Consider the following 144,179-nt stretch of genomic DNA (forward strand, 5'->3'; position numbering starts at 1 on the left):
TATGTTAATTTAAGGTGTTATTTTTGTCGCTGAAAATAAGGCTTTATAAGGCACACTAGCGTTCAGAGCGGATCCGTCTGAGACGGATCCGCTCATATAATGCAGACGGTGGCTCCGTTCAGAACGGATCCGTCTGCATTATATTGTTAAAATATTTCTAAGTGTGAAAATAGCCTCAGACGGATCCGTCCAGACTTTCAATGTAAAGTCAATGGGGGACGGATCCGTTTGAAGATTGAGCCATAGTGTGTCATCTTCAAACGGATCCGTCCCCATTGACTTACATTGTAAGTCTGGACTGATCCGTTTGCCTCCGCACGGCCAGGCGGACACCCGAACGCTGCAAGCAGCGTTCAGGTGTCCGCTCACTGAGTGGAGCGGAGGCCAAACGCTGCCAGACAGATGCATTCTGAGCGGATCCGCGTCCACTCAGAATGCATTAGGGCTGGACGGATGCGTTCGAGGCCGCTTGTGAGCCCCTTCAAACGGAGCTCCTTTCCTGGGGCGGTCCGCATGTGAGCCAGTTTCTTTGTAGCACTTGATGGTTTTTGTGACTGCACTTGGGGACACTTTCAAAGTTTTCCCAATTTTTCGGACTGACTGACCTTCATTTCTTAAAGTAATGATGGCTACTCGTTTTTCTTTACTTAGCTGCTTTTTTCTTGCCATAATACAAATTCTAACAGTCTATTCAGTAGGACTATCAGCTGTGTATCCACCTGACTTCTCCACAACGCAACTGATGGTCCCAACCCCATTTATAAGGCAAGAAATCCCACTTATTAAACCTGACAGGGCACCTGTGAAGTGAAAACCATTTCAGGTGACTACCTCTTGAAGCTCATCAAGAGAATGCCAAGAGTGTGCAAAGCAGTAATCAAAGCAAAAGGTGGCTACTTTGAAGAACCTAGAATATGACATATTTTCAGTTGTTTCACACTTTTTTTGTTATGTATACAATTCCACACGTGTTAATTCATAGTTTTGATGCCTTCAGTGTGAAATATATATATATATATATATATATATATATATATATATACACACACACATATACACACATACACACACACACACACAAAAATTAAAGTCACATACTTGATTTATTAAATATATGCTTTATTTAAAAACTTTTCAGTAAATACCCTTTGTCCTGTGTGTGCACAGATATAACTGCAGGGTGTCTGTATATCTGAGAACACTGCACCTTAATGTAAATTGTTGACATGTTCTGAGAGACCAATAATAAAATTTGGTTGTCTATTTTCAGCCCCCCAACACCAAAGAGAAAAAAAGTGAGAAACCGTTATTAATAAAGTGTTTGTTACCAACATTTCAGAACCATTTACAGTTTTATCCATTAAATACAGACTTGCATATGAAAAAAGTAATGCCACTTTCACCAATTTGATCAGTTTGTTTACCTACAAGAAATAAAAATAAAAAAAAATAAGGTTAATGATACTTTAAGTATATAAAATTGGCCATTTGCCTCTTGTTCCTGGTAACCCGGCCTCCATACACAAGACAGCTGAAGTGACTGAAATATGAGGGATGTCGTTTTTAAACCAAGTGCATGTAGGCCAAGTTCAGTCGCTGTATTCACAGTGCGCTTACGCACCCCGCCCATTGGGGAGACGGCACAGACAAGCCAGGATACCTTTCTACTACGTCATCTGAACTTGGCTTTAGAATAATACAGTCCCCCCCCCCCCCCCCCCCACACACACACATTGGCCTGTCTGTCCTTCTGCTCATCAGTTCACCTGTCTGTGCGCTCTCCAAAAGGACACAGACAGACGTTATCTGGCCTGCAATAAACTTTCAGGCTGTTTGCTACTTCAGCAGGTAAAGTAGGGTGGCCAGAGGTCCAGTTTTAGGCTGGTTTCACACGGGCGTGACGGATTTGATCCGGATGCGTTCAGTGAAAATGTTGCAATTTTGGCACTAACCCTGGGTTCACACCTGAGCGTTCCTCAAACGCGCGTTTTACGCGCGTTTTTATGCGCGTTTTTTGTAATAGTAGACGCGCGTTTGTGTCATTGACTGCAGTGTCCTATGGCCACAAACGCGCGTCAAAACGCCCCAAAGAAGCTCAAGTACTTGTTTGAGCGTCGGGCGTTTTACAGCGCGTTCGTACGCGCTGTAAAACGCCCAGGTGTGAACCCTTCCCATAGGGAAGCATTGGTTTTCATGTCTTAAGCGTTTTACAGCGAGTTTGAACGCTGTAAAACGCTCAGGTGTGAACCCAGGGTCAAACAAGTCAGTTTTGTCTGCGATTGCATTTAGTTGTTCAGTTTTTTCCGTGCGGGTGCAATGCGTTTTGACGCGTTTTTCACGCGCGTGATAAAAAACTGAAGGTTTACAAACAACGTCTCTTAGCAACCATCAGTGAAAAACGCATCGCACCCGCACTTGCTTGCGGATGCAATGCGTTTTTCACACAGCCCCATTCACTTCTATGGGGCCAGGGCTGCGTTACAAACGCAGAATATAGAACATGCTGCGATTTCAAAGCATTGCAGAACTGATGCGTGAAAAAAAACGCTCATGTACACAGCCCCATTGAAATGAATGGGTCAGGATTCAGTGCGGGTGCTATGCGTTCACGTCACGCATGGCACCCACGCGGAAATCACGCTCATGTGAAAGGGACCTTAGGCTCCCTGTCCTCCGTCTGACGCAGGGCCTGAATGGACTCAGCTCCCTCTCATACAGCAGCACGGTGCAGGGAGAGTCACCATCTCCACAGCAGATGACATGAAGTTTATTTTGCCTTCATTTTTTTAATCCCTATTGGCTGCGGAATCGGAGGGAGTATTGCCTAAATTATGTTCAAAGGCCATATTAAAACAAATTGTGGGCGGCGCCGTTATGGAGAGGGGGTCCTGTGGGCGGCGCCGTTATGGAGAGGGGGTCCTGTGGGCGGCGCCGTTATGGAGAGGGGGTCCTGTGCCCAGATCCCCCTCCCCATAACAGCCCCGACCCCGCTGCTCACAGCAGACTAATCACTGCATCTTTTTTTTACCTTACAATGACGCTCCAGTAACAGGCAGAGCTGACGGCGGCGTAACGTCACTCACGTGACGCACCTGCTCCGCCCACTTTATGAATGAAGGAGGCGGAGCAGGCGCGTCACATGAGTAAGTGACGTTCGCCGCCGTCCGCTCTGCCTGGTACTGGAGCGTCATTGTAAGGTAAAATAAAGATGCAGTGACTTAAAGTAAACCGCCCGCGTAGCAACGAATGGGACGATTATTCGATAACTGGATTCGTTGGCAACGAATCCAGTTATCCATTAATCACTGCAGCCCTACACGGGACTTCACCTCTTCTGACACAATCCTGCTGTATCTTTAGGACAGATTCTGTTTACTGACTGCCACCGAGACATGACAAGCAGCGACACAACAAGCCCTTATATATAGTGTGTAGTGGTGCATACAGCATACTTCCTGCTATCAGACTGTACAGCAGTGGGCACTGTGTGCTCGTCTCCTCCGGCTCTGCTGGATGGCAACCCCTCTGCTCGCCCAGCCTGCTCTCAAGAACAAAATCTATTGGGTGAATACATATCATTGTTACCACACACCAGCTACAAGATACACCCAGACCCATACACAGAGGCTTACACCCCCCTTATTGATCTGCCCCCTCTCCAATACACCCCATAAAGCCCCCCCCCCACAGATCTGCACCCTCATGTCGCCAGAATACACCACATGCCCCCCCATAACAGACCTACACCCTCATGGCCCCAGAATACACTACATGCCCCCCCCCCCCATAGATCTGCACCCTCATGGCCCCAGAATACACTACATGCCCCCCCCCCATAGATCTGCACCCTCATGGCCCCAGAATACACTACATGCCCCCCCCCCATAGATCTGCACCCTCATGGCCCCAGAATACACTACATGCCCCCCCCCCCATAGATCTGCACCCTCATGGCCCCAGAATACACTACATGCCCCCCCCCCCATAGATCTGCACCCTCATGGCCCCAGAATACACTACATGCCCCCCCCCCCATAGATCTGCACCCTCATGGCCCCAGAATACACTACATGCCCCCCCCCCATAGATCTGCACCCTCATGGCCCCAGAATACACTACATGCCCCCCCCCCCCCATAGATCTGCACCCTCATGGCCCCAGAATACACTACATGCCCCCCCCCCCCCCCATAGATCTGCACCCTCATGGCCCCAGAATACACTACATGCCCCCCCCCCCATAGATCTGCACCCTCATGGCCCCAGAATACACTACATGCCCCCCCCCCATAGATCTGCACCCTCATGTCCCCAGAATACACCACATGCCCCCTCACAGATTAACCCCCCCCCCCCCATGTCCTGTCCCCAGAATACACCACATGCCCCCTCACAGATTAACCCCCCCATGTCCCCAGAATACACCACATGCCCCCTCACAGATTAACCCCCCCCCCCATGTCCCCAGAATACACCACATGCCCCCTCACAGATTAACCCCCCCCCCCCATGTCCCCAGAATACACCACATGCCCCCTCACAGATTAACCCCCCCATATCCCCAGAATACACCACATGCTCCCTCCCTTCACAGATCTGTACCTCCCTCCTCATGTATGAGCTCCTATGGACTCTAGGTGTGCAGCTCATCCAGGCACACACAGCTGATAGATGCTAGAGTGGAGTTAGAACGAGAGGAGCGACACTTCCACAAATCCTTTGGGCGTTCCAAATCCTATCACTAGAGGGCGCTGAGCGGTTGGCGAACCGTCTCCTAAATTACAATATTAAGACGGAACCAGCGCCATCTTTGTGAAGACCAGGTTTTGCTTATACTCAATGGAATCTGACAAAGGAAAGATGGCGCTTAAAGAGTAGCCGGAAAATCACTTTTATTGGTAGCTCTTGAAGGTTTCCTACAGGGTAGTACCTAAACTCCATGCACCGTACAGACCTTGTGATGGCACAGGACACGTGACATTCAAAGGCTCCATTTTAAAGTGACCAGGCGCCTCACCTTACACACTTACCGTAATCTTTGTATTACAGTATATTACTAATCTTTGCTACCAAAGCTTGGGATGTAGATGTAACTACTGCTACATCCCGCGGCTGCTTCAAACCCACGTGACGTCGAGAGGTCCTTACGATGCATGGAGGTTAGACACAACAGTTACTACAGTTACTAATCAGGGCGAGGGACTGCCTCTGTCACTTCCTAGCCGAACTTTGACAGCAGGACTCCGGTGTATCGGCGGCGCAGACCCCCGGGAGTGATCATGACGAGCTATCCGTACGGCCAGGTGAGCAGGGGCTGCCAGACAGGCGCCATGGAAGCAGGCAAGCTGTCATATCAAGTCTGGGAAAAGCAGTGACTGGAGAGGGTTGGTGAAGGGTGTGTGAGGCATGGGGCGAGGCTGACAGGTGCCTGGGAGAGGTAGGGAGACAGTATTAGGCCTCCTGCACACGACCGTGTACCTCCCGTTGCCGTATTGCGGATCCGCAATACACGGACACCGCTCCGTGTGCATTTCGCATCACGGATGCGGACCCATTCACTTCAATGGGTCCGCAAATCCGGAGATAAGGAACGGAAGCACGGAACGGAACCCTACGGGAGCGCTACGGAGTGCTTCCGTGGGGTTTCGTCCCGTACTTCCGTTCCGCAAAAAGTTAGAACATGTCCTATCTTTTTGCGGAACGGGTGGATCGCTGACCCCTTAAAGTGAATGGGTCCGCGATCCGCTGCAGCTGCCCCACGGACGGTGTTCGTGCATTGCGGCGAGCAATTTGTGGTCCACAGCGCGGCCACGGGGCGCACATGTTCGTGTGCAGGAGGCCTTACTGCTGGAGCCGGGTGTCAGAGAGACTTCAGGTGGATCTCCTTCTAGAACTGGATTACTAAAGTAAAATGGAGTCCTGGAAAGAAGCTGCCGGCTACTTTCACATCTGCCGTTTTGCTGTCCGGTTCTCAAAACCACAGCAAAACGCTTCTGTTATAATTATACAACTGGCTGCATCCATTCGGAACGGAACCGGTTGTATTATATCGAAAATAAATAAATCGTGTCCGGAAAAAAAACAAAAAAACGGATCCAGCACCTTTGACATAATTTTTGGTGCCAGATCCAGCTTCTTCGGTTTCTCATGCCGCACTCTAAAATACTGCTTGCAGCGATCTTGTGTCCAGCGTGGGAAGGCAAGAAACCAGTACAGGATCCATTCTGGTGCTCTCCGTTCTGCTTTGTACAGTTTTGTCCCCGTTGACATTAAATGGGGACAGAACTGAAGCCTTGTGCTGCGGTATTTAAGACCCTGTGCTGGACCTCAAAACCGGACAGCGCAACGCTGATGTGAAAGTAGCCTAATCCCAGGTAAAGTAAAGGGGTTCGCCAGGTATTTTGTTTAGTATATGGTGCTAGCCTGTGGAGGGAAGCTCTTACATAGGACTCGCACTCCCTCACCATCTCCGCTACACTGGTGTGCACTGCGGGCTCCCCTGCGCAGGTCCCTACCAGATGTGGCTGCTTCTATTCCTGTTCAGCCATATTACAGTCAATGCAACCGAACTGGAAAAGAAGCCGCAGGAGAGCCCACAGTGCACACCAGTATAACAGAGATGGGGCACCAGAAGGGCGAAATATTGTGTCCTAAATAAAAGAGCTTCCCTCCACAGGGTAGCACCATATGCTAAACAAAATACCTGAAGAACCCCTTTCAGGTTGTTTTGTAAAACAGATTTTTTACAGAGATCTTGATATTGATGGCCTATCCTCGGGATAGGTAATTGATATCTGATCAGCGGGGGTCCGACTCCCATGACTCCCACGACTCCCACCGATCAGCTGTTTGAAGATGCGGTGGTGCTCCTCTGAGAGCTGCACAGCTTACTAACCACAGTGCCGTCCATTATATACTGGTTGTTCTTGGTATTGCAGGTCAGCCCCAATCATTTGATTTAGACTCGGCTGCACACAGGTCATGTTACTGATAAATGTGACGTCTCTGGCCTGGGAAGAGGCTATAGCCTCTTGAAAAAGCTAATCGACAGGAGTCCGTGGAGTCGGACCCCCACGATCAGATACTGATGGCCTATCCTGAGGTTAGGCCATCAGTATAAAAATCCTGAGCAACCCCTTTTAACGAATGAAATACAAGTATTAGGCTACTTTCACACTATGAAAATGCAGTGTAATCTGCAGGATGTTATAGATCAGGAAGAGCTGAGCAGATTGATACATAGTTTTGTGAGAAAAGATTCAGTAAGGCTACTTTCACACTAGCGGACCTCCGGCAGGCTGTTCCGTCGGGTAAACAGCCTGTGGGATCCGTCCTGCCGCTAGTGAACGTGTGCCCCCGGACTGCCGCTACGTCCCCAGTGACTATAATGGGGGCGGATTCCGGCAGAGGCACGGCGAAAGGCTGCTGGAATAAAACTACGACATGTCCGACATTTATTCCGGCAGCCTCTTGCTGTGCGCTGCCGTGCCTCCGCTGGAACTCCGCCCCGCCCCCATTATAGTCAGTGGGGACAGAGCGGCAGTCCGGAGGCACACGTTCACTAGCGGCAGGACGGATCTGTGCCGCTAGTGTGAAAGTAGCCTTACTGAATCTTTTCCCTGATCTATAACATCCTGCAGATTACACTGCATTTTCGTAGTGACAGGTTCAATCATTTGCATTCTGTGGAGTCAAGTAATGTACTAGGGATCAACCAATATAGATTTTTTTTTAGAACCGATACTGTTACAGATAACCTGTGAACTTTCAGGCCGATAGCCGAGAACTTATACTGATATTCTGTGCGTTTTCATAAAAAAATAATAATAATTCTGTTACGGTGTTCACCACAGAGATTTAAGAAAAATATAAATATATATTAATAGTTTGGACTTTTTGGATGTGGCAATATGCGATATGTTTATTTATTATTTATATATTTTATATGTAAAATTTCAAAAGGGGGTGATTTATGCTTAATATTTTGGTGTGGATTTTTTTGAACTTTTTTATTTTTACTTTTTATCTAATAACTATTCCCCCCCCCCCCGCCCCCTTAGGGGCTAGAGCCTGGTATCTTTTAATCCCTTGTCCTGTTTAGACCTGATAGACCTGATAGAGCTCTATGCATAGTGCACACAGCAGCAGGGAGCTGACCATGGCAGCCAGGGCTTCACCTTTTTCTTTGCAGTTTGTATTGGAGGTGTGGCAGACTCTGCTATTTGGTCGTGCACTCCTGATCAGCCTGTTTGCCTCATAGCATGAGTATATAAAGCTAAGGCTACTTTCACACTTGCGGCAGAGGACTCTGGCAGGCGGTTCCGTCGCCGGAACTGGCTGCCTGATACGGCAAAACGCATGCAAACTGATTGCATTTTAAGACTGATCAGGATACTGATCCATCTTAAAAATGCATTGCAGGAACGGATCCGTCTGTCCATTTGTCATACGGACAAATGGATCAGTTTCAAATTTTTTTTTTCTCATTCTTTCTGTTATATTGAATGCTGGTGTAGCGTTACATTACCCTACTTCGTGAGATTTCCCTACCTCTTAACTTCCGGTCGCACTGCTAATGACGTGAGGAGGCGTTCCTGGGTTCTGACGATCTGCGCATGCGCAAACGGACAGTTTATGGAAAATCTCTGCTGAGTTCAGCTGCACACCGAGACACTGCGCATGCGCCGGCTGGAGTTAGCCGCGCTTGCGCACTGGGCCGTAATATTTCCCTACTGAGGCTCTCTGGCGCATGCGCAGTGTCCCGGTGTGCAGCTGAACTCAGCTGAGATTTTCCATAAACTGTCTGTTTGCGCATGCGCAGATCGTCAAAACCCAGGAACGCCTCCTCACGTCATTAGCAGTGCGACCGGAAGTTAGGAGGTAGAAATCTCACGAAGTAGAGTAATGTAACGCTACACTGGATCCGGCACTAATACATTCCTATGGAAAAAAAAATGCCAGATCCGGCATTCAGGCAAGTCTTCAGTTTTTTTGGGCCAGAGATTAAACCATAGCATGCTGCGGTTCCAACCTGATCAGTCAAAAAGACTGAACTGAAGACATCCTGATGCATCCTGAATGGATTGCTCTCCAGTTGTTTTCTGGTATAGAGCCCTTGTGACGAAACTCAGTGCCAGAAAAGAAAAACGCTAGCGTGAAAGTAGCCTTAGGCTACTTTCACACTTGCGCTTGATCGGATCCGTTCTGAACGGATCCGATCATATTAATGCAGACGGAGGCTCCGTTCAGTACGGATCCGTCTGCATTAATAACTTAGAAAAAATTCTAAGTGTGAAAGCAGCCTGAGCGGATCCGTTCAGACTTTCAATGTAAAGTCAATGGGGGACGGATCCGCTTGAAGATTGAGCCATAGGGTGACATCTTCAAGCGGATCCGTTCCCATTGACTTACATTGTAAGTCTGAACGGATCCGCTCGCCTCCGCACGGCCAGGCGGACAGCTGAACGCTGCAAGCAGCGTTCAGCTGTCCGCCTGTCCGTGCGGAGGCGAGCGGAGCGGAGGCTGAACGCCGCCAGACTGATGCAGTCTGAGCGGATCCGCTCCATTCAGACTGCATCAGGGCTGGACGGAGGCGTTTGGGTCCGCTCGTGAGCTCCTTCAAACGGAGCTCACGAACGGACCCATGAACGCTAGTGTGAAAGTAGCCTAAGTTTGCTCTGCATGCATGTTGGTACTTTAGCCCCTGAATTCAATGGAAGCCATTTTGGCACCAAAAATGATAAAAGCCATAGGGGGCCCAGCATGCATGCGGAACCTACACCCCCTGAACTTCATGGTCACTGTCATAGCATTTAACCGGTTGAACTTAGTGTTAGGTTCCCGTCTTAGGCCTCATGCACACGACAGTATTTTTTCACGGTCTGCAAAAACGGGGTCCGTGATCCGTGACCGTTTTTTCGTCCGTGGGTCTTCCTTGATTTTTGGAGGATCCACGGACATGAAAAAAAAGTCGTTTTGGTGTCCGCCTGGCCGTGCGGAGCCAAACGGATCCGTCCTGAATTACAATGCAAGTCAATGGGGACGGATCCGTTTGACGTTGACACAATATGGTGCCATTTCAAACGGATCCGTCCCCATTGACTTTCAATGTAAAGTCTGGAGTCCCTTTTATACCATCGGATCAGAGTTTTCTCCAATCCGATGGTATATTTTAACTTGAAGGGTCCCCATCACCATGGGAACGCCTCTATGTTAGAATATACTGTCGGATATGAGTTAGATCGTGAAAACTCATTTCTGACAGTATATTCTAACACAGAGGCGTTCCCATGGTGATGGGGACGCTTCTAGTTAGAATATACTACAAACTGTGTACATGACTGCCCCCTGCTGCCTGGCAGCACCCAATCTCTTACAGGGGGCCGTGATCAGCACAATTAACCCCTCAGGTGCCGCACCTGAAGGGGTTAATTGTACTATCATATCCCCCAGGCAGCAGGGGGCAGACCCCCCCCAGTTTGAATATCATTGGTGGCCAGTGCGGCCCCCCCCCCCTCCCTCCCTCTATTGTAATAATAGGTTGGTGGCACAGTGTGCGGCCAGCCGCCCCCCCCCCCCTGCCTCCCTCTATTGTAATAATTCGTTGGAGGCACAGTGTGCTCCCCCCCCCCTTTCCTCCCTCTATTGTAATATTCGTTGGTGGCACAGTGTGCGCCCCCCCATCGGCCCCCCTCCCTCTATAGCATTAACAACATTGGTGGCCAGTGTGCGGCCTCCCCTCTCCCCCCGATCATTGGTGGCAGCGGAGTTCCGATCGGAGTCCCAGTTTAACCCCTTAGGGACACAGCCTTTTTACACCTTAGGACCAGGCCATTTTTTGAAAATCTGACCAGTGTCACTTTAAGTGATGATAACTTTAAAACGCTTTGACTTATCCAAGCCATTCTGAGATTGTTTTTTCGTCACATATTGTACTTCATGACACTGGTAAAATAAAGTTAAAAAAAATATTTTTTTTTGCATAAAAAAATGTCAAATTTACCAAAAATTGGGAAAAATTAGCAAATTTCAAAGTTTCAGTTTCTCTACTTCTGTAATACATAGTAATACCCTTAAAAATTGTGATGACTTTACATTCCCCATATGTCTACTTCATGTTTGAATTATTTTGGGAATGATATTTTATTTTTTGGGGATGTTAGAAGGCTTAGAAGTTTAGAAGCAAATCTTGAAATTTTTCAGAAATTTACAAAAACCCAATTTTTAGGGACCACTACAGCTCTGAAGTCACTTTGCGAGGCTTATATAATAGAAACCACCCAAAAATGACCCCATTCTATAAACTACACCCCTCAAGGTATTCAAAACTGATTTTACAAACTTTGTTAACCCTTTAGGTGTTGCACAAGATTTAATGGAAAATAGAGATACAATTTCAAAATTTCACTTTTTTGGCAGATTTTCCATTTTAATATTTTTTTTCCAGTTACAAAGCAAGGGTTAACAGCCAAACAAAACTCGTTATTTATGGCCCTGATTCTGTAGTTTACAGAAACACCCCATATGTGGTCGTAAACTGCTGTACGGGCACATGGCAGGGCACTGAAGGAAAGGAATGCCATACGGTTTTTGGAAGGCAGATTTTGCTGGACTGGTTTTTTTGACACCATGTCCCATTTGAAGCCCCCTGATGCACCCCTAGAGTAGAAACTCCAAAAAAGTGACCCCATTTTAGAAACTACGGGATAGGGTGGCAGTTTTGTTGGTACAAGTTTAGGGTACATATGATTTTTGGTTGCTCTATATTACACTTTTTGTGCGGCAAGGTAACAAGAAATTGCTTTTTTGGCACCGCTTTTTTTTTTGTTATTTACACCATTCATCTGACAGGTTAGATCATGACGTAATTTTAAAGAGCAGGTTGTCACGGACGCGGTGATACCCAATATGTATACAATTTTTTTTATTTATGTACGTTTTACACAATAATTTCATTTTAAAACAAAAAAAATGTTTTAGTGTCTCCATAGTCTAAGAGCCATAGTTTTTTAAATTTTTGGGCGATTATCTTAAGTAGGGTCTCATTTTTTGTGGGATGAGATGACGGTTTGATTGGCACTATTTTGGGGTGCACATGACTTTTTGATTGCTTGCTATTACACTTTTTGTGACGGAAGATGACAAAAAATAGCTTTTTTTACACCGTTTTTATTTTAATTTTTTTACGGTGGTCATCTGAGGGGTTAGTTCATGTGATATTTTTATAGAGACGGTCAATACGGACGCGGCGATACCTAATATGTATACTTTTTTTTTATTTATGTAAGTTTTACACAATGATTTCATTTTTGAAACAAAAGAAATCATGTTTTAGTGTTTCCATAGTCTAAGAGCCATAACTTTTTCAGTTTTTGGGCGATTATCTTGGGTAGGGTATGATTTTTGCGGGATGAGATAACGGTTTGATTGTTACAATTTTGGCGTAGATGCGACTTTTTTGATCACTTTTATTACCTTTTTTGGGAAGTAAGGTGGGCAAAATTCCAATTTCATCATAGTTTTTAATTTTTATTTTTATGGCGTTCACCGTTCGGGTAAAGTAACATTACCGTTTTATAGATCAGGTCGTTACGGACGCGGCGATACCAAACATGTGTAGGGAATTTTATTTTTTTCATTTTTAATCAGTGATAAATGTGTTTTTTGATTTTTACTTTATTTTTCACTTTTTTCACTTTTTTTTTGACCCAGACCCACTTGGTTCTTGAAGATCCAGTGGGTCTGATGTCTGCATAATACAGTACAGTATATATTGTACTGTACTGTATTTTACTTACACTTTGTCTGAACAGATCTATGCTTTCAGCACAGATCTGTTCAGCACCATGGACAGCAGGACGCCTGAGAAGGCGTCCTGTTGCCATGGGAACCTTCCCCGTCTGCTCAGTAGTGGCCAGAACTGCGCAGACGGGGAAGGGTAAGGACGGGACTTGGGGGGCTGCCTGGAAGCTCTCTCCCTCTCCATTCGGGGGACTGCAAAGGCACAGCAGCCCCCCGATGGGAGAGGGAGGGAGCTCCCTCTTACTGTTAACCTTTTCCATACAGCGGTCCGTACGGACCGCTGTATGGAAAGGGTTAAACGGCTGACATCGCATCACCGATGTCAGCCGTTTATACCAGGGTGCCAGCAATGTGCTGGCACCCTGGTATACCCACTAGACGCCAACGATTACGCAATGGGAGGCGGGCGGGGGATCGCGATCCTGCCTACCGCACCGCCCGCACTGCCCGCACCGCCCGCAACCCCCCCCCTGCACCTCCCACCGTGCTCGAATAACTCAGGGGTGCAGGGGGGAGGGATACATTTATATTTTACCAATGCAAAAGTTTCTGATCCCCGCGGTCCATCAGAAACTGCAGAAATCGCAGCAAACCGCAGGTCTGAATTGACCTGCGGTTTGCCGCGATCGCCGACATGGGGGGGTCACGGGACCCCCCCGCGCATTTAGCCTAGGTGCCTGCTCAATGATTTGAGCAGGCACCGGGTTCCGATCACTGCCAGCCGCACGGCAGTGATCGAAAATGCACAGGGCGTACATGTACGCCCTGTGTCCTTAAGTACCAGGGCACAAGGGCGTACCTGTACGCCCTGTGTCCTTAAGGGGTTAATCGCTGTGGCTCCGATCGGTAACCATGGCAACCAGGACGCTACTGCAGCCCTGGTTGCCATGGTTACTTAGCAATAGTACAATAGTAGAAGCATCATACTTACCTGCTGGCTGCTGCGATGTCTGTGTCCGGCCGGGAGCTCCTCCTACTGGTAAGTGACAGTTCATTTAGCAATGCGCCGCACAGACCTGTCACTTACCAGTAGGTGGAGCTCCCGACCGGACACGAACATCGCAGCAGCCAGCAGGTAAGTATGAATCTTCTACTATTGTACTATTGCTAAGTAATTGTACTATTGCTAAGTAACCATGGCAACCAGGACTGCAATAGCGTCCTGGTTGCCATGGTTACCGATCGGAGCCCCAGCGATTAAACTGGGACACCGATCGGAACTCCGCTGCCACCAATGTTGTTAATGCTATAGAGGGAGGGGGGGGCGATGGGGGGCGCACGCTGTGCCACCAACGAATTATTACAATAGAGGGAGGAAGGGGGGGCGCACACTGTGCCACCAACGAATTATTACAATAGAGGGAGGAAGCGGGGGGGGGGGGGGGGGCGCACACTGTGCCACCAACGAATTATTACAATAGAGGGAGGAAGGGGGGGGCGCACACTGCCACCAACAAATTATTACAATAGAGGGAGGAAGGGGGGGCGCACACTGTGCCACCAACGAATTATTACAATAGAGGGAGGAAGGGGGGGCGCACACTGTGCCACCAACGAATTATTACAATAGAGGGAGGAAGCGGGGGGGGGGGGGGCGCACACTGTGCCACCAACGAATTATTACAATAGAGGGAGGAAGGGGGGGGCGCACACTGCCACCAACAAATTATTACAATAGAGGGAGGAAGGGGGGGCGCACACTGTGCCACCAACGAATTATTACAATAGAGGGAGGAAGGGGGGGCGCACACTGTGCCACCAACAAATTATTACAATAGAGGGAGGAAGGGGGGGCGCACACTGTGCCACCAACAAATTATTACAATAGAGGGAGGGGGGGGGGGGTCTGCCCCCTGCTGCCTGGCAGCCCTGATACAGGGGGATATGATAGTACAATTAACCCCTTCAGGTGCCGCACCTGAAGGGGTTAATTGTGCTGATCACGGCCCCCTGTAAGAGATCGGGTGCTGCCAGGCAGCAGGGGGCAGTCTTGTACACAGTTTGTAGTGTATTCTAACTAGAAGCGTCCCCATCACCATGGGAACGCCTCTGTGTTAGAATATACTGTCGGATATGAGTTTTCACGAAGTGAAAACTTAGATCTGAAAAAGCTTTTATGCAGACAGATCTTCGGATCTGTCTGTATGAAAGTAACCTACGGCCACGGATCACGGACACGGATGCCAATCTTGTGTGCATCAGTGTTCTTTCACGGACCCATTGACTTGAATGGGTCCGTGAACCGTTGTCCGTCAAAAAAATAGGACAGGATGCACGGATCGGAAAACGACACAACGGCCACGGATGCACACAACGGTCGTGTGCATGAGGCCTTACAGAGATCGCCTTGACGTGCGGCAGACAGGCTCAAATAATTTTGTACAAAATGATTTGCCAAGCATATCTAATTTATAAGTAAAGCACTAGCAATTATTATGCATTTTTGTGCTTTATTTGGTTTGCAGAGAGCTGTTGCATTTCATGTTTTGTTCTATGTTGTGTTTTCAGCCATAGCAACTTGCACCTGCGCACTGGGATGTGCTGACTGACCCCCTTTTTTTCTAGCCATGGCTTCAGTAGCGTCCTGGCTGCCATGGTAACTGATCGGAGCCCCAGGATTACACTGCTTTGGCTCCGATCATTGGTGGCAGTGCCAGCTTCTGAAGAGGAGGGGAGGGGACCTTGTGGCCACTGCCACCAAGGATTTTAATACTGAGGGAAGAGGTGGAAGGGCGCACTGCGCCACCAATGTTTTTAATACTGGGGATGGGCGCACTGGGTGTGGATGGGGGGGGGCGCACTGCGCCACCAATGATTTTAATACTGGGGGATGAGGGGGGAGGGCGCACTATGCCACCAATGATTTTAATACTGGGGGGGGCGAGGGGGGAGGGAGCACTGCGCCACCAATGGTTTTTAATACTGGGGGGTGAGGGCGCACTGCGCCACCAATGTTTTTAATACTGAGGAGGGCGCACTGCGCCACCAGTGATAATTAACGTTTAATACAGGAGGCGGGTGTGTCAGGGCAGAATCACATAGCCGGCACCCTGCCTCTGACAGGGAGCTGCGATCAGCAGTTAACCCCTCAGGTGCTGCTGATCGCAGCTTCCTGTCATATAGACTGGGGACCGTCTCCTGTATTTGTATTAGACGTTAACTATCATTGGTGGCGCAGTGTGCCCGCCCCTCCTCCTCTCGTCTCTCCTCATTGGCAGCGCGGCACAGAGGGGAGGGAGAGAGAGACTCCTTCTCCCCTATATAACAGCTATATACTAGTATAGACACAGAGGTGGAGATGCTGCTCAGAGTATCCACATTCCCATGTTCTAGTATGGTTGGTATTTGCACCACTTATACATGAGGCCCAATGTCTTTGCCAAGAGGCATCTCCGAGAAGAAAGTCCACTTCCATGTTGGGAGACATAGGTAGATTAACAGTGTGCTCTGCTGTGCTCGCTGCTCCATGTACTGTAGACATGGACGGTGTGGAGTTTGGCTAGCCATTGCTCTGCTTATTATCCGTAGAAATATATTCTGGGAATATGTGTGGCAATTTTATCATATTAGTGCAAGTTCCTCAAGATAAAACCTTCAGTTGATAGCCAAGAATGATTTCCCACAGGTGGCATCTCACAGGGTAGAGATTAGGGATGAGCGAACTTGTGTTTTCAAGTTCTGTGTACAAGGTCTGTGGTAGCGGAATCCATAACGGAATTCTTAGATAACCCGAACCTTGTACGCCGAACTTGAAAACACAAGTTCGCTCAACACTAGTAGAGATCTCTAGGGGTCTTCTCATCTGGTTTCTCCAGACCATGACACTGTCAGTACATGAGTGGTCTCGTGATCTGACCTGTCCTCTGGATTTGAAATGTTCTTCTTGTGCTGCTACATCTCACAAGTAGTGTTGAGCAAACTTGTGTTTTAAGTTCGGCGTCTAAAGTTTGGGTTCGGGTTATCGGAGTATCCCGTTATGGTTTCCGCTACCACGGACCATAACGGAATTTAGAATCCATAACGGGATACTTCGATAACCTGTACTTTAGACGCCGAACTTAAAACACAAGTTCGCTCAACACTACTCGCAAGCATTCTGGGTAGTCCTGAAAGGTGCCTTGTTCTGAAGGAAACAGGCCATGTCTGCTAGGATATCTGTGAGGAAGACCCAGGGGTGGATTGGTTCTGCCAGCTGGTATTTCAGATCATTGAAATGGAGCATCATTCCTGGTTGTTACTTCCTGAGTTTCATCATACCGCAGGTCATGACATTGCTTCAGTATTGCACATGTCCAGGATTAGCTAGAGCAGCAGGTCCCTTTAACCCCTTAGTGATCAGCCTGTTTGGTCCTTACTGACCAAGCGTCTTTCTTCCTTTTTATCAGTGTTGCCTTCCAAGAGGTATAACTTTTTTATTTTTCATCACTACAGCTGTATGAGGGCTTGTTTTTTTCCGGGACGAGTTGTAGTTTATAATGGTGTCATTTTGGGGTACACATAGTTTTCTGATTTACCTTTTATTAACTCTTTCTAGGAGGGAGTTTTTACATTTATAAATTTTACAACTTTCATTTTTGGGTATAAATAACATAATATCTGTATTCTCTGGGTAGCTATGATTACAGCGATACCAAATACATATAGTTTTTTTTTTTACATTTTACAACTTTTTTTTTTTACAGTGTTCATATCATACATGATATTTATGTAGTTATGTAGTGTGGGTTTTTACAGATGTAGGAATAAAGGGTAGATTTTGATTTTCTTCTGCTATTTTTTTTATTTATTTTTTATAGCAATTTTTTTTTACTGGAATTTTTTATTTTATTTTTCTACCACAATAGTCCTACAAAGGGGGGGGGGGGGGTATAACAGAGAACATTTTGATTGCTTAGTGCTTTGCATTTTAATGTCATTGCTAGAGATGAGCAAATTTTGGCTTGTGAAATTCGTTCCCACTTCGTTTGTTGGTTAAAGGTGAATTGCGTTATGAATTCCGTTACCACGGACCATAACGCAATTTTATGACGGAATGCATAACGAAATGCCTCTAAAGGCATTATTAATTCCATCATAATAGAAGTCTATGGGCTGCAAAACGGATCCGTCCCGTTTCCATTATGCAGGAGAAGACTTGGTATCAGGAGAGGACTCCCCTGCATGACAGAAACGGAACGGATCCGTTTTGCAGCCCATAGACTTCTATTATGATGGAATGAATTGCGTTATGGTCCGTGGTAACGGAATCCATAGCGCAATTCTCCTTTAACCAACAAACTAAGTGTTTAAACGAATTTCAAAATATGAAATTCGCTCATCTCTAGTCATTGCTTTACCGACATTGACCAGCAGGCTGCGCCAAAGAGGCACAGCCTGCTGGAAAATATACAAGGCTGGCTTGGGGCCTATACCAGACCCCAGCCAGCCTTAACACACATCGGCACCCCGCGATCACAGTTGCCGGGTGCTGATGGGAGACAGAGGGAATCCTCTCCCTCTGTCACTGCTTTACCTGCAGTGGGTGCCATTGTCTGTGGCATGTAACGGGTTAAACAGCCCGGATCAGCACTCCTCCCGTTCCGGGCTGTTAGAGAAGTCTGCTCTGCTCTGTTCCTGTCAGTTATGTGCCCTATCCAGAACTTACATTATTTTTGTTGTTCTGCTCATCTAAAGGCCATAACAAAAAAGCCAGTGGAGATAATATATCCATCAACTTTATTATATATTAAAATGTGTAGGAAAAAGGGTAAGATGGAAAAAAGTATACAGAGAAGCGAAGGGCATATCCCCACAAGGCTAGTAAGCACTTATCGGGTACCAGGTCATATGCTGTGTCTCACAACAATCCAAATTATGTACCACAGAAGGTGATACAGAGTATACAGCACCCCAATAGGGGATAATACAGCATGATACAGTAATATCAAAGAGTACTCCCTGGATATTTGTGAGATCCACAGCTTACGTCTTTGGTAACCATAGACAGCGTGTATATAACAAGCGTGATAAATATATATTCACAGCCTAGTCTATGAGCACAACACAATGATGGTATATACACAGCCTAGTCAATAACATAGGCCTAATATGGATATTGTATGTGACGGTGTCTTTAATAGTCACACCTGATCCAGGACGTACCTGAAGACCTGATCAAGCCCAGAAGAGATGTGATAGCCCTAAGCGCAAGACCTCCATCTAAAGGAGCAGAACAACAGAAATAAATAAGTGGTGCGACCGTGCCCTCCCGTCAGCTTCTCCAACATACAGTCCCATGTACATAACCTCTTAGCTCCTACAGCATACAGTCCTATGTAAATAACATCACTGCCCTTCCTTCAGCGCCTCCAACGTACAGTCCCATGTAAATAACATTGCCTCCTGCCCTCTAGCATATGGTTAATAAGCCCCTGGGCAGGGTCTGGAGTGTATATACCACCGGCTATTATAGCCAAGTGATAAAGCTCACCAGGGACCCCCGCTAGAGTCAATTGCCCAGCAAAGAGGTGCGCCGATGATATCGCGGTGTGCCATGTGTGTGTATAGGCAGGCTGGGACGTGGTGTAGGCCCCAGGCTGCCTTGTGTGTTCTCCAGCAGGCTGCTCCTCTCTGGTCAATGACAGTATAGCACTGAAATTAAAATGTAATGCACTATAGGAATAGTGCGTTGTATTTTAGAAGCGATCAAAAGATTTCCAGTTATACTCCCCTTGTGGGACTATTAAGTTGTAAAATTTTTTTATTTAAATAAAAAAAAAAAAAAAAAAATATATATATATATATATACGCTTTTCAATGAAAAAAAAAAATAGCAAAAATAAGATTCCCCCCCTCCCATGTTTGGTATCGCCACGTCCGTAACAACCCGCTATACAGAAATATCATGTAAAATATCCCCTACAGTGAACGCCATAAAAAATGCCAGAATTGGCAATTTTTCTTAGTCGGCAAAAAAACCCCATAAAAACAAGCAATAAAAAAAGTTTTATTTACTCCAAAATGATACCAACGAAAACTACAAGTCGTCCCTCAAGAATCAAGTCCTCACACAACTCCATACAAATAAAAAAAAGTTATGGGTCTTGGGATGTAGCTATGCTAAAATATTTTCTTCTTTTTAAAAAATTGGGTTTTATTGCACAAAAGTAGTAAAAAAAAACCTATGTTTTTGGTATCGCTATAATCATACTGGCCCAAAGAATAAAGATGATACCGAAAAATGAACACTGCAAATTTTATAACATAAAAACTCAGTGGCAGTATTGCTATTTTTCCCCATCTCCCTACCAGAAAGAGTTAAAGGGTCATCAGAATTAACCCTATTAAACTAGCTGACATTAGCGATGTGCTAATGTCAGCTGAACCTAACTAGCCTATTCCTACTTTTATCTATGCCCAGAAATAGAACTTTTATAATATGCTAATTAGCCTCTAGGTGCAGGGGAGGGGCGTTGTTCCTACTCCTAGAGGCTCCGTTCTCCCACCTCTGGCCAGGCCCTGCTACACTAGATTGAAAGGGCCAGGCAGCGTTGGTCTCCTACTGCCAGGGCGTCTGCCGCGTAAATCCTGCTCCATCCCGTTCAGGATTTGGCGCAGTGAGTGATGGGTGCTCACCGGCTTCCTTACTGTGCCTGCGCGAGATTTCCCGAGCGCACAGGGACAGCAGTTGGAGGTGAAGGCTGCCTGGCTAGGTCAATCTAGTGTAGCAGGGCCTGGCCAGAGGTGGCAGAACGGAGCCTCTAGGAGTGAGTGTAAGTGCTTTTATCAGGCCTCAAGCAGTTTCCGGAAACAACAAAAATAAAGTGGAAAACCCCTTTAAGCTAGTCTTTGCTATTGATGTACAGGATCACTGACACCTAGGATTGGGATACCATAGTTGAGGTATACCAGCATGGGGAAAGCATGAAACACATTCTTTCGGCATTCATCAGGTCAGTGGGACCATATACATAATAAACATAGTCATATATAGCTGCTGAAACAAGTATTTTTCCAACAAAGTACATTAATATGTTATTGGAGCTGTTATAATGTCATATGTAACTATTTGTCGGTGTCTAACTATGGCTTATTGGCGTGTTCTTGATAATATCATATGATCATGTCTCCAGTGGGAGGTGGTGGTTGTTCTGATATAGCTGCATTTCCAGCTTTTGCTCAGTTCCCCCTATTAATTAAATGCAGATCTGATAGCAGAATAGCTTGTGCAAACAGATTTTGCTGAACCTTTTTTTGAAAAACTTCTGTAAAATAATGCTTGCTTGCAGAGTTGAACCAATTTGTAACTGGTAGGAACTCACAAATAGTTGTTCTTCAAGTCATAAACTGGTTTTGTTGATGGATTGTCTTGTTTGTTTTAGGGATACCAAGGCTCTGCAGGACAAACCCCTGGTGCACCTCCAGTAAACTATAATGCAGGTCAGCAGTATGGAGGAAGTGGTCAATCTGGCCAGCCTTCATATGGGAGACCTGCACCTGGAGCACCGTGTGGACCTCCAATGTCTAATAATGGTTATGGACAGCAAGTACCCGGCGGTGCAGCACCAGGTGGGCCAGGAGGGCCCTACGGTGGCCAAGCTCCAGGTGGTCCTTATGGGGGATCTGGAACAAATCCATATGGTGCTTCGCAGCAACGGCAATATGGTCAGAGACCTTCTGGTAAGTTTGAAAATAATATCCAATTCCATTTGATACCACTTTTTTTTTTTTTTTTTAGAGAGCCACCATGTATGAAAAAAAACTCCATATCTGCAGATAACCCCATGACAACACGGAGTATGTTTATGTTATGTTTATGCAAAGTTTTGATAGATCTTCCTCAATTTGCACCATTTTTTTGTAACCATTTATCTGACAACACTTTTATCAATCTACACCCCAAAGCTAGCCGTACACTGCTCGTTCGGCTGACATCTATCTCTCCCAGTCCTCACATGCGTATGTGTTCTCGGCCAAGCATGCATATATAGTGAATGGGGAGATAGACACTGCCAGACACCTCTGGGGGCAGGTCATCTCCTTGAAAACAAAAGGATAGAGCAGCTGAAATCCAACATGCCCAACTTCTGACATCAGCAATGGGGAGAGATAGGAGGACGCCATACAAATTGCCAATTTACAGTACGTTGTGAATCTGCCAAATTCAGCCAGCGTAGATCTTATGTGTATGGCCAGGCTTACTGGCTTGAATTTTGGTATTTATATGTATGGACATGTACGTCTATGGTGATTTGGATCAATACTTTGTCCCGATCATAACACTGGACTGGCTGGAACACAGAAGAGGAACTGTTGGGATTAAAGTAGCTGCTGGCACTGATAACTTTCTAAGGCTAGCTTCACATCTGCAGTGTATTTTCTGTCTTTTTGTTCCGGTCTAGGTACATAAAAACTGGAAGTGCCAGATCCACCATATGCCAGAACGCCCCACCAGACCCCATTCACTGTATTTGGATGCAACAGGTTTCCTTGTGGGCTGCACAACCTAAAATGTAGACAATATAATCGTTTTATGTACTTCAAAGTGCCCTCACATGTCCGTCACATGACCAGGACAGATATTCCAAGTGAGCAATGAAAGTTCCTATTACACCACAGCAAGCAGAGAATCTTGTAACCTGTGAGAAATGAATACAGAAAATATATAAATCAAGAGAAGTAAAGTGAGTTTAAATTCTGTTCTGATATATTCCACACAGGGAACCTACCTCCAGGAGTAGAGCCAGAAGCTTTTAACTGGTTCCAATCTGTTGACACCGATAGAAGTGGTCACATCTCTTTAAAAGAGCTTAAACAAGCCTTGGTCAACTCCAACTGGTCGACGTTCAATGAGGACACGTGCATCATGATGTTAAGTAAGTTTCTAGGTCTAGAAAGTTAAAATCAGAAATATTGATGGAAATGCTTGTGGGTGTCCGGTATGATCCATTTACTTCTGTTTCTCACTATATCACTAGTATATAACTTTAAACCTATTGGGGTACAGCCATATAAAAGCATATCCTCCCACCTGACTTGACATCAGGAGAGCCGCATCTTCTATTAATTAGACTAAGACATGTGCTCCTTACTTGCTGGGCGTCATACAGCATTTTTGACCAGCATGCATGTGTTTCTCTCCAAGCCCAATGTCATGAAGTGGGAGGGTCTGCCTGGGGGGACTTTATACTTCCAGTTGTTCATACATACCTCCAGTGATTAGAAGATGTCTACGTTGTGGTCCCTCATGACATTTTGGAATAAGAACTAGCACTTACTTCTTTGTTCAGTCCTGTGACGTATGGAAGATATTGCCTGCTATTTGGCTTCCAACTGTATATCATACATAAGTGTGCTTCTCCTTTGCAGACATGTTTGATAAGACTCAGTCAGGCCGGATTGACGTGTTTGGGTTTTCGGCTCTGTGGACGTATCTTCAGCAGTGGAAGAACATGTTCCAGCAATTTGATCGTGATAGATCTGGCTGCATCAACCAGACCGAGCTGCATCAAGGTAAACAGAGGATGGTACTAGTAGTCCTCTCCATAGTGAACCAGCAAGCATCTGACATGTCGGAGAAGATGGCATTTTCATATCGTTAGTAATCACATTGAGATGTCAGAACCTGCTGAGCAAGCACATGTCTGCATAATAGAGTAGGGGATACAGCTCATTGACTGGGCATCACCATGGTTACCCTGGGCATTCTCTGGTTCATTATAGAGTACATGGGTAAGCTACAGGGACTGAGGCCCCCATTCACAGATAAAGGGGTATGTCGCTTCAGCAAATATAATTGATCATGTAGAGAAAGTTAATAGAAGGCACTTACTAATGTATTGTGATTCTCCATATTGGCTCCTTTGCTGGCTGGGTTAATTTTTCCATCACATTATCCACTTCAACCCTGCTAGCTGAAACCCCCTTAATGACCAGGCCACTTTTTACACTTCTGCACTACACTACTTTCACCGTTTATTGCTCGGTCATGCAACTTACCACCCAAATTAATTTTACCTCCTTTTCTTCTCACTAATAGAGCTTTCATTTGGTGGTATTTCATTGCTGCTGACATTTTTACTTTTTTTGTTATTAATCGAAATTTAACGATTTTTTTTGCAAAAAAATGTCATTTTTCACTTTCAGCTGTAAAATTTTGCAAAAAAAAAACGACATCCATATATAAATTTTTTGCTAAATTTATAGTTCTACATGTCTTTGATAAAAAAAAATGTTTGGGCAAAAAAAAAAAAAATGGTTTGGGTAAAAGTTAGTGTTTACAAACTATGGTACAAAAATGTGAATTTCCGCTTTTTGAAGCAGCTCTGATTTTCTGAGCACCTGTCATGTTTCCTGAGGTTCTACAATGCCCAAACAGTAGAAAACCCCCACAAATGACCCCATTTTGGAAAGTAGACACTCTAAGGTATTCGCTGATGGGCATAGTGAGTTCATAGAACTTTTTATTTTTTGTCACAAGTTAGCGGAAAATGATGATTTTTTTTATTTTTATTTTTTTTCTTACAAAGTCTCATATTCCACTAACCTGCGACAAAAAATAAAAAATTCTAGGAACTTGCCATGCCCCTCACGGAATACCTTGGGGTGTCTTCTTTCCAAAATGGGGTCACTTGTGGGGTAGTTATACTGCCCTGGCAATTTAGGGGCCCTAATGTGTGCGAAGTAGTTTGCAATCAAAATGTGTAAAAAATTACCGGTGAAATCCGAAAGGTGCACTTTGGAATGTGGGTCCCTTTGCCCACCTAGGCTGCAAAAAAGTGTCACACATCTGGTATCACCGTACTCAGGAGAAGTTGGGGAATGTGTTTTGGGGTGTCATTTTACATATACCCATGCTGGGTGAGAGAAATATCTTGGCAAAAGACAACTTTTCCAATTTTTTTTATACAAAGTTGGCATTTGACCAACATATTTCTCTCACCCAGCATAGGTATATGTAAAATGACACCCCAAAACACATTCCCCAACTTCTCCTGAGTACGCGATACCACATGTGTGACACTTTTTTGCAGCCAAGGTGGGCAAAGGGGCACATATTCCAAAGTGCACCTTTCGGATTTCGCAGGCCATTTTTTACACATTTTGATTGCAAAGTACTTCTCACACATTTGGGCCCCTAAATTGCCAGGGCAGTATAACTACGCCACAAGTGACCCCATTTTGGAAAGAAGACACCCCAAGGTATTCCGTGAGGGGCATGGCGAGTTCCTAGAATTTTTTATTTTTTGTCACAAGTTAGTGGAATATGAGACTTTGTAAGAAAAAATAAAAATAAAAAAAATCATCATTTTCCGCTAACTTGTGACAGAAAATAAAAAATTCTAGGAACTCGCCGTGCCCCTCACGGAATGCCTTGGGGTGTCTTCTTTCCAAAATGGGGTCACTTGTGGGGTAGTTATACTGCCCTGGCATTCTAGGGGCCCTAATGTATGGTAAGTAGTTTGAAATCAAAATGTGTAAAAAAAATGCCCTGTGAAATCTGAAAGGTGCTCTTTGGAATGTGTGCCCCTTTGCCCACCTAGGCGGCAAAAAAGTGTCACACATCTGGTATCGCCGTACTCAGGAGAAGTTGGGGAATGTGTTTTGGGGTGTCATTTTACATATTCCCATGCTGGGTGAGAGAAATATCTTGGCAAAAGACAACTTTTCCCATTTTTTTTTTATACAAAGTTGGCATTTGACCAAGATATTTATCTCACCCAGCATGGGTATATGTAAAATGACACCCCAAAACACATTCCCCAACTTCTCCTGAGTACGGCGATACCAGATGTGTGACACTTTTTTGCAGCCTAGATGCGCAAAGCGGCCCAAATTCCTTTTAGGAGGGCATTTTTAGACATTTGGATCCCAGACTTCTTCTCACGCTTTAGGGCCCCTAAAAAGCCAGGGCAGTATAAATACCCCACATGTGACCCCATTTTGGAAAGAAGACACCCCAAGGTATTCAATGAGGGGCATGGCGAGTTCATAGAATTTTTATTTTTTTTGGCACAAGTTAGCGGAAATAATTTTTTTGGGGGTATTTTCTCACAAAGTCTCCCTTTCCGCTAACTTGGGACAAAAATGTCAATCTTTCATGGACTCAATATGCCCCTCACGGAATACCTTGGGGTGTCTTCTTTCCGAAATGGGGTCACATGTGGGGTATTTATACTGCCCTGGCATTTTAGGGGTCCTAAAGCGTGAGAAGAAGTCTGGAATATAAATGTCTAAAACATTTTACGCATTTGGATTCCATGAGGGGTATGGCGAGTTCATGTGAGATTTTATTTTTTGACACAAGTTAGTGGAATATGAGACTTGGTAAGAAAAAACAAAAAAATTTCCGCTAACTTGGGCCCAAAAAAATGTCTGAATGGAGCCTGACAGGGGGGTGATCAGGGAGTCTATATGGGGTAATCACCCCCCTGTCATTGATCACTCCCCTGTAAGGCTGCATTCAGACGTCCGTATGCGTTTTGCGGATCCGATCCATGTATCCGTGGATCCGTAAAAATCATACGGACGTCTGAATGGAGCCTTACAGGGGGGTGATCAATGACAGGGGGTGATCAGGGAATCTATATGGGTGATCACCCGCTTGTCATTGATCACCCCCCTGTAAGGCTGCATTCAGACATCCGTATGCGTTTGCGGATCCGATCCATGTATCCGTGGATCCGTAAAAATCATACGGACGTCTGAATGGAGCCTTACAGGGGCGTGATCAATGACAGGGGGGTGATCAGGGAGTCTATATGGGGTGATCATGGGTGATCAGGGGTTCATAAGGGGTTAATAAGTGACAGGGGGGGTGTAGTGTAGTGTAGTGTAGTGTTTTGTGGTACTTTACTGAGCTACCTGTGTCCTCTGGTGGTCGATCCAAACAAAAGGGACCACCAGAGGACCAGGTAGCAGGTATATTAGACGCTGTTATCAAAACGGCGTCTAATATACCTGTTAGGGGTTAAAAAAAAATCACATCTCCAGCCTGCCAGCGAGCGATCGCCGCTGGCAGGCTGGAGATCCACTCGCTTACCTTCCGTTCCTGTGAGCGCGCCTGTGTGCGCGCGTTCACAGGAAGTCTCGGCCCTCGCGAGATGACGCGTATATGCGTCACTTTGCGCAGGGCTGCCGCCTCCGGACCGCACATCTGCGTTAGGCGGTCCGGAGGCGGTTATACACTGCTCATTTCCATGATTACGACCACCCTGCAATCCATCAGCGGTGGTCGTACTTGCACACTAGAGAAAAAAGCACCAGCCTATGTGACCTCCCAAAGTCATAGGCTGGTGCTTTTTCCTATATTGTGCAAGCACGACCACCGCTGATGGATTGCAGGGTGGTCATAACCCCTGGAAAAGAGCAGTGTATAATGTGATGGAAAAATGAATCCAGCTAGCGAAAGGAGGCAATATGAACAATCATAATACATTAGTAAGTGCCTTGTATTAATGTTCTATACATGATAAATGCTATTTTCTGATTTGAAGGGGCTGATGGCGCTGGGGGACATGGATAATCATGGCAATGGCATGGAGGGAGTGGGGGACAGCACGGGACATGGATGGCATAGAAGGGCTGATGGCGCTGGGTGGGACACATGGCATGGAGGGGCTGATGGCACTGGGGGGTACTGATGCACTTGGGCTGATCGCATGGGGGGAAAGAAGGTTGTTGGGGACTGATGGCAGGGGGTCTGATGAGTTTTTATAAAGGAAAACAGTCTATTAATAAAAAAAAATTATTAGAGTACTCGATTAATCGATAGAATACTCTATTTCTCAAATAATCGTTTACTGCAGCCCTAGACACAACCCCTTTAAGTTTGAAATCCAGTAGCCTGTTCCAACTGAGGATCAGGGGAGCTCACTATATCCGGCATTGTCCATTGACTATAATGAGTCTGGAATGGGATCTAGCAGAGTTATGCCAGGAATGGGCCTGACAAAAACCATTGCGTGAAGCTGTTAAAGTCAATAGGAATCCGGAACTACACAGTCGTAACCAGCAGTGCCGGATACGGTGAGCTCCGGTAGCCTGATCCTCTGTGTCACAAGATAGTCCATGTTTGCTGTTGACTTGACATCCTGTGGGTGTCCCTGTACTGCCCCATTGTGGAGAATGTGTATGCCTTACCAGAACGATGTGATCCAGTATAAGAAGGCTACACTTTCTACAGAGTTGCTCTTCTCTCTCATGCCCATTGCACTTCTCAGTCACACTTCTTTTTGTTTTCACAGCTCTCTCTCAGATGGGATATAATCTCAGCCCGCAATTTATCCAGCAAATCATGTTACGGTTTTCTGTAAAATCCGCTAACCCCGGCTTACAGCTTGACCGTTTCATTCAGATTTGCACCCAGCTTCAGAGCCTGACAGAAGCTTTTCGGGAGAAGGATACACAGAGAACAGGCAACGTGAAGCTCAGCTATGATGATTTTCTTACCGTAGCTGTAGGACGTCTTCTGTAGGATCATTGTCTATTTCACACCTCTTGTTCCCAGTCCTGTACACTAGAGCCTTGTGAAGAACGGCGTGCAATACTTATGTGCTGATCCTAGTACTTTCTTGGGGAGTAAATCCAGTCAGACCAGAATTTTTGTATATGTTGCCTTTGATTGTATTAATGCAACGGTTCATGTATATAGACCTACATCACATAATGCCGGTATATATTTATTTCCCGACTCTTTTAAAGCCTTTGCAAACTTTACCCACTAGGGGGAGACAAAGTTTAATAATTCAGTGGTGAAAACAATCCTGAACTAAAGGCTTCCTTTCCTCTTTTACCCTTTCATAGACTTCAGTATCTTTTTATTGCATTATTATTTGAACATTATATTCAGGATAGATAGCTAAATGATTCTCTTATTACTGACATGCTGTATATGCTAATGTATGTCAGTAAAAAGGGACTATCCAAATCATTCTACTATGGCAGAAGATCTTAATTCTGCTCCTTATACCTAAAGAAGGGTTCCTGGACTGTAATATTAAGGATTATCCTTCCAATAGGACTGGTGGAGTCCAAGCAACCCCCCCAGCCAGCTGCTTGTATGGGCTGCTGAACTCTTATCAAAACAGCAGAGCATCGGATAGCGCCTTGTGGCCATGAATGGTACTGCAACGCTGCAGTACCATTCATAGCCACTATGCAGGGGCTGTGCTGTTCTGGAGCACATCCGCCTATTCAAACAGCTGATCGGTGAGGGTGCCCAGTGTCGACCCCTACTATCTGATATATATCACCTATCCTAAGAACAGTCAATATAACAGTCCAGGAAAACCCCATACCATTTATTTTATTTTTTTACATTCCAAGCATGTCAATAATGTTCCACTATGGGAATCCTATATACACGTCCTACCTTCTACAGGACATCGGAGCCCATCAGGTCAGTACACTTTTCAAGCTGCTAGGGCAAGGGCAATTGCAGGATCCTTTCCAATTTGTAGAGGAAAGATATTGTAAAATACAGGATGGCGGTTTGGCAAATGTGCTTATTACATTTTATATATCATAGTCCTGTTGTTAACCCTTTATTCCACGCTGTTCCTGCACTGTGTTTATACATTTGTTTAGTACCTTGGAGATTGAGGGGGTCATTTATTTAGACCAGCATTTTAGACGCCGGTCTTAATACCCCTTTGCACTGGTAGTGTCTGCTTCTACATAACGTCGGCGTATACACCACCTGTCTAAATCTACAGTAGCTCCCTTGCTGGTGTAGATATAGACCATTTTCTATGCCTAAAACAGGCATAGAAAATGATGAATGAGACTGGCATGGTGGCCCACCCCCTTAGTTCAGATCTGGTTTGAGGGGGCAAAGGATGCTGATTGTGGCGCAAATAACCTTTGTGCCGCAATCAACGCAAAATATATACGCCAAAAATGTGCACATATCTGATATTTTTATGCAGTGAAAATGTTTGACCACAGCAATTTTCTTTTTTTTGAACCTTCTAGTTGCCATATTTTGTACCTGCCAAAGCTTTATAAAATCCCTGAGGATATCAGGTGAATAATAATGTGCTAAAATAAACATATATGGATTAAAAGATGTCTTTTTGTCATTAAAACCGGAACGTGAAGTGTATTTTGGAGGGAAGCACAGATTGCAGGCTTATGAAGAAGGCCAGTACAGTCTTTGGATACCCAATATGGACAAACTGTGGACAGATTTGTACCACTGAGAGGCTGACTCTCCAGGGAGATGATTGAAATATGGATAAAGGATGCAATACTTCTGACATATTCAAGCAGCATGGAGCAGATCACGTCCACGGATCAGATTTACTGATGTGTCTGTGCCAAAAATCTGTCTAAAAATCAACGCAATTTGGCACATCTAGGGTTTGTACACTTTTTTTTCCGACTCTCCCGACAACAGGGTGGGGGTTAGCAGAAACAGAGTGGAGATTCATGGGGTATACTGGGGCCTGAGGTGCGCTATTTTGTGTCAAAATTGCTTCACAATTCTGGCGTAAAAATAATTCTCAAAAAAAGCCAACCAAAAATTGGTATAGCGTCAGAGACAAGTGTCTGTCGCTGCACCAGATGCATCATCCGGCCTGACCCCCTGGGATAAATGTGGTGCAGGTCTAAGCTTACGCTGTCTACAGGATTAGTAAAACCGTTTTGCATGTTGCTTTTGTTAAATACATGCTTATTCCATAGGCTAATGTGAACAACCCCATAGAGTCAAAGGTTTATTTTTAATTTGTCAAGAGTGGGGTTTGTCAGCCTATTACTGTATGAAGATTCAGTCTCCATACATGGTACTATTTGAGATCCAGTGGTATTGTATTTGAGCCACTCAGTAAAAATGATGGAGAATACTAAGGGTAGGTTCACATTTCCTGCACTTAACTCCTGTGGTCTATTCTGACCATATCTGGATACCACCGAATCTACATGGACTATAATGGGATCCATCTTCTTTCCAGCATGAATGTCGGCTTTCGGACAGACAGATATGGCAACGGTAAGGTGCCAGATCTCACTCGGATCCCATTATAGTCAATGGGGATTCGGCGGTATCCAGTGATTGTCGAATCCATGGGGGAAGATTTATCAAACTGGTGTAAATGAAAATTGGCTTAGTTGCCCATAGCAACCAATCAGACTCCATCTTTTGTTTTCCAGGGGAGTTCTGAAAAATCTGGTTGCTATGGACAACTAAGCCGGTTTTCCCTTGGAGTCGTCTTGATTAAATCTAGCCCATTAACTCCAGTAGTCTGTTCCTTAGGCCTCATGCACACGAACGTATTTTCATTCCGTGTCCGTTACTTTTTTTGCGGACCGTATACGGAACCTTTCATTTCAATGGGTCCGCAAAAAAAAATGGAAGTTACTCTGCGAGCATTCCATTTCCGTATGTCCGTATTTCCATTCCACAAAAAAAAAAAAAAATAGAACATGTCCTATTATTGTCCACATTACGGACAAGGATAGTACTGTTCTATTAGGGGCCAGCTGTTCTGTTCCGCAAAATACGGAATGCACACGGATGTCATCTGTATTTTTTGCGGATCTGTTTCTTTGTGGACTGCAAAATACACACGCATACGGTCGTGTGCATGAGGCCTCACGCGAGTTAAAAGGGTTTTCCGAGACTTTAATACTGATGACCTATCCTCTGGATCCTTCATGTTGTACAGGTGTATACTGGTACTTCTATATGCACGCTCTATTACAGTGACCTATGGGATGAAATTCCAGCAGTACAGAAGTACCTGCAGCTCTGCGGACTGTGTGTCGCCATGCAGGCTTCATGCACATGCCTAAAGGTGGATTTACGCTGCCTAATAATAATCAGGCAGAGTATCAGGAACAGAACATTGCTGCGAACGCTTGTTCCCGACAATCCGCCCGTCTAAATGTGTTACTGATCACCCGATGAATAAGTGAATCCTGTCGTTCGTGCAGAAACGCCAATTATTGTTTTCTGGGCAGCGGATCATGGTGTCTAAGCAGCGACCTGCCGCCCAGAAACAACGATTCTGTATAATGACGAGCGATCCCTTGTCCTCATACTGTGGAGGAGATCGCTGCACGTAAATACAGATGTCTCCTTCACTGTGAGGAATGAATGGTTCCTTCCTGACAATCGTCTGTACATCAGAGCATCTAAACCCGCCTTTAGGGTTGTTTCACACGAGCAGATGCCGTGCGTGGCATCCGCTCTGTGAAAGAGTGCCAAGACCCGATGCAGACTGCAGAGGCACGGAGCATTAACATGACTGATAATGCTCCGTGCCTCTCTGTGATCTCTTTACTACAAAATCACAGTTGTCACTGAGAGGCACGGAGCATTATCAATCATGTTAATGCTCCGTGCCTCTGCAGTCTGCATCGGGTCTTGGCACTCTTTCACGGAGCGGATGCCACGCACGGCATCCGCTCGTGTGAAACAGCCCTTAAGCTAATTTCACTCATGCGAGTTTACAATGGACAGCACCTTCATTTAGGCCCCAATCACACGTCCGTACTGTGTTTTGCGGATCCGCAAAACACGGACACGGCAATGTGCATTCAGCATTTTGCAGACTGCACATCGCTGGCACTAATAGAATGTGCCTATTCTTGTCCGCAATTGCGGACAAGAATAGGACATGTTCTATTTTTTTCGGGAACGCAAATGCGGACCCGGAAGTGTGGGTCCGCATTTCCGGAGCCGGCCCGCAATTCCGTTTCGCAAAATGCGGATGTGTGAATGGGGCCTTAGATGGGTGTATGTACATGGGCGATTTTCTGCACGGACCATAGGTCTGTGCCAAGTAAATCATAATATTTTATTTTTGCCTAAACGAGTATATTTAAAGAGAGCTGAGCTATAAATGACTGCTTCCTTTTTTGGGTCTAATAGCACTTTTGGGAAAAAAAAGAATATCCGAGTAGTTCTGTGTAAATGCTGCCGAATGCCATGTTTACGTTCTGAAGCAAGCTTCTACTATGCAAATGGTCTGAGGTCCGTACGGTTACGTGCAGGTTGTACCGCTAATTCTGCCGTGGCTTTGACCTTTTGCATTGCAGTGGATGTAATCTGTTGATTCAGTAAGAAATGAGTTCTGGACATGACTTGCTGCTTTTTTTTTTTTTTTTTATTCACAACGTGCCTTCAAGCATACACCAACCAATATGGTTTGGAATGAGAGGAAAGGAAAACAGTAAAGGACTAGTGTGAACAAGCCCTTATTTGGAATGTTCGAAGAAGAAATTGCAATGAATGCAAACAAATAAAACCCTGTTGAAATCCACGGCATTGATGGACCTGTTCCATTCGCATGGAAAGGTAATAAGTAGGGCATAGTTACTGTGTACACGCTCCTAGACAAAGGGGTATGTTTACTTGTGGCATTTATAGACAAAAACCACTTCACTCTTTGATCTCGTGACGTCGCTGCGCAGTTAGCCAGGCGGTGCCGCCGGTCTGTTTACAAGTATGCACTGGATTAGCTAGATAAGTAGTGTTTAAAAAAAAAAAAAAATATTAAATTTGAGGATCGCGAATGGGCATACAGCTACAGTCCATTGGTTGATGCGGAGCACAATTTATTTAGCAGGAGAACGGAAAGGCTGAACACTGGTGTGAACGAAGCCTAACACGGAGGTTCTGTATTACATTGCTTTCCAGTGACTAATATATTTAGATACTGCAATTATATAGGTAAGTGGTCACCATCACTGACTGTTGATAAGAACATTACACCCTGTAAGTATACACTTCAAACATGAAGTACATTTTTGGGGAGGGTCTGATGTGATAATGGTACATCTCTATGTCACATAGTAAGGCCTCATGCACACGACCGTTGTTCCGTTTTTCGAGATTTTCTGCGGACCCATTGACTTTCAATGGGTCAGTTGAAAACTCGGCTAATGCACCGTTTGTCATCCGCGTCCGTGGTTCCAGTCCGTCAAAAAAATATAACCTGTCCTATTTTTTTTCACGGAAAACGGTTCGCGGACCCATTCAAGTCAATGGGACCGTGAAAAAACGCGGAGTCACACAAGATTGTCATCCGCATCAGTTTTTTTCCTATCAATTGCATGGCAAACTTGACTTAGACTTTTTTTTTACTTTCCTTCATGTCTGGTGATCCTCCAAAAATAAAGGAAGACACACGGAAACAAAAACGGAACAACGGAACCCCATTTTGCAGAACGGAACACAACAACAGTTGTGTGCATGAGGCCTTAGGGTGTATTCACATGTACCAAACCAGTTGTTTTGTGGCAGATGACTGCGGACCTCAAAAGCCATGGCAGAAATGCATATTTACATGCAGCAATTTTCCACAAATGCAGTCTTGAGTTTGTATTGAAAGTGTTCTTATTGTATTCGGTTGGGATAGCAACAAAATCGTGTTCTATAATTGAAATTGTAAATTGCGGTGTCCAATCACAAACATACTTCTTCATATTCTGCGATAGACCGCAGAAGGGCTCTTTCGCACAAGCAAGTTTTCCATCTGGATGTGATGCGTGTAGTAAACAGGTAGCCTCCGGACTGAATCCTGACCTATTAATTTCAATGAGTCTGTGCACATGAGCAGCATTTTTCAAGTGTCATCTTTGCATTCAGGAAAAATTGCATGCATTCTGCATTTTTCACGCAGGTCTGGCACCATAGAAATGAATGAGGCTTGCATGAAAAACGGAAGGCATCTGGATGCAATGCGTTTTTCACTGATAGTTACGCCTCCTGCACATGACTGTTGTTTGGGTCCCACATTTTGCGGCTCGGATGTGGACCCATTAACTTCAATGGGGCCACAAAAGATGTGGACAGCACTCGGTCTCTGTACATGAGCCAGAATTACTTCAAAAACCACCAAAAACATGCCTGACATCAGCCTTAGGGCTCATACACATGACCGTACTGCAGCCCGCAGACAGCAATATACAGGCCCTGGCCGTTTTTGCACCACAACACAGATGCGGACCCATTCACATGAATGGGTCCACAATCCGGGAGGTCCAGCGCAGAACATTGACACAGTGCATGCACTACGGTACTTTTTTTGCAGTGCAGACAGACGGACGGATCACAAATAGTGTTGAGTGAATTTGCAAGTTCGGCATTCGAGTTATCTAAGAATTACATAATGGATTCCATTACTACGGACCATAACAGAATTCTATTACGGCATACAGCACGGAAGCCTATAAGAGTCTAGAAGTCTATGGCCAGCATAGATTTCTATTATGACGGAATGCAATACAGAATGCCTCTTCCGTGGTGCATGCCATCAACAATTCCATTATGGTCCATGGTAACAGAATCCATTAAAGAATTCTTAGATAACCCGAACGCCAAACTTGCTAATCACAAGTTCGCCCAACACTAATCACTGACACATTAAAGTTGAATGGGTCTGGTTCCGTCTGAATCTGCACAGAACGGCCGTGTGCATAAGCCCTTAGGCTGCTGCCACTGAACCAAAGAAAATAAATTCTAATAACATCAATCTTATGCCACATTCTCCCATGAGGACGACGAGCATGCAAATGAGCTTCTGTTTCTGACAGTTTGTGCCGAAATACTTTGATTATGCAAACTGATTGTTGCTCATGGAGGTAAACATTTTTGCGTTCCGTATACGGAACCATTCATTTCAATGGATTCGCAAAAGAAAACGGAAGGTACTCCGTATGCCTTCCGTTTCCGTTCAAATATAGAATATGTCCTATTACAAGGATAGTACTGTTCTATCAGGGGCCAGCTGTTCTGTTCCGCAAAAAACGGAATACACACGGATGTCATCTGTATTTTTTGCAGATCCATTTTTAGTGGACCGCAAAATACTGAAAAAGCCATACGGTCATGTGCAAGAGGCCTAAGGCCTCGTTCACATTTCCTTTTTTTCACTGACGTGTGCTGTCCGCATCTTCTGCAGACAGCACTTGTACCCATTGATTTAAATTAGTTTGTTCACTGGGTCATTAAAAAAAAAAATCACGGAGACATGCACTATATTGATCTGTGATGCAGACAAAGCATGCCCATAGAAGTCTATGGGTCCGTGAAAATCACTGACACACATCCATATAGTGTCCGTTTTTCACTGAGGACGAATAGTAGATTCTAAAAACACACGTGGTAAAAACACACCTGGACCTACCACGAATCCTTCACGGACATCTTCATGGATGAAACGTTTTTCTGACATTAACACAGAAATGCGAACAAGGCCTTAAAGTGGCCACGGTGGATCTGTCTGCTCATAGATGTGCACAAAGGGAACACCTCAACCAGAGTATAGCACTGTCCTGGGCAAGAAGAACAGAATACTCTATCTGCTCCTTCCTTCTTTGAGAACATAGTGGCATCTCTGGGGGAGGAAAAATTGTTCAGGGGTTAAAATGTTGTAAATCACTGATCTACATGTACAATACGTTAAGTAAAATAGTGTGTGCTCTTTTTTATTTTTTTATAACACTGTACCCATAAAGATCTTGACTATTCTCTAACAGGGAAAGTTCTTCTAAATGAAGGAATATTCAAATCTATTCAAGCCACCTTCTGGGAAAAGTAGCGCCTAGTATTTTATGTCAAAAATTCCAGGGATCCCACATGAACTGTGCATGCCTTTGCCATAGCAGTGTCAGTGCATCAGTACTAGGGCTCCAGTTTCAGGTTGGTTAATGCGTGTGCATCAGAACAGTGTGAACACAGTACTGCATAAAAGACAGCCAGGATGGGCTGTGGGTTGGCACAAAGGTGGCATGTGACCTTTTGGACTTTCTAACACCAAAGACAGAGGTTACTCATCAAAGTGACCAATTGTTTATGAAACAAAGTCGATATTTTACAGACCAGCGGTCAGGACATGAACACAGACATGCTTGTGTGTGCCGCGCCACTGACTGGCAAATATCTATACAAATCCATCAATCACGCACTACCAGTTATCTCCAAATCAAGGTGTAAATGCAATAGATTTTATTTGTTGATTTTGCACTTTTTCATGATAAAACTGGCCAGTTTAAAGGGAACCTGTCACCGGGATTGTGTGTATAGAGCTGGGGACATGGGCTGCTAGATGGCCGCTAGCACATCTGCAATACCCAGTCCCCATAGCTCTCTGTGCTTTTATTGTGTTAAAAAACAGTTTTGATCGATATGCAAATGAACCTGATATGTGTCCTGTATCCAGAGATGAGTCCAGCGGAAAGGAGCCCAGCACCGCCCCGCGTCCTCCGAATCTCCTCCTTGCTGGCTGACGTCACAGAGCTGGAGCGCCGAAATCTTGCGATGCGCAAGCTAGCGCATGCGCAGTGTCGGCATCATGTTCATTCCCTGTGCTGGCATCAGCACAGGGAACGAACTACGCATGCGCTAGCTCGCGCATCGCGAGATTTCGCCGCTCCAGCTCTGTGACGTCAGCCAGCAAGGAGGAGATTCGGAGGACGCGGGGCGGTGCTGGGCTCCTTTCCGCTGGACTCATCTCCGGATACAGGACACATATGAGGTTCATTTGCATATCGATCAAAACAGTTTTTTAACACAATAAAAGCACAGAGAGCTATGGGGACTGGGTATTGCAGATGTGCTAGCGGCCATCTAGCAGCCCATGTCCCCAGCTCTATGGCCAAAATCCCGGTGACAGGTTCCCTTTAAGGCTGGGTTCACATCACCTGTTCATTTTCTGTTCTTCTAATCCTTCAGAAGAAGAAGAAAAAAAAAAAACGGATCCTGTGCATCAGTTGTGCACATTTGGCATCCGTTTGAGCCATTTCCATCTGAGATCTGTTTTTTAGACGGAAAAAAAAGTACTGCATGCAAGATAGAGGATAACTATTAGATTGGTAGGTGTCCTACGACTGGGACCCCAGCTGATCACGATAACGCCGTACACCTCGGAGCCCCTCAAAATGAATGGAGTGGCTGTTTGGGTATATGCACTGCCACTCCATTCATCACTGTCGGGGTTCTGGAAATAGCTGAATTCTGTACTCAGGAACTCCCTGAGGGGGGTACGGGGGTCCACGTTCTCGTGATCTGTGGATAGGGGGTAACTTATGACAACAGGAATACCCCTTTATGTATCAGAGGATCACAAGTAAATGTGTATGCATTTACCAATAAAATGTGTTAGACACCAGTATAAATAGTTTATTTTTTTTGCTTTCTTTTCATTTTTTTTTTTTATTAAAAACACAAAGTGGCAGGTTTGGTGCAAAAACAATTTTTTTATTCAAACTGGAATGTTGAAAATGTCTTAATGTATCATTTTCTAATACATCATAGAAATCCAATTGTATGGTAGGGTATATAAATGATAGAAACAATATATATAGAAACAATTTAATAAATAGCTAAATATATTTCACATTTCAGGTTTTTATACATTACAATTTAGGTTTGTAATAAAAGTGAGCTCTTGGGGTTAATGGAATGGCAGAAAAGCTGCGTGAGGCTGATATGATACTGGTGACCAAGCATTAGAGATCAGCTGATATCTGACATAGGTGACTACTCAGCAGATCTTCAGGCTTTATTTTATTCAGCGTCATTCCATAAAGTATGCTGTGCACTTTGGTCCTAGGTGGGACTGACTTCTAGATGGAAGCCCCAATCCTCCCGCAGTTTTTGGCACTATGGTGGGGAATGTCTGTGTATGACAGGTTCACAGGACTACGTGCCCCTCGTATATAGCCCCAAACAATGCTCCTTTGATCCCTGTAGAGATTATAGGATTATGTGCACTGTTATCCCCTCTAAAGCCACAGGCTGTGAATCTCCCCTGTGTCAGCACCACAGGCTCAGTTTAATTACACTAAGGACCTCTACAGTATCCTGTCCCTGGCCTGACTTGTGGCAATGCTTTCATTTATCTATAGTAAAATGAGGAAATCGATGTGGTGAATTCAAGTAGAACAGCAGGAAATAATACAAATGGGGAAGGTGCTTCTCAAGTTGATATACCTCACGTGTATAGGGGATGTGTTGGCGGTGGTGGTCTACTGCTTGACTGGCCAATCTAGAAATGAAGCAGTGATATACTGCTAGGATGTTATATCTTCAGTGATCATACACTGTGACTACTGGGGGGAAACGGCTTCTTTAGAAGACTCGTGTTGTAACATGCCCTGAAATTGAATTATTCACATCAACCTGATAATACATCCCCTTCTTTGTTGAATACACACCCAACCACCTAGGACATCCACTTATTGGCTGTGGAAATATCTAGAGGTAAAGAGTTATACACCCCACCGTCTGCTTGTTATAATTTCACAATGTCTTGCGGTTTTGCCAGTTCTCTTATTTCTTGTGTGAAACATCTTCCATGCTGACTCTTCCCCACACTCCAACCACAAACGTTTCAATTTCACACTCATTTTCACCACGAGCGATACGGAAATAGCCATTCTCTCCCCAGTCCTTGCCCCAGGAATTAGCTGCCAGCTAAGGAGGAAAAAAAGGGAAACTAGTGAGAAATATACACAACACAAGATAATACTAAATAATATTAGCAGTTCTGTGATATTTTATATTCTATAGTGTTGGTCCCTGAATATTGATTGAGATCCCAGTGATTAGCATAGCATCCGGCTGGATCTAACTGTAACCTAGGCTCATACATCACAGTACTATTGCCTGTTGTAGTAAAATCAGCTTTCATTAACATTGGTTCCTGTTCTCCTTCCTGTGCCTCCACGGTCAGTACAGAGAAACTGGAACACACAGCTGGGTGTGGGATAGGTGCTGTAAATCCAGGATCCCCAGTACTATACAGAAGGCAGGTTGCTTGGTAGATTTACACAATATTCAGGGAACTACACAACGGGGCACAGAACATTACAGAAATAGATGGCACACACTAATATATATAGTACTAACTTAATAAATTGATATTACTTATATTACCCAGTATTTCTGTACATGTCCATTTGGAGCCGTCTCTTCTCCCCACCTAATAAAGACAATAAAAAATTGTCAGTCAAATATATTTGCCTTGCAGGATGGAGTATGTGCAATATTCTTACCAATAATTCCTATATACTGAATACATAATATGTAAAAGCCACAATTAACAGTAAGGCTCAGGGATGTAAGGCTGTGGCAGTGTGATTTTCCAATTCTAAAGGCCCCTTTACAATTTGTCGGGAAGCGCTCCTTCCTGATAATCTCCTCCTCGTGGTATGGGGAGGAGTGATCGCTAATGCCATCGCTCGTCCCCATACAGAATCATTGCTTGCTGGCAGCAGAATGCTGTTTAGATGGCACGATCTGCTACCAGCAAATGATTAAGTGTCCGCACGAACTATCCAATTGCCCGATGAACAAGCTTTTCAATCATTTATCAGGTAATTGGTGGCAACTTTACACTGGCAGATTATCTCTAACGAATATTTGTACAAATGCTTGTTGGCGATAAACTGCCTGAACATTGATCAGTGTAAAGGGGTATTCCAGTTGTTTGACGTTATACCCTATCCACAGGATAGGGTATAACTATTAGATCGGGGGGTCCCACTGCTGGGACCCCCACAATCATGAGAACCGGGGCCCCATAACACCTGCAGCCCCCTGAAAAGAATGGAGCGCCCGTTTACATATGCGTGTGGCCACTCCATTCATTTCTATGAAAGTTACAGAGATAGCAGAGTACTGCGTTTGGCTATGTCCAGAATTTCCAAAGAAATGAATAGAGCGGCCACAAACATGGCTGACCGGCTACTCTGTTCATTTCAGGGGGACTATAGAGGTTACGGGGCCTCTATTCTCTTGATCGGTGCTGGTCCCAGTAGTAGGACCCCCACTAATCTAACAGGGATAACTTCAAACAACCAGAATACCCCCTTTAACAAGTGGCATAGAGTGTGCTTTGTGTCCTATGTAAATATATTAGAGGAGATGTACTAATTCTGGTAGAACTTGCACCACATTTACTGAGAGTTTTAGATACACTTTTCCCTCTTTAGGCTAAACTATACAGTCAAAAAATGCACTTAAGTTATTATCCAGCGTCAGCCACTGTGATAAATTTGGCACATCTTTAGGGGGGTCTACTCTACTCTATTTTAAAGCAGGATTTGTAATCTGTCCCATAATCTTGTCCTCTGCCCCAGCTTGCATTTCAGATTGGAAAGTCACCAATGAGCTTCAGCGATCAGGCTGCCCTGCTATTCGATAGCCCCCCATAATTCTGATACAGAAGGTATATTCAATAGCTGCCTGTAATGCAATTTACAAATATACCCATATACCCAACATGATAATTGCTAAAAACTGGGCATGTAAGCCTTGCCCTGGGAATGCCCAAACCCACATGGGACCACAAACCTTGTCCAAAGCTGACAAGGGGCCCATTGTCCGTTGGACATGCCAAGATATTTTAATGGTGACGGATACATTTTTTATGGGCAGTCCAAGTGGATATCCAGGACCTGGAGATCACCCTCAACCTGACGTATTTTATCTAACTTTCTTCATATGGAATAGATATTGTTTTACTCCACCTCCTATCAGTAGTTGTGTGAAGAGGTGACAGCTGATTGAATGGGGCACCAGGCTGCCATAGTAACATGCACAGCTTGAGATATGATCAAGATCTGGGCCAGAGGTAAGATTATAGAACAGCATGGCCGCAGCATTCCTGGGCAATCAGAGCGTGTGGAATGTAGAGGCAGAAGCAGCAAATTAGCAAGGTCGCTCCAGACCAAATGTGCCGTCTGTAGCTCAGCTAGTATAAATGATACCTCCCCCTCAGCTCACATACATACATTTTTCACCACAAGTCTCATCTTGTTCACTGTGTTGCACTTCTTTCCATATTAATTGTGTTGCTTACCCTACATGCCCTATAGTGTCACTACTATTTTTGGCTATACATCAAAAACTTGGCAGTAGCTTGGTCCAGCACAGAAAGGGTAGTACAGGATGTGTTGGAGTCTCCTTTGGGTGGAGATAAGTGTTCAGGACAAGGCGCTACATGTCCCCTTGTCCCCTCAGGAGATCACTTTCATTTATCCTGCCTCTCCCTTCCTCTAAATTCAGGGACACAATGATCACTAGCATATGTATCCTCATACAATCATTTATTTTTTATAGTTCAACAAATTGTTAAAAAAATGGATTCACAAAATACTAGAGACGCTGGGGCACAAAGGGAATCATTTATTACCAGATATACGCAACTTTTGTGGCATATATCTGGCACAGATTCTATCGCATGCCATGTTGCGGCAGAATCTGTGACTTCTTCCCCGCTCACACCAAGTCTAAAAAAGGGGACGTGATGTGGGTAGGGAAGGGCCGGCAGGCCCATCTCATTCATCATTTTCTACGCCTGTTTTAGGCATAGAAAATAGTCTAAATTTAAGGCAGCAAGGAAGCTGTCTTAAATGTAAAACCAGTCCTGCTGCTCCCTCCTTCCTAGTCCAGTCTCGACATCCAAGAAATACCAGGAAAGGCCCCCTCAGACAATCAGAGGCTGAAGTAGGTCACTGCTGCAAGTTAGTAGCCCCCTGTACACATTAGATGGTCAGCCGATCCTGCTAACATCCATCGGTGTGTTTGTCAAGTACACAACTTGACAAAAGTATATGACCAGTTTATGAAAGGCCATCCTGTCCACAGAAAAAGTATTGCTGGCAAACAAAGGGCCATGCTGTCTTTCTTTGTTATATGTGGCTTTTGTTCACTCAGAGGTTAAAGTCCTATGTGCACCCTATACTGCAGGTGGGAGACCAAATGTATGTATACATAAAATGTTAAGTTTTGACTGTCTCAATATGCCATGTTATTCAAATCATTATTATTATTTTTTTTTTTTCTTAGTCCCCAATGAACAACCCATTTCCATAAGTAGATAAGAAAAATAAATGTAACGCACGAGAGTAACTACAGCCCCAAGAGGTGCACTCAGTCGGATGGACTCACCCTGTCCACTCCCAGAAGAAATATAGTAGAATTAAATTAACTGGGCACTCTCAGGATATCTTAACCACTTGAAATGTATTAGCATATATTACAATAGCAAAGAACCACAATATAAATAAGCGGTAATGATAAAAACTAAATATCAATATATAAACCACACAACATGCAGTAACATCATGTAAAAACACCTGGAAAATAGAGATCTAAAACATAATAAAATTCGAGGAATAAAATTGGAATGCTCAATAGTAAATGTTCGTATGAATGTTCAGCCAAATATTTATATGGAAAAAGCACTTCAGATAATGGTAGCAATAAACAGTGTCCTCTGGTATTGTCCTATTCGATTTAATAACAGGGGTATCCAAAACTACGGTCCCAATACGCAGTCCACTGAACCAACTTTAAGCGGTGTCCCGCTTATAACATCCACCAGCAGCGTCCCACTGGACTAAAAGTCATATGAATAAAAGTGCTGGATAAAATCGCAGGATAAAATCAAACGGTCTTACTGTGGACCGATAGTTCATCAGTAAGTTTGCACACTGGCAATTGTTTGGCACATGTATTCAGGCCTTCCCCATGGACTCAGGCCTTACAAGTTATATTCCAAATGAGCCATTCGTGTGACGGACGATTCCTTCTTAGCGACAATCCAGTTGATTCTCCAGATTCCCAAGTGGTCCAAGTTTCTGGGGTCCTGTCTAGGCTAGACGCGTTTCGGGGTATCACATTACCCCTTTATCCAGCACTTTTATTCATATGACTTTTAGTCCAGTGGGACGCTGCTGGTGGATGTTATAAGCGGGACGCCGCTTAAAGTTGGTTCAGTGGACTGCATATTGGGACCGTAGTTTTGGATACCCCTGTTATTAAATCGAATAGGACAATACCAGAGGACACTGTTTATTGCTACCATTATCTGAAGTGCTTTTTCCATATAAATATTCGGCTGAACATTCATACGAACATTTACTATTGAGCATTCCAATTTTATTCCTCGAATTTTATTATGTTTTAGATCTCTATTTTCCAGGTGTTTTTACATGATGTTACTGCACGTTGTGTGGTTTATATATTGATATTTAGTTTTTATCATTACCACTTATTTATATTGTTGTTCTTTGCTATTGTAATATATGCTAATACATTTCAAGTGGTTCAGATATCCTGAGAGTGCCCAGTTAATTGAATTCTACCATTTCCATAAGTATATATGATGTTGCACTGTTGTACATCCTGCTAAACATTCCTGTGTATTTAGCGGGGGCGCTGTGCAGGATCCTTGCCAAGTTTAGTTTCCCATTTTCCCAAATGCTTGACACATTCAATCATCAGCCATCATCCAGAATCTAGTGCAGTGTCCTCAGGCTAAGTGTCATTTTTTGCATCAAAATGACATAAAAACAAAGCGTAGGTTTTGTAACAAATAAGCAATTCTGTTTTATATTTAGGAGCTAAAAGATCACGCCCTTTACATACCCAATGACTCTAACTGAATGTGTACCATGACGACGGTATCGCTCAGATTCTCCAGCCATCACTGGTGTGTGTCTATAGATACCGCTTTTGTACACAAAGAAGTCTTCATGCACTTCCATTATGGCTACAGCAGAAAAACACAAACAGAGAAATTGTAAAAGTTTACAGTGGTGTGTGTGTGTGTGTATGTGTATATATATATATATATATATATATATATATATATATATAATATTTTTTATTTATTCTTCATAATTACGGTGAACTTTGCATTTTATACATCTTTTATATAATTATCAGCTAATAAAACGTAAACAGCCTACAGTAAATAGTAGCTTAATGGAGCCATCCCAACCTCTGATGACCTAGAATATATAAAATAATGTACCCCTTCTGTAAATTATATAGATATTACAACTTGTTGAGTACCAGCCTGAGTGTTTTTTATACTTATCATACAACTCTGGGGTCACTTCTAATATTCTTAATAATTCAACACATCTCATCGGCTGCAGGACCACTTTTCAAGATTGTACCGTGAGCTATTCCCTTTTCATTACAAGTGGTCTCATAAAGTGCTAGCCACAATGCCACAAAGCAAGCCATGATTATACTAATATTCCATAAAACATCATTTATTAACCTGCACATAATGTAATAAATATGGACCATAGCATTTTACTGAACTGTATAGTAAATTTGACCTTTTACAATAAATACCTACCCTGCACTGGACCGTTCTCAAATATCTCCTTCATTATCTCTTTTTCCTGTCAGAAAAAATGGGAGAGAGGATTTTATTGTTTTATTGATCCAGTTTGTCTAATAATACAGGATTTAGCATGCTATACAGTGTTCTTTCTTATTTAAAGGGAACCTGTTATGTTGAATATGGTATGTGATTTTTGGGTAGCAGGTTACAGACCAGGAGGAGCTGAAAAGATAGATAATATAGTGTTGTAGGAAAAGATTTCGTATAACTCATTGAAATCAATGCTCTTTCTAGGTGTCCTGTGAGCGGTCCTATCAGTGATTGACTCCCCTATATCACTCTGTAGACAGTCACTGATTGGACCATCTACTGGACACCTAAGTCTAGAAAGAGCAAGGATTTAAATGACTGAAATAAGTTATACTTAATCTTTCCCTATAAAACTATATATCAATCTGCTTAGCTCCTTCTGCTCAATAACCTGCTACCCATAGATAAAATACCACATTTAACAGAATGGGTCCCCTTTAAATAAGAAATAGTGTATAGCATGATAAATCCTATATTAATAAAACAAGAAGAGCAGACATTTCATGGGATTTTTTCAGGCCTTGAAATTGATGACCAAACCTTACTTAACCTTAACCTTTACTTGCTACCATCCACATGCTGGGTTACAAATGTGCAACTCTGCAATTAAGATGTGTTGAATGATCTACAGTCATGTGAAAAAATTAGGACACCCTTTGAAAGCATGTGGTTTTTTGTAACATTTTTAATAAAAGGTTATTTCATCTCCGTTTCAACAATACAGAGAGATTAAAGTAATCCGACTAAACAAAGAAAACTGAAGAAAAGTCTTTTCAAGATCTTCTGTAAATGTCATTCTACAAAAATGCCTATTCTAACTGAGGAAAAAGATAGGACACCCTTGCCCCTAATAGCGAGTGTTACCTCCTTTGGCTGAAATAACTGCAGTGAGACGGTTCTTGTAGCCATCTACCAGTCTTCGACATCGGTCTGAGGAAATTTTACCCCACTCCTCAATGCAGAACTTTTTCAGCTGTGAGATGTTTGAGGGGTTTCTTGCACGTACAGCCCTTTTCAAGTCACCCCACAGCATCTCAATGGGATTCAAATCTGGACTTTGACTTGGCCATTCCAGGACTCTCCATTTCTTCTTTTTCAGCCAATCTTTGGTTGATTTACTAGTATGTTTTGGGTCATTGTCATGTTGCATGGTCCAGTTCCGCTTCAGCTTTAATTTTCTAACTGATGGTCTCACATGTTCTTCAAGCACCTTCTGATACACAGTAGAATTCATCGTGGATTCTATGATGGTGAGCTGACCAGGTCCTGCTGCAGCAAAGCAGCCCCAAACCATGACACTTCCACCTCCATGCTTCACAGTTGGTATGAGGTTCTTTTCTTGGAATGCTGTGTTTGGTTTACGCCAAACATGTCCTCTGCTGTTGTGTCCAAATAATTCAATTTTGGACTCATCTGTCCAAAGAACATTATTCCAGAAGTCCTGGTCTTTGTCAACTTTATCTCTGGCAAATGTCAGTCTGGCCTCGATGTTTCTCTTGGAAAGCAAAGGTTTCCTCCTTGCACACCTCCCATGCAAGTTAAACTTGTACAGTCTCTTTCTGATTGTAGAGGCATGTACTTCTACATCAACAGTAGCCAGAGCCTGCTGTAGTTCTCGAGATGACACTTTAGGGTTTTTAGAGACCTCTTTTAGCATCTTGCGGTCTGCTCTTGGGGTGAACTTGCTGGGGCGACCAGTCCTGGGCATGTTGGCAGTTGTTTTGAAAGCCCTCCACTTGTAGACTATCTTCCGGACAGTGGAATGGCTGATTTCAAAATCTTTTGAGATCTTTTTAAATCCCTTCCCAGACTCATAGGCTGCTACAATCTTTTTTCTGAAGTCCTCTGACAGCTCTTTTGCTCTCACCATGGTGCTCACTCTCACTTCAACAGTCAGGAGCACACCAAACTAAATGTCTGAGGTTTAAATAGGGCAAGCCTCATTCAACATGCAGAGTAACGATCTACTAATTATGTGCACCTGGTGTGATATACCTGTGTGAGATCTGAGCCAATTTAAGAGGGAATACATGTGAGGGTGTCCTATCTTTTTCCTCAGTTAGAATAGGCATTTTTGTAGAATGACATTTACAGAAGATCTTGAAAAGACTTTTCTTCAGTTTTCTTTGTTTAGTTGGATTACTTTAATCTCTCTGTATTGTAGAAACAGAGATGAAATAACCTTTTATTAAAAATGTTACAAAAAACCACATGCTTTCAAAGGGTGTCCTAATTTTTTCACATGACTGTACATACAAAATATAATGGTGCCTGGATTCTAATACCTTGAAAAAGCATCTTCCAATTGCAAAGTCAACTTACACTGGATGCCAAGCGGTAAGGCAGGTGTAGACTGGTAGATCTCATTGGAGGATGCATATGGGTTTGGGCAGCTGTTGGTGGCTTGTCTTTTTCCACGCCCCGTGGAACGGCTATGCATCATGCAGGTGGGAAGAGGTCCATTTGTATTTTGACCCACAAATGGATAACAATCTTCTGTCACAATCCTGAAGAAGAGAGTAACATTGCGTAACCAAACTATGCAAACGGCAGAAGAATTTATTGAGAAACTATTGTTTAACATTCATAAATAGCTTCTAGGTTTAAAGGGGGTTATCAAACTTTTTTCATACCTCCCTGAATAGCAGGACCCGTGGTGGGGATCATACTAACCTGGTCTCTGCCGTTGTCTTCATTGCTCCACTGCTAGCTCTGCCGTTCCTATCTGTCTCGGCGTCAACATACTATTGAAAGGGGGCATGTGACAGCTGCAGACAATCACTGGCCGCAGCAGTGACCTGTCACCCATGTGCCGTGTCACTTGCCACAAGAGAGCGATTGGCTGCAGTGGTCATGTGGCACTGTCAAAAGGATGCTGAGCGCCAATACCGTCAGAGTCACAAGTTAGGCTACTTTCACACTCGCGTTTGGTGCGGATCCGTCATGGATCTGCACAGACGGATCTGTTCTGATAATACAAACGTCTGCATCCGTTCAGAATGGATCAGGTTGTATTATCTTTAACATAGCCAAGACAGATCCGTCTTAAACACCATTAAACGCCATTCTGTGCCAGATTGTGTCATAGAAATCGGATCCGTCTTGCATTGGCTTACATTGTGTGTCAGACCGGATCCGTTTGGCTTAGTTTTGTCAGACGGACACCAAAACGCTGCTTTCAGTATGTTTATTTAACTAAAAGTTCCCCTTTATAGTACACCCTCTTGTTTCTACATTTATGGTATTCCGCTAACTTGTGACTCTAACACTATTGCTGCTCCTCCACATGCTTTTTTTTTTAATATGATCTAGTTCTCTCCAGTTCACCCTTGTGGTTAGAATTGGCTTTTAGTTAGCAGCCTCTACTGATTACTAGGGTCACCCGTTTATGAGAAATTTCTCTCCATACTCTTTCTTAATATAGAATAGCCCCTTGGCGCTTCCACCCTAACCCTCAACCCCCGCTCTTTTCCCTGTTTTGATAAGGATGCTGATGCAGCGAGAGACTGAAGCTGCAGAGCTGGCAATAGGAGTGATGGAGCTGGAAACCAGCAGTGGGTGGGGACCAGGTAAAGTATGATCACCATCAGATAAGCATATCAATAATCTATTAGGCTCTCAAGAGATAGGAATTTTGCACAAATAAAAAACAGGAATATTTGGTTCACATACCCTCTCCTTCTTAGATACCACCATGCACCATCCACACGTCCTCCTCGACATCCATGCTGATTTTTTGTGTCACATGAAAGGAGATTCTGAGGGGACAGAGCAGGGGTCATGTGGCCCATAGACTGAATGGATAGCCTATCAGATGCAACAGCTGTAAAGAAAGAGATGTAGATACAATTTAAATACCGGAAGCTACAAGGCAATATAATATACTGTCATGTACAACTAGGATGCATATTCTGCCACCTGTATAGATATCACACCACTTTGAATTGTCTACTTTTATGTCATAAAGCAGTACACTGTCTAGGTTTCATAAGTAGATAAAAAGGACATTACTACAACAGGATAAATAATGCACTCATTGGGGGAGATTTAGCAAAACTAGTGTAAAGGAAAACTGGCTTCGTTGTTTCTGAATGGTTTTTGATCTACCTACACCTTTTGTTTAAGCTGTCTAAAACAATACAAAAAACAGTGTGACATGATCTTTGCATTTCTACACAACAATACTAATCACCACACACAAGCCATTGTCGTGTTGGCTGAGGGGAAATATTTTTAGTATCTCACCTGCTGTTGAGAAAGCCCAGGAGCCAGCACAGTTGCCTTGATCAAGTGGCTCATGGATCATTCCTGGCCACTTGTCAGCAGCGTTGAAGAAAGTAGGCAGCACATCACTGTTCATGTTCACCTGCACATTAGAGATAGTGAATACATCATACTTAGGCAAGAGAATGAGTAAACGGGAACTGGAAAAGGAAGAGCTCTGTTTGCAGCCATCTATTACGGTTCTTGTTTTCCCGATTACAGAATTCACATGTCATTCATATCTTCTGCTATAGATATTGGATTTTATATCGAAGTATTTTCACTTTGCATTTCCTTTGTTCATCAGAGGCATATGTTGTTAGAATTCGGCCTTTTTCACACTTGCGGCAGAGGATTCCGGCAGGCAGTTCCGTTGCCGGAACTGCCCGCCGGAAACTGATGGAATTTGTCAGACGGATCAGGATCCTGATCCATATGACAAATGCATTGAAATGCCGGATCTGTCTCTCCATGCCGGATCCGTCTCTCCGGTGTCAAAACGGATCCGGCATTTATTTTTTTCGGTCCGAGCATGTGCAGACTGCAATGCCGAATCAGTTTTGTCGGAACACTCGGGACCAGCATTAATGCATTTCAATGGGAATCAAATGCCGGATCCAGCATTCCTCCATGTTTTCCGGAATTTTGGACGGAGATAAAACCGCAGCATGCTGCGGTATTATCTCCGTCCTGAAAAGGCAAAAAGACTGAACTGAAGACATCCTGATACATCCTGAATGGATTGCTCTACATTTAGAATGCATTAGGATAAAATTGATCAGTTCTTTTCCGGTATTAAGGCCCTAGGACGGAACTCTATGCCGGAAAAGAATAACGCTACTGTGAAAGTACCCTTACTCGACGTATACCTCCAAAAGATAGATTTGTATAAGCATACAGTGACATCCATTTACAATAGGCTCCCATATTAAAGGACACTGTTCTGGCCTCAGTCAGGTGAATTAGGGCCTATGGATATGTTTGACTGTGAGCTTTCCCAACACATAAAACAAATGGGCAATGCAAATGCAGTGTGAAAGCAACCTTATTGTTAAAATCAGTGAAAACTATAGCGGGGCATTCACATAGCAAAGAGAATGTGCTAATTTGTTTATTTGAAAATTGTGTTATAGGGGTATAACAGATTTAACTGCGTACCAGGTAATTTTACGTCTTCTTGATCCTGGCAAAAAGGAAACAAGCAAGCAGTATACACTGGCTAAATGAATGAATGTGGTTTATATACTGTAGATATATTTTAGTACAATGTATGTGCAAGGAACAGTGATCCAGTGCCCTATGAATTTTACAGCACTGGCCAACTGGTCTTGGCGCCATTCAACCTTCTTTAATCACAGTGATGTCCAGGCCTGTAATGTAATCTCACTATAGCTTTCTAGGGTCAAACATACACAGTGTGCTCATGAACACAGGGAGAGAAGAAAACAAGGCGGCACTGCCTCCACAATTATGGCTAAAGGTATCCGAATCAACGTGCTTGCGGTGTAAAGTATCCAATCGGTGGTGCTCAGCAGAGGTAGCCAGCAAGCAGAGATGCACGAGAAGGAAAGAAGAAAGCAACAAAGTTGCAGCACTCACCAGGATACAAAAAGCCAGTCTTTATTGAGACTTCCTTAGAAGTGGATACATCGGAGGTCCAGGGGCGGACACAGTGTTGCAGCGGCGACGGCCGTTTCGCGCGCAAGATCGCGCTTCCTCAGGCCGCTCAATACATCATGACGCCAGGGCGTCCTTTTATAGGGGCGGGCAGAGGACGGCCGACGCCGTCACCCACAGCTGCGCGCTCCTGGATACAAATGACATATTTAAAAACATGCGTACAGCGATGATCAGGTGCGAATATAATCAGCTAGGGGTACAAAAATTAAAACATGCATTAGTTCATATCATGCATGATCATGAATAAACGGCATGGACATTATTAGAGGATAGTGTATACAAAATTCTATGCATAGCAAAATAATACATGATAATGGGGCTGCAGCCGGTTATTGAGTACATATAGGCACGTTTTATTGAGTCAGAAACGGTTGGCCTATCTGAGTCATAACGGAATATAAATACACCGGGACTAACGGGCACCTGTCCTATTTCGTGCAGCGCTTATCAATATATATCAAATTGCGCTCGACAGGCATCAATCACAGGAAGACGGACATGTCATTCCTGTCATGGCGCCCGTCCGCATAATCCACCTTGCCTCCCTCTGCAGGAGTAGGCGATGCCGGTCACCCCCGCGAGCGATGGGACCGACATGCTCCACCCCGTCCTCTGTTTGAGCGTATTCGCGAGCATGTTGGCTCCATACGCTCGGGCAGAGGCAGTCCGCGTCTCATGGACCATGTCCGTGACGCCCACGGCGCGCATCCTCGGTGCCTCTCCTTTGCCGGGGTGGAGCATGTCGGTCCCATCGCTCGCGGGGGTGACCGGCATTGCCTACTCCTGCAGAGGGAGGCAAGGTGGATTATGCGGACGGGCGCCATGGGCCCGGCAGGCATGAATGACAGGAATGACATGTCCGTCTTCCTGTGATTGATGCCTGTCGAGCGCAATTTGATATATATTGATAAGCGCTGCACGAAATAGGACAGGTGCCCGTTAGTCCCGGTGTATTTATATTCCGTTATGACTCAGATAGGCCAACCGTTTCTGACTCAATAAAACGTGCCTATATGTACTCAATAACCGGCTGCAGCCCCATTATCATGTATTATTTTGCTATGCATAGAATTTTGTATACACTATCCTCTAATAATGTCCATGCCGTTTATTCATGATCATGCATGATATGAACTAATGCATGTTTTAATTTTTGTACCCCTAGCTGATTATATTCGCACCTGATCATCGCTGTACGCATGTTTTTAAATATGTCATTTGTATCCAGGAGCGCGCAGCTGTGGGTGACGGCGTCGGCCGTCCTCTGCCCGCCCCTATAAAAGGACGCCCTGGCGTCATGATGTATTGAGCGGCCTGAGGAAGCGCGATCTTGCGCGCGAAACGGCCGTCGCCGCTGCAACACTGTGTCCGCCCCTGGACCTCCGATGTATCCACTTCTAAGGAAGTCCCAATAAAGACTGGCTTTTTGTATCCTGGTGAGTGCCGCAACTTTGTTGCTTTCTTCTTTCCTTCTCATACACAGTGTGCTCAACATGAAAAAATTCAGTTTGCAGATTTTGGCTTATATTTCTGAATACTGTTTGCTACAATTTGACAGGAAAAGTAAAATCCAAAAAAGTGTAAAAATAAAATGCATATAGATCCACTCCAAAATAATATGATTGTTTCAAGTGTAAAATGACAATGCAGTGCTTGACAGTAGAAAAAAAAAAACCTTGAACCAGTAATTCAGTAGTCCTCCATTCATTCTACCAACGACTGAATACGGATGCATCTTCCTCAGTCTTTAGTACAATTTCAGCTATTTACACTGACGTACATACTTAGAGACACACAAGGATTTCCTAAATAGGCAGACTGTTATTAGGTCTGGGTCCTGTATGACCTCCTGTGTCCCAACTCAAGGAATGTTCCAGTCTCTTGTCCCTGGCAGAAGCTCCCCCTTCTTTCCTTCTACTAAGGAATGGTAATATAGGGTTGGTCTCTCAACAGTAGCAAGCAATGTTTCTTTTCATGACCACTTTATTCAGAGTGGAGTGGGCTCCGGACTTCCTGAGTGGAAGCTGCTTGAAAAAGCTGGCTTAATCGCATGTGTATTGTGCTTCTCCTCTTGGGATCTGCCAAAAATCACACACTGACCCCAATCTCAGGAAAGGACTATGACTAGAGGAAGGAGAGCTGGCACGTTCCTATAGCATGTTCACATATTTACCCTTTCTGACTAGACAGGACTTTGATTGCATTTATGACTACCATAGTACAACTATGGAAAAGCTGGATCTACTATGGACCAACCACATGCACATACACATTCCCCTAAGTATCTGAATTCTGCATTCAATTCTCTCACTCCTACCAGTATACTCACATGGAGCTCATTCATGTTCATAACAGATGGAGGTGGCTTTGTGGTTCCAAGTCGATATTGGATTCCTTCTTCCAGGGTCATACCCCAAAACTGACTATAATTACCAGCTTTCCATCTACCGAAAAAGAAGCAATGTCAGTTTTAAATGGTCAAATCCATACCTTAAATTTGATTGAAAGTGTATGCTATGTATGATTTTGCCTTTTCTTTCATCTACCTAGTTTGAAAGCTTGGTGCTGGTTAATTTCACAATACATAGGATCACTATGATACAATGTGATTTGCTCCAACATCAAACTAAAACCCGTTTAAAGGGAACCCGTCACCAGTATACAACCCTAAAAAGATCATCTTGTATGACCTGAACAGAGCATCCTAAAGTTATAGATTAGCGCAGCTCAGCATACCTTCTACAGCGGACTTCGGTGCGTTGTATGCAGAGTCCACTGGGTGCACCTGGAAGAATGAAGTGCCATCCCCTAATCCTATGACGTAACATGGCTGACACTTCAACATCATCCATGGACCATAGAAAATCTCACTCTTGCTTGATACATTTGACAAATAGTGCATGTTCAGTGTATGACTAACAATTTTTGTTTTGCACATGGGCTGGTCCCAGGTAATCAGCTCAGTAAAACTGGAGCGTGCTCACACAAGGGTTTTCAGTTCTGCAGCGCAAAATTGATATTTTGTGTTGTCCGGGGAAGACATTAAAGTGTCAACCATGTCAAAGGACCAAGCGAGTGACTGAGCTAAAGAGGACTTTTTACCGCTCCTGAAATGCCTGTTTTAATAGCTTCATGCATTCCCCATGTAGTAACTATTCTGGAGCACCTATTCTTATGTCTGTATGTTGTGCCATTCCTGTATTATTTCTACTAGAAGTTATGAATGAATTGCTAGCAGTCTGCAGTAAGGGTACAGAGGGGAGGTAACCAGTTTGGGGGGTGGCGGGTGTACCTCCACAGTCTGAAAATAGCAGCACTGATTGGATAGAGTCAGTCTGTGCAGGTACACCCCCCAACTGGTTACCTCCCCTCTGTACCCTTACTGCAGACTGCTAGAAATTCATTCATAACTTCTAGTAGAAATAACACAGGAATGGCACAACATACAGACATAAGAATAGGTGCTCCAGAATAGTTATTAAATGGGGAATGCATGAAGCTATTAAAACGGCCATGTCAGAAGTGGGGACAGGTCCTTGTTAAGATTCAACAGGATACTTCACTCGTCTATATACTCAGCGCTCAGTTTTCTAAAGTTCATTTTAGAAGGTATGCAGCCCTACAATTAACAAATCTCTCTAGGACAGATAAAGCGTGGGTGATAGTTATCTAAAAAGTTTACCGCTTTAAACTATCTTTGAACACAATTTGAAAAATCATATGTAGTGAGCTAGTGGTAGCTGCAGGCAACCATAATTTTATAATTTAACTCTATGGCTAACAGGACTCTTAGATGGGCTGAGAATCGGGGCAGTTACTGTCAACAAGCAAACACTATTTCCAGATAATTGCCAAGTCTAACAATGCCACCCGACTAACGAGCGAGCACAGTCACTGGGTGATTCAGTCTTTTATTTAGCACATAAAATCATCTTTGCTGACCGCAATGGTTAAAAAGTGATTTGGAGCCTGTAGCAGGAAACTGAGCTCTGACCCCTATACAGATTTATTATGAAAATAATCAGGATAGATTATGCATGTATTTAGATAAAAAAAAAAGACATTTTATGACATCTACCTAATATGTACGGCAGATGTCTGCAATTTACAGACAGGAGCAAGCGCCATAATCCCGGGTTTCTGCTATAACGGCAATCACAGACGTATAACCTTTTAAATGCCATGGTCAAGTGTGACCACAGCATCTGAAAGGCTTTTTGCCAGAAGCGCAGCACTCCCATGGCTCAAATGGTGCAGAGATTGGGGAAGCCATTTGTGCTTTGTGATAGCCGAGAGCCTTGAGAAGGTTTGAAGCTATCACAGCAATATGGAGCCCTGCCTGTGACAAGTCTTCATAGGAATGTACTGAATTCATTGCAGTCTATTGTAACTCGTTGCAGTCTTAGGGAGAAGTGATCTAACAATCGCATGTTCAAGTCCCCTAAGAGGACCTAATATAAATGCAAAAGTAAGTAAAAAAAAAATCAAATCACTCCCTTTTCCCCATAATAAAGAATGAAAATAAATAAACGACAAAAAAAAATAATAATCATTTCCACTGCCGCATTCAAAATGCCCAAACTATTAAAATATAAATGTTAATTTATCCCATTTGGAAAACAAAATAAAAACTATGGCGGAATTGTGGTTTTTTCCCCAATTCCACCCCATTTGGAATTTTTTTCCAGCTTCTCACTACATTGTATGCAATATTAAATAGTGCCTTTAGAAAGTAAAACTTGTCCTGCAAAAAAAAAAAAAAGCCCTAATACAGCTATGTGAACATAAAACTAAAAAAAATTATGGCTCCGGGAAGGTCAGAAGTAAAAAATGCAGAAATAAACAAAATCACCATGTCCTCAAAGGGTTAAATTGATTATGTTTATTATGTTAGGAGACAGGTTCTAAAACATACACAATGAGTATGGTAGCTATCTTACCCATAGGAGCCTTGATTGACAGCATCAATGATTCTCATGTTTATAAGGCAGGAGTTCTGCTCACAGCGCCAGTTACCATCAGGAGTGCACGTGCTGGAAAAATAAAGGGATTTGTTTGCATTAATAAGTAGCTCTAGGATTATGGACTTCACTACTGTAGACAAATGTGTCACTTGGAGACTTACTGGAATAGAATCAGAGACCTTATGCGGCCCCTTGTTCCCTTCACCCCCTGTTCGGCATGTCAATCAGAGGTAAAAAAAAAAAAGAATCATCTGGCATTGACTTTTGGTGGAGTCTATAATGGTACCATTTCATGGAAGACGGGACAAACTCTCTCTCAGATCTCTACAGAACTATCACAGGCCCGTGACTCATCTAACCTTTTCAGAATGTCTGCCCAAAAGAGCAGCAAATAGTCCTATTACAAGAACTACTCAGAAGATAAACCAGAGGCGTTGTACTGCAAGCGTTAGCGTGTGTGAAGATGTACCACATAGCCAAAAATATATGGACACCTGACCACCACATCCTCTTCCTTATTGAACATCTCATGTAAGTACCATGGCCAGTAATATGAAGTTGTTGTATGACAGTCCCAGTATTCCAGGAAGTATTTCCAATATATTTTACGACTTTAGGACTCATGCCACAGATGCATTAGGCTGGGTAAAAAGCCTTGACTCACCACTATGGTTACAATTCATCTCAGAGAAGTTTGATGGGATTGAAGATCTCAACAACAAACTGTGTAAAGCGATCAGTTACAACCTGCCCTGGTGCCTGAGGGGGACGGGTGCCAAGGCCCTCTGCCACAAATTAAGTCACCAATAGAGTACTATAAGGGAGACATACACTGCTGACTAATATATCTCTCACGTATCTGATAGTTCTGAGGTACTACCTTAGCAGAACCAGTAGAAAGAGGAACCCTGCCTAGATGCTGGAGGTGTGTGGATAGACGTTTGATGCAGACAGTTGGCTGTGCAGCAGACAAACTCCAGGGTATAAGGATTAGGAGTTGTTCTTTGCTATGCATTTCAAGACTTCAGCTTCCTTTTAAGGCTGCGTACACAAGTCTAAGTTTAGCAGGAGTATTATCCTGGGAATCTCATCGTTTAAGCCTTACTGATTTTCCCACTGATTCACATCATCACTGATGAGCCAGAGTTCAGTTACTGCACCTCAGGTTTGACATTTCTCTGGTTCTAAGATTACAATGTATCTACAATCATGACATAAATGGCTTTTAGTGGCCTCTCTGATTCACCTGCCCTCCTTGTATGGTGGTGTAACCTGAAAAACTGGTATCAGGAAAAGCTTCATTGGTGGAGAGGTAACTTTAGGGGCCACAGCCGGCAAATACAGATGTGAAGATCAATGATATGGGCCGATACGCTCTAGTAGTACATCTCTGGATTAAAGCATGCACTTGTGTTATCATGTAAATTTATGTGGGGGTCACATAGCAGCTTTCCTAAACCGAAGTTCTCATTCTTCTAGTTCGGAGATCTCTCTCCGGTACCATCATGCTCTCTTCCTGTGGGTGCGTTTTGTGAAGTGCTGATGGTTCACTCTGTGTACAGAGGACGGCGAGATCATTCTTTGTCCATGCCCTTTGTGTTCGGATGGCCCTGCTGAACTTGGTTACTGTAGTTAAAGCAAATCTCCAGTCATGACATCATTGTACACTGACAAAACCAGTGATTATCAAGGATTAAGATCGTGGAAGTGGAATTGAAAAACAAAAAGACCTTTTTAAAAATTTTAATTAGGTCACAGGTTATATTATTTTCCTCCGTCATAGAACACCTGCCTAAGGAAAGATAAAGGAATAAAACACTGCCGCACCTAAGCTCTGTTCATACCACAGAATTTGGAATAAAGCTAGGGACTACTTACTGACATATTGCATATACAGATATGCCCACAGAATATCAGAAGCTCAACATTTGCCCAAAATTATCTACTTGTCATACATTTTGGCATCTTGTTGCCAGTATATGGATATAAAAGCACAGTTGACTGCACTTCAATACAAGGAGATCTTGTAAAAAAAAGGATACTGCACAAAATACATTCCTTTTCAATAGTAAATGGCAGACATGTGCAGTACCCAATACCGGGGGTATCTGCAAATTCTTTAGTATGTTATGTTTTGCTATATTCCTGTTTACACTGTACACCAACAGATGGGGTGTGACTGGCATTAGCAATGGGACTTACCAACCCATTTCTCCTCTCTTGGTAAGAGTGGGCTGGTCCTACTTTCTGCCAGGAGCGGAGTCTTACCTAGATGGGTGAGGAGTGAATAAACCCAACCTATTGCTCCTGCTCCAAGGGTCTTAGGGACCAGCTTTAGATCCAGCTCATCTTTGAGACCACTACTCCAGAGAGATTGCAAGAATGCCAAAATTCCAGATATCAGAAAAGCTACAGGGTTTACAGTCAGCAGAGTGATCAGCAACCACTGGTTTACAGACCCTGTTGCAGGTGAGGGACTACAGCACAGACACCCATTACCTAGATTACATCCAGACCAACTGAAAGTCTGCATTACAAAGTAGATACCTATAGCCACAAGTGCCAGCTTTCAGCTGTTAGCCAGAGTTCGGGGAAAAAGACATCAGCACGATGGCATACTGGAGGAGTCATTATCTCCTCTTTTGCCAGCCACCATACCTCATCACCTGGGAAGAGAAATTGCACTGTATACAACTACTGCTTGATCTACTACAACTTGCACTAAAGAGAGACTTTTATTCTTCTACTTCTGGCCTGATTCCTTCTACCACCCTTTCACTTCCTCAATCCCAAAGGAGTACACTATGAGACATCATCTCATCAGGGCCACTACCATTCCCATTCTCTGCACCGGCTCCTCGCTGCACATGTGTTACTGTATAGGCATACAACTGTATACGTGTATGTACTACATTTGGCAGCACTCTTCAGAAGTGACTGCCAAATGTAAATCTCCAACAGAACTTAAAGGGAGCCTTACTTTGGTGAGAAAATGTACCGTAGAGGAAACAACCATACGGCACCATGTGAACACTGGGTAAGTGCTGTGTGCAACAGACTTATCAACAGAAAGACTGACATGTTTAGGGTCAGTCCTGGCGTTTTCTCACACTTTCTTCCAAAAATGAGAAGTTCTCTGTGCATGTATGTGTCAGTAAATGTGGCACAGGGGCTTCAATGACCATTTATTGGACCAGAATTCTCCAGTAAATGTTGACTGGATGGATTGTCATGCAGCCTCTTTACTCTGCATAGCTGGCAGAGATGACATTATAGTTATGGGTGAAAAGGCATGCAGCTCTGAATAAATATCTTTTCTTGCTTTAATTTCAGAAAGAACATTGTTGTGAGTTTTCTCCGCTGTCAGCTTGCCAGAATTCCTAATTAAATTAGATCTCTGTCTCTGGAGAAAATTATCTGGGGGAGAGGCAAATATCCCATAGAAAGCACTTGTAAACTAGGTGACACAGTGTGAGGTAGAAGTGAAGAAGGAATTTAATGCTGTGGTATTGGACACGGTTGATGTACACAGCAGATTCACTGAAGAATTTCTGGGTCTGTCCCTTTACTCTCAATGGGGCTTGTAGGAATCCATGCGCATGCAGGATACAACTGCACACATTTACCAAGTGTGAACCCTAAGGCCCCTTTCACACGAGCGTGGACGGATTAGGTCCGAATGCGTTCAGGATGCGTTCAGTGAAACTCGCACTATTTTGCAAGCAAGTTCAGTCAGTTTTGTCTGCGATTGCGTTCAGTTTTTTCCGCGAGGGTGCAATGCGTTTTGATGCGTGTGAAAAACACGCGTAATAAAAAAACTGAAGGTTTACAAACAACATCTCTTAGCAACCATCAGTGAAAAACGCATCCCACCCGCACTTGCTTGCGCATGTGATGCGTTTTTCACGCAGCCCCATTCACTTCTATGGGGCCAGGGCTGCGTGAAAAACGCAGAATATAGAACATGCTGCGATTTTCACACAACGCAGAACTGATGCGTGAAAAACAGCGCTAATGTACACAGACCCATGGAAATGAATGGGTCAGGATTCAGTGCGGGTGCTATGCGTTCACGTCACACATTGCACCCGAGCGGAAATCACGCTCGTGTGAAAGGGACCTAAGGGTCCATTTACGTAGCATAGTTGCGTTTTTTCATCAAAAAGGTGACATGACTGCACCATGTGAATGGACACATGTAGCATTTGCTGCTGTTACCAATCATTTTGAAATCACACCGTTGTGCAGTAAAAATGCATCTCCATTTGTCTCTACTCTACGTGTTCTGACTGATGGAGCAGATTTCCATCCAAATCAGAACTGATTATTTTTAGTTCCACAGATACAATGATTGTAAAAATCATTTTACATCAAATTTGTACATGTTCAGTCATCACCACAGGTGGCAAGATGTTGATCCCTTTATATCAGTATTGATTAGAAGCATCTTTTGGCAGCAATTACAGTCTTGAGTCTAAGCACATACCTGTCAGGTTAGCACATGTCAGCAGCACCTCTAGTAAACTAAGCCCAAGTTCACATATGTATTGCTTACATGAGAAGTGTTCTTGCCTTTGCAGCCTGATGGACAGGGCCAGGCATCATCATCGGCGCATGTGCAGTAGAATGGTTCTTCTGTGTGTTCGCTGTTATCTCATCACACAGCACTCGCATGATGGACAGGCACAGTCATCATCATTAGTGCATGCGCAGCAGAATGGTCCTCGGTCTGGCCAAGACCCTGAGCAATACTGCACATGCACCAATGTCTCATTTTATGTTGCTCTCTTGCGTGTCCATCAAACTGCTAAAGGAGTGGCTGGGAGACTGAAAGATAGGATGCAGCAGCATGCAGGTCAGTACATGGGCCTCTTTCTCTCACTGTCCTTGATTTGCTCAGAACAATTTATGACAAGGCTACACCGGGGACACACTGCATGTGCAGTCTATAGGTGTCCACAACATTGAACAGACAGTGACAGAATGGTGGGCCATGTACACACCTAAGCACTGATGCTTACATGTCGAGGTACCCATTAGGTGCCCTAAGAAGGTAATAGGAAGGACGTCCTATGCTTCAGGATGAGAAAAGCCCAGAAAAACCCTAACTGATGAAAGTATCCACCCAATAGCTTCTTGGGAACGTTCACACACATACCACTGGCTTCAGGAGATCATTGTCTTGCAGGGAAACAACTGCGTTCTACCTCCACAAGCATTCAAAAGTCAATGTGAAAATGTAATTCTCACAATAGATGCATTCTCGGATGGCATTTGGATTACACCAAATATGGTGATGTTTGCAATCTTACCTCAACTGGCATCTGACCGAAAGTCTCCATGGAATCCTAAGTCTCTTGATAGACTCCTACGCTCGTGTTCTGCTCAAGTATTCACTGTTCTCTACGCTGTTCTTCCACTGCTTAATAACTGACTTACTTATGTCAGATCTATCCCCTTACTGGTATTTTTGAAATAATAACATTTTGTAGATCACAGACCTCAAATATGGGCCTGCATTGTGCTTCAATGTGTATAAGGATAGTTTTTCATCCAGTCATGATAACGCCAGGTATATTCTGCTTACCATCTATTGCAATTTTCTTGATAAGTTGCTCCATTTGGATAGTTCTTGCCATGCTTGATACATACTGGAAGAAAAGAGGCAGTGTTAATTCCACTGAACACAGTCATTAAGAATTAGAGAGAAGTAGAATTACACAAATCACATTCACATTGTCTGAAATTAAATCAAATTTATACTTAGACATATTTAATAAAAATGAAGGGCAAGATTCATCAAATCATTTGCTGGCATTACCAGCTTTTATAAAAGAAGCAGCTATCTGACATCACATGGTAATGCCCTGAATCTAAAGCAGGGTGCGCTGACCAGATTGAAGGGGTTATCCCATGACTAATGTAAAAAATGATAATCAGATATATTACATTACATGACAATCCCTTTCTAACAAAGCTAGAACCAGACCTGTACCTCACATGGATCCAGAGACCTCCCCATTCATTGCTCTACTAGATTTATATCAAGCTGACAGCACAAGGGGAGTGTCTTTACTGCTGCAGCTCAGGGGGCGTGTCTCAGCTCTCCCTATCACAGCTCAGGAGGCGTGTCCATGTTCTCCCTATCACAGCTCAGGGTGTGTGTCTTTTCTGCTGCAGCTCAGGGAGTGTCTCAGTTCTCCCTATCACAGCTCAGGAGGCGTGTCCTTTCTGCTGCAGCTATCTCCCTATCACAGCTCAGGATGCGTGTCCTTTCTGCTGCAGCTATCTCCCTATCACAGCTCAGGAGACGTGTCCTTTCTGCTGCAGCTCTCTCCCTATCACAGCTCAGGAGGCAGTTGAAGGATGAAACTGAGCATGTGCGGCCTTCTCAGTGAGCAGGACAAATAAATAAGAAGAAAAACAAACAGCAGGTGGCGCTATACAGATACATTTTATTGAATAACTCAGTGGCCATACAAAATGTTTAATTTCATGCAATTATAAAAGAATTTAGACCCAGGTGCTTGTTTTAAAACTGTAGAATATTTTTTGTGGGACAACCTCTTTAACCCCTTAAGGACACAGGGCGTACAGGTACGCCCTTGTGCCCTGGTACTTAAGGACACAGGGCGTACATGTACGCCCTGTGCATTTTCAATCACCGCCGCGCGGCCGGCGGCGATCGGAACCCCGTGCCTGCTCAAATCATTGAGCAGGCACTTGGGGCAAATGCGTCGGGGGGTCCGGTGACCCCCCCATGTATGCGATCGCAAAAAACCGCAGGTCAATTCAGACCTGCGGTTTTCTGCGTTTCCGGGTTATTCGGGTCTCTGAAGACCCGATAACCCGGAACAGGATGGTGATGGTGGTGTGATTTCACTCCACCAATCACCATCCAGCGATCCTGAGTGGTGATGGTGACATCACCACTCAGGATCGCTTTCTGATTGGTCAGGGGGCGGTGCGGCGGCAGATTCAAAAGAGGCAGGCGCCCCTCTCCTCCTCCTTTTGTGTTCCAGCGCCGGAGGAGAGAGGAGCTGCCTGCTTGTGTCCACCATCGCTGCCAGCACCCCTGATCTGTGCCCCCAGGACCCGATCTGTGCCCCAGCACCCCATCAGGTACATAGGGACAGCTAGGGAAAGTTTGGGATAGGCAGGGAAAAAAAAGGGAAAGTTAGTTTTTTTTTACTTTTTATTGCATCACCCTAGTTAGGGTGTCTGGGGTCCACAGCACAGCTGTGTGACCCTAGACCCCCCAGGGGTGCTGCCACTTGCCCCCCTCCCCCTGCCACTTGCCCCCCCCCCCCCCCACCTTTTTTGGGGTGCTTTTTTTTTTTTTTTTTTTTTTTGAGTTCGCTGACTGTGACCGGCACTTAGCGTCCGGCCACTGTAAGCGCATCGCACACCCCACCGCTGATCAACTTCGGACGGTTGATCAGCAGTTTTGAATTTTTTTTCCTCACTTTTTTGCCCTTTTTTTAGTTAGTTTTATTTATTTTTTTCTGTTAGTTTTAGGGTGAGTTCGTGAACACCCGTGCCCCCTCACACACGCACACCAAATAAAGAGTTACACACACGCACATATACACGCAGACACACACTCCCCTATGGCCCGCCGGACGTTCTCGGCCGAGGAGGCATACGCCCAGCTTGCCTCCGAGTCCGAGAGTCCCAGTGAGGATGAGGATGACCCCACATTCCTGTTGTCATCCGCATCCTCCTCATCATCTAGCGATGATGATGAGCCCCCAAGGCGGCGGAGACGCCGCCAGGCGGAGCAAGGGGACCGCCATGTTAGGGACCCTGTGGCCCACACTAGTACGAGCAGCTCTGGGGCTCGTACTGGTTTCCCGGCCCACCAGTTAAATCCACCGGAGCACCCTGCCGGTGAACTTGTCTGGTGTAGCCCAGAGCGATACGAGCCCGTGATTCCTGATTTTGTAGGCCAATCAGGAATCCAGATTTCCACAGTGGGCTACACTGAATATGACTTTTTTTGTCATTTTTTCAGTGACTCACTGGTAAATCTGATGGTGGAGCAGACGAATCTGTACGCCCAACAGTTCGTCGCTCAACACCCGGGCTCCTTTTTGGCCAGGCCCGGTGGCTGGACGCCGGTCAGTGCAGCCGAAATGAGGACATTTTGGGGCCTCGTGCTGCATATGGGCCTGGTCAAGAAACCCAGTGCCAGGCTGTACTGGAGTGGGGACGTCCTATATCAGACCCCACTTTACAGTACGGTTATGACACGCTCCCGGTTTGAGGCCATCAGGAAATGTCTGCATTATTCCGATAATGCAGCATGTCCACCCCGAGGTGATCCTGCCCATGACCGTCTGTACAAGATACGGCCGGTCATCGATCACTTTGGGGCCAAATTCATGGAGGCCTATGTACCTGGAAGGGAGGTCGTGGTTGATGAGTCTCTCATTGCGTTCAAGGGGAGACTCATTTTCCGCCAGTATGTGCCTTCCAAGCGGGCGAGGTATGGCGTGAAGCTATACAAAATTTGTGAGAGTACCTCAGGGTACACTTACAAATTTCGTGTGTACGAGGGGCGAGATTCCCGGATTCAACCACCAGAATGTCCCCCCACTCTGGGTGTTACCGGGAAACTCGTGTGGGACCTTATGTACCCACTGCTGGATAAGGGTTACCACTTGTACGTGGATAACTTTTATACCAGTATCCCCTTGTTCCAGTCCCTTGCCGCCAGATCCACGTCCGCTTGTGGGACCGTGCGGAAAAATCAACGCGGCCTCCCTGCCCACCCCCTCCAGGTACCCATCCCCAGGGGTGAGACCCGTGCCCTTACCACTGGAAACCTGTTGCTGGTCAGGTATAAGGACAAGAGGGATGTCCTTATGCTGTCCACAATTCATGGTAACGGCATCACCCCTGTCCCTGTGCGAGGTACCGCGGCAACGGTCCTCAAGCCCGATTGTATCGTCGCCTACAATCGGTATATGGGAGGAGTTGATCTCTCGGATCAAGTCCTCAAGCCATATAACGCCATGCGCAAAACCCGGGCATGGTACAAAAAAGTTGCGGTCTACTTGGTGCAGGTTGCCATGTACAACTCTTTTGTACTATCCCGAAGCGCTGGCAGCACAGGGACATTCCTCCAGTTCTATGAGGCAGTCCTCAAGGCCCTGATCTTTTCGGACCGGGAAAGAGCAGGCCGGAGTACCTCGGGAACTGTAGGCGCCCGGATCGTCCCTGGCCAACACTTTCCAGGTGTGGTCCCCCATACTGGAAAGAAGGGACGAACCCAAAAAAAGTGCAGAGTGTGTCGCAGGAGGGGGATACGGAAGGACACGACTACTCAGTGCGACACATGCCCCGATCATCCGGGCCTCTGCATTGACGGTTGCTTCAGGGAGTATCACACTTCCATGGAGTACTAAATTTATATCCCAATTTAGGACTGACATGGGATAAAAAAAAAAAATGGTTCTCAGACTTGAGACACCCAAAAAAACTAAAATAATTTATTAAAAGTAGACATAGGTATTGCCGCGTCTGTAATAATCTCCTCTATAAAAATGCCCCATGACCTAACCCCCCAGATTAAGGCTGCTTTCACACTAGCGTTCGGTATTCCGTTCGTGAGCTCCGTTTGAAGGAGCTCACGAGCGGACCCGAACGCAGCCGTCCAGCCCTGATGCAGTCTGAATGGAGGCGGATCCGCTCAGACTGCATCAGTCTGGCGGCGTTCAGCCTCCGCTCCGCTCGCCTCCGCACGGACAGGCGGACAGCTGAACGCTGCTTGCAGCGTTCGGGTGTCCGCCTGGCCGTGCGGAGGCGTGCGGATCCGTACGGATCCGTCCAGACTTTCAATGTAAGTCAATGGGGACGGATCCGTTTGAAGATGCCACAATGTGGCTCAATCTTCAAGCGGATCCGTCCCCCATTGACTTTACATTGAAAGTCTGGACGGATCCGTACTAGGCTATTTTCACACTTAGCTTTTTTTTGCTAAAATAATGCAGACGGATCCGTACTGAACGGAGCCTCCGTCTGCATTATTATGGGCGGATCCGTTCTGAACGGATCCGCCCGAACGCTAGTGTGAAAGTAGCCTAACACGGTCCAGAAAAAAAAAAAGGTGCAAAAAAAGTTTTTTTTTGTCACCTTACATAATAAAAAGCAAGCGATCAAAAAGTCATATAGCCCCCAAATTAGTGCCAATACAACCGTCATCTCATCCCGCAAAAAATGAGCCCCCACATAAGATAATCAGATAAAAAAAAAAATTGAAAATGACTCTTAGACTTTAGAGATACAAATTTTTTTTTAGGGAATCAAAAAGGATAATATAGTCTAAAACCTAAATTATTGTAAAAAAAAAGTTGACTTATTAGGTATCGCCACGTCCGTAAGAATCTCCTCTATAAAAATACCCCATGACCCAACCCCCCAGATTAACACAGTAAAAAAAAAAAAAAAAAATAGGTGCAAAAAATTTTTTTTTGTCACCTTACATAACAAAAAGTTTCATAGCAAGCGATCAAAAAGTCATATAGCCCCCAAAATAGTGCCAATAAAACCGTCCGCTCATCCCGCAAAAAATGAGCCCCCACATAAGATAATTGGCTAAAAGAAAATTAAAAAAATTACACTTAGACTTTAGAGATACCCAAAAAAAAAAGTTGTATCAAAAAAGATAATATAGTCAAAAACCTAAATAATTGTAAAAAAAAGTAGACTTATTAGATATTGCCGCGTCCGTAAGAATCTCCTCTATAACAATATCCCATGACCTAACTACCCAGATTAACACGGTTAAAAAAAAAACAAAAAAACGGTGCCAAAACCGCTATTTTTGGCACTTTTCCATTTCAGTCCGTTTTTTCCGGTAAGAAAACAAGGGTTAACAACCAAACAAAAGTTAAAATTTATTACCCTGATACTGCAGTTTACAGAAACGCCACATTTGTGGTCGTAAACTGCTGTATCCGTAAAAGGGAGGCTGCAAAAGGAAAGGACCGACATGGTTTCTGGAAGGCCGATTTTGATGGCCTTTTTTATTGACACCATATCCCTTTTGAAGCCCCCCTGATGCCCCCCTAGAGTAAAAACTCCCTAAAATTGACCCCATCTAAGAAACTACACCCCTCAAGGTATTCAAAAATGATTATACAAACTTTATTAACCCTTTAGGTGTTCCTCAACAGTTAATGGCAAATGGAGATGAAATATCAGAATTTCAATTTTTGGTAACCTTACCTCACAAAAATGTAATATAGAGCAACCAAAAATTATATTTACCCTAAAAATACTCCCCCAAAAAATGCCACCTTATCCCGTAGTTTCCAAAATGGGGTCACTTTTAGGGAGTTTCGACTCCAGGGGTGCATCAGGGGGGTTGAAACAGGACACGGTGTAAATAAACCGGTCCATAAAAATCAGCCCTCCAAAAACCAAACGGCGCACCTTTCACTCTACGCCCCGCTGTGTGGCCGTACAGTAGTGTACGGCCACATATTGGGTATTTCTGTAAACGGCAGAGTCAGGGTAATAAAGATACAGTCTTGTTTGGCTGTTAACCCTTGCTTTGTTAGTAGAAAACATGGGTTAAAATGGAAAATAAGGCAAAAAAATGAAATTTTCCAATTTCATCCCCATTTGCCAATAACTCTTGCGCAACACCTAAAGGGTTAACGACGAATGTAAAATCAGTTTTGAATACCTTGAGGGGTGTAGTTTCTTAGATGGGGTCACTTTTAGGGAGTTTCTACTCTAGGGGTGCATCAGGGGTCTTCAAATGGGACATGGTGTAAATAAACCAGTCCATAAAAATCAGCCCTCCAAAAACCAAACGGCGCACCTTTCACTCTATGCCCCGCTGTGTGGCCGTACAGTAGTTTACGGCCACATATTGGGTGTTTCTGTAAACGGCAGAGTCAGGGTAATAAAGATACAGTCTTGTTTGGCTGTTAACCCTTGATTTGTTAGTGGAAAAAATGGGTTAAAATGGAAAATTAGACAAAAAAATGAAATTTGCAAATTTCATCCCCATTTGCCAATAACTCTTGCGCAACACCTAAAGGGTTAACGACGAATGTAAAATCAGTTTTGAATACCTTGAGGGGTGTAGTTTCTTAGATGGGGTCACTTTTAGGGAGTTTCTACTCTAGGGGTGCATCAGGGGTCTTCAAATGGGACATGGTGTAAATAAACCAGTCCATAAAAATCAGCCCTCCAAAAACCAAACGGCGCACCTTTCACTCTACGCCCCGCTGTGTGGCCGTACAGTAGTGTACGGCCACATATTGGGTATTTCTGTAAACGGCAGAGTCAGGGTAATAAAGATACAGTCTTGTTTGGCTGTTAACCCTTGCTTTGTTAGTAGAAAACATGGGTTAAAATGGAAAATAAGGCAAAAAAATGAAATTTTCCAATTTCATCCCCATTTGCCAATAACTCTTGCGCAACACCTAAAGGGTTAACGACGAATGTAAAATCAGTTTTGAATACCTTGAGGGGTGTAGTTTCTTAGATGGGGTCACTTTTAGGGAGTTTCTACTCTAGGGGTGCATCAGGGGTCTTCAAATGGGACATGGTGTAAATAAACCAGTCCATAAAAATCAGCCCTCCAAAAACCAAACGGCGCACCTTTCACTCTATGCCCCGCTGTGTGGCCGTACAGTAGTTTACGGCCACATATTGGGTGTTTCTGTAAACGGCAGAGTCAGGGTAATAAAGATACAGTCTTGTTTGGCTGTTAACCCTTGATTTGTTAGTGGAAAAAATGGGTTAAAATGGAAAATTAGACAAAAAAATGAAATTTTCCAATTTCATCCCCATTTGCCAATAACTCTTGCGCAACACCTAAAAGGTTAACGACGAATGTAAAATCAGTTTTGAATACCTTGAGGGGTGTAGTTTCTTAGATGGGGTCACTTTTAGGGAGTTTCTACTCTAGGGGTGCATCAGGGGTCTTCAAATGGGACATGGTGTAAATAAACCAGTCCATAAAAATCAGCCCTCCAAAAACCAAACGGCGCACCTTTCACTCTACGCCCCGCTGTGTGGCCGTACAGTAGTTTACGGCCACATATTGGGTGTTTCTGTAAACGGCAGAGTCAGGGTAATAAAGATACAGTCTTGTTTGGCTGTTAACCCTTGCTTTGTTAGTGGAAAAAATGGGTTAAAATAAAAAATTTGACAAAAAAAAGAAATTCTCAAATTTCATCCCCATTTGCCAATAACTCTTGTGCAACACCTAAAGGGTTAACAACGTATGTAAAATCAGTTTTGAATACCTTGAGGGGTGTAGTTTCTTAGATGGGGTCATTTTTGGGTGGTTTCTATTATGTAAGCCTCGCAAAGTGACTTCAGACCTGAACTGGTCCCTAAAAATGTCGTTTTTGTAAATTGCTGAAAAATTTCAAGATTTGCTTCTAAACTTCTAAGCCTTATAACATCCCCAAAAAATAAAATATCATTCCCAAAACAATTCAAACATAAAGTAGACATATGGGGAATGTAAAGTCATCACAATTTTTGGGGGTATTACTATGTATTACAGAAGTAGAGAAACTGAAACTTTGAAATTTGCTAATTTTTCCAAAAATTTGTTAAATTAGGTATTTTTTGGTGCAAAAAAAAATATTTTTTTGACTTCATTTCACCAGTGTCATGAAGTACAATATGTGACGAAAAAACAATCTCAGAACGGCCTGGATAAGTCAAAGCGTTTTAAAGTTATGAGCACTTAAAGTGACACTGGTCAGATTTGCAAAAAATGGCCTGGTCCTAAGGTGTAAAAAGGCTGTGTCCCTAAGGGGTTAAGGTAGTTAAGGCAGCCATTCAGTCACAGGATGGCGCTAATATTTGGTCATGGTATGAAGCATCCATACAAGAGTTTATTTGCAGAATGTTTGTTGACTAGAAGCTGATGTACTTTGCCATCAGTTTGTCCTATTGAAATCAATAGGTTCTGGGGACTGATCCTTAATTAATACTTATGGCAATAGTACATCAAAGTGGAGAGTTATTTGATCACTATATGCCTATAATTTAAATGTATGCTCTGCTATATGAGTCTAATTATTTTCAGCAGGGTTAAAGTAGGATACTAATAATGCAGACATTTTATGCAAAGCTAAAGAAAATGCTGCCCAGAAACACTCTTCTATCAAGAGGAACTCTGAGCTTCCCAGGTGTTTTCAGACTTTAGCGATATCCCTGACCACTCAGACTATACCATGAACGCCCTCACCACCCCTGACCCTAGGCCTTGCTGAACAGACAACTGCAAACAGAAGGGGGCCACAAATTTGTTTTAGGGGGTCTTACTAGAGGAAATTATACATATGGTCCTTACTAGTTCAATATTGAAAAGTAAGGGTACTTTCACACTAGCGTTAATATTTTCCGGTATTGTGATCCGTCATAGGGGCTCAATACCGGAAAAAAACGCTTCTGTTTTGTCCTCATTCATTGTCAATGGGGACAAAATGTAACTGAACAGAACGGAGTGCTCCAAAATGCATTCCGTACCGTTTGGTTGCGTTCTCATACCGGAGAGCAAATAGCAGCATGCCACGGTTTTATTTCCGTCATGGGATGCAGAGCAAGATGGATCTGTCATGACCTGCAATGCGAGTCAATGGGGACGGATCCGTTTTCTCTGACACAATAGAAAACGGATCCGTCCCCCATTGACTTTCAATGGAGTTCATGATGGATCCGTCTTGGCTATGTTACAGATAATACAACCGGATCCCTTCTGAACGGATGCAGATGGTTGTATTATCAGTAACAGAAGCGTTTTTGCTGAACCCTGCCGGATCCTGCAAAAACGCTAGTGTGAAAGTAGCCTAACACCTCTGCCTTGGGAAAATCACTCTTTTCCCCTCTGGATCAATCTTTTGGATGAGATGAACCTCTTCCTCTTTCTGACCAGTAATGGTGTGATGCCAAGGTTTTACATTATTGATTTGTCTGCTTATCAACATCAGTTTCTTTCAAACATCTCCTTCCAGATTCTCAAGGAAAGAGCAGAAAGCTCTGGATTTCAGGTAATGTTTGTCTAGACTTATTCTGGGTTTCGGCATATCCTGGCCGGCAGTATATATGTATATACCGTAGTTTGGGCGGCAGGGTCATAATTAACCTTTCCTGATATTGTATCCTGTTATGTGGCTGACAACACACTTTTACTTAAAGAAAATATCCGTTTTGGAAACTGGTTTGATGACAGATTTGTAAATTTTCTTTATCATACAGTTACAGTGATTTAACCCCTTAGAACCAAGCCCTTTCTCTCATTAAGGAATGACTGCAATGTCTCTTCTTCAGCCATAGTTTTTTTATTTTATGAATACATTAACAATTTTAGGTTTCTTTCACACTTCTGTTCGTAGTTCCGGCAGAGCACAGCCTGCCAGGGCTCTCTGGATGATGCCGGAATGCCCACCAACCCTCATTGACTAATGCAGGCAGCAGTTTTGTCCAGCTGAATCCTGCCATATTTAAGGTAGCGGCCAAATCTCTGCCGGACCCCATTAAAATCAACGGGGTCGGCAGGCATTCGGGTAACATCCAATGAGCTCTGGCGGGCTGTGTTTTGCCAGAACTATGAACGGAAGTGTAAAACTAGCTTAAGACTTCTCTGCTTTTTTAAGCTGGTCACCATGTTGTATTATACTAGTTGTATAGATACCAAATATGTATGGTATATGTTTCATTGCTTCTGGGGACTTTTATTGAATAAAAAGTATTTTTTTGTTGTTGAAAAGATTTAGACTTTTTTACACTGTCTGAAATAATAATGAATATTATTTTATATTCCCATAAGGTATAATAGGCTTGAGGTATTCCACAAGTGGCCTATTTGGTGCACCAAGTTCAAGTTGTATGTGCCGACATACTGTTTATTTCACTGTAATGAAAAGCACAGCCATTTTTACAATGCGTATTAACAAGCAATGTAGATAGATAGATAGATATACTGCATAAGAGCTCATGTACACGACCGTATGTATTTTGCAGTCTGCAAAAAACGGATCCACAAAAAATACAGATGACGTCCGTGTGCATTCCGTATTTTGCAGAACGGAACAGCTGGCCGTTAATAGAACAGTCCGTAATGCGGAAAATAATAGGACATGTTCTATCTTTGAACAAAATGGAAATACAGAAACGGAAGGCATATGGAGTACATTCCGTTTTTTTTTTGCGGTCCCATTGCATTACTGCTCTACTTACTATGTGAAGATTAGAAGCTCTTTGTAATATGTAATATGCCCTCATCATCTCCTGCCTAGACTGTCCTCAACTCTGCTGCCTTACTAATCCACCTCTCACCATGTTACTCCTCTGCCTCTCCCCTCTGCCAATCCCTTAACTGGCTCCCCATTGCCCAGCGAATTTAGTTCATAATACTAAGGGTACTTTCACACTAGCGGCAGGACGGATCCGACAGGCTGTTCACCTTGTCGGATCTGTCCTGCCACTATTTCGCCATGCCGCCGGACCGCCCCCATTGACTATAATGGGGATGGGGACGGAGCTCTGGCGCAGCACTGCAGTGCACGGAGAAAGGCCGCCGGACTAAAAGTACTGCCGTGCTGAGCCGGAGCTCCGCCCCTGTCCCCATTATATTCAATGGGGACGAAGCGGCGGTCCGGCGAAATAGCGGTAGGACGGATCCGACAGGCGCAGCACTGCTAGTGTGAAAGTACCCTAGTGTGAAAGTACCCTAACAAATACATACAAGACCGTCCACAACCTGTCCCCTCCCTACATCTCTGAGCTACTTTCCCAATACATCCCCACACATAATCTCTGATACTGACAAGACCTCTCTTTCTCCTCTCATCATCTCTTCCTACGACCGCCTCCAGGATTTCTCTTGTGCATCCCCCATACTCTCAAAGTCTCTACCCCAACATACCAGACTCTCACCTACAGTGGAATCCTTCAAAACCTGAAAACCCACTTCTTCAGACAAGCCTACAACCTACAGTGACCCTGCTGCTGCTATACCGCAATGACTAGCTTTACGCTCACCTACTGTGTCCTTCCACCATACCACGTAGATTGTAAGCCCTCGCTGACAGGGCCGTCTCTCCTTCTGTACCGGTCTGTAATTTGTCTTGTTCATGCTTAGTGCAATTGTCTATATTATGTATGTAAATCCCTTATCATATGTACAGCGCCATGGAATGAATGGCATAATAACAATAATAATAATGTCAGGCCCATCTACCAGCGACAAGGTGGCTTCTAACAGATGGGACCTACACTATCAGTCTTGCCTCTCCTGGGCTTTTGCCCTACAAATTTCCAAATTTCAGGGCAATGTAGGATCTAGCTTTGGAATACTCTGATTAAAAGCAATATATACCTTTTTTTAAAATTTGTATTTAACGAGAGATAGTTGGAAATGTACATTACGTTTCAATCCAGTAAACTTAGCCTTTTTTTCAGACAATGCCATCAAATCTTTTTTATAAAACAAGCAAGGATTCACCAAAAATATTGACTTTTTTTTTTTTTTTTTTTTAAAGGGCACAAACGTATTTAAACATGCAACAGAATTCCATGTGTCTGCCACCAAAACAACCAATTGGAACCGATTTTCTAGTTGCAGAAATCAATTGTTTCCAAAACAGACTTGTTTAAACCCATTCCCGACCAGCGCTGTAATAGTACGGGCGCCATAGCCGCGGGTGGCCGCCTGCTTCCTATAGCAGACATCTGCAGCTAATGTCCACAACCAGCAGTAATGCCGATCATGGACATTTAACCCCTCAGATGCTGTGGTCAATCCTGACCACAGCATCTGAGCACGCTGTGGGGCGATCGGAGGAGCAAGAGCATGTATGCAGCAGCCCCTGTCTTTGTGAATGAAAGGAGGCTGCTGCATAGTATTTCCTTTGGAGCCCTTGCCTGTAATAGGGCTCTATAGGAAACTAGTAAAATCATCAAAGATTCCAATCCAAGTGCACTGGAGTCTATGATAATAGAAATTAGATGATTGATTGTTATAGTTCCCTATGGGAACTATAATAAAGTGTAAAAAAAAAAGGTTTAAAAATACACATCATGGGTGTTGCAATGTGTGAAAACGCCCATAGTATAAAAATCTAAAAATATATTCCCCATACACATAATTCTCTGTACACATAATTACCAAAAAGTTATAGGGGTCAAAATATGGCGACAAAAAAATGAAATTGATTTTTTTCCCACTTTAAAAAAAAAAAATGTTAGCACTATCAAAACGCAAGAAAAACGATATACATATGAGGTATCGTCAGATTCGTAATGACCTGTAGAATAAAAGTAACCGCTCACTTTTATCGCAAATCGAACGTTGTACATAAAAAACCCGTAAAACTGTGGTGGAGTTGCTTTTTTTTTTTTTTTGCAATTTCATTTGGAATTTTCTTCCCGCTTCCCACTACATCATATGCAATAATAAATGGTGGCGTTGGAAAGTATAACTTGTCCCATAAAAAAGTTATGGCTCTGGGAAGGCAGGGAGTGCGAAATGTAAACACAAAAAACAAACAAAAAAACTCCAAGGGTGAAAGGGTTAAGTGAACTTGAGAAACACAAAGGAAGAATTAGAAAGGTAAATTACACATTTATTGTTATTTTCTTAGAACGCTTGTCCTGGAATACACCTTTATATGTAACGGAATATGAAAGGTAAAGCGTGATTAGGAATTTATCCTGTGTTCTTTCTAAAACCTGCACATGTATCCAAAATGCTAATTAGTTTTGTATTCCGCTTACCAAGCATTTTAAAACTTTAGACAAGGTAAATGGCTTTACTACATGTTCTAGAGAACTATTTACCTAAATAAGCTGTGTATGCAAAAAAAATAAAGATCACAGATACTTAGAAATCAAACTTCTTTGGTTTACATTCCTTTTGACTACCCGTTCACCTAACTTGATGTCAGATTGTGGCACTGAATCCATAGTATTCCAGTCAAACCAAATATCTATCATTGCCACCTGCATGCGTAGCGATCTGGTGCCCATTTAATCTACGATAGAATTTCATTTTCACAACCTTTTTAAAGTTTCCATGAAGATATTAATAAAAGGGCAAGAATATGTTATGCGGACAGCAAAACACATACGGTCGTGTGCATGTAGCCTTAATCTGCCTCAGGGCTCATGCACACAAACGTATTTTCTTTCCGTGTCCGCTCTCTTTTTTTTGCGGACCGTATACAGAACCAGTCATTTCAATGGGTCCGCAAAAAAAAAAACCGGAAGGTACTCCGTGTGCATTCCATTTCCGTATGTCCGTATTTCCGTTCCGCAAAAAAAAAAAGAACATGTCCCATTTCTGTCTGCATTACGTCCAAGGATAGTACTGTTCTATTAGGGGCCAGTTGTTCGGTTCCGTATTTTTTTCTCAAATTAAATAAAGGAAGACAGTTCATAGTCCCTATTGAGTCCCTTTGGTTCCAGACTTTTATTTAGGCCTCATGCACACGGCCGTTGTTTGGGTCCGCATCCGAGCCACCGTTTTGGCGGCTCGGATGCGGACCCATTCACTTCAATGTGCCCGCAAAGATGCGGACAGCACTCCATGTGCTGTCTGCATCCGCTGCTCCGTTCCGCGGCCCCGCCAAAAAAATATAACATGTCCTATTCTTGTCCGCAAAACGGACACGAATTGGCAGTTATATCAATGGCCGCCCGTTCCGTAAATTGCGAAAGGCACACGGGCGGATTCTGTTTTTTGCAGATCCGCGGTTTGCGGACCGCAAAAAACGGCACAGTCGTGTGAAAGTAGCCTTAATTTGAGAGTGACTGTATTGGTGTATAATTACAAATTACTAACTATTTGTCTCCATTTTTTTCAGCTGCATTAAGAACCGGACCCCCACCATGTTTGCCACTTTCTCTCTGTATCCTTTATTGGGTGCTGTTCATTTCTTAAACACATTTTTCTTTCACATTTTTTATACACTTTTCTTATTTATTTCTTTTGTTGTTGGTCATAGCCAATAAGGGTCTTGTCTGTCCAGATACTCTGTGACATCTGATTTCCCTTTGTTTTCTTTTCTTTTTCATCTTCTATCTTATAGCTATTGGATAATAGCTTGAACATCATTGTATTTCCTATTACACGAGTTAGTGATAAAACTAGCACTACTTCTACTTCTTCTATTTTATACAATATTACTAGCCACTCCTTCCTCTGTCACAGATGGAGGAAGTACAGTCCTGCGATCCGATGCGCTCCAAGCTGGAACGCATCGGTCATTTTCGGATAAGGTAACGGACTTCTGGTTGCGTTCCAGTGTGAAACGCAACCAGGAACTTACTAGTATGACATTCCTTTAGTCAATTTACCAATTTTTTTTTTTTTATAAATATACGCCTGCTAAGTCTTAAGATAGCCAGTCACTCCTCCCTCTGACTCTGTTTTAAGTAAGCTTTAGTTCCACGATCCGATGCGCTCCAAGCTGGAACGCATCGGCTCCTTCCGGCCATTATGCTTTACTTCCGGTTATGCTCCAGACTTAAGCGCAATTGGGGATGTAGTATTATCCTTATGTCCCCTCTATCTAGATTTCTCTCCTTTAGGCCTCGTTCACACTTCAGTGTTTGGTCAGTGATTTCCATCAGTGATTTGTGAGCCAAAACCAGGTGCAACTCTAAACACAGAACAGGAGCAGATCTTTCCCTTTTATCTCATGTCTGTGGAGGCTCCACTTCTGGTTTTGGCTCACAAATCACTGATGGAAATCACTGACCAAACACTGAAGTGTGAATGAGGCCTTAGACTCACACCCTAATAGTCGAGTACATTAGAGAATGTCCATATTTTAGCCGACAATTTTAGTTCTAGTATACGGAGGAGGGTGTGCGATCCAACTTGGAGTGCACACGCACTTCCGGTTTCCGGCCATACTCTTTTAGGCCCACACTATTTAAACAGTGCCATTCTTTTTCACTATGAAGCAATCACATGGGTGTGGATACACCATATAGCTCTACATAGCTTCATCTAGTCTCCAGACATCTCCTTAATGGCAACTTGGTAAGTGTTTTGGCATTATGGGGGCACCCGGTTCCGTTTTATTTCACTTTATTTAATTTTTTTCTTACTTTTGTTTATGCATTTGAAACTCTCATATTCGTCTTTTCCGGCCATTATGCGCGCTGGCACAGATGCTGTTATAGTTGAAGTAGCTGTTGTTGCTTTCACTTTAGAGATGGTAGAGTGTATCACCATATACCTCAATATTTTGTAATATCAACTAATGTCTTGTACTATGTACAGTATGTAAGGTCTCAATAAAATATGTTCATATTGGGTATATACTACTTTGATGTTGTCATATATACCTGGAATTATATATTATTTTTGTTTTATTGTCACACAGTGTTTGATAAAGGTCTTACGACCAAAACGTTACATTTTGTGGAGTTGCCCTGAAATAAAAAAGCCTGAACAGAACTTTTTCATTAGAGTGCTGTTTTTTCTGTTATTATATGATTCTGGCTGGGAAGCCAGCACACCAAGCACCACCATAATATTAGACAAGAGTGCCACGCCTTGTCTGTACCAAGTACTGATGGAGTACAGTTAGTGTGAAGACACAACAGTTGCAGTACAATAATATATATTTCTAGCAGTAAATATGGTGAATGGATTAGAAACTGATGAGTAATTGAAACATAAAGTAGTTTGACAGTTGCATACACTTTCACTATACTATATTGAGTAAGAGTCATTTACATAAAGCCAAAAATCCCCTTTAAAGAGGTTCTCCGGGCTTTTAATATTGATGACCTATCCTCAGAACAGGTCTTCAATATCAGATCGGTGGGGGTGGCGGGTGTCGGATCAGCTGTATGAGGAGACAGCACGCGCAGTGAGATGTCATGTGCATCTGCCCATACAGGTGCCCGGTGTCAGATCCCCTCCGATCTGATATTGATGACCTATCCTGAGGAGTTTTTGTACCCGCTTCTTGGCATTAAACTGTAATGAGTTCAATAAGGCCTTAAAGAGTTTTTTTTTCAACAATTCATGACCTATGCCTAGTATAGGTCATCGATAGCAGATTGGCAGGCATGTGGGGGGTCCCGCTGATCCTGATGACCTATCTTAGGGACAGTGATAGCTCGACAATTGTTACATCTTGGAGTACCCTCTAACTTGCATGGTATTTTACATTCCCATCCCTATACTCAGTGTCCAGGGACAGGATGATTAATTAGCCCTGGTCAGACAACCAGCGCTGGAAGGTCAGCATTGCAGGGGCCTAAATGCATTGGCCTAAGACATTTGACAGGTACATACTCAACAAATAACGATTCAAAGAGGAATGCAAGTGCAGACAGGGGACACCTTGTCCATTAATATCATTCTTAGCTCTGGTCAGCTCCTCAGCATACATGCTGGTACATGCCTAGCTCAAGAATTCATAATCGTGAAGAACTGTCTTTAAGATGTATTACAATAGCAGGCCCATCACCCTTTTTCTTACAATTTCATTATTTCAATGTAAAAAGTTGAGTAATTTCACTGCTTCACTGTTACATATTGTTCCCTTCATTCCTATACATACCTGTATGCGGAATTACAGATATGTAATATCGCACAATGCATTTACCTCTAGTAATTGGAATCCAGCATTTTTGTGTGAATTACTAATTATGGTGTGACAAAATAGTTCAGATTTATTAAGAGAGCGCACCTAGACGTTGTCACAAATTGCTTCAACATTTTGTGCAAATTAGAGCATTTTGGTGCAATTTGGCTCATCTAGTTTTAGAGAATTCCACTGTGTCTAGCCTGCCACAGGGATATGGCTTAAAGGGATTGTCCAGCCGTTGATATTGATGACTTATCGTCAGGCTAGATCATCAATATCATGAAACCGTACAATCCCTTTAAATGTTGTAGGAAGGCGCGAGGGTCCGTCATTGAAGCCAAAGGGATCCTAGTCCCTTCATTCTTGTGATCGGAGGCAATCCCAGAGGATGGCCTCCACGTGTCATAGCTTCTCCTAGTAATGTGTCATGACACTTTTAGGCCCCTTAGCAATGAATGTGGGTTTTAAAATGATCAGTATCTCAGAATTATAATGTGAGCTATAATCTCCCTCTCAATGATTTATAGTCCACCATTTTAAACACATATATCCAAATTCAATTTGTTTTCACACTGAACGATATTCCTGGATGTGTCACTCACCTCTGTCGAAGTTTACTGGGGGGCTAATACCCAAGCAGAAGCCCCAGAAGTCAGGACAGCAATCTGACACAGTTCTGTTGCAGAAGAGATCACAGTAGCAGATAGTATCCAAGTATGGCACAGTGCAGGCGTCATCTCTGCCTGGGCAACAAGAATCTCTCTGCTGGCAATATGAACCCGCTGCGTCTCTTATGCCAAGGGTGTGCAGCCCTGGAGCCAGCTCACGTTTTGTACGAGACCTCAGAGCAGAGACATTGCTGCTCACCCCTAAGAAGGAGAAAACTAGAGCCAGCAGAATCAGCTTCATCCTTGGATAGTGCTGTGGAAGGTCCTGTAAAGACATGATTGACAGGAAGGTTACATTAATAATACTGTCTGGAATAGAATGTAACTAGCACTAAACTGCATTCGTATGCTATAGTAGCAGCCTATGGTCTGGTATATTGCACCTTTTCAGTGGCAAACTCTGCAGGTGGTGAGACATGAATGTCAATGTTGTATTATTAAGTTATCAGCTAACTGTATTTGAAGCTGGCGTGACACATGAGATAAATGGTGGCCGAACACGGCAATTAACATGTCTAATGTTTGCTACAAGACTTGGTAATATAAGCCATGCTAACTGACATCTACCACATAAACTGCTGCTCATCTTTTCAATAATCTGACATTATTATCAGTTCAGTAGCTCAAGGATATATTTCACTGTACTAGATGGACAGATAAAAGTGGAGCGGTTGACAAAGTGGTCATTGCTCTCCTGAGGAATTTATGAAGTTGTGACCATCGCTATCATCAGTCACATCGTTTGTAGCGTCTCGGAACGATATCTTTAAGGTTATCAAGCAGTACCAGACACATTCCCTCTGTATACCTGAAGAGGATAAAAAGCACAGTGTCATAAATACTCCCTCTTTCATGAATTTGTCCAGGAACCCAAGACATCATTTTAGCATGGGTGCAAAAGTATGTCACTTCAAAAAGAAGTCCACCCGGGACTGAAAAACGACAAAGGAATCTCTTCCCCATGCTTCAAAAAAAAACTGCAGCAGAAATCAATTTGTGGTTCAGATTTTAAATCCACTGCATGTCAATGTAGATTGCAGATTTCTACTTTAGATTGCGCATTTTGATTTCTGAAGCGTAAATCTTATTTCTGCAGAAAGTTCCCCTGAGCAGAATGCAGACAGATCGGATAAAGGCATGCAGTACATGTGGATGTCACAGGAGAGGTCTTAGAAGGCTGCAGGGCAGGACCTTCAGTAGAAAGTGGCATGTACAGGCAACTCAGGTCACTGCACCTAAGCAGGTATGAAACACGTCACATTCCGACACCGTCCCCTCTTTTTGTTAGTTTGGTCACATGACATATTTTAACTTGCATAATGTAATTTCCACTATAAATGAATACTACAATGAAAATTCCTCTTCAATGAGACCCCCCCGTATATTAGCCTCTCGATCCCCCCTCTAGAAGACCATTTTCACCATCTGACATGGTTGTCTCAAAGAGGTTCCACTGTGCACCATGGCCAGAGATCTGTAGGCTGGGCACTATCAAGACCCTATCTGGGAAATAACAGAAATATAACAAAAATGAGCCGTCATGTTGGTCCAGTTTTTCGTGTGAGATAGAGCTCTGCACGCTGTGAGCCTGAGCACAGACCTGGGTGGACAGGAAAGTGCGGAGATAAGAAGCTGGATGTTTCCTAGGCAGAAGAATGTGCTTATATTGTAGGTGAACACCGGCAATATTTATTTTAGTGCAACGTGACCTTGAAGGAAGCGGATGGTGACATTTTATAGGGAAATTACAGATTCACGTGCCCAGCTATTTAACCCTTCCGGCTGAAACTTAAATGTGGCATAAATAAACAAGCACCTGAAATTAACCCTTACCACATTTCACTTAGTCCTCCCCATTCTTGCCTGTTCCTCTTTTTAATGTGTTGTGTTTGGCGAGCTGCTGCAAACGGGGTTATAGGCAAACATCTGCAGTGATCCTTGTTGGCAAGACATTGATAGGGGCAGCATTGTGAAATCATGCACTACTCCCTGGCGCTATCATAAGGAGTCAGAGAGGGTATATTATGAGGCAGTAGGAGAAGTAAGGCTCTGACTGCGTGCTCACATAGAAGGGACCTGCTCAGGGGTGTAGCTATAGGAAGCGGCTGCTTTGGGGTTCAGACTCAGGAGGAAGACTAAAAGCTCAACAGTATTATACAATGACATTATGTACCGCCACACTGTAGGCTGTGAAGATTCCCAGAGTGAATGGGCTGGTGAGATACAAGGGCAACCACCTGACACATTACTCTCCCCTGGAATGCCAAGTTGTGTGAAAGGGTTATTGTTTGTAACCTGGCAAGTGTTCTGCGTCCATAAATTATTTTTACGACATTCATGTTATTTTGTAACTTAAAGAGGTTATTCCAATGAAAATCAGACATCATATAGGACATAGCAATCTCTTTCTCACAAAGCTAGAACCAGTCCTGTACTTCACATGGACCCAGAGATCTCTCCATTCATTGTTCTGCACAAGGGGAGTGTACTTTCTCAGAGGGCGTGTCTTTCTTTGTAGCTGCTCTCCTATCACAGCTCCAGAGGCGTGTCCATGCTCTCCCAATCAAAGCTCAGGAGGCAGTTAAAGGATGAAACTGAGCATGTGCGGCCATCTCAGTATGTAGGACAAAGAAATAATCAAAAAACAAACAGCAGGTGGCGCTATACAGATACATTTTATCGAATAACTCAGTGGCTATACTAAATGTTTAATTACATGCAATTACAAAAGTATTCAGATCCAGGTGCTGGTTTGGAAATTGTACAATATTTTTAATTAGGTGAATGCCTGTGTGGTCCTTTAAGACTATGAACACCTTGGGGCAGTTCTTTTTATTGCAGTTTACTTATTTTGGACTAAAAATATATATTTTTAATTTTCTTCTACAGCTTTCACTTTAAACAGGACCTGTTTGCCTGTTTTATTAACTACATGCATCCCCCATGTAATAACAATTCTGGAGCATCTATTCTTATGACTCTATGTTGTGCCATTCCTATATTATTTTTACTAGAAGTTATAAGTAAATTGCTAGCAGTCTGCAAAAAGGGTACAGAGGGGTTTTAACAAGTTGGGGGGTGTCCCTGCACAGACTCACTCTATCCAGTCAGTGCTGCCATTGTCAGATGGTGCAAGTACACCCCCCAACTTATTATCACCCCTCTGTACCCTTACTACAGACTGCTAGCAATTAATTCATAACTTCTAGCATAGACGTGCGCACTGCCCGATTCCCCTGTCGGTTATGCTGGCTGCTGCCTCCCACCGCACTGTAAATACATTTACAATACCTGGCTGTGGGCTGCTGGCGGCTAGTATTCACATAGGGGGGGCGGAGTCCGCCCTGGACCCAGCGGAGGCAGAGAGGGAGCCGTACGGTAAGTGCCATGCGGCGCAGGCGGAGTTGACGTCACGCTGCATCTGTGTGCCTTGCGCGCCTGCTAGCTGGTGAGGGCATATAAAAAAAGAAGTATGTACCAATGTACCCCCCTGTCCCACAGTGCTACGCCTCCTCTGTTGTCCCCTGTATTATACAAGGGTAAAATAACTAAGGAGTATCAGGGGACATTATTATACAGGGGTAATATAACTGAAGAGGGCTATCAGGGGACATTATATTACCCCTGTATAATGTCCTTGATAGCCCTCCTCAGTTATATTACCCCTGTATAATGTACTCTGATACCCCTTAGTTATATTACCCCCTGTATAATTTACCCTGATACCCCTCAGTTATATTACCCCCTGTATAATGTCATAAGTCATCAACAGGTCCCCCATAACAGTATGTCATCCACAGATGCCCTCATATCAGTGTGTCATCCACAGATCCCCATAACAGTGTGTCATCCACAGATCCCCCATAACAGTGTGTCATCCACAGATTCCCCCATCTCTGTGTCATCCACAGATTCCCCCATAACAGTGTGTCATCCACAGATCCCCCATAACAATGTGTCATCCACAGATCCCCCATAACAAGCAGAGGACAGCACAGCAGACGACTGAATAGCTTCTTTTGTAAGTAAATTATTTTATTATTGTGCTGAAACTGCTTTAAAGGAAACCTGTCACTGGGATTTTGTGTATAGAACTGAGGACATGGGTTACTAGATCGCCACTAGCACATCCACAATATCCAGTCCCTATAGCTCTGTGTGCTTTTATTGTTTAAAAAACTGATTTGATATATATGCAAATTAACCTGAGATGAATCCTGTCTCTGAGATGAGTCAGGGACAGGACTCATCTCAGGTTAATTTGCATATGTATTAAACAATAAAAGCACTCAGAGCTATAGGGACTGGGTATTGTGGATGTGCTAGCGGCGATCTAACAACCCATGTCCTCAGCTCTATACACAAAATCCCGGTAACAGGTTCCCTTTAAACTCTGAAGAAAAGTTTTGGAGTGTGTTTCTCTCTTTCTCAGGTCTGAAGCAATACCGAGGAAGAAAGGAAAACTCTTGAAAGCTTGTCTTTTAAGTATTAGGATAGTACAATAACAAGGTATCTCTGCGTATCACAATACTCTCGTATTTTGTAATCTTATTTATATTTACTTATTTAGTTTTTTTCAGTAGTATGATTAAGTGGTGAAAATTATTAGTGCCCCCCCCCCCCCCCCCCCATTTTTGACTGTGGTATCTTATGTGCCCCCCCTATATATTGTTCTTAGAGTCGCCACTGCGCAGAGGCGGAGTCACGGCAACGCTAGGGTGAGGATAGGTCATCAATATAAAAACTGTGCACAGTCCCTTTAAGTTACTAAATGAAACATAACCAGTAGCAGTCGAGGAAAAACTTGAAACCAGCAATGAAAAAATAGTTTGAAAGGCCTTTCTTCTTACTCTGGCGTGCACATTCACATCACACAACTGGTTGATCAAAGCACCTGTTTAAGGATCGAGGATCAGAAGAGAAACAAATTAGTTCATTTCTTGAGATTTTCCTCTAGTAGCAATGGAACAATAATATACGGTACTTGACTTTTGTTTTGCCAGAATTATATAAGATATGCCAGTGAAAGTTCAATTACTTCCAATGGCCCTTTCAAATGAGAAACTGAAAGTTATTTGCTTAATTAAGGTCCTGGGTTTTGAATCAAAGAATACTTTCTTGGCTGGTTTCTTCAAAAGATTATGCGGCAGGACTACACATGAATTCCTCGGGTACACATACAAGCGTTTCAGCATTTTAGCCAGTACATATTATCAGAACTATATCTTAGCATACTCCGTCAGCTCTGCATACTGCACCTGGACCTCTAGTGGTCCTTGCTGCACAATGTACTTGAAGGTCCTTTAGGCACCCTCCTATTCAGGACCATCATATAGCTACAAAGAGTGCCTCTCGCTGTACCCTGGCACCACGTAACTGATTTCAATGAGGACTGTCTAACTGAACACTTCCCCCCACAGATTACAGCAAGTTTCCGGGGCTCCCAACAGCGGGAAACCCTGTCATCAACTTTCCCTCTGGGGACCTCTTTAACAAAAAGAGATTGCCAAAGAGGACAATTGTAACATCCTAAAGAGAACCCATGCTCTGCCTTCTTGGTGTCAGCAATACGTCTAGGGATAAATACCTCGGTACATGCACATCTGATGGAGAATTACTTTTTTTTTTTTTTAAGTTAGATTCATATGAATGCAACAGAAAAAAAACATCTGTGTGACAATAAAAAGCGGGCCATACACTTGAGACAATGATCGGCCGCATTGTGGCCAATCAGTCATCCACAGGATTGTTCGTAGGATGGATCCCACCAGCAACATGCCAGACTAAACTAGAGCCAAAATGACCAACTTTTGTCTCATGTGTATGGCCAGCCTAATTGTAAGGAGCAGTAACACAGCCATGTGCAGGCAGATCTAACCTGCTAATGCCTGATCTAGAAAATCCTTAGCCAAGTACAAGAAATGTGTCCACCAGTTTCACCAGTCACAGACTGGGAAATACTAGTGAGATGTGTTTCAGCAGGCAGGACTATTTACTGATTGTATCTGCCAGGAAATTGATTACAGTAAGAAGGTATTTAAGAAATTCTTTATTTTGACGTGAGTGGGTGGCTTAAAAAAGCATCCAGCTCTGTAGTGACGTATCTGTGTAGGAGATATACCTGTGCAAGCGTTGCGGAGGATTCAGAGATCCCCTCAAGGCTGTGGTTTCAGGATTAGCTAAGTAAACATACAAACATGCGGTAAAACCATTTCTACAGTCAGGAGGTGACTAGATGACAAGACTGACATCTTATTCCAGGAATGTCTGGCACCTTCGCAGTAAAGCGCTCCTTGCCCCATGTGCATGTTACACATTAACACTTGGGAGGATTATGGTTCCTTCACTGAACAAACAAAGGGAAAGATTCTTACAGGGTTTCCATTACATTACAAATATTAGGATTGATGGTTGCGCACTGTAACAGTCATTGTACAGTACTGTATAAATACAAATATATCATGCCAGTCTCTAGCATCTGGAATCAGAAGACAATGCCAATAAAAAGCAAATAGCCGGATAAAACACTGCCTCGTTTGGTGCACTTGATGCATACGGCTATGCCACCCAGGCCCAACATAAACCATGCCTGACCTGGCCGGCTTGCCTACTGCCCACAGGTACAATGTCATCTCTGCCAGGATGTGCCAACCTACTGAGATACCTAGTGGACTGGAATAGTGATAGAAGTGGTAAAAAGCGTCGGAGAGGAGAACATTATTCTTCACTGTCCTCATACTCCTGCACTATTTCTCTTTAATAACGGTACATTTTTTAGGACAAGGTAGGTCACTCCAATAGGCAGCCACATGGGGCCAGATTTATCATTAGCTCAAGTCAGAATAATGGAGTAAAAAATTCTCAATTTTTTTTTGCGCAATCGACTTTTTTCAGCTCTGCGCTATGCTTGCCAGTTTTCTGAAAGTGGGTGTGTTTTCTTATGTAAATGAATCTCTAGACAGATTTACTATTGCGACAAATTAAAAAGTCACAAAAAATTGCGCAATTTCACTCCAGTGAGGACCGTGCTTATTTTATGCGACTTTTTATTGGAACATGCGACTTTTTCGGAAAAGACGCGTGACTTTTGTAAAGCCGCTTACTGACGGATAAACTGCAACTGTCAAACCACATTTATTACAGTCCTAAAGGGCCGATCATAAATCTGACTTGGCTAAGGCCTCTTTCACACTTGCGTTGTCCGGATCCGGCGTGTACTCCACTTGCCGGAATTACACGCCGGATCCGGAAAAACGCAAGTGTGCTGAAAGCATTTGAAGACGGATCCGTCTTCAAAATGCTTTCAGTGTTACTATGGCACCCAGGATGCTATTAAAGTCCTGGGTGCCATAGTAGGAGCGGGGAGCGGCATACTTACAGTCCACGCGGCTCCCGGGGCGCTCCAGAATGACGTCAGAGCGCCCCATGCGCATGGATCACGTGCCATGCGATCACGTGATCCATGCGCTTGGGGCGCCCTGACGTCACTCTGGAGCGCCCCGGGAGCCGCACGGACGGTAAGTATGCTGCTCCCACGCTCCCCACTACACTTTACCATGGCTGCCAGGACTTTAGCGTCCCGGCAGCCATGGTAACCATTCAGAAAAAGCTAAACGTCGTATCCGGCAATGCGCTGAAACGACGTTTAGCTTAAGGCCGGATCCGGATCAATGCCTTTCAATGGGCATTAATTCCGGATCCGGCCTTGCGGCAAGTCTTCAGGATTTTTGGCTGGAGCAAAAAGTGCAGCATGCTGCGGTATTTTCTCCTGGCCAAAAAACGTTCCGTTCCAGAACTGAAGACATCCTGATCCATCCTGAACGGATTTCACTCCATTCAGAATGCATTAGGATAAAACTGATCAGGATTCTTCCGGCATAGAGCCCCGACAACGGAACTCTATGCCGGAAGAAAAGAACGCAAGTGTGAAAGAGCCCTTAAACTGACTTTAGCCATATGTGAAAGTGGAGTGAGCTGTCAGAGTAATGATAAATCTGGCCCATGGAGTACATACATGAGAAACAGCCCAAAGTTAGATGTCAGCTTACCCAAATTCTAGAAGTTTGTGCTTCCTATTTTCATAGAGGTTGGTGGGACCAGCCGACCATCTAATGTGTACAGTATGAGGGTGCTGGAGTTCAATATGCACTATTCTTTTGTTTTTAGGAGGAGGTAACCCGCCACCACAGTTGTCCCTCTCCTCATTCATGCGTATGGGGGGGGTCAGGAGGAATAGCATTCGGCTGACAGCTATCTAAAGCGAATGGGGAGCTTTAGTAAAATGTTCTAGTAGTAGAACTAGGTACTATGCAAACAATAGGGGTATATCCAGGGCTATATTTACAACAAGGCACATGAGGGCATGTGCCCCTAGGGCATCAGGAAGGAGGGGGCATTACAGAAAAAGAACTGATGTTTTCTGTTCATTCTATCACCTTAGTGCTGCTTCTCATGGTTTATCTGGCAGCAATGAGGTCTCCTTTTGTTTATCGTAGCTACAAGTCAGGAGATGTATCCCTGATACTGCTTACCTACAGCTAATGGAACAGTCATCTCTTCAGGAAGACGGTGTAAGGGTTAAATCCACAAAAGTAAGTGATAAGGAGATCAGACATCAGGCCTGTATATGACCCATATGTATACTGCCAACTAGCAGAAGACCATCCCATAATCCACCCACCGACACCAAGGCAGTAAAGCTCTTCACTATCAGGGCTCATGCACACGACCGTAAAGGTTTTGCGGTTCGCAAATTGCGGATCAGCAAAACACGGATACCGGCTGAGTGCATGCTGCCAATTTTTTTTGATCCTGTGGAAATGTACTACCCTTGTCTGCAGAATGGACAAGAATAGGACATTCTTTTGCGGGGCAGCAGAAAGGACTTACAGAGGCGGACAGCATCTTTTTTCAGTTGAGATGAGTGAAAAGATTCTACAGAATTGATTTGTCCAATCAGCAGGGGTCCAGTCTTTATTTGCATAAGGACATCAAAATCAATTCTGTAGAATCTTTTCACTCATCTCTATTTGCAGCCCCCTTGAGATGAATGGGCCCGCATCCAATCCATAAAAAATGCTTATTGGATGTGAACTGAAACTAAACAAAAATGGGGGGAAAGTGGCAGTGCGTCTTATAGTCTGAATGCTAATGACCGCTGCCATTATGGAAGTGGTCATTAGCATGCAGGAGGCACAGCGAGGTAAGGGCAGCGCTGGCTGTACTCACCTCCCCTGGTCTTTTCCCTGGTCCGCTATGGTAGGCACACGTAGGCGCACACTATGACCTGACGCTGTACTCCGTCAGGTCACAATACACAGCGGAACCTGGAAGAAGCGACGGAGCTGCGAGTCCTGGATATGCGCCGCCATTCGTAGCAAGCAAGGCAAGTTTATTTCATTTTTTAACCCATACAGTACCAGCTCCTGTGCCCGCCCGATCAGCTGCAGGGGTCCGGCAGCCGGACCCCTGCTGTATGCGCTGCCATTGGTGAAAACACAGATGCCGGCGCATTAACCCTAGATGTGCCGCAGTCAGCGCTGACCGTGGCACGTGCGATGTCTGTGGAGGGAGGTGCCATTGGGTCCCCGCGCTGCTGTGATGGGAATCCGATGGCTTGGACGGCAGCCCGATGCCTTCCATAGGCATCGTGAGTGCCATCCGTGTCAGCCTGGGAGATCTAGCCCCCTGGATCTCATAGGCAGCAAGCTGTACGTGTATTACTAAGTGTAACACACTTACAGCCAATGCATGACAATACAGATGTATTGTAATGCATTGCACAGGGGATCAGACCCCCAAAAGTTGAAGTCCCAGGGTGGGACAAAAAAAAAGTACAAAAAAAAAGTTAAAAAGTTAATTTTTACACAATGAAAAAAAGCATCCTTTTAGCACAATTATTTTAAAAAATAGGGAAAAAAAGAGAAGACATATTAGGTATCGCTGCGTCCGTATCGACCACCTCTATAAAAATATTGCATGATCAACCCCATCAGGCGAACATAAAAAAAAAGGAAAAAAAAGGGCCAAAACAGCCATTTTCTGGTCGTCTTGCCCTACAAAAAGTGTAATACCAAGTGATCAAAAAGGTGTATGTATCCCAAAATGGTACCAATCAAACCGTCATTTTATCCCGCAAAAAATGAGCCATTACCTAAGACAATCGCCCAAAAAATAAAAAAATATATGGCAACACAAAAACAATATTTTATTCAGTTCAAAAAGGCTTTCACTGTGTAAAACTTAAAGGGAGTCTGTCACCAGAATTTGCCCTTATACACTGCTTACATAGTACTGTAGCATAACTATAGATGAGTCAAATGTATCTTTGTCCTTTTGTTTGGATGTTCACCAGGGGCAAAAACGCTGTTTTATTCATATGTAAATGAGGGCTTGCAAGTGCCCAAGGGCAGCGTTCGGGCTGTAAGTGCCCAGGCCGCTCTGCCTTCTTCTCACATAACCCCTCCCCAGCGGGTTGCTTGGCCCGCCCTGTAAGCCTTCCGCGTCATCCAGTGTACTGGCTGAGATCCCGACGGCGCATGCGCACTGCATTGAACAATGCTGCTGCCCACAATGGCCATCACAGTGCGCATGCGCCGGTGGGATCTCGGCCAGTAAGGGGTATGATCTGAGTCTGATCGGGACTGGGGATCTTATAGGAGTTGATCTGAGGCTGATGGGGGCTGTGGGGTCCATCTGATTAGGACTGGGGAGTCTGATTTGAAGCTGATTGGGGGTATGATCTAAGTCTGATGGGGGCTGAGGCGTCTCATTGGAGGCTGATCTGAGGCTATTGGGAGGATGGAGGGCTGAGAGGTCTGATTTGAGGCTGATGGGGGTTAAGGGGTTTGACTGAGGCTGAAGGAGCTTGGGGGTCTGATTTGAAGGTCTGATAGAATTTTTTTTTTTCTTATTTTCCTCAAAATCCTAGGTGCGTCTTATAGTCCGAAAAATACGGTAACTGAATTCCACATGTGTAAACTGCATGGCCAATAACCGCGTCACAAAACCACAGAAATCACGGTGAAACCAAATGCGTTTTCAACAGCGTTTTTTACCGTATGGTCAGAATCATTTTATGTAGCTACTATATACCCTCAAAAGGCAACTTTAGCTGAACTAATAGGAGATGTAAGCACCAAACGTGCCTAGGACAGCATCAACCAGAAATACAGCCCTATCACTAATAGTTTTGCATGTGCCACCAATATAAATAGTATGCATCCATTTTTGTCTGTTGTGACCAGACATGACAAGTTCTAGTTCCCCACAAAACTCCATGAAGACTATAGACAGTGTTTTGCATTCTTTACTTCTTATCTGCAGCCGAAGGATGACATTGTTGCTGAAAACAGGAACTGATAACGGATTGGAAATCAGTGTACTTCATGTCAAGTACTTCAGGGTCATAAAAAAAAGTGTTGTAATGACAGTCGAAGGTCCCACCCAACATGGGATGATCTTAGGTCATTTATTACATTTCCAGATGCACAATCTCTTCCAAAAAGCTAAGAGCAAGTAATGAACCTGTCATCACATCAATGCTTTTTTCAGTAGAGCTCTCACACTTTGTAACTGTGCCTGATATGAGCTAAATGTTGGGCCTGGAGCCCACCCATCTTACTGACATGCCCCTAGCTTGGCCACATCTTCACCGGCCTGTCTAGGGGCACGTCATTTAATGTTCATCACCAAATTACTAAAATGAATTGCATACTACAGGCGATTACGCTTTACATTTGGTTGTGCCATGTTTCCACATATGACAAACATTGTTGAAGTTGTATGAGATTAGAAAAACATGGCTGCCTTCTTCAGTGGACTTCCGATCCCCATCTGTCAACTCAGGCACGGACGGGGTGCATGTGCACATGCAATAACTGGCCTCAGCAGTGACATGTCCGTCACTATTGGATCACATGCCACTTGGGGACACGTCACTGCTGAGGCCACTCATTGGCTGCAGTGGCAAATGTGACCGTGCCCATGGAGAAATTGACCAGTGAACAAAGCCAGGGAGTCAGAACGACGTGTCAGAGGGAGGAGAGTATGGATTTCACTGGTAACGCTGGTTGGGGGGCAAAGTTTAAAAGAAAAAACCTGGACCAGCCCTTCATAGTTCAACATCAGTGACTGGAAACAATGCAATCAATTTGAGTCCTGTAATTCTGAGCCATAAAACTGTTGAACGTGCAAGACACGAATCACACTAATCACCAACGTGAGCGGACATCACCATTGTGCCTGTACTTATTGATTCCATCCGACATATTTTAAAAAGCAGTTATGAAATACCATGAAATAGAAGTAAATTATAAGCTGTAATAACCCGATAACATCATGTTTTATAACTACAGTATAATTACAGTAAAGATAATTCTCAGTCAGGTTGAGGTCAGGTCCAAGCTGAAGTAATCAAGATGCCGCATTCCTTAGATGCATGGGTTAAATATGGGCGAATGACTGGAATACATAGGGTACTATGACCCCACAATGTGCAAGTCACGCCCAGGCGCAGAAGCCAAGTTTAAAACCGTGTGGCCAATGGTTGTTGTACTACACTGCCTGTCCAAAAAGAAAGTCGCCACCTGGATTTAACTAAGCAAATAGTTATGAGCCTCCTATTGGATAATTACTGCATGGGCGATTATCTTTCAGCTGGCAACAAGTTATTTAACCCCCACTGGTGCAATGAGTTGCTTCTCATTTATTAAACAACCATGTCGAAAGACACATCTGGTGGTCGTGGAAAAGATATCAGTCTGTTTGACAAGGGTCAAATCATTGGCATGCATCAAGCAGAGAAAACATCTAAGGAGATTGCAGAAACTACTAAAATTGGGTTAAGAACTGTCCAACGCATTATTAAAAACTGGAAGGATAGTGGGGACCCATCATATTCGAGGAAGAAATGTGGCGGGAAAAAAATTCTGAATGATCGTGATCGGCGATCACTTAAACGTTTGGTGAAATCAAATCGAAGACAAACAACAGTAGAACTCAGGGCTATGTTTAATAGTGAAAGTAAGAGCATTTCCACAATCACAATGTGAAGGGAACTCAAGGGATTGGGACTGAGCAACTGTGTAGCCGTAAGAAAACCACTAATCAGTGAGGCAAACCAGAAAAAAAGGCTTCAGTTTGCTAGAGAGCATAAAGATTGGTCTCTGGAGCAATGGAAGAAGGTCATGTGGTCTGATGAGTCCAGATTTACCCTGTTCCAGAGTCATGGGGGCATCAGGGTAAGAAGAGAGGCAGATGAAGTGATGCACCCATCATGCCTAGTGCCTACTGTACAAGCCTGTGGGGTCAGTGATATGATCTGGGGTTGCTGCAGTTGGTCAGGTCTAGGTTTAGCAACAGTATGTGCTCCAAGAATGAGGTCAGCTGATTACCTGAACATACTGAATGACCAGGTTATTCCATCAATGGATTTTTTCTTCCCTGATGGCACGGGCATATTCCAAGATGACAATGCCAGCATTCATCGGGCTCAAATTGTGAAAGAGTGGTTCAGGGAGCATGAGGCATCATTTTCACACATGGATTGGCCACCACAGAGTCCAGACCTTAACCCCATTGAGAATCTTTTTTTTTTTTTTTTTTTTTTTTTTTTTTTGTGGCGACTTTTTTTTGGGACAGGCAGTGTATGTATACACACAGGGTGACCCACGAAAAAGTAGCCTGCCTTCAATCTCACCAAATCAAACTGCCTAATAATAAATCTGTTTTAGTTGCCCATAGCAACCAATCAGCGCTCAGCTTTCAGTTCCTACAGGGCTCTGATAAAATGAAAGCTGAGCTCTGATTGGTTGCTATGGACAACTAAGACTGATTTACTATCAGGCAGTTTGGTTCGGAGATATTGGAGGCGGGCTACTTTTTCATGGGTCACCCTGTATAAAAATCTAAATCTATGTCTAAAGACGGCATACCGTTACACAGCCTCCGGGTGGGTGATAAATCACAGGGGTAGACGATTTTCTCTGACTCTATATCAACTGTTATGATGCAGATTTTTACACCACAATTGTGGGGCAATTTTAGTGCAAAATTGCGCATCTTAGGACCTGCCCCGTTCCCACAAAGCCCCACCCCCTGGACAAGCATGTCAGAAAAAAGTGTACAAACCCTAGATGCGCCAAATTGTGCCACTTTTGAGACAGAAGCTTGGCGCAGACACACTAGTGAGTGTGTTCATCTACTAGCAATTTCTTCATGGCGTTGTTGTTCCCCCTATAGAGGTGATGTGAAGACTCCTGAAAAAACGCCAAGAGATGCCTTTTTGAAATTAAATTATAAAATAAAAACGCCACCTAATTAACAAAAGCGCCAATATCAAATAAAAAATAAACATTTGTGTGTCTTGCGTTTCAGCTAACATCTGGAATGGTGATTCTGCTGCGAAAACACGCAAAATGGCGCTTGCAAAAAAAAAAAAAACACCACTAAAACCGCAAAAGTCCAGTACATGTGGAGACATAGGTGACGGATAGCTCAGGATATGGTGATTTATCAAACACATAATAAAAGGTGAAATAATAATGTATTTGTAACCGGACAACCTACTAGTCAAAGTTGTCCTACCTGTACGCGGTGACAAATCGGTGGCGACCACTGCGATTTGTCCTCCCGGGACCCCTCAAGACATCATTTTACAAACCTGTCCTATATGGCACTGGGTGAGGGGAAGGCTTTTCTGGAATTATCTCCATTGCTAAAAAGGAATCATTGTGAAAGAAAAGCTGGCGACCAGGGATACTGTACGGCCACCTGTGGTCACCTGCTGCCCGAGTAGTGAAAGGGTTACTAGAAGACGACATACAGGTGACAGCCTTACCTGGAGGTTTCTCGGAGCACACCCGGCGGTCGCTGAGGTAAGCTGCGCACTTGTCGGGAGTTGTCCAGGACTGTCCTTATGTATCAGGCTCGGTAACTCCCACAATGCCTCAGTGCCAGGCGCGCCCTCCCCTCCCTGTCACCGTTATACTCTGTCACTTCTCGCCACAGACGGTGACCCTAACGCCCCCTCAGTCCGGCGCGCCGAGCGTGATTCCAGTGCATGATGAATATACTTCATGTGTGACAATTAGTCCACGGCAGCCATTCTGTTCTGTATTAAGTGGTTGTCCAGCGCCACTCTTATCCATGGACTGTGGAATTTACCTGAGGGCTCATAGACACGACTGGATATATCTGTTTAGAGGACCCATTCCTTCATTGGGACCAGATGCAGACAGCATATTGTGTACTGACTGCATCTATATGTCCGCATCTGAGAAATAGAACATATCCTAGGCTTGTCCGTTTCTGTAGAGGGCAGGATGTTCTGTTCCGCAGAACGCAAACGGATGATATCCGTGTTTTGGGGATCCGCAGTTTGCAGATCGGAAAACAGGCTATAGTCATGTGCATGAGCCCTGATGGTGATGAGGTGAAATACTGGACCCCACCAGTGGACAAAGGGGGCGCTATTTCTGGGGAAAAAAGCTGGCCGTTTTCTAATCCCAGATACGCCATTTAAACTTGCGCAGTTTGGGGGTCAAAATATATGCATTTATTAACAGTTTGTTTTTTTACAGTGGTCTCACTCTGAGTCCCGCTTGGGTGATGTGTACCGTCATTACTGGGAGGGGAAATTGTGGCACATCTCTGCAAGTCCTTATGCCAGAGCTGAAATCTACGCCAACAACGGAAGGGCTGGCTATGCCACCCACTGCCTACCCCACACATCCACATTTTTGTGGGGAGCGGGACATAAGACCCCCAAAAGGTCACAAAGTTTTGCACAAGCTGGACAAAATTTGAGACTCTTTGATGCCAGTGTTCTGGGGTACATGGGTTGCTAAATGCCTCCCTGTGTCCTTATATACAGTATATAGTCAGGAAGCTCTGACATTTATTATAGTGTGTTCCCATCTTCTACAGTGATGACCTATGCCTAAGGTCATGAGGATCTTGAATTGACCCCTCACCGATTCTGAGGAAAAAAAGGTAGCAGCACTGGGTCAGCACTACGTCCTTTCTGCATTTTCCTTCCAACTGGGCGACTGCGCAGAGAACTGCAACCAGCCCCATTTGCTGGAACAGAGCTGCACTGCAGTTCCCTGCACAGAGGGGGACCGTGTCTGCAGCGTCCCACATACGTGTGTAAAAAGGGACACTTTAAATATCTGTGTATTTGCAATGCATGGTATTTCCAATTATCAGGCTGGCAATGTCATTGCACCCATTTGCCCCTAGGTGGTGATGGCGCCACTCATTTATATAGCTTGGGGTGTGTCTAGCTCAGGGAATTCCAGTGTAGTGTATTGTAGTGAGAGAGGAAAACAAGTGTATGGATAACAGAGACAGGCCTTATCCACTATGTAGCTGCAATTTCCTTCCTCCGGGACCTGATCAATCCTGGAGACAGGGCCGGCGCCACCTGTAAGGCGACCTAGGCAGCCGCCTAGGGATCAATTTAGCAGGGGGCGCCGGCCGGGCGGTTTAAAAAAAAGCGTTGCCCCAAGTTGTTTTTTTCTAAGTACGGCGGGCGGCGGCGGGCCCTCTCTCGCATCGGGCGGCTGCCGCACTGCCCAGAGAGGACTGACAGGAGGAGGGAAGCACCTCTATTGTAGCGTGGCCGAGCACTTAGTGTGCACTTCCTTTCAGTCCGGCCGGGTACAGGAAACAAATGCTCCTGTACCGCAGACCGAACAGAGCTCAGCCACGCTACATTAGAGGTGGGGGGGGGGGGGGGAATGATGAGAGTGACAAGGGAGGGGGGGGGGGGGAATTATGAGTGACAAGGGAGTGGGGGGGAATGATGAGCGTGACAAGGGAGTGGGGGGGGAATGAGAGTCACAAGGGAGTGGGGGGAATGATGAGAGTGACAAGGGGGGGAATGAGAGTGACAAGGGAGGGGGGAGGAAATGAGAGTGACAAGGGGGGGGATGATGAGAGTGACAAGGGAGTGGGGGGGAATGATGAGAGTGACAAGAGAGTGGGGGGAAGAATGAGAGTGACAAGGAAGGGGAGGAGGAAATGATGAGAGTGACAAGGGAGTGGGGGGGGGAATGATGAGAGTGACAAGGGAGTGGGGGGAATGATGAGAGTGACAAGGGAGTGGGGGGAATGAGAGTGACAATGGAGTGGGGGGGGGGTGATGAGTGACAATGGAGTGGGGGGATGATGAGTGACAAGGGAGTGGGGGGGATGATGAGTGACAAGGGAGTGGGGGGAATGATAAGAGTAAAAAGGGAGTGGGGGGAATGATGAGTGACAAGGGAGTGGGGGGGGAATGATGAGTGACAAGGGAGTGGGGGGGGAATGATGAGAGTGACAAGGGAGTGGGTGGGAATGATGAGAGTGACAAGGGAGGGGGGGAATGAGAGTGACAAGGGAGGGGGGGGAGTGACAAGGGAGGGGGGGGGGGAGAGTGACAAGGGAGGGGGCAATGAGAGTGACAAGGGTGGGAGAGAGTGACAAGGGAGGGGGGAGAAGAGAGTGACAAGGGAGTCCCCAGAGCCAGACTGCAGCCAGAGACCAGATCATCTTATTGTCCTGGTGGTACGTAGACAATGCAATATGTTTATTATGTAATTGTTTAGTTATTAGTGCTACATTGGAAACTAATTTACCTCACATTAAGGCTCCATTTACACGTCCGCAACGTGTTTTGCGGATACACGGAGTGACAAGGGAGTGGGGGGGGGGGGGGAATGATGAGAGTGACAAGGGAGTGGGTGGGAATGATGAGAGTGACAAGGGAGTGGGGGGAAATGAGAGTGACAATGGAGTGGGGGGGATGATGAGTGACAAGGGAGTGGGGGGAGATGATGAGTGACAAGGGAGTGGGGGGGAATGATGAGTGACAAGGGAGTGGGGGGGGGGGAATGATAAGAGTGACAAGGGAGTGGGGGGGAATGATGAGTGACAAGGGAGTGGGGGAGGGGGAATGATGAGTGACAAGGGAGTGGGGGGGGGGAATGATGAGTGACAAGGGAGTGGGGGGGAATGATGAGAGTGACAAGGGAGTGTGCGGGAATGATGAGAGTGACAAGGGAGTGGGGGGGAATGATGAGAGTGACAAGGGAGTGGGGGGGAATGCGAGTGACAAGGGAGTGGGGGGAAATGATGAGAGTGGCAAGGTAGTGGGGGGGATGATGAGAGTGACAAGGGAGTGGGGGGGGGAATGAGAGTGACAAGGGAGGGGGGGAAATGATGAGAGTGACAAGGGAGTGGGGGGAAATGATGAGAGTGACAAGGGAGTGGGGGGAAATGATGAGAGTGACAAGAGAGTGGGGGGAAGAATGAGAGTGACAAGGAAGGGGGGGAGGAAATGATGAGAGTGACAAGGGAGTGGGGGGGAATGATGAGAGTGACAAGGGAGTGGGGGGAATGATGAGAGTGACAAGGGAGTGGGGGGGGAATGATGAGAGTGACAAGGGAGTGGGGGGAATGATGAGAGTGACAAGGGAGTGGGGGGGAATGATGAGAGTGACAAGGGAGTGGGGGGAAGAATGAGAGTGACAAGGGAGTGGGGGGAAGAATGAGAGGGACAAGGGAGGGGGGGAATGAGAGGGACAAGGGAGTGGGGGGGGGAATGATGAGAGTGACAAGGGAGTGGGAGGAAGAATGAGAGTGACAAGGGAGGGGGGGAATGATGAGAGTGACAAGGGAGGGGAGGAATGAGAGTGACAAGGGAGGGGGGGGGGGAGAAGAGAGTGACAAGGGAGGGGGGGAGAAGAGAGTGACAAGGGAGTCCCCAGAGCCAGACTGCAGCCAGAGACCAGATCATCTTATTGTCCTGGTGGTACGTAGACAATGCAATATGTTTATTATGTAATTGTTTAGTTATTAATACTACATTGGAAACTAATTTACCTCACATTAAGGCTCCATTCACATGTCCTCAAGTGTTTTGCGGATACACGGAGCCGCAAAAAACACGGAAAGCGGCAATTGCGGACAAGAATGGGACATGTTCTATTTTTTTGCGGAATGGAAGTGCGGATCCGCAATTTCGTGTCCAGGCAGCACATCTTGCTGCCCCATAGGAATGAATGGGTCCGCAATTCCGTTCCGCAAAATACAGAACGAAATTGCGGATGTGTGAATGGAGCCTAAAAGGACACTATAGTCCCAGAACCAGTACAGTTTAATGTAGTGGTACTGGTGTCTATAGCCTGTTCCTGCAGAGAACACACACTGTGCAGTACTGGTGGTAAATGGGCACTATAGTGCCAGGAAAACAAACAAATTTTCCTGGCACTATATAGTTGTTAGGAGTGGGGCACCCTCGTGTCCCCCTCCCACTGGGCTGAAGGGGTTAAAACCCCTTCAGCCACTTACCTTTCTCCAGCGCCGGCACTGGGAACTCTTCTCCCTGATCCTCCTCTCAGCTGCGAATGCGCATGCGCACGCATTCAAAACTATGTTCCGCGTCTTCCCACTGCAATTTTCACAGTGAGAATCGCGGAAGCACCTCTAGCGGCTGTCAGGGAGACAGCTACAAGAAGCTTGATTAACCCTAAGGCTGGTTTCACACGGGCGTTGCGGGAAAATGTGCGGGTGCGTTGCGGGAACACACGCGATTTTTCCGGGCGAGTGCAAAACATTGTAATGCGTTTTGCACTCGCGTGAGAAAAATCGCGCATGTTTGGTACCCAAACCCGAACTTCTTCACAGAAGTTCGTGCTTGGGATCGGTGTTCTGTAGATTGTATTATTTTCCCTTATAACATGGTTATAAGGGAAAATAATAGTATTCTGAATACAGAATGCATAGTAAAATAGCGCTGGAGGGGTTAAAAAAATAATTTAACTCACCTTAATCCACTTGATCGCGCAGCCGGCATCTCCTTCATCTTCATCTTAGCTGTGTGCAGTAACAGGACCTGTGGTGACGTCACTCTGGTCATCACATGATCCATCACATGATCTTTTACCATGGTGATGCATCATGTGATGGACCATGTGATGGACCATGTGATGACCGGAGTGACGTCACCACAGGTCCTGTTACTGCAGACAGCTAAGATGAAGACAGAAGGAGATGCCGGCTGGGCGATCAAGTGAATTAAGGTGAGTAAAATTTTATTTATATTTTTTTAACCCCTCCAGCGCTATTTTACTATGCATTCTGTATTCAGAATACTATTATTTTCCCTTATAACCATGTTATAAGGGAAAATAATAATGATCGGGTCTCCATCCCAATCGTCTCCTAGCAACCATGCGTGAAAATCGCACCGCATCCGCACTTGCTTGCGGATGCTTGCGATTTTCACACAACCCCATTCATTTCTATGGGGCCTGCGTTACGTGAAAAACACAGAATATAGAGCATGCTGGGATTTTCACACAACGCACAAGTGATGCGTGAAAATCACCGCTCATGTGAACAGCCCCATAGAAATGAATGGGTCAGGATTCAGTGCAGGTGCAATAGGTTCAATTCACGCATCGCATCCGCGCAGAATACTCGCCCGTGTGAAAGGGGCCTAAAGGAAACATAGCAGTTCTTTTAATTTTAATGCTGAGAAAGGGGTGGAACATGATATGGGCAGATCATCTGATAAGGGGGGGCGGCAATTTTTATCTTGCCTAGGGCGGCAAAAATCCTTGCACCGGCCCTGCCTGGAGAGGACAAACCAAGAGTAGTTACAGCAGCTTAGCATTGGACAGTACGTCTAAATATAAAACAAGCCTAGTGAAGGTTAGAGCTGAATCTGGCCATTGGACTTCACAAGCAGAAGTGACCAAGAGTAACTTTCCAAGTTCCTGGACACAGCCGGATGACCAAGGCGCCAAGTTGTCCTTATTCACTAGAAGCCTTCCGGGATATAGGGAACCTGAATACTTCAGGAGAACATCCTGCAAATAATATCGCAGAGAGTTTGCCTGCCACGAGGGAGAAACACCCTTATTGGATAGATCAAGATAAGTAGAAAACAGTATATTTAGTACCAGAGTGCTATAGAAAGTGGGCTTAAAGTAAATCGAATTATTCTTCGCCTGTAAAGCTAAAGTACTAGAGAACTCAACTGACAACTGCCTAAACCTGATAATAGGAATATTACTGAACCTATTTCTGAGTTATCACTCATGCCATACAAATGAACTGTATCGGTACTGACTACCTGAAGACAATTGATTTAGTAAATGTTCAACTGTTTGATTACAACTGCCTCCTCATCCTTTCCACTACTACACTTAACATTTGCACCTAACGGTGCTGGTGCCGCAAACACAGGGGTCCAGCCACCAAAGCATCTTAAACACCTACGCCTTTAAGGGCACCTCAGCTTCCATCTGGCTGGTGTTCCTGCAATCGAGAGTGCCCCGGAGGATTTGTGCTATCTTCCTCATCACTGCATGCCGGCCCAGGAAGGCTCTGCTAACCGTGAGTAAATTAACTACTACTACCCTATCGCCCCACCGTAGCCTCACATGTTGCCCCTGCGGCCTGGTCGTTACATATGTGGCTGCGCAGGGAGAAAATAGTAATGGGGACAGGGCGTTCTCAGGATCCTAGAGATTAGGCTCTCACCGACCATCAAGTGAAGTCTATACCATTACTCTATAAGATGGGAATAACTGTAATGACCAATTCATTTGTCATCCTTGTATGAACTATAACTTTTTATGCAGCTATGTGAGGGGTTGATTTTTGCGGGTTGAGTTGGTCCCATTTTAGGGTGTACTGTATATAATTTATGGACTAGTATTTTTTAGTGAAAGAGTAAATGAAAAAAAAAAATATGCAAATCAGCCATACTGGCCAAATACCAATGCTTCCGGTTGGAAGTTTCGGGATCTCTGGGCTCTGTTGACAGATTTTCCCACTGTCATTAATGGGAATGTAATGTTACCTCATTAGAAGAGAAAAATCCTATCAAACTATGTTTCCAGATTTTCTTCTGAAGGTATCGTGGTAATAAACTACCTAAAATTTTATCCTGGACGGCATAGAAAGTGAACCATCAGCATCAACATAATTCCACCAGAAATAAAAGTCTAGGAAAAATGCAACTTTACTACATCTCCTTGGAAATGTATGCTCAAGCCACACTTGCAGTAAAATGTAAAAGTTTCTACCATTCTTGCCACTTTTCTAAAAAAAAAGCAGACAGGGCTTAGCAGGACACATTTATTATAAAATATGCCAGAAATTGCTATAAAGTATCATGGAAATCTACCCCAGCTAGCAGCTGTAGGTCTCAGTTTATGGCATACGGACAGCCCAAAGATGTTCCAATTTATTGAGAAGGATGCTCCTGATAAATAAGAAACATCTTACAGTTACTTAATCATAAAAGGCATGGAAAATATTAAAACAAGAAAAGTTATACTTAGGGCTCATTCAGACGACCGCTTGAATGGGTCAGCATCCCTTCCGCAATTTTGGGGAATGGATACGGCCCCATTCATTTCAATGGGGCCGCAAAACACGCAGACAGCAGACTGTCCGAAGTTCCTTTCCATTGCCCTGTAAAAAAAAGATAGAGCATGTCCTATTCTTGTCCTCAATTGCTGACAAGGCATGACATAGGCATTTTCTATAATAGTGGCAGCCATGTGTGGTCCGCAAATTGCGCAACACACACGGGCCGGTATCCGTGTTTTGCGGATGTGCAAAACACTACTATGCCCCCTTACTGTTCCTCCAGTGACTGCGCTCCAATCATCTCCACTGCTGCAGCCATGTTGCCATGTTTTTAGTCAATAGTTCATAGTCAATAGTCCAGACGCTACTCTGCTGGCATGACACATCTCTTCTCACGCCGGCTCACCTAGACTATAGCCACACGCACTCTAGGTAGAATGTGCTCCTGGTTATTTGCCATACGCGCACCAGGTATACTGTGAAAGTACGCCACATACTATTAAGTGGTCTGAATCAGTTTGCCGCCTACTGCTTAGCAATACTCTATTTATTCTTTGCAGCTGAGGTCGGCTCCAGTGAAAGTACGCCACATACTATCAAGTGGCCTGAACCAGTCTGCCCCCTCCTGCTTAGCAATACACTATTTACACTTTGCAGTTGAGGTCAGCTCCAGTAGTGTCACCCCTTGTCCCCTGATGATTCATGGGGTTTATTGTGACTAACCCACAGGTGAATATACCCACTTCATTACGTTACAGTTTTACTACCACTAAACCAGGTGTCTATCCACGATCCAATCACCCCGGCAGGGTCTTACAGGGACCTTAGACAAGGGTCCCTGTAAGACGGGACCCCCTCTTGCGGGGCATGGATCCCCTGTTAGGGCACTAGGGTCTTAACAGGTCAAGTAGGGTGCAACAGGGGCAGGTTACCTCCTTGAGGCTCTTTGTGACATATGACCGACTACCCAAAGACCTTCCCCTAAAAAGGACACCTTACTTAGAATCTACGATCTGGAAAAGACCATCCTTTCCAGCGACATCCTGTGCTTGGTGAATAGCGCTGCCTATGAATCTTTACCGGTAAGATCTTTCCTTGTTATCTTACCCACATAAGGCACCGTCCTAGTCCTTGCATAAATTCACAGGACTCTGACGTTAGTCTTCACCATTACGTGTGGCTCCATTTGACTCTTGGGTTCCACACATCTTAGGTTTTGCATTTCTCATCTTTTTAGGTGTCTAGTCAGACCCAACACCCCCATAAGAGTCTGACTGTAGGGCCCAACCAAGCGTGACCACGGGATACACGTGTCTAGGGTCCCGACTGTGTCTGTCTGTTTGTTTGTAAGGGGTCATCCTTCCCTGTTTTTGGGATATTGTAATTTTTACCATTAAAAGTTATATTTTAATATGTTACTGCCCCTTTGATTTTCAAATATTAAAGTTTTTTGAGCAGTATTTTGTTGAGAGGTGCGGCCGCACCATTCTCCCTTGGAGGGACAACTCTCCCTTTTTGTATTGCCTGGATCGGAAGCCCATGTAAACACTCAGAAGCGCATCCCTGGGCTTTTTGGTCTGTGCTTTCAAGTCACCATTCAAGTCAATGGGTCCGCACCGGAATATGAGATGTACACAGCGAGTGCCCATGTATTGCAGACCGCTATTTGCGACCATACCATCGTGTAAATGAGCCCTTAAAGCCACTGTTTTATTCATTATGAAATGTCTCAGGTAGGCACAAGATAAGTTAGAGTACCTCTATCATATAATGATCTAACCAAATTATGGTGACAAAAAATATGATAACACGTTTCACAAGGCTTCATCCATCAATGATGGAAAAAAAGAACAAAATGGTAGGTGTCACAATGCCAATAGGCAAAACACATTGAAAAAATAATGCCTAAAGTGAATAAAGAAGATTAAAGGGGTTTCATATTAATGACCTATCTTTGGCATAGGTCATCAATATCATATTGGCAGAGTTTCAACTCCTAGCACCCCACTGATCAGCTGATTGCAGGGGCCCCAGCACATTGGAACCAGGTACTGTGTAGTGTCTGGGCCTGGTTACTGTAGCTCTCTCCCATTCACTGGTATGCGACTGAGCTACAGTAACCAGGCACAGACACTACACAGCCTATAGAGCTGTACCAGCTGATCAGTGGGGTGCCAGGAGTCTTGCCCATGCCAATCTCATATTGATGACCTATCCTAAGTATAGGTCATCAATATTAAAGTCACAATAAACCCCTTTAAATAACTAAAGGAAAATTAAGGAATGTTACTATTATTCCAATATTTAATATATGTAGTGATTGCTGCCTCAGCACTTCCTATAGCTACGCCCCTTACAACTCCATTTGAACTTGACATTTTAGCTACCCAAAGAAAGCTGACATTAACAAGGTTAAAAAGAGGAAAGTACGCAGAAAGAGGAAAGTATATCATAATTATGACGTTCATTCACGTATGGTTCCCTATTTTCTATGCAATACTAATGAATCAACTCAGCATGTGCTGGTAAACCAATTGTGACGTGTATACAGGTCATTTTATATTGGAAAACGTGATAGATAGGACATGAATGCTTACAATTCAAAGTTTACTTAAAGTGCAGCAAAGTATGGATTAACGTCAGTTCTTATAAGGCGTTGGAATGCAACTCCCCGACTCCCATAATAGAAGAAAAAATGCATGGTATTACAGTTTTTTTAAGTTTTTTATAAGAAAAGACACACTTTTAGGGTACTTTCACACTAGTGTTGTTGGATTCCAGCAGGCAGTTCCGTTGCCGGAAATGCCTGCCGGATCCGTCAAACTGTATACAGGGAGTGCAGAATTATTAGGCAAGTTGTATTTTTGAGGATTAATTTTATTATTGAACAACAACCATGTTCTCAATGAACCCAAAAAACTCATTAATATCAAAGCTGAATATTTTTGGAAGTAGTTTTTAGTTTGTTTTTAGTTTTAGCTATTTTAGGGGGATATCTGTGTGTGCAGGTGACTATTACTGTACATAATTATTAGGCAACTTAACAAAAAACAAATATATACCCATTTCAATTATTTATTTTTACCAGTGAAACCAATATAACATCTCAACATTCACAAATATACATTTCTGACATTCAAAAACAAAACAAAAACAAATCAGTGACCAATATAGCCACCTTTCTTTGCAAGGACACTCAAAAGCCTGCCATCCATGGATTCCGTCAGTGTTTTGATCTGTTCACCATCAACATTGCGTGCAGCAGCAACCACAGCCTCCCAGACACTGTTCAGAGAGGTGTACTGTTTTCCCTCCTTGTAAATCTCACATTTGATGATGGACCACAGGTTCTCAATGGGGTTCAGATCAGGTGAACAAGGAGGCCATGTCATTAGATTTTCTTCTTTTATACCCTTTCTTGCCAGCCACGTTGTGGAGTACTTGGACGCGTGTGATGGAGCATTGTCCTGCATGAAAATCATGTTTTTCTTACCTTGCAGACTTCTTCCCGTACCACTGCTTGAAGAAGGTGTCTTCCAGAAACTGGCAGTAGGACTGGGAGTTGAGCTTGACTCCATCCTCAACCCAAAAAGGCCCCACAAGCTCATCTTTGATGATACCAGCCCAAACCAGTACTCCACCTCCACCTTGCTGGCGTCAGAGTCGGACTGGAGCTCTCTGCCCTTTACCAATCCAGCCATCTGGCCCATCAAGACTCACTCTCATTTCATCAGTCCATAAAACCTTAGAAAAATCAGTCTTGAGATATTTCTTGGCCCAGTCTTGACGTTTCAGCTTGTGTGTCTTGTTCAGTGGTGGTCGTCTTTCAGCCTTTCTTACCTTGGCCATGTCTCTGAGTATTGCACACCTTGTGCTTTTGGGCACTCCAGTGATGTTGCAGGTCTGAAATATGGCCAAACTGGTGGCAAGTGGCATCTTGGCAGCTGCACGCTTGACTTTTCTCAGTTCATGGGCAGTTATTTTGCGCCTTGGTTTTTCCACACGCTTCTTGCGACCCTGTTGACTATTTTGAATGAAACGCTTGATTGTTCGATGATCACGCTTCAGAAGCTTTGCAATTTTAAGAGCGCTGCATCCCTCTGCAAGATATCTCACTATTTTTGACTTTTCTGAGCCTGTCAAGTCCTTCTTTTGACCCATTTTGCCAAAGGAAAGGAAGTTGCCTAATAATTATGCACACCTGATATAGGGTGTTGATGTCATTAGACCACACCCCTTCTCATTACAGAGATGCACATCACCTAATATGCTTAATTGGTAGTAGGCTTTCGAGCCTATACAGCTTGGAGTAAGACAACATGCATAAAGAGGATGATGTGGTCAAAATACTCATTTGCCTAATAATTCTGCACGTAGTGTATAAACGGATATTCCCCCCCCCCCCCCCCGGATTCGTTAGTCTGTTGCCAGAAATACCTGCCGGTATAAACGGGCATATTTTTATACTGGGTCCGTCTGACGGATCCGATGAAATGATGGATCAGTCTCATCCATTATCATCCAGTTTCAAACTGAATAACGGATCCGGTATTTACATTTTCAAAGATCAAAAGAAACAATTTAATATGCAAATTTTACAGTGGCTATAAAAGACAACCGAAGGTCACATACCCCTCAGATGCTGAGATGATGCTTGACCACATTCGCTTTGGATTTCAGGCTCTAATCCTTGTTTCCCACTGGAGAAGACGTCTTTGAGCCAGACAGTGTCGTCGCTATTGGGTGTATCTGATTACTTCTGCCAGAATAAAAAGGGAAGCATTTAAGGTTTTGTTTCCCGAACTGCGGAATTATCCGGACAAGTTTCATAACTACTTACGGATGAGCGTCGACAGTTTTGATGATCTGCTACAAAGGGTGTCATATCGCATCGAAAGACAGAACACCACTTTCCATCGAAGTGTTTCATCTGCAGAATGCCTAATGCTTACCATAAGGTAATTTTTTAAAAATATATATATTTTGCTATTTTAGTTTTGTATAATTTTTTTACGTTGCTTTTCCTGGTTCAAAGCTGAAACCAGACATATTTCCCTACCCCAAATTGCGAAAATTTCCTTTACTTGATACTACAGTACTCTACCTAGCGCAGCTCTTGATTACGTAGGCCAAGGGCTTTGGAATGTCCAGTTTAAGGTACCAAACAAGGTCATCCAAATTATATAGCTTGTATTGATTTTTTTTCGGTAATTTATTTGACATATTTGCTCATTTTTATTTACACATTTTTTTTCTTCTGATTCAGTTTCGTCTTAGAATATTCACAATTTCCTCGATTGTTAAGTATACGTGCCATGCTTTGTGGGAGCAGTTGCATGCAGAATTGATCCCACATCCAAGTAGGCAACAGTGGATTGAAATTTCTGAAAAATTTGGGGAGGTGTGCCAGTTTCCAAACTGTCTTGGGGCAGTAGACGGGAAGCATATCTGTATTATCAAGGCACTGGTTCAGAGTATCTTACTGTCACATACACAGGGGGTGGGGAAGTGACCACTGAGCTCAACCTGCACCCCTGCCTACTTGCCTCGCAAGTCCTAGCGACAAGGGACAACTGGTTGACAAACCCTCAGCTAGGATAAGTGCAGGGTAGACAGACAAAACATGCAACAGAAAAGTCAAACAAGCCGAGTCAAAAACCAAGAGAGCAGCACGGTACCAGAGGAGCAAGCAGAGGATCGTCAGGAGAAGCCAAAGTCAGAACCAGGAGGAAACACCAAGACCAAGGGATGAGATGGATGGGTAATCAGAAGCCAAGCAGGAACAACAAACCAGGTAAGTAATATCGCAGTAAGGACCTCAATAACAGGCAATCTGTGACCAGCCTGTTTAAATAGGGTGCTAGTGGAGTCATGACTCCTGAGTTCCAATAAAGCCGAGCGCCGAGTGATCAGCTCGGCGCTCAGCCCCAGTGTGGTTACCACGGGAACGGGTGACGCCGGGCACGCTGATGACGCGAGCGCGCCTCAGCCGTCCCTGCTTCCTGGAACTACGCACAGAGCGCATCGTGACATTTACAGTAACTACAAAAAAATATTTCGCAATAATATTAATGGCCATCGCTGATGCCCACTACTGTTTTGTGGCAATCGATGTTGGGGCTTGCGGCCAAACCAATGATTCCATGGTCTTTACAAATTCTGACATGGGGCGAAGGCTATACAATAGACAATTTGATTTTCCACCACCTCAACCACTACCAGGTACAGATGCTCCACCCATGCCCTTTGTGTTGGTTGCTGATGAGGCCTTTCAGATGTGTGGCAATCTAATTAAACCATATTCCAGCCGTGGATTAAACCGGAGCAAACACGTATTTAACTACTGCCTGACCAGGGCTCGAAGAATGGTTGAATGCACATTCGGCATTCTGGTGGCCAAATGGCGAATTTTCACCAAACCAATTCAACTGAAAATAGAAACTGTCGATGAGGTAGTAAAGGCAGCTGTTACATAACTACCTCCTCATAAAAGATCCGCTACATGTCGAGCAGATACCTGAAGACAGCGAGTTGGCCAGTATTGAAAGTTTTGGACCATGGACCAGTGTAGCAGTTTCAAGGATGAGAGACTCCTTTGCTGAATATTTCTGCTCCTATGCAGGAAGAGTGGACTGGCAGGACCAAATGATTTAAATGATTTGTGGGGGGTTTTTTCTGGAAAAATTAATCTAATTTGAATTTATTCTTTTTGCAGTTTGGTTGCGTGGTTATGTGGGTGGATACAGTAGTGTGTATTGATTTTCAAAACCTGTTTTGTAAAATTAGTTTACATAGTAACATAGTACATAAGGCCAAAAAAAGACATTTGTCCATCCAGTTCGGCCTGTCATCCTGCAAGTTGATCCAGAGGAAGGCAAAAAAAAAAACCCTGTGAGGTAGAAGCCAATTTTTCCCACTTTAGGGGAATAAAAAATTCCTTCCCGACTCCAATCAGGCAATCAGTATAACTCCCTGGATCAACAACCCCTCTCTAGTAGCTATAGCCTGTAATATTATTACACTCCAGAAATACATCCAGGCTCCTCTTGAATTCCTTTATTGTACTCACGATCACCACCTCCTCAGGCAGAGAGTTCCATACTTACTGTAAAGAATCCTCTTCTATGTTTGTGTACTAACCTTCTTTCCTCCAGCCGCAGAGGATGTCCCCTCGTCACAGTCACAGTCCTGGGGATAAATAGATGATGGGATAGATCTCTGTACTGACCCCTGATATATTTATACATAGTAATTAGATCTCCCCTCAGTCGTCTTTTTTCTAAAGGGAATAACCCTAATTTTGATAATCTTTCGGGGTACTGTAGTTGCCCCATTCCAGTTATTACTTTAGTTGCCCTCCTCTGGACCCTCTCCAGCTCTGCTATGTCCAGTGGCGTTGCTAGGGCTGGTGTCACCCGGTGCAGTAGAAAATTGTGTCACTCCCCCACCCCTCCTGAAGCAATAATTTTTTAGCCATATATGGGGGCTATGGTGGTGCTACTGCCATAGGGGGCATCCGTTAGCTCAGCAGACCCCTCCTAGCAGTCAGAGCCTGGTCTCGGGAGGGGCACTTCCAGATTATTTTCTGTCCGCCGCCACAAAACAATGGTGCTTATAGAACAGACTACACAGTGTAGCAGTATACTGTATATTGTGTGACACAGTGTAGGCTATATGTGTATAACAAACATATTTCATATGAAAACTTACAATTACTTGGCTTGGCCCTTGGGGATCTCGGACACCACTTCAACACTTTGGCCGGGGGCTTGGTGGAGCTGATGTTGTGTTTTAGCCTAATGAGAAAGATTTCATAATCAGGATTTGGAGAAGGGGCAGAGGGATAGCAGAGCAGGGAGAGACTGGTGCTGCTACAAGGGGGTCATACCATGGGGGAGTAATAAAGCCCACCATAATGCCCCCCCTAGTAGAAATAATTCTCCTAATAATGTGACAATGCAAAAAATACCCCCTTGTAATGCCCCCAGTTGAGCTAATGTCCCTATAGTGCCCCCATAATGTCCCAGTATAAAATACCCCTATATAGTGCCCCCAGTAAATTACCCCATAGTGATACTCTTCCCCTTTCCTGCTAGTGCCCCCCATAATGTACCAATATAAAATGCCCTATATATAGTGCCCCAGTAGATGCCCTCAGTGTCCGGCCTTTGATAGTCTGCCGGCCTAGTGTCCCCCATAATGCCCCCCAATAATGTGCCAGTAAGTGTCCCCATAGATGCCCCCCCATCATGTACCAGTATCAAGTGCCTCTCTCCTCCCCCCCATGTCCCAGTATCATAGTGCCAACCCCCCCAAAAAAAGTGCCAGTATCAAGTGCCTCTCTCCCCCCCATGTGCCAGTATCATAGTGCCAAACCCCCCATATCCCAGTATCATAGTGCCATCTCCCACCCCAAAAAAAGTGCCAGTATCAAGTGCCTTCCCCCCATGTGCCAGTATCATAGTGCCATCTGCCCCCCAATGTGCCAGTATTAAGTGCCTCTCTCCCATCCCCCCATGTGCCAGTATCATAGTGCCATCTCCCCCCCCCTAAAAAAGTGCCAGTATCAAGTGTCTCTCTCTTTCCCACCCCCCATGTGCCAGTATCATAGTGCCAACCCCCCCATGTGCCAGTATCAGGTGCCAACCCCCCTCCCCCCCATGTGCCAGTATCAGGTGCCTCTCTCCTTCCCCCCATGTGCCAGTATCATAGTGCCAACCCCCCCATGTGTCAGTATCAGGTGCCAACCCCCCTCCCCCATGTGCCAGTATCAGGTGCCTCTCTCCTTCCGCCCCATATGCCAGTAACATAGTGCCAAACCCCCCCCCCCCCATGTGCCAGTATCAGGTCTCTCCCGCTCCCCCCATGGCAGTGACAGTCAGGTATAAAAAAAAATCACTTATACTTACCTCCATGTCAGCGATGCGATGCAGCCTCTTCCTGTATGTCCATATATAGAGTCAGTGCTTGTGTCATCTAATTTAGCCTGTATTTCAGAAAAGCTTCTGCTGGGATTCAAACCCACAACCTTCTGTATCAGAGGCAAAGCACTTACCCACACAGCTATAAGAGCTGCATTGCAACTGACTGAAAAAATATGAGACTTCTACTGTTATAGTTGGCTAAGTGTACATCTATACACATGACATCTGCCCTAACACACCCAGCACAGATATATCTCTGTATGACAGCTGTCCCAGCACACTCAGCTCTGCTATATCTCTACAGTGGGATGCGAAAGTTTGGGCAACCTTGTTCATCGTCATGATTTTCCTGTATAAATCGTTGGTTGTTATGATAAAAAATGTCAGTTAAATATATCATATAGGAGACACACACAGCGATATTTGAGAAGTGAAATGAAGTTCATTGGATTTACAGAAAGTGTGCTATAATTGTTTAAACAAAATTAGGCAGGTGCATAAATTTGGGCACCACAAAAAAGAAATGAAATCAATATTTAGTAGATCCTCCTTTTGCAGAAATTACAGCCTCTAAACGCTTCCTGTAGGCTCCAATGAGAGTCTGGATTCTGGTTGAAGGTATTTTGGACCATTCCTCTTTACAAAACATCTTTAGTTCATTCAGATTTGATGGCTTCCGAGCATGGACAGCCCTCTTTAAGTCACACCATAGATTTTCAATTATATTCAGGTCTAGGGACTGAGATGGCCATTCCAGAACGTTGTACTTGTTCCTCTGCATAAATGCCTTAGTGGATTTTGAGCAGTGTTTAGGGTTGTTGTCTTGTTGAAAGATCCAGCCCTGGCACAGATTCAGCTTTGTCACTGATTCCTGGACATTGGTCTCCAGAATCTGCTGATACTGAGTGGAATCCATGTGTCCCTCAACTTTGACAAGATTCCCAGTCCCTGCACTGGCCACACAGCCCCACAGCATGATGGAACCACCACCTTATTTTACTGTAGGTAGCAGGTGTTTTTCTTGGAATGCTGTGTTCTTTTTCCTCCATGCATAACGCCTGCATAACGCCCCTTGTTATGGCCAAATAGCAAAATTTTAGTTTCACCAGTCCACAGCACCTTATTCCATAATGAAGCTGGCTTGTCCAAATGTGCTTTAGCCCACCTCAAGCGGCACTTTGTGTGCTGTGGGCGGAGAAAAGGCTTCCTCTGCATCACTCTCGCATACAGCATCTCCTTGTGTAAAGTGCGCCAAATGGTTGAACGATGCACAGTGACTCCATCTGCAGCAAGATGATGTTGTAGGTCTTTGGTGCTGGTCTGTGGGTTGACTCTGACTGTTCTCACCATTCGTCGCTTCTGTCTATCTGAGATTTTTCTTGGTCTGCCACTTCGAGCCTTAACTTGAACTGAGCCTGTGGTCTTCCATTTCCTCAATATGTTCCTAACTGTGGAAACAGACAGCTGACATCTCTGAGACAGCTTTCTGTATCCTTCCCCTAAACCATCATGGTGAACAATCTTTGTCTTCAGGTCATTTGAGAGTTGTTTTGAGACCCCCATGTTGCTACAGTTCAAAGAAAATTAAAAGAGGAGGGAAACTTACAATTGACCCCCTTAAATACTCTTTCTCCTAATTGGATTCACCTGTGTATGTAGGTCAGGGGTCACTGAGCTTACCAAGCCAATTTGAGTTCCAATAATTCGTTCTAAAGGTTTTGGAATCCATAAAATGACAACAGTGCCCAAATTTATGCACCTGCCTAATTTTGTTTAAACAATTATAGCGCACTTTCTGTAAATCCAATAAACTTCATTTCACTTCTCAAATATCACTGTGTGTGTCTCCTATATGATATATTTAACTGCCATTTTTTATCGTAACAACCAACGATTTATACAGGAAAATCATGACAATGAACAAGGTTGCCCAAACTTTCGCATCCCACTGTATATATGATAGCTGCCGCAGCACACCCAGCTCTGCTACATCTAATACACATGACAGCTGCACCAGCACACTCAGCTCTATTATATCTCTATATATGACAGCTGCCCCAGCACACCCAGTTCTGCTATATCTATACACATGACAACTGCCCCTGCACACTCAGCTCTGCTATATCTATATATCTCTAAGTATTGCTATGCAGTAGATAGGTATATAGAGATATAGCAGAGCTGAGTGTGCTGGGGGAGCTGTCATGTGTATAGATGTAGCAGTGCTGAGTGTGCTGGTGCAGCTGTCATGTGTATTAGATGTAGCAGAGCTAGGTGTACTGGGGCAGCTATCATATATAGAGATATAGCAGAGCTGACTGCTGGGACAGCTGTCATATAGAGATATAGTAGTGCTGGGTGTGTTGGGGCAGCTGTCATGTGTATAGATGTACACTTAGCCAGCTATAACAGTAGGAGTCTCATATTTTGTCAGTCAGTCAGTCAGTATGCAGCTCTTATATCTGTGAGGGTAAGTGCTTTGACTCTGATACAGAAGGTTGTGGGTTTGAATCCCAGACACATCCTTTCTTGAGAATGGCAATACAGATGACTATGCCAGGCATTCGTAGTTGTGACACAGGCAGGGTGCTGTCACCCCGTCACTGGCTATGTCTGCCTTGTTCACAGGAGCCCAGAACTGTACACAGTACTCCATGTGTGGTCTGACTAGTAATTTTAAAGTGGTAGGACTATGTTCTTATCACGGGCATCTATGCCCCTTTTGATGCAACCCATTATCTTATTGGCCTTGGCAGCTTAGTTTGCTGTTTATTAAAATTCCTAGATGCTTTTCCATGTCAGTGTTATCGAGTGTTTTACAATTTAGTATGTACGGGTGACTTGCATTATTCCTTCCCATGTGCATAACTTTACATTTGTCAGTGTTAAACCTCATCTGCCACTTATCTGCCCAAGCCTGCAATCTATCCAGATCCCTCTGTAGTGGTATACTGTCCTCTTCAGTGTTAATTACTTTACACAGTTTAGTGTCATCTGCGAAATTTGATATTTTACTATGCAAGCCTTCTACAAGATCATTAATAAATATATTGAAGAGAATAGGGCCCAATACTGACCCCTGAGGTACTCCACTAGTGACAGTGACCCAATCTGAGTGTGTACCGTTAATAACCACCCTCTGTTTTCTATCACTCAGCCAGTTAATTACCCACATACAGACATTTTCTCCCAGTCCTTTATATACTAACCTTTTATGTGGTACAGTGTCAAATGCTTTGGAGAAGTCCAGATATACAAGTTTGTTTCTTAAACTTTTTTTTAAAACCATAAATTAAGTCTTGTTGCATATATTGATCTCCCCACACTGAAGTAGCGACAAATACCTGTGTCGCTCTGCCAGCGCTGGGATATAATGTCAGGCCTCTAATCTACACACTACTCCTTGTCAACATAATCTCCACACACTGTATGAGCGACAAATACTTGTGTCGCTCCGCCAGTGCTGGGAGATTATGTCAGGACTCTGTTCTACACACTGTTCCTTGTCAACATAATCTCCCCATGCTGGAGGAGCGACAAATAACCCATTTTGAATCCACTTGTTTAAAAACCCTTTAAACAGAAGACAAAAACAAATACATTTTGAATACAAATAACATTTATTAAGAATAACATTTTAAAAAAATATATTAAAAAAACATAACATTTTTAAAAACTTTTTTACAGTTGCTTGTATACAGGCCTGGGGGAAGTAGATGGATGGAGGGCAGTTCACGGTTTGGGACCCCTCCGTCCTGTTCTTCTGCCACTGTGGACAAATAAGTGCGTGTTGGGGGAAGTGCAACAGAGGGAGTATTTAAGGTTGAGGATTGGGCAGGAGATGGATTTTCCCAAGCTAGAGTAGGGGGAGTGGTGAAAGAGGTTGGAGGATAGTAATGAGGAGGAGAGAGAGAAAAGTGGTGAGAAAATAGTTTGGGGTGTGGGACTGGGATGGGGTATGGGAAGTGGGATGGGGTGGCTGGGAAGGTGGATGGGGCAGCTGGGAGGGGGGTGGGGAGGCTGGGAAGGGGGGTGGGGAGGCTGGGAAGGAGGATGGGGAGGTTGGCTCTGGGGGATAGGTGTGGGATGGGGATAGATGTGGCATGGGGAATAGGTGTGGAATGGGGGATAGGGCTGGTGTGGCAGATAGGGCTGGGGCAGGGGATAGGCCTGGGGCGGGGGAAAGGATGTGGGGCGGTGTTGCACTTGCCACAATACGCAGTCCACTTGTTTTCTGGCCTCAAACAGCTGGTCGGGAGTGAACTGTTCAATCACGGGGAGTAACGATATCAAATAGTGATGCACCAGACTCATTTGTGATGTCAACACTGCCCCCTCCTGAAAACACCGCAAATTATCCTCCAAAGAAGCAACTCTATTTGTGAATCCCATCAAGGACTCATAAACGAGCTTTGTGAGATCCTCGTAGTCCGCCTGAAGGTTCCTACCTGTCCTCTGCGACGCATGAGGGCCTCAAAAAGTGGGGCTAATGTGGCCATCGTTGTGTCGCCAGAGGGCACAAGTAGGGGAACATTGAGGTCCTGACCAGTTGCTTGAGCAGGACGAGAGGGACCCGCAGTGGCCGGCATTTCAGAGTCCGCCTCCTGGGGAACTTCGGGCAGCTGAGTACTGCTTGCTGTTCTGTAAAGCAAAGAAAAAAACCACACAATTAGCAATTGTATTTCAGTGGAGAACCTCTGGATAGAGGGGAGCAAAGCGACTTCTGATGCTACATTGGAAGTTACATTGCAAAAAAATGTAATACATTCTATTAGTGTACAGAACAGTGCCGATGTATAGTATGATTTTTTGGGGGGAAAGCAACTTCAGATGTATAATCTGAAGCAGGCTTTGCTCATCTCTGCTCAAAAATCCAAAATACTATGTGGATGTCCAAGACAGAGTGCCAAATGATAGTCTGCCTTGGCCATACACATAGATTGGATAACATAATTCATAATCTCTATAAACATAATATCTCACCTTCGCAGCTCTAGGGTTCTTTGTAGGAACCCCAAGGCAGCAGAATAGCGATATGCCCGCCTTGAGGTTCCTCCCGAACCACTCGGGTGCCGAAGTTCCTCATTAAAGTCTTTCTTGTAGCGATCCCTGATTGACTGCCACGAACCACGATTGTCGACTCGGGAACAAAAATAAAAAAAAATAAAAGGTTAGTCTTTAAAATACATGATTTGTTGACATAAAAAATGGTTTACTATTTAATTGAACCAGCCACAATAAAAACAAATTTGTTGTTAAACTATCGGTGGCAGAGACCCACATCAACTAGACGGTAAACCACTTTTGAGCAATAAAATATACAGTACGTGTATGCTATCTACAAATGAAGTACTGTATACTTACGGCACTGATCCCGTTGCCAGTCTCTGATGTCGTCCCAATTTGGTACAATGGCATCACATATCTCACGCCAGAGGAGCCGGGTTGCTTGGTGGTGTGCATGGTGGCAGCTGGAGTGGTCCCACAATGTTGGTTGTTCCTCCACCATCTGGATGAGGAGTTAATTTTCAATAAAAAAACTGCCGACGTCCTTATCATCTATTCTGGTGGAGACTCAGGAACCCTAAAATAAAAAAATAAAAAAATGAACATAATGTTTTAAACGTTTAAAATTACAAAGACTTTGATTGAAAATACTCAGACCCCGACCGCCGTGTGCTCCCCGACTTCCTTTGCCAGGGGCTCGATGACCTCAGAGGCAACAGGACGAGATGGTTGTAAAATACTATTTTTTTTTTTTATAATTTAAGAACATACAATAACATAAAAATTAAACACCTACCGTTTGCTGTCCTCCAATCCCAACTTCCTCCTCTGTCTGACTTTCTTGGCCGGGAGGCATCTCCTCCAGAAATGATGACTTAGAAAAAAAAGAAAATATAGAATAATGACACAATATTACAGTTGGGAATGCTACACAACTTGACATACCATATCATGTCGGCGAGGAGGAGAGCTCCCGGCCTCACTTGAAGAAGATATTGTTTTGCGTGATAAAAGTGTTGCTAACACTACTACAGAGCGCTCACTAGCACACAGACTAGGACCGTAACTCCTTAAGGACACAGCCTTATTTCACCTGATTTTACAAACGTTGTTAACCCTTTAGGTGTTCCACAAGAATTAATGGAAGATTTTCAATGTTAATTTTTTTTTTCCAGTTACAAAGCAAGGGTTAACAGCCAAACAAAACTAAATATTTATGGCCCTGATTCTGTAGTTTACAGAAACACCCCATATGTGGTCGTAAACTGTTTTACCAGCACACGGCAGGGCACAGAAGGAAAGGGATGTCATACGGTTTTTGGAAGGCAGATTTTGCTGGACTGGTTTTTTGACACCGTGTCCCATTTGAAGCCCCCCTGATGAACCCCTAGAGTAGAAACTCCCAAAAAGTTACTCCATTTTAGAAACTGCGGGATAGGGTACATATGATTTTTGGTTGCTCTATATTACACTATATTAGCTGTTTTGGCATTTTTTTTTGTTATTTACAACATTCATCTGACAGGTTAGATCATGTGGTATTTTTATAGAGCCGGTTGTCACGGACGCGGCGATACCTAATATGTATACAATTTTTTTATTTATGTAAGTTTTACACAATGATTTTATTTTTGAAACAAAAAAAATCATGTTTTAATGTCTCCATAGTCTGAGAGCCATAGTTTTTTCAGTTTTTGGGCGATTATCTTAGTTAGGGTCTCATTTTTTGTGGGATGAGATTACGGTTTTATTGGCACTATTTTGGGGTGCATATGACCTTTTGATCACATGCTATTACACTTTTTGTGATGTAAAAAGTGTATTTTTTTACACCGTTTTCTTTTTTTTTTTGGGTACGGTGTTCATCTGAGGGGTTAGTTCATGTGATATTTTTATAGAGTAACTTATTACGGGTGCGGCGATACCTAATATGTATACTTTTTTTAAATTTATGTAAGTTTTACACAATGATTTCATTTTTGAAACAAAAGAAAATAATGTTTTAGTGTTTCCATAGTCTGAGATCCATAGTTTTTTCAGTTTTTGGGCGATTATCTTGTTTTAGTGTCTCCATATTCTAAGAGCCATAGTTTTTTCAGTTTTTGGGAAATTATCTTAAGTAGGGTCTCATTTTTTGCGGGATGAGATGACGGTTTAATTCATATGACATATGACTTTTTGATCGCTTGCTATTATACTTTTTGTGATGTAAGGTGACAAAAAATGGTTTATTTAGCTTTTTTTTTTTTACGGTGTTCATCTGAGGGGTTAGGTCATGTGATATTTTTATAGAGCCGGTCGATGTGGACGCGGCAATACCTAATAGGTATACTTTTTTTTATTTATGTAAGTTTTACACAATAACAGCTTTTTTAAAACAAATAAAAAAATGTTTTAGTGTCTCCATATTCTGAGCCATAGTTTTTTTATTTTTTGGGGCGATTGTCCTAGGTACGGGCTCATTGTTTGAGGGATGAGGAGACGGTTAGATTGGTACTATGTTGGTTGGCGCACGCCTTTTTGATCGCTTGCTGTTGTACTTTTTGTGATGTAAGGTGACAAAAAATGGTTTATTTAGCACAGTTTCTATATTTTTTTTTTTTTTGGTGTTCATCTGAGGGGTTAGGACATGGGATATGTTTATAGAGCCGGTCGATAAGCACGCGGCGATACCTAATATGTCAATTATTTTTTTTGCCCTATTTTTTACCATTTTTTTTAACTTTATTTGGGGAAAATTAAGTTTTTGTTTATTTTTACTTGAAACTTTTAATTTTGGGGGGGGGAAACTTTTTTTTTTCAACTTTATTTTTCACTTTGGGACTTCAACTTTTGGGGGTCTAATCCTTTACAATGCATTCCAATACTTCTGTATTGGAATGCATTGGCTGTATGAGTAATACTGTGTGTATTACTCATACAGCTTACAGCCTGTGAGATCCAGGGGGCTGAATCTCACAGGCACGTCACAGGAAGGCAGCGGCGATGCCTCAGGAAGGCATAGTGCTGCCTTCCATGCCATCGGGTCCCCCCTACAGCCCCATGGGGACCCGATGGCACCGCCGCCTGCACCATAAAAAGCCGCAAACCGCAGGTCTGAATTGACCTGCGGTTTGCGGCGATCGCCGACATGGGGGGGTACAGGTACGCCCTGTGTCCTTAAGTGCCAGGACATCAGGGCGTACCTGTACGCCCTGTGTCCGGAAGAGGTTAAAGGGGTTGTCCGAGTTCAGAGCTGAACCCAGACATACCTCTATTTTCACCCAGGCAGCCCCCCTGACAGGAGCATCGGAGCAGTTCATGATCCAATGCTCTCTTTTGCCCTGCGCTAAAACGCGCAGGAAAAAGGCATTTTTGGGAGATCCGATGACGTATCGGGTCTCTCCATGGGGCTGCCAGGAACCCCGGTGACGTCACCGGCACTGATGGGCGGGATTTAGCGCTGCCCTAGCCAGTAAAATGGCTCTAAATCCCGCCCAACAGAGCCGGTGACGTCACCGAACACACTGCCGGGCAGAAGTTTCCGCCCGGCAGTGTGTTATTGAAAACAAAAGAGACCTTTTCCTGCGCAATTTAGCGCAGGGCAAGGGAGCGCATCAGAGCATGAGATGCTCCGATGCTAGCCTCAGGGGGGCTGCCTGGGTGAAAATAATGGTATGTCCGGGTCAGGTCTGAAAACAAATATTTTATTTATGATTAATGATAATAAAATTATGGTTAACAATAAGAGTTATCGTAATTATAAAACTACAGTTATCTTGACTATCATGAGTAAGTAAGAGTAAAGCATCAATACATCACCAGATATTGTAGCATCAATTGCTCACAGATTGGGGGATTCCAACAATTAGCACAGGGAAGAATCTGGGAACAGCGCAAGGCACGTCTGCCGCATATTCCACGAATCCCACCTTCCCCGTGGAAACCCCCATAATTTTATAAGCAAATATGATTTCATAAACTCGTCATTGGGCATGTAAGCGCGTGATCATATTTTCTTGATCATGCGCAGAGAAAAAAGTCTTATTATGAGAAAAGTCTAAGGATCCATTCACACGTCCGCAATTCTGTTCCGCATTTTGCGGAACGGAATTGCAGACCCATTCATTTCTATGTCCGAGTGCGGAATTGTGGATCCGAACTTCCAAGTCCGCAATTCCGTTCCCGAAAAAAATAGAACATGTCCTATTCTTGCCTGCAATTGCGGACAAGATTAGGCATTTTCTATTAAGTCCCGGCGATATGCGGTCCGCAAAATGCGGAATGCACATTGCCGGTGTCCGTGTTTTGCGGATCCGTGGATCAGCAAAACAGACACAGACGTGTGAATGGAGAAAAGTGAAAGTGAATAGAAAAAGTCTTATTATGAGAAAAGTCTTATTATGAACACTTCATGTGTTCGTACACAATAACTTGTTTTCCTGACTCGCGACAATGCCTGAGAATCTGCTCTGTTTTCCTGAACTCCAGTACCCTCAGTACTTTTCCACTTATATACATGGCTATACTAACTAAAGTTTCATGACTACTTGAGTGTCAATCACCATTATTCCACTCATTCTTAGGCCTTTTTCAGTGTTTTGCGGTCCGTAAAAAAACGATTTGATACATATGCAAATTAACATAAAAGGTCATATCTTACTTGTGTGACCAGAGAAGAGTCATATTTTCAAGCTCTGACTCATCTCAGGTTAATTTGCATATGTATCAAATCTGTTTTTTTACACAATAAAAGCACACAGAGCTATGGGGACTGGATATTGCGGATGTGCTAGCGGCCATCTAGCAACCCATGTCCTCAGCTCTATACCCAAAATCCAGATGACAGGTTCCCTTTAACAGGGGCAAATCCCTGCTGCAGTTTATACACACACACACACGTGCATCAGCGTCCGAAAATTATGTGTAAAGGGGGCAGAATGCCTTCCCGTATTTATACACAGACAAGTGTTAGGCTACATTTACATCTGCGTTTTCCTTTCCGGCATCGAGATCCGTCATAGGATTTAAATACTGGAAGAAAACACTTCAGTTTTGTCCCCATTTATTGTCAATGAGGACAAAACTGAACAGAACAGAATGCACCAGAATACATAAACATAATGGAATTGGCAGTAGGGTGATTAATAAAGGGGAATAGCAGCTGTGACGTTGGTGGCAGCAGCCATATCGTACAGAAAATTATGGTAGTCAGGCATATGGCAGTAGTGGCACCCCAGTCGGAGGTGTGTGAAAATCCTCACAGATCCATGCTTTGCCTCATTTGACAAAACTGATGTTTTGTACACTGGCTTAGGACAAGTTTGTCCATTTGGGTGTGACGATGCCACCTGCCACACTAAAAACCCTTTCTGAGATGACACTAGAGGCTGGACAAGACAATACAGTGAGAGCAAATTGGGCCAGTTCTAATCTACCTGCCCAGAAGTCTATGGCGTCAGGGAGTCTAGTATGCAGCGGAGAAAAGCCGCAGTCCAGGTAGGACTATACCAGGTTTTTCTGGCAGTATGCCTCTGTTTGCTGATTTGCATCAACCTGGCACGGCACATGGAAAAAATGCTCCACCATCTTGATGGTAGTAGAGATGGTGGGTGACTCAGTGGGGGTGGAGATGGTTCTCCTGGTCAGACACATGGGTGGCAGGCATCTGGTCGCTAAAAGCTGCGACAATGTCATGGTTCCTCAGGTGACTGGTGTCAGGAGATCAGAGAGAATGGCTGAGCGTGGAGGAATCTAACAGTCTCCTTGATTTATTTTTATTCAGTGCTGATAGGGTTAATGACCACTTCCCTTTTCTCAGCTGTTGCTCAGTGGTCATCACTTCTACCCTTTATAGTTTGACCACACCCTTCTGACTATGCGGTAGATAGCTTCATTTGGGTTTGGCTGAGCTGGTGTGAAGTCATCTCTGGTGTTCATGTTCTTCCATCTCTACAGAAGTTAAAGGGGTTATCCCATCTTAGACAATGGGGACATATCGCTAGAACCTCTGGGACCCGCACCTACAACGGAGCGGAGAAAGTTGAGGAGGGTGCACTGCGCATGCGCAGCCGCCCTCCATTAATTTCTATGGAGCCGCCGCAAATAGCCGAGTGCTGGCTCGGCTATTTACGTCGGCCCCATAGAAATTTATTGGGGGAGGCGGGGAGCTGCACCGGGTGATGGACGGACCCCAGGAAACCCAGGGTCCTCCAGCCACAACTTTCCCTGGCCCGTTCTCCTTATAGGGACACTCCTTGTAGGGACACACACCTATCAGACAATGGGGGCATATCCTAGCGATATGCCCCCATTGTCTAAGATAAGATAACCCCTTTAAGTGTCGCATTTGTTTGTATTTGTTATATTCCCTGTTGTATCTCGGCCTGAGACAGAGACTTTCATTCGTTCATCTGGAGAGGAATGGGTTGTCTCTGGTCCTAAACCTATTCTAGGGCCTTATAGGGAAATCAGGGCCTAGGTATCCTGCATATGAATATTCCTACCTTCAAGGTCTATTCATATTGATAGGTAGTCAGGGCCCGGATTAAGGTTATCTAGGAGGTGACCTGTTTCTTCCCCAGTTTCCAGGCCCAGTTACTGTTCCCCTTCCCTCCTATGTTCAGTGTGGAGTCCCCCCCTCCCTGATCCTGACAGACAAGCTGCACACAGTGTATCCTAGTAATAAAACAATTTCACCTCTCTTTTGGCAACTGGAAAATATTGTCCTATTTTGCTTTTATAGCAAGGTTATCAAGAAACCAGGAAATTGTTTGATGGTAAGGATACACCTGTCATTACATAAGCAAGCAAGCAAACATATAACTTGCCATTCTCGCTAGTGTGCCCGAAGACAAACTGAGATGATTGGATATCATTGCCAGTATTGTCGTCATCAGTATCATCAGCCTCGTCCTCCTGCGCAAGTGATTCCTCCTCCTCCTGCTTCTTCTACTCCAGTGGTAGCTCTTCACCCTTATTCTCCACTTCCTCCTTCATGGTACTTTCTCCCTGTGGGTCCCCATCAGCTGCAGGGCTGTTAGCAAGATGTGTAAGCAGTTCTTCTTTCACCTCCATTGCTGCATCAACTTGAGCATCTGCTCTAAGATAAATATCTGGGCATGTCATTGTTCATGCCGCAGTTGTCCCTACTAAAAAATTTGGTGGCTTTTTTGAAGGGCCTGAGCATGTGACACGCACTTCTGATTAGCTGCCACTGCCTGACCTCAAAACAACACATGCTCCCTGCTAAGTTGATCAGGTGCATGGCAAAATCATTCACCGCTTTATGCTGCTAGTACATATGCTGTAGCGAATGCAAGGTGGAATTCCAGCGAGTTGGGATGTCGCGGATCAAGCAGTGCAATGGCAGGCTGTTCTGTCATTGCAAGTCCAGGAGGACATTCCTTGCCACATATGAATGACTGAAATTCAAATACGTTTATCACATGCGCCAATGAGGGAGCATGTGTTATTTCCCCCAACTGCAGGCAAGAATGTTCCTGTCATTATTGCTGATCACCTTGCCCAGTTTGAGTTGGCAGAGAGACAGCCAGCGGGATGGTTGCTACTTGATGCGCTTTAGAAACTAATCGTCTGTGTGGCTACTCTTGCCCAAGCTATCAGCTCTAACACTGCATGGCAGTGCTTCACTCTACATATATGATAGGAGGAAGGGTTGCTGGAGCAACACTCTGCCATGCTTCTCTTGGGGACGGGAGGATGTCCATGGAGGAGAATAAGGAGGAGGCAGATATGTGTCAGGTATGGGGACCAGACCGACACAATTGTGGAGGTGTACAATAGGACCTGGCCTTGTTGTTGCATTTCTGCCTTGCGGCTGCTGTGAAAAACACTTACCTAGTCGGCTGTGCAAAACATATACTGTCCTTGCCCATAATAGCTGATCCAGGTGTCAACAGTGGCTAGCACTTTGCTTCACAGTGAAAATTCAAAGGTGTGACCCACATTCCCCAATACGTTACAGTACAAGTCAGGAATGGCTTTTTGGAGAAGTAATGGCGGCTAGGTATCTTACAGCAGCAAGGCTTAGTGCAAGCCATCAGTTCCCTAAAAGCAGCAGAATCCACTAAGTGGTACGGCAATGACTGCCCCATCAGCAACTTATGGAGATGGGAGAAAATCTTGTGCACCAGCTGATAGTACACATAGAGCTATTTCCTGGCACACATTCTGTTATCGAAAGCTGATGACAGAGCAGAGGATAAGGAGGAGTATGAGCAGGAGAAGAAGTTAGGGTGGGTTCGCACTTGCATTAGGGTATTCTGTTACAGGTTCTGTTTCTAATGGAATATAACGGAATTCCAGAATGGAAGGCAAAACTAAAGCCTTTAAGAGGCATTCCATTTTGAGCCATCATCATAGAAGTCTATAGGCAAGCTGGACGGAAAATAAGGTCGGTATCTTAAAATTATTTATAACGTGTTCACTAACATGGGTATTAAAATTACATTATTGCCACTTTGCTTTTGGTATAACACTGAATGGTTTCTTGAAGTAATAAAACCATGTGTTCACTAACATGGGTATAATGCACTGAAATGCCCAATTACAAATGGTAAATTATTATTATTATTTATTATTAAAGCGCCATTCATTCCATAGCGCTGTACATATTATAAGGGGTGCACATACATAATACAGACAATTGCACTAATCATAAACAAAATGAGTTACAAACTGGTACAGAAGAAGAGAGGGCCCTGCCTGTGAGGGCTTACAATCTACATGATTGGAACTGTGTTTGCAGTAGAATGTATGCTAGAGAACACTGGCCTAAAGAAAGTTGAGAGAAGGCCGTGAGACTTCACGCCATAACTTCATAAATTAATTTGTACTGTAAAAAACAATTTCCCGAACTCGGGTTCAGTTCCAAGGTACCATGAAGTTATTGTGCGAAGTCTCGTGAGACATTCTAATACTGTACAGAGCTCCTGAACATAGATGCACAATGGCATAGGTAGGTTTAGAGTACTACCTGCCTGACCTGAGACCACCGTGGCACTGGGTAGGTGGGCACAGATATGTTTTGATCAAAATGTATTGGCTAAGAGTCTCAGATTTTATCATGAGAGTGAGGGCTTAGTCCATATGTTATGTTTGCATCTATTGTTATAGTGCATTAGTTTCTGTGACTTCCTCTGGATCAACTTGCAGGATAACAGTCTTAACTGGATGGACAGATGTCTTTTTTCAGCCTTATAAATAGGAATGAGCGAATCGACTTCAGATAAAACATCCGAAGTCGATTCGCATAAAATATTGTTTCAATACTGTACGGAGCGAGCGCTCCATACAGTATTAGAATGTATTGACTCCGATAAGCCAAAGTTATTATTTTGCGAAGTCTTGCGAGACTTTGCATAATAACTTCAGAAATTGATTTATGCTGTAAAAAAACATTTCCCAAACTCGGGTTCGGTTCCAAGGTACCACAATGCCGATTCGCTCTTCCCTACTTATAAACTATGTTACAGCCACAACACATCCTATCACAACCCCAGCTGCAAGCAGAATGGCATTTTTTCCTTCTCACCCCAAGAACCTAGCTGAATATTGCCCCCTGATTGGCTGATCAGGCTTTCTGCCAGCTTTTGAGCCAATCAGGTCTAGCCCACCCCTCCCTCCCAGTGTCACATGATCTTCCATCTTCTCCCTTCCTGTTATTTTCCCCATCAATTTTCACAGTAAAACAGCGCTCGTTGCCATTTTTATACGGTTCATTTTGAACGATTCTCAAAACATTCAGATTTGTTTTGCGAAATCCGATTTGTTTAGAATCCACTTGATCTTCTACTCTGGATACTACATATGCCACCATTTCTCAATGCATGTTTGATCATAGCAGCATACATATTTTAAATGTAAAGTCATACTTACAGCTCTGACAACTAACACAAACATCACGGATGATTTTTGATAAAGGAAAGTTTTATGATTTTTCATTCATTTTTTCCAGTCTGTGGACTAGGCATTAAATTCTAGGATTGTTTAAAACTATTGTTTTTTACATGAAAATTGGCCTGCACTGAGAGTAAAGCAATTATAGTGTTTTTTTTTTTTTTTGTTCCAGGACATCCTTAAGTTGCTTTGTTACTAGGTAGTTCATAATTATCTGAAAAGTTAAAAGTGCAGTTTTCAGAGAAGCATTAATGGCAAACTCTAGAAAAAACTAGGGTTTCCCAGAAATGGTAGTGTAGGAGTTTTCCTTCTGCCATCCCATATGTTCCAGGAAGCCCTTAAAAATGCCCCCTCAGAAACATCAGCATTTTCTTAGTTCAGGGCCCCAGTGCAGTTATTTAATGTTTCAGGAAATTACTAAATTAATTTTTGTCATCAGTCACGAGAGTGTCCTTAGTTTATTATAGAAAAGACACTGTAAGACACTGTATCTCCCACCCACCAAATATGACTCAGAGGGAAAGTGGAACGGTTGTGGAGGTCAGAGACAGCTAGCCCCTTGTATGACTCATACATGTGTATGCACAGTCAGCAAGTCAGAAGGTTAATTTTTACCAAAACTATGTAAATGTTACTGTATTTTAGATTTTAGAAAATGCATATTTGTTAATATCAACAGAAATATGATCCTAACTTTCTCTTAATCACAGATTCATAATATTTTGATTAAAGTTCAGGACACTGTACATATGAAATACAGAGACATTTGCATACATAGTGTACAAACACACAAAAGTAAGCAAGTACATGAAATTACAAAGTAACTGATTGGTATAGAAGTAGGCTGCTGTCCACAAAGGCTTAAAATCTACAAAGGAAAAGAGACAAAAGCAGATTATACAGTTGTGTAGCAGTGGCAGTTATTTCACACTATAAGTGTTTCTGAAGAAGTATGTGTTTCTGTTGCCTTTGAAAATTTCAATGGTGCAATAGAGACTGATGTTTTGAGTTCCAGGATGGAGGAGATCCACTGATGAAACCTTGGAGATGGGGCTAGATGATAGATATGTAAGGCTAGGTTCACATCTGCCCAAAATAAAGGACAAGATACCACTGCATGCAGAATGCCAAATCCATAGCAGAAACCTGAGATACCCCATTATAGTATGAATAAAATGAAACAGTTCACCACATGCGACTCACGTATTTGTCCAATAACTGAGTGTTCGCCTTTAGTGATTGTGCAACCAATGGGCACAACTCCAGTATAGGGAATAGAATGTACATAAACTAAGCTGCTGCATCTCCCTCAAACTGTAGAGTCAAAAATATAGGAAGAGATATGGAGTGCATCCACCACACTGCTGGTAAAACTGACCCTGCAGTCTCCCTCTCCAATATTCTTCTATTAATCATTTTCAGCAACATTGTCCCTAACTCATGATAGCTTGCCACGTCTCTCTCCCTAAAGCTTAGCTCACAGGGCAATGGCAGAGATCCCGCGGGATGAGGCTTTATAGGGCAGTGACATCATAGGAGATGGCTATCTGCGTATTGGCTGGCTGCATAGCATTATGGGTGATCTCTTATTCCTGGGCTTCTTACTTTTACTTTGTAACACATGCAGACACCATTTTAGAAAAAAACTGATTTGCTACCATGAAGCACAAGGAAATTCACATTTGTTACGAATCAAAGTTTTCCTAAACTTGAGACCAAATTCCACATCTAATGCTTTGCTTCGCTCAACACTTGAGTCAAAGTCTGAGGACAGATCTAAAGGAGGATTTAAAGAGTAGTATGGCACAGTGCAACATTGGTTAACCTAGCTTCAATGGGTTGGTGGATTTGGAGGCCAAATTGTAAGTGACTGAGGAGCAACTTGGAAAAGAGGTAGAAGGACAGTTCAAAGTGTACAGTATGTGTTGTTCAAGTAACTTTGAGGCAGATGGGATGGTAGCTCCAAGGAGAGGACAGGTCAAGGGATAACTTCCTAAAGACGTGTGCCAACAGCTTCAGAGTATGGCGTGGATCATTATTTTGGCAATACCATTACTACTTCTTCCCAGTAACATGCAGCAGTTATTGACCACAGTCTTAAGGACCTATAGTGTACAATTCAACTTGAAAACCTGCATTTAAGTAACTAGTTTAAATGAATGGAAGGCTCTGGTATTTAAATGACCCTAGTGTGTGCTTACTAATTATTTCTCCAGTGTTTACCTTTAAATATAGAGAATAAGATGCCGCCTTCTCCGCTGCACTATCCTGGTCTGCGGGCTGTTCCGCTTTGGTCCCGACTGGATGTGGCTGCTTCTTTTACTGTTCGGCCAAATCCGGTAGGGACCAAAGCAGAAGACTCCGCAGTGTGTGACAGTGCAGCAAAGACAGCGGTATTGGGTGAGGGTAAGTGCTATGTAAAAGAGCTTCGCTCCATAGGTAATTATGGCATGGGTGATATTGCTTATATACAAATTGAGATGTATTGATCTGATTTCATATGTCTAATATTATAACATATGTTAAAAGCGCCTTCCACCAAAGTACACTGTAATTCAGCAACTTCCATAACTCCTAGACCTAAGCTGTGGCTACACTTTCCTTCACCAAGGAAAAGGTTCAGCTCCATGCCCTAGATCTGTTGCTGAATACTCTAGAACAGGCAAATTCCTTGCTGGTACCCCACCTGGCATCTAGCAATAGGAGTACATGTCCCAGTGGCCCCCAGATGTGCCCCTGTCCCACTGATTTCAGCAGTAAGTTACTGTAAATCCAGCATGCCTGATTCTACTTTGGTATTTGGGCTGTCTGTATACTGTACGTGTGGAATGTTTGTCTGGCAAACTTTATTGTATTAAGCTTTTAAACGTTTTGATGTTTGCTTTAATTCTGCCCTGCCAAAGGCTTATCAGACTTGGCTTTGGTATGGGCATCCTTACTGTTCTGGGCAAGTTAAGGTTTACATAACATAAACTTCATCAGCGTTGGCTAGCTGACATGTAGTGTAGCGGAATCTACCATCAAAATGGGCATCTCTGTAAAATGCACCCCTGAAGAGGCCTTAAGTCTTGTTTTATATTGTAACGGGGCACACAGCATTTTAGGAAATGGGCTTTGTGTTGTGAATTCCAAACTGCATGAACAGTACATTTTCCTAATGCATTGAATAAAATTGGGCTGCTTCCCATCCTTATTCTCCAGTCAATGAAGAGTGTTGTTTGTTTACTGGAACAAAAACCTTGAAGAAAAATTGTGTAAAAAATATTACAAAATAGTAGTTGAGAAATGATAAAAAAAAAATTATAAAAGCATATTTTTTTTCTAATCATCATGATATTATTTTCTTAATTATTGTTTTATTAAAGTTCAATAAGGTAAATAACAGAGCAAATGGTTGCAACATCACATGGAGAAAACAGGTATGCAGACCTATTCAAAAACAGTTAATGGTATTGACTGTAAGAGGTAAAAGACTATGCATCTGATATATTGCTAAGGGGATCAAAACAAATAGGTAGGGGGCAGCAGGAGGGGAAATCTTTTATGGGTTAGGACCTATGGTCAGAGAGGTATATTAGGTATAGTGGCGTATTCTAATATCATCTTAATTCCAATATACTGTATGTGCTACAATGATTATTATGAGGTGCTTGGTATGGAGCAGCCGAGCATTCAGCATAATTGCCAGATGGATTGCAATTTCTCATAGGTGGCATATTCCCAACTAGTTAACTCCTCAAATCAATCAAGGGGTCAAGCGCTTACTACTGTGGACAGTTGATTTGTTAATTCATTCTTATTAAGAACAAAGGTTAGTCAGTCCTGAAGAAAACTAAAATTGCTGTGAGGTTTAGCTATTTACCAGAAACTTGATGGTCTAAGAAATTGACTTCTTGCCTGAATGGTTAAATTTAGGTGCATGACCCCAGGATATGAGATCGTGCCCACTTGTTGGAAGAGAGTCCACTAGGAAATTATTTAAAGAGGACCTTTCACTAGAATAAAACTTCTAAACTAACTATACAGACATGGAGAGCGGCGCCCAGGGATCCCCCTGCACTTACTGTTATACCTGGGCGCCGCTCCGTTCTCCCGGGCTATGAGCTGAGCGCTGCGATTGGCCAGCGCTACAGCATGGGAGAAGGAGACACCGGCAGGTTCCACTGGATGGAGCCTAACTATGAAGATACCGGAGCCTATACCGGGAGAACGGAGCAGCGCCCAGGTATGACAGTAAGTGCAGGGGGATCCCTGGGCGCCGCTTGACATGTATGTATAGTTAGTTTAGAAGTTTTATTCTAGTGAAAGGTCCTCTTTAAAATGGTGTGTCCAGCTTCCAACATCATTTTATAGTTTATAGATAGATACTGTCTACATAAGGTTGAACAGTCATTCAATTACAATATCTTGTACTAAATTGCATCCTGTATTATAGTCCAGATCTGCATTCATCGTTTTGCTGCAAAACAGGCATCGGGTATGGTGGGTGAACCTGGCGTCTTGTTTTCTCTGTCTGCACTGGCACTTTTACATGTATTGTTAGATGCAATTTACAGCATCTATGGGCTGTGTTGCTCTGCTTTGAAAGTTGAACTTGTAACTTACCTTCCCTTTTGGTATGTGATGTTTTTTGAACTACCAGTACTTTGGCTCAACTTCCAGTTCTTTATCTTGTATTTGGCTAATAATTTTGAAAAAAAAAGTCAATGGGTGAGATTCCCATGCACCAGTCTTGATCCTCTGTGTGCCAGAGTGAGATACACCAATTTATTATAAGGTAAATGCCTCTAAAATAGATGCCTCTGTGTGCCAGAAGCTTAAAGCTATGCCAGCTTGGCACAGGCACAGACTTCGGCTATAACGTACGCCAGTTTGTGGAGCAAGTCATAGCAAATGCTGGCAGTCTGTGTAAAACTCTGTCCCTCCTGTTAAACCTCACCCTTGTTATAGGTAGTTTAGAAAAGTGGCAAGAAGCTCAGAAAGTCACAATTTAGGGTGCAAATATGGCATGTGCCAAACCTTGCAACCTTTTATTGCCTGAAAAAGGACACTAAAGCATTAATAAATCTCCCTGATTAGGTTTATTAATGTATTGGTCTAGTATTCTTCTTCTGGTGTGCATTATTGGAAACAATCAGCCTCCTGTTCTAACAAAGGTAGAAAGAAATCATCTTGAATTTTCTTGACACAATTTCATACCATAAATAGTATGCAAGAACCTAATGCCAATGCAGCCTATTTGGGTAATGTCATCAACTTCCCCTACTGACAATTTTTTACATGGTCATTGTCACATTAAGCTGCACTGCGATAAAATGTGCTTCCTGTGACCTCCCTGCTTTGGTTTTCTGTCAGCGTGGACTCTATTGTGTAACACACATTCACATACATCTGCTGTAGACCTCTAGCTTAATCAACCAACCTGTACAATGAAATATACTCGGTCAACAGGAGGAATGTTTATTAGTCCTCTTTGATTAATGTGACAGTAATTGTACATGTAAGAAAAAGCTTAGGAAAAACAAACAAGGCTACCTCAAGAGTAATCAGAAATACAGGATCTTAAGGCTCAATTGTGAGGAGTGATGACGGTTGCACCCTAGCATTCACCTGCACTGTGCTAGAGATTGTATGCTTGAAATTTTTAGTATTGGCTGTTTTTTCAATTCTATAAAAAATATGTTTTTGCTACAATAAGCAGTGTAGAAAGATCTTTGATTGGTAATGCTAAGTTATTAACTATTATGGGAAATTTATCATCAGGAGGGTCTTTAAGTCAGTTTTCAGGAGTCTGTCTTGAGAGGTTACTTCACTTTCTATGCCACCCCTTCAATGGAGTACGATTGTGGATTTTTAAAAAGTCTCAGTTGATAAACCTGGAGTGAAACTAATTAACATAGCTAACTGTACCTACCTGTCCACCCACTTTTCAAAATTGGAGTAAATGGTGTAAAATGCTAAATGTTGCTTCATTTTATGAGCAAATGAACTCAAAGTCACAAATCTCTACTTTGCGAAGCCAGAGTTCTAAAGTACAGTGGTCACACATGCACCCCTGCTCCATTCACACAGGGAACCCCCATTCTCGTGATCGGTGTTGGTTCTAGTGGTCAAAAATACAGATGACATGGTTGTAATCAATCCAGGGTTCAACCCCCATTCCTTCCACGCCCTACCTGCTGGAGAGAGTGAAATCATATAACACTGGAAAATATATTAGCCAAGGGGATAATCTGCTCACTCTGTAATCCATAATCTAATTATAAAATGCAGAATGGATTACAAAAGAGCAAATCCTTAAGGACTTGAAGCCATTAAGACAAATAGGTCACCAATTTTTCTCCATCCGGTGTCGGGGGGGGGGGGGGGAGCAGCCAATGGCAGATGGGGACGAGCCTCCCTAGCGTCACTCGCGATGCTAGGGAGGCTCCCCCCCATCCCCGCCTGCCATTGGCTGCTCCCCCCTGACACCGGATGTATTCATCCAGACACGGGGAGAAGCAGCAGCGGGGGTGCAGGGACCATAATCGGCGCAGGGAGCAGGGTAAGTATATTCCATGTGAGGGGCACGGCACATGGGGGGACACTTTATACTCTTGGATAAACCCTTTAATAAACCAGCATTTTATTTTTATGGTTCACGTGAGATTAATGATTGAAGATACTGTATATTATCCTAACAATTAATAGGCTGGTGGACATACATGAGAGACAGGACAGACACAATAGGCTTGTAGGAGAGGATAAGGGAGTGTAAGATCAGGGAAAGCATGGGGAGACCATCTGTGGACCAAAAAACGTGACCGGTAGATTATAAAATGACGTGACCACTCCATTGGATAACCAATCTGAGAAATTAGAGGATGTGCGGAACCGCCGCCAAGGCTCCCATATTTTTGTGTGAACAGATCCTGTACTGTGGTCCTCCGCGCCTAGTTCTTCGATGCAAACCAGCTGACCTAGAGCTGTCACCCATGTAATTCTCTGAAGACTCTCAGTTGAACGCCAGTTACCAGCATTTTATTTTTAATGTTCCAATGTATCTAAGAGAAAGAATGTCTTCAGAATTTAGCTCTGGTGCCATGGACCCTTCTTGTTTATTGAAAGAAATGAAGCCAGAAACTCCCTTCAGTGCAGAACCTCTTAGTCCATGTGACATATTTCTGGTACCAGTACTTTTCATTTCAACTCACATGAATCTTCAGAACATAACACACTCTAATCACTCACACCAATAATCTAGGTTACAACATAGTTACCACATACATGAGTAAAATTTTAGACTGATTCAGTGCATCTATACATGTCACAATGCAGATCTGCAGTCATCATGAAATTATTGCTGGTTTGTATCTTTTTAAAGGATCTTTTCCATTAATAATAAATATCTATGACTTGATTAGGAGGATTCAGTTTTAGTCCAGTGAACATACCCTGACCCCTTCCTTATCTGGGTTAAACAGTGGAGTTGGATTTTTTGGTCATTTACTGTGATTCTTTGTCTCTTCACAGCCCTGGTCTGAGCCTTGTTTTGTAATACCATAAAATTTTAGCTTTTCAACTTCAGATTGTGCCCCCCGTAGGGTCCAGTAGCTTATTTCAATGAATGCCTGACTTAGGGCTCTTTCACACTTGCGTTCTTTTCTTCCGGCATAGAGTTCCGTCGTCGGTGCTCTATGCCGGAAGAATCCTGATCAGGATTATTCCGATGTATTCTGAATGGAGAGAAATCCGTTCAAGATGCATCAGGATGTCTTCAGTTCAGGACCGGAACGTTTTTTGGCCGGAGAAAATACCGCAGCATGCTGCGCTTTTTGCTCCGGCCAAAAATCCTGAACACTTGCCGCAAGGCCGGATCCGGGCATTGAAAGGCATTAATCCGGATCCGTCCTTAAGCTAAACGTCGTTTTGGCGCATTGCCGGATCCGACGTTTAGCTTTGTCTGAATAGTTACCATTGCTGCCAGGACGCTAAAGTCCTGGCAGCCATGGTAAAGTGTAGTGGGGAGCGGGGGAGCAGTATCCTTACCATCCGTACGCTCCAGAGTGACGTCAGGGCGCCCCACGCGCATGGATGACGTGATCGCATGGACACGTCATCCATGCGCATGGGGCGCTCTGACGTCATTCTGGAGCGCCCTGGGAGCCGCACAGACGGTAAGTATACTGCTCCCCCGCTGCCCACTACTACTATGGCAACCAGGACTTTAATAGCGTCCTGGCTGCCATAGTAACACTGAACGCATTTTGAAGACTGATCCGTCTTCAAATGCTTTCAGTTCACTTGCGTTTTTCCGGATCCGGCGTGTAATTCCGGCAAATGGAGTACACGACGGATCCGGACAACGCAAGTGTGAAAGAGGCCTTCCCTGTTACCTCTTCAGATGGCTATTTTAGTAAATACAGGGAGTGCAGAATTATTAGACAAATGAGTATTTTGACCACATCATCCTCTTTATGCATGTTGTCTTACTCCAAGCTGTATAGGCTCGAAAGCCTACTACCAATTAAGCATATTAGGTGATGTGCATCTCTGTAATGAGAAGGGGTGTGGTCTAATGACATCAACACCCTATATCAGGTGTGCATAATTATTAGGCAACTTCCTTTCCTTTGGCAAAATGGGTCAAAAGAAGGACTTGACAGGCTCAGAAAAGTCAAAAATAGTGAGATATCTTGCAGAGGGATGCAGCACTCTTAAAATTGCAAAGCTTCTGAAGCGTGATCATCGAACAATCAAGCGTTTCATTCAAAATAGTCAACAGGGTCGCAAGAAGCGTGTGGAAAAACCAAGGCGCAAAATAACTGCCCATGAACTGAGAAAAGTCAAGCGTGCAGCTGCCAAGATGCCACTTGCCATCAGTTTGGCCATATTTCAGAGCTGCAACATCACTGGAGTACCCAAAAGCACAAGGTGTGCAATACTCAGAGACATGGCCAAGGTAAGAAAGGCTGAAAGACGACCACCACTGAACAAGACACACAAGCTGAAACGTCAAGACTGGGCCAAGAAATATCTCAAGACTGATTTTTCAAAGGTTTTATGGACTGATGAAATGAGAGTGAGTCTTGATGGGCCAAATGGATGGGCCCGTGGCTGGATTGGTAAAGGGCAGAGAGCTCCAGTCCGACTCAGATGCCAGCAAGGTGGAGGTGGAGTACTGGTTTGGGCTGGTATCATCAAAGATGAGCTTGTGGGGCCTTTTCGGGTTGAGGATGGAGTCAAGCTCAACTCCCAGTCCTACTGCCAGTTTCTGGAAGACACCTTCTTCAAGCAGTGGTACAGGAAGAAGTCTGCATCCTTCAAGAAAAACATGATTTTCATGCAGGACAATGCTCCATCATACGCGTCCAAGTACTCCACAGCGTGGCTGGCAAGAAAGGGTATAAAAGAAGAAAATCTAATGACATGGCCTCCTTGTTCACCTGATCTGAACCCCATTGAGAACCTATGGTCCATCATCAAATGTGAGATTTACAAGGAGGGAAAACAGTACACCTCTCTGAACAGTGTCTGGGAGGCTGTGGTTGCTGCTGCACGCAATGTTGATGGTGAACAGATCAAAACACTGACAGAATCCATGGATGGCAGGCTTTTGAGTGTCCTTGCAAAGAAAGGTGGCTATATTGGTCACTGATTTGTTTTTGTTTTGTTTTTAAATGTCAGAAATGTATATTTGTGAATGTTGAGATGTTATATTGGTTAAACTGGTAAAAATAAATAATTAAATTGGGTATATATTTGTTTTTTGTTAAGTTGCCTAATAATTATGCACAGTAATAGTCACCTGCACACACAGATATCCCCCTAAAATAGCTAAAACTAAAAACAAACTAAAAACTACTTCCAAAAATATTCAGCTTTGATATTAATGAGTTTTTTGGGTTCATTGAGAACATGGTTGTTGTTCAATAATAAAATTAATCCTCAAAAATACAACTTGCCTAATAATTCTGCACTCCCTGTAGATACACTTCCTATAAAATAACAATTCAGTAGCATCTTTACTTGAAGAGCCTCTGTCAACATGATCAACCCTATTAAATCAGACATATTGCCTGGGAGGGTTGGTCATGATGATTTAAACAATATCTTTTTTTCTTCATAGCTTACATAGCTACCTAGATATCATTACTTTTATCTTCATGCAAATTAAGCATTTTGAGCGCTGCACCCTCAGTACACTATCCCCTCCCTTTTGATTTTCAGGGTTAGACAGCCCCATGTAATGGTGCCCGCACTGTGACTCACTAAGGCTAGTGTCATACTAGCATTAAGAGATCGGGCAGGGAACAGCCTGCTGGAGCTCTCTGGTTCTGGTATTGCAAGGCGGTACCTGAATGCCTGCTGACCATATTATCTATAATGGGGTCCGACAGAGATGCATCAGCAACCCTGTAAATATGCTTGCAAGGGCTTTTTTTCCCGACCAATTCTCAGCATAGTTACGGGCAGGTCTCCGGCTGACCCCATTATAGTTAAAGGGAGTCTGTCACCTCCATATGGCCATATACAGTGCTTCCATGGCTCTGTAGCACACCTATACAGGATTGTAACGGTACCTTTGTTCTTTTCTTTAGACTTGCACCAGCAGGAAAAACGAAGTTTAATTCATATGCCAAATGAGCACTCGCAAGTGCCCAGGGGCGGAGTTCAGTGTGTAGGTGCCCAGGCTGCTCTGCCTTCTTTTCACTTTACTCCTCCCCAGTCTCTGTCTTTGCCCGCCCTCCAAGTCTCTTGCCTCATCAATAAGTCCGGAATTGGAGGGCGGGCAAAGGCAGAGGCTGGGGAGGAGTAAAGTGAAAAGAAGGCAGAGCAGCCTTGGCACCTATACACTGAATGCCGCCCCTGGGCACTTGCGAGTGCTCATTTGCATATGAATTAAACTTCGTTTTTCCTGCTGGTGCAAGTCTAAAGAAAAGACAAAGGTACCGTTATAATCCTGTATAGGTGTGCTACAGAGCCATGTAACCACTGTATATGGCCATATGGAGGTGACAGACTCCCTTTAATAAGGCCAGCGGGTATTCAGGTACAGTCTGGCAATGCCGGATCCAGAGAACTCAGGCAGGATGTTTCCTGCTAGAACAGCCTGCTGAATCTCTTAATTCTAGTGTGAAACTAGCCTTATAATCATTGGTGGTCCAGTGTTAATATGTTATAGCAAGTCATTGGTGGCAGTGGGTTTTATCAAAATTTGCTTATCTGTATGCAATCATTGGTGGCAGTAGAGCCTCTGCAGACGGGAGTGAGCTCTGTATGGGAAGCAGAGAATACTAACCTTTCCATCCTGCCGGCAGTTGTGCTCCTCTGCTGTGTCTGAAGCCGCCAGCACCTCCACTGGAGGTGAAGGAGCGAAGCTGCTGTCGGTGTAAGTGTTTATGACTAATTTCCCACTATTCTGCATATACAGCTTCTGTGTTAACCCTTCAAAAAAGGAGTTTGGCAACTTCCTAACAATTTTTTATAGTACCCACAGTCCGCCTGGGTGCCCTGTACCTCCTATTGGAGCCCTATGCCCCACTTCTTGCTAATCTGGTAATTGCATACCAAAGCAATAAAAGATTGTGGAAGAGCAGATATAAAACTGAAGATAAGACAGTCTGTGCAATACAGGGAAAGTCTAGTAAAAAGAGCACGAGTGAAATTATGCTTCATGTTCCAATGCAAAATGTATAATAAATAATGGATAAATCAAACATTGCTTCACATATTGATGCACTTTGATCTTCTGCCTCCGGGGACGGAAAAAACAAATCCGGAATCTTGTCCACTATATAAGTCCGTGCAGAGTTGTTCCCACAGAATTTGCTGACTGAGCATTATAACAAGCAAACAAACGGGGGGAGTGTTTGGTGTGCAGAACTAGGGGATACAATTTAGTCATGCAGAAACATTGCTCTTGCACTGATCAAAATAGGTCTCATGCATTCCCTCATTTGTCTTCGTGCTCACAGTCACAGCACTCGTCCTGGTAAATAACTAATGGAAAACATAGGAAGCAGAAATTAAACATCGAATGCCATCGGTCAGGATTCTCACAATAACCTTGTCATTTAATATGTATATTTTAATTCATTCTCATTTATCTTTTTGCTTTTGACACTTTTTAAAATTGAATTTGTCTCAGTAAAATTCAAACTCTCAATGATTTACTATGAAGATTAAAGTTGAAGAGCGACTATTTCAAATTATATGATTAGTTACAGTATGACTGTGATTTACCATTATTTTATGCCCCGTGTAGCCCCAATGTAAGTAAGACTACAAAATTATAACGTGGAGGCCTCAAAACTACAGTGATAGCTGAAGGACCCCCACTAAAGGTGACAGCCACAGATCACAAATAACAGTGGTAACCAATAAGAATGGCAACAACAGTACACCACTGACCTTGATTTCCAAATGAAATGCAAAGTTTACTTTCATCTGAAAACAGAACTTTGGACCACTCAGCAACAGTCCAGTCCTTTTTTCTCCTTATCCCAAGTAAGATGTTTCTAATCTTGTCTCTGGATCAGGAGTGGCTTGACACAAGGAATGTGACCGTTGTAGCCCATATCCTGGATACATCTGTTTGTGGTGTCTGTTGAAGAACCTGACTCCAGCCACAGTCCACTCCTTGTGAATCTCCATCAAATGTTTGAAAGGCCTTTTCTTGACAATCCTTTCAAGGCGTCAGTTATCCCTGTTACTTGTGCTTTTTTCTACCATACTTTTTCCTTCCACTCAACTTTCTATTAACCACCTAACTGTTTTGCCCGAGCTCAGCTTGGACTGTGGGAAAAACACTTGACTGTTTTGCCCAAGTCTAGCTCGAGCAGAAGGGATGGGGCTGCTTTAGCTGCTCATAGGTCCTGATTGGTAGGAGCTAGAGACATAGGCCTGGCTTGTTTGAAAGCTGGCATTCCAAGATTCCAGCATTAACAGAACATCATCAGGAGATATCGCTGTTAGAAATCAAATTGGGAATAAACACAATAAAACCTGCCTTTGTTTTCTCTTTCAGCTGCATTCACTGCATCCCAATTTCTAACAGCGATATCTTCCTATGTACTGAAGATATTGCTGTAATTCTGGTATTTTCTTTGAAAGCTTGGAATGCCACCTTTAAAACAATACAAATAATCTCTAGCTGCTACCAATCCAGAGATATGAGCAGCTAAAGCAGCCTCCCCCTTTCAGTCTCGAGGAGGAGGGGGAGCAGTGGCAAAGCTGACAGCCTACAGGGGGAGAGAAAAAGTTGTAAAAAATATATAGAAATGTGCCATTATCATCATTGTACTGACCCACATAATAATATTATGTTGGTTGTACCACACAGGCAACGCCGTAAATAAATTCCACAAAATGATGTAAAAATTGCTGGGTTTTTTATGTAACATAATGTGAATTAAAAAGATTTGATTATGAATAAAAATATGAATATTCAGAGAGGGCTCACCTGTATAATCAAGAGTGGAAGTGGGTGCACCTACCAGGAGGATTCACCCAATCCTCTAAGGTAAAAAATGGCAGGATCAGAAGAAAGAATGGTAGGGCACACCAATATTCGGAATTACAAGGATAATATCAATATTTTATTATTAAGTGACATACACTGTTGAATAGCACACGTAAAAATTATAAAACTATTAAATACAATAAAATAATAAAACAATATGCATACAAATCAATAATCTTATATATATAAATATGCTAATATTTGCCCTAAAGTCAATTTAAATAGTGGTTGTTATCCTTCCAGGTGGGTTATTTAACCCAATCAGTGCCCCAATAGATGAAGTGGGGAGTAAATCCGCTGTTTGGATAAAGTCTTTTCTTATTTAGTCACTTGTAACAGATATTGCGACTCAATAGTCGCTGCGCCTCACTGAGCCACTGAAGAAGGAGTCGCAGTTAACTCCAAAACGCGTTTGGTAACTATCCTATGGAACAGAACACAATACCGGAGGACTGGAAGCGCTAAAGGAAAGTAAAGACGCAAGGGATCGGTGACTTCCTCTATCTTAAAAAAGTAAAGATAAGCAGGAAATTGGCGTATTGGGAGAGTCGACCTTGTGGTCAAATCCACTCTTGGAAAAAGATTCGCTTAAATGCTCATCGACTGATCTCCGAGACAGCACGTCCATATAAAAACACTGAAGATCCCGAAGCCGCGTCAGTTTTATTTGCTGTAACCTGTATCATCACTGCTGACCACACGTGGGACGCCACCTGTGACGCAGCAAGCCGACATTATTTCACTACAAACTGTGAGTACAACAGCTTCGGCTCTCTTTATTAGCGGGCAGCAACAGTGTAGCGCTCACATAGGCGCAGCGACTATTGAGTCGCAATATCTGTTACAAGTGACTAAATAAGAAAAGACTTTATCCAAACAGCGGATTTACTCCCCACTTCATCTATTGGGGCACTGATTGGGTTAAATAACCCACCTGGAAGGATAACAACCACTATTTAAATTGACTTTAGGGCAAATATTAGCATATTTATATATATAAGATTATTGATTTGTATGCATATTGTTTTATTATTTTATTGTATTTAATTGATTATGAATAAGCTTACACAGGAAAAGTGAATAGATATGTTTACTAAGTTTGATTAAATATAAGATAAAACAGAGAAATCACATACAGAATAGTAAAAGTAAATAATCATCACTGGCCATGCAATATGGGGTGGAACTCCGATCGCCATGTTGTAGCACATGAACAGGGACACCAGGGTGTACAAGAGATAGGGCAAATCAATACTTACATCCTACCTCAAATTAAGTCTTCAATGGAGACCCCTGAATGAATGTGTGTTAAAGCTTTTTAACTTTTAGACCCTCCTCCAGTGTGCAGCACGCATGTCTCTGAGATCACTCAGGAGTGTATTCTTATCAGCACAATGGGGGATGGGTACTAGATAGCAAGGCACATTTCTCCATTTCATTAATTTAAAAAGTGTTTTAATATTAACCCCTTTAGGACACAGACATTTTTCACGTTCAGGATGCAGCCTAATTTAGCAAATCTGATATGTGTCGCTTTATGTGGTAATAACTTTAAAACGCTTTTACTTATCCAGGTCATTCTGAGATTGTTTTCTCGTCACATAATATACTTCATGACAGTGGCAAAATTGAGTCAAAATATTTCATTTTTATTTTTAAAAAAAATTTACCAAAAATTTTGAAAAATGTCAAAATTTCAATTTCTCTACTTTTATAATAGATAGTAATACCTCCCCAAATAGTTATTATTTTACATTCCCCATATGTCTACTTAATGTTTGGATCATTTTAATATTTACATTTTATTTTTTGGGACATTAGAAGGCTTAAAAGTTTAAAAGCAAATCTTAAAATTTTTAAGAAAATTTTCAAAACCCAATTTTATCAGGACCAGTTCAGTTATGAAGTCACTTTCTGGGGCTTACATATTAGAAACCACCCATAAATCACCCCATTTTAGAAACTACAACCCTCAAAGTATTTAAAACTGATTTCACAAACTTTGTTAACCCTTTAGGTGTTCCACAAGAATTAAAGGAAAATGTAGATGAAATTTCAGAATTTAACTTTTTTGGCAGATTTTCCATTTTAATCCATTTTTTCCAGTAACAAAGCAAGGGTTAACAGCCAAACAACACCAATATTTATTGCCCTGATTCTGTAGTTTACAGAAACACCCCATATGTGGTCGTAAACTGCTGTACGGGCAGGGTGCAGTAGGAAAGGAACGCTATATGATTTTTGGAAGGCAGATTTCACTGGGATAATTTTAAGTTGCCATGTCACATTTGAAGACCACCTGATGCACCCCTAGAGTAGAAACTCCCAAAAATTTACCCCAGTTTGGAAACTACGGGATAAGGTGGCAGTTTTCTTGGTACTATTTTAGGGTACATATGATTTTTGTTTGCTCTATATTACACTTTTTGTGAGGCAAAGTTGTAGGGTAAAAAAATATACATAAACCTCTTAATTGTATGGATACTAATACCAGAAGCCTGACTAATAAAACTGGGGAACTGGAATTAGTGATGTGTGAGGAGGACTATGACATAGTGGGAATAACTGAGACATGGCTGGATGATAGCTATGACTGGGCAGTCAATGTACAAGGTTACAGTCTGTTTAGAAAGCATCGTCAAAACCGGAGAGGGGGAGAGGTCTGCCTTTATGTAAAGTCCTTTCTAAAGCCCACAGTCCGAGAAGATATAAGTGAGCAACATAAACATGTGGAGTCACTGTGGGTTGAAATACATGGAGGCAACAATAATAATAAATTAGTAATATGAGTTTAGTATAAACCACCTAATATACCAGAGTCCACAGAAAATCTACTACTAAACGAGATAGACGAGGCAGCAAATCATAATGAGGTGGTTATTATGGGGGACTTCAACTACCCAGATATAGACTGGGAAATTGAAAGCTGTACATCTCATAAAGGAAACAGGTTCTTGGCAATAACCAAAGACAATTACCTTACCCAACTGGTTTAGGACCCGACTAGAGGGACGGCCATACTGGACTTAGTATTAACAAATAGACCTGACAGAACAACAGATGTGCAGGTCAGGGTACACCTGGGAAATAGGGACCATAAAGTAATAACCTTCCAATTATCCTTCAAACAAGCATTTCTACAGGTAGGAACAAAAATTCCAAACTTCAAAAAAGCAAAATTTAGCCAACTAAGAGAGGCCATAGGCCTAACTAACTGGGACAAAGTCCTCAAAAATAAAGATACTGCGACAAAATGGGATATTTTTAAAAGCATCCTGAAATCTAATTGTGAGAGGTACAGTACATACCTTATAGGAATAAAGGGTTAAGGAACAAGAAGAAATCAAAGTGGATAAATTGAACTGTAAAGAAAGCAATAAATGACAAAAAGAAAGCATTTAAATCACTAAAACAGGAGGGTATCGAGGAAGCACTGAAAAACTATAAGGAAAAAATAATGAATATGTAAAAAACAAATAAAAGCCGCCAAACTAGAGACCAAGATATTAATTGCCAAATAGAGCAAAACTAACCCTGAAATGTTTTTCAATTATATAAATGGTAAAAAGTATATATCTGAAGGGGTCGGCCCCCTACAGAGCAATGAGGGGGATGTTGCAGAGAGTGACGAGGAGAAAGCAAAGCTATTAAATATTTTTTTCTCCACTGTATTCAGTGAGGAAAATAAACTGTCAGATGAAATGCAGAATGTAAAAGTAAATTCCCTATTAAAAGTGACCTGTCTGACCCAGGAAAAAGTACAGCAGCGACTTTAAAAGATTAAAATAGACAAATCGTCAGGACCAGATGGCATACACCCCCGTATCCTAAGAGAATAAAGTAATGTCATAGCCAGACCCTTATTTCTGATATTTACAGACTCTATACTGACAGGGAGTGTTCCACAGGATTGGCGCATTGCATACGCCAATATTCAAAAAGGGTGCAAAAACAGACCCTGGAAATTATAGACTGGTAAGTTTAACATCTGTTTTGGGTAAACTGAAGGTTTTCTAAGAGATGCTATCTTGGAGGATCTCAATGAAAACAAGCAAATAACATCATATCAGCATGGCTTCATGAGGGATTGGTCATGTCAAATTAAATTAATCAGTTTCTATGAGGAGGTAAGTTCTAGACTTGACAGTGGTAAATCAATGGATGTCGTATATCTGGACTTCTCCAAAGCATTTGACACTGTAACACAAAAGGTTAGTATATAAAATGAGAATGCTCGGACTGGGAGAAAACATCTGTATGTGGGTAAGTAACTGGCTCAATGATAGAAAACAGAGGGTGGTTATTAATGGTACACACTCAGATTGGGTCACTATTACTAGCGGAGTACCTCAGGGGTCAATATTGGGCCCTATTCTCTTCAATATATTTATTAATGATCTTGTAGAAGGCTTGCACAGTAAAATATAATTTTTTGCAGATAACACTAAACTGTAAAGTAATTAACACCATATTTATCTCCATATTCTGAGAGCCATAGTTTTTTTTATTTTTTGGGCGATTTTCCTAGGTAGGGTCTCATTTTTTGCTGGATGAGATGACTGTTTGATTGGTATGATTTTGGGGTGCATATGACTTTTTGATTGCTTGGTATTACACTTTTTGTGATGTAAGGTGACAAAAATGGCTTTTTTTGCAACGTACTTATTTTATATTTTTTACGGTGTTCACCTGAGGTGTTAGGTCATGTAGTATTTTTATATAGCAGGTTGTTACGGATGCGGCAATACCTAATATGTCTACTTTTTTATTTTGTTTTACATTTAACACAATAAAATCCTTTAACACAATAAAATCATGTTTTAGTGTCTCCATAGTCTGAGAGCCATAGTTTTTTGTGTTTTTTTGGGGCGATTGCCTTAGGTATGGGCTAATTTTTTGCAGGATGAGGTGATGGTTAGATTGGTACTATTCTGGGAGGCATAAGCCTTTTTAATCACTTTTAGTGATGTAAGGTGGCAAAAAAAAGTTTTTCTTTAGCACAATTTTAATTTTTTTGACGGTGTTTACCTAAGGGGTTGGGTCATGTGATATTTTTATAGAGCCAGTCAATACGGACGCGGTGATACCTAATATGTCAACTTTTTTAATTTTTCCTATTTTTATTTTTTAACTTTATTTTGGGAAAAGGACGCTTTATTTTTTTTTACTTGAAACTTCATTTTTTTATTATAAAAAACATTGTTTTTTACTTTTTATATTTGTCCCACTGTGGGACTTCACATTTTCAGGGTTTGATCCCTGTTTCAATTCAGTACAATACATTATGTATTGTACTGAATTGAACTGTCAGCGTCTTACACAGTAAGGCCTCTTT

At 43.6% G+C, this 144,179-nt stretch overlaps 2 protein-coding genes across 2 annotated transcripts; one reads left to right on the plus strand and one right to left on the minus strand.

Annotated features, from left to right (window-relative positions):
• Nucleotides 1-4,986: 4,986 nt before the first annotated feature.
• On the plus strand, nucleotides 4,987-29,845 carry PEF1 (penta-EF-hand domain containing 1). The gene is made up of 5 exons (XM_044284812.1): nucleotides 4,987-5,302; nucleotides 21,161-21,458; nucleotides 22,499-22,654; nucleotides 23,148-23,291; nucleotides 28,025-29,845. Exons 1-5 carry the CDS (start codon nucleotides 5,279-5,281, stop codon nucleotides 28,252-28,254), a joined length of 852 nt encoding a protein of 283 aa, XP_044140747.1. The 5' UTR covers nucleotides 4,987-5,278; the 3' UTR covers nucleotides 28,255-29,845.
• Nucleotides 29,846-37,961: 8,116 nt separating this feature from the next.
• Nucleotides 37,962-94,122, minus strand: TINAGL1 (tubulointerstitial nephritis antigen like 1). Its single transcript, XM_044286570.1, is given in 13 exon segments — nucleotides 37,962-39,204; nucleotides 39,667-39,712; nucleotides 44,167-44,290; nucleotides 44,891-44,936; nucleotides 47,291-47,308; nucleotides 47,310-47,475; nucleotides 48,641-48,791; nucleotides 49,214-49,334; nucleotides 53,241-53,355; nucleotides 55,852-55,944; nucleotides 61,463-61,526; nucleotides 79,073-79,403; nucleotides 93,978-94,122. Coding segments are annotated over 12 exon segments (1,395 nt in total). The 5' UTR covers nucleotides 79,380-79,403; nucleotides 93,978-94,122; the 3' UTR covers nucleotides 37,962-39,060.
• Between the last annotated feature and the right edge of the window lie 50,057 nt (nucleotides 94,123-144,179).

The sequence above is a fragment of the Bufo gargarizans genome, chromosome 3 (assembly GCF_014858855.1).
Source record: "Bufo gargarizans isolate SCDJY-AF-19 chromosome 3, ASM1485885v1, whole genome shotgun sequence".
Lineage (NCBI taxonomy): Eukaryota > Metazoa > Chordata > Amphibia > Anura > Bufonidae > Bufo > Bufo gargarizans.

Coding starts and splice junctions, on each gene's coding strand:
- PEF1 (XM_044284812.1), top strand. CDS start 5,279: ATGACGAGCTATCCGTACGGCCAG. Junction 21,459..22,498: donor ATATGGTCAGAGACCTTCTG/GTAAGTTTGAAA, acceptor TATTCCACACAG/GGAACCTACCTCCAGGAGTA. Junction 23,292..28,024: donor CCAGACCGAGCTGCATCAAG/GTAAACAGAGGA, acceptor TTGTTTTCACAG/CTCTCTCTCAGATGGGATAT.